This window comes from Apis laboriosa, unplaced genomic scaffold (assembly GCF_014066325.1).
Source record: "Apis laboriosa isolate Shangri-la unplaced genomic scaffold, ASM1406632v1 scaffold1321_cov151, whole genome shotgun sequence".
Classification (NCBI taxonomy): domain Eukaryota; kingdom Metazoa; phylum Arthropoda; class Insecta; order Hymenoptera; family Apidae; genus Apis; species Apis laboriosa.
This window is the reverse complement of record NW_025221248.1, coordinates 1,859,318-1,970,595: the sequence shown is the minus strand read 5'-3', so window position 1 is coordinate 1,970,595 and position 111,278 is coordinate 1,859,318. Positions and strand designations below refer to the sequence as shown.

At 30.7% G+C, this 111,278-nt stretch overlaps 1 protein-coding gene and 1 long non-coding RNA gene across 2 annotated transcripts; one reads left to right on the top strand and one right to left on the bottom strand.

The window, feature by feature from the left end:
• Positions 1-7,829: 7,829 nt before the first annotated feature.
• On the top strand, positions 7,830-84,774 carry LOC122720731 (tyramine receptor 1). The gene is given in 4 exon segments (XM_043947639.1): positions 7,830-7,870; positions 7,872-7,924; positions 7,927-8,085; positions 83,386-84,774. Coding segments are annotated over 4 exon segments (1,461 nt in total). The 3' UTR covers positions 84,594-84,774.
• LOC122720733 lies at positions 34,732-43,624 on the bottom strand. Its single transcript, XR_006347805.1, has 3 exons — positions 42,021-43,624; positions 37,115-37,377; positions 34,732-36,169 (listed from the first exon to the last, which is right to left on the bottom strand). It is a non-coding gene; the product is annotated as an uncharacterized LOC122720733 (long non-coding RNA).
• Positions 84,775-111,278: the final 26,504 nt, after the last annotated feature.

Genomic DNA, 111,278 nt, shown 5'->3' with positions numbered 1-111,278 from the left:
ATGTATTCTTTAAGAGTTGTTTTTCGTACATGCATTTTTACCTTGGTTTTAAGCCAACTTTTTTTTCATTTTGTTTTCTTCAGAATAATTGAAAAATTCTTTTGATATTTTGCTATTATTTGTTTACTTAAATTATATCTATTTTCAATTACAATTAAAAATCAATTAATGCTAAATATTATAATAATAATACTTCTAAAGATATCATATATATTCTTGCAAAAGGATGTTAATCATCTTAGTACTAGTCCTAATTCTCTAAAGAAAAAATTCTTCACATTGTTTCAATATCTGCTATATTTAACTCTTCACTATTTGCTTATAAGAGTAAAAAATTAAGAATAAAGAACGATTCTAGTGAACTTATCAATAAATCTTCCTGGTAACCTCTTAGTTTAATTAAACAGAATGAATTCTAAAACGAATTATCTGGGGGCAATGGTAAATTTGGAAATGGTAACTCCATTTACCAAAACAATAAGGAATATATATATGTATTGCTTATTTATCCCAAGCAAGTTGATAAGAATTTTAGATAGTCGATCAGTTTGTAATTTATATAAGGCGATTTATAGGTCAATATTCGAATTCTAGATTTAGAAATATCATTACGAGAAATCTTTTGACATATTTTCTCTGAATGATAATTTAATCTGATAATTTTAAGCAATATTAAGCGTGAGTTGATTTACCTTATTGTTGAGTGTTGCCTTAATCTAAAACAATCAAAATATCCATCTTTCAATGATTTTATCTATCTCAGAGAGAAAAGTTTACAATTATCAATGTTTCAAGTTCTTAGTTTTAACAAGTTTAGCAGTTAGGATAGAAAGAAGTAATGTAGTCGGTGTTATGCAGGATATGAAATATTCCATCGCCGTTACCATAAAGTTATACAATTTCAGCAGGTTTTGTCCTAGGTCCTAATTAAAATTCGCACAAACAGCTAGGACGTTAGCTGAAAGATAATCGTATTGGATAGATTTTCCAAGCTGTTCGTGATTCAACGTAATTGCTATCGGACAGTAAAAAAAAAAAAAAAAGGGAAACAGTTAATCCTGTATTTTCGTCGTTGTTACAAAAAAGAATAGATTCGTGCGATTGAAATTCATTTCGTCTTTTCCTGTATCCGTATTTTTCCATTCTTTCTTTTTTTTGGATATTAGAATTTGAATTTAAATTGCACGATGGAGAAGAGATAAAAATTGAGAACATTTCAGAAGAAATAAAAAAATTCATCAATTTTTATTTTGTAGAACTCTTCTTTATTATAGTTATAGGTTTTTGTTCTAACGGTATTCGCTTATGGGTTTGAAACGAGTAAGAAAACGATGGTTTATCGATATTCGTCTCTTCTAAAGTTCGAGATTGCACTGGAATACGAAGATTTCCCTGCAAAAATAAGTTTCATCGATGTCTGAGACATGATCATGGAATAGTGTTATTCGTTGGCTGCCGAGACGAGTAATCCTTTCATGGAAAGTGTGCCCCTGGAAGATGGCAATGAAGAGGATCGTTGGGGATCGAAGAAAAGTGAGGGGAATAGAAGACGACATACATCGTTGTCAGTGACATCGACCCGGGCAAGGAGTATATCACCTTACAATTTCTCGATACAGCTAAAGTTTATTTTCCACGTGGTTACAATAAATTCGTGTATTTTTTCTGGACTATCAACTTTCGTCCGAATTATGTTTCAAAGGAGAAAAATACATAATATGCGCACAATATTCGAAATGTTTGATCTCTCATGTTTCTTTTGTTTCAAGCTTTTTAAGTACTTTCTGTTTGCTTGCATCCGTGCTTTCAATATTGAATACAGTATAAAATCAAAACAAACCATATTGAATATTCATTATGCGTTCGCTCGAAACGTTAATTCGATCGACATAATTCTTGTATGTATTAAAACGCGTATTAAACATTTATCAATAACATTAATATTATTATGAGGATAGGATTAATTTACTCGTTCTCTGATCCAAATATTCAATTTAGTGTACAATTGGTTATGAAAAAAGTTTAAAACATGATTGAAATTGATAGAATGCATAAAATATTAATATTGATGTTATAGTGGCTCAAATAAAAAAATATAGGAGTATTCTGCTATTTATGATTTCTGATTTTCTTTCTAAGAGAATAAAATTTGCTTTCTATAATAATATTTAAATCAATATAATAATTAATTTCATTACTAAATTCTATATTCTCATTAATTTTATACAATTTCTTTAAGACAATATGTTCAATTAAAATTAAACGAATTTATTTCCTTATAAATAATTTTATAATGAATTGTCTTTTTAAAAATTTAACAAAAATGAATTTCAAAAAATATATTCAATTTCACAATTTTCATATATAACAATTTTTCACTGCGTCACATAAATATCCGTTACATGTATGGCATATTGTTATTTTGTTTATTTGACTGGATTTTTCATAGTTATTGCAGTATTATATTATATTTTATATATTGATGACAGCATCTGCGTCCATCTTCAAATTACACAAATAATAGACGAGAGGATATTTTGTGCTCACCCCTGGATTTTTATTTTTTTTTTTTTTTTTTTTCTCACATTTCTATGCAAGGATATTTATTTTTTTCCTCATGTAAAAAAACATTTTCACATAAAATATAATTTTTTCAAAGTGTTTATAATTATATTTTATTATATATTTATTATATAAGAATTCTAAAAATATCAAATAAAGGATATTAGCATTAAGAGGATTAAACTTTTTCGCTTGATTATAATTAATAAATAATTACAGTTTTGATATTTCTTTTTTATCCTAATATACGTATTTTCATTATAATTTTCATTAAAATTCCAATTCTAATAATCGTGGAACACGATTCGTCGTGGTTTAACCCGATACTCCGAATATTCGATTATATTCGTTTCGATTATCGCTCGTAAGAATCGTCAGCGACCTTAAATCATGTCAGCGAGCAATATCGATTGATAGCAACGCGATACGCGGCTGTTTATCATTCTCACTGTCGAATTCATTGTTCCTAGTGAGAATATTTATTCGTCATTTTGATTTGATGATTTGACTCGATGAATGACGAAATTTATCTACGTGCCTAGTGTGTAGGGAAGAGATGAGAAACAAATATCATTTGTCGATTTCTCTTAATTAGTGTGTTTGACAAATAGATGATATAGGCCGAGTTAAACGTTTCCGTAAACAGTTGGGCACGCGTGTTGCGCGTGACTGTAATTGCCGATAAAAATAATTGACTGCATTCGTCATCGTATTTAAACGTGGTCTCGTGCTCGCTCTTCGATATTACGTAGTATTACGTGGCAAGAGATAGGCTAATTTTTCAATTTTTCATAAATTATTTGAGTAAAATATTAGTATTTATCATTTCTAATTAAACATATTTTAATAGATTAATAAGATAATCAATCTATTAATGTTTTCTGCATTCGAAGAAGTACATCCGATGATTGCTGCTGTCATCTGCCGATGAAATGTTCAGATATTGCACTTTGAATTGTTTCTTTACTTATTATTTTAGTAATAATATTTGTGAGCTAATTATTGATGCATCTATTTAGGTGAATATTAATTTTCGTCGTTATCTTTGATGGTATATTTATTTTATTTTATTATAAATAATATTACCAACAATGATTGGTATTAACAACTTGAAAAATGATTTTTATGACTGTAATATTCCTTTGTTTCTTAAAGAAAATGTATATAATAAATTAAAAATTGTTTAATTAAATATAAATAATATCATTATAAATTTAAATATGAAATTATTTTTCTGAAAAATAAAATAATAATTTAAAACTATAGAAATAATACAAAGAGATGTAGATATAAAATTTAGATTATATGAAAACATAGAGAAACTTAATAAGTCAACTTCAAATGTTTACTCAGTTTGATTTGAATGTTTTTCTTGATGTTAAATTATGTTTAAAAAAAAATATTATTGCAATAGATAGTGCAATAAGAAAACATTAAAAGATTCATTAATCATTTATATATATTACTAATTATAATTACATAAAGTAGTAATTATATAAAGTGTAAAAACAAGATCTTTAAAAAAAAATGTATATATTATTACGTAGTCAATTTTTTGATAAACACTATTAACTTTCCAATAACATGCAATCATCAGAAGCAAATAATAAAATCACTTTTTTCTACTGTTTTTTTATTAGCATATATAACAAGCATAGATGCAATGTTATTAATAATTAGTCAATCTATATGTAATATCTTATATGTAATTAGTTTTTAACTTGGTCTCTATACCAATTACAAATGGAATTACAGTTTACAAAGAGAAATTTTATGGCATTTGCTCGAAGGTGAATTGTCGAAGGTAATTTTTATTTTCCCGAAGTAGATCAAAGTTTAATATAATAGATGAACTGAGGAGAAAATTGGAAGAATAATGGTTGACATTTTGAGAAAAAATTTCTTTGTCACGTAAAGACGATGACAGAAGAGAAGAAGAGTGAAGAGATCCTTTTATTCTTTTTTTCTATGATTTATATTGTGGCTGAAATATTACACCGAAAGTTGCGTTCGACAACATGCGAAAGTGTGAGAATACGGGGAGGAATCATTGAAGAAGGGGGTTGAAAGGGAACGAGCAATCGTTCGCGAAAATACACGACCGTCAGAAGCATCCTATTGAGCTTTGTGTTCGATTATAACGTACACGAAAACGTACGAGGACAGGTGATTGTGAATCTATGTGGAAAAACAAGAAACGTGAATGATATATCTTTATATTGTTCAAAATAAATGCTTTATTTAATGAAATGAAAGTTTTTAATTTGAAAATAATTTTTTAATTTCGTTTATATTAAGAAATGAATCATTTACTATTATTTATGTTCTTTTTTCTTCATTTTTTCTTGAATTGTTAAAAAATGAAAGAGGTAAATTATCCCTTTATTTATTTATTTCTAATTTTTCGTAATATAAAAATTTAATTATTAACATTGAAACTTTAGTAAATTTTTATATTATAATGCACATATAATAAAATCTTTGTTTTATTAATTGTTACAATATTATTTATGAACATTGTTTCTTGAATTTTCTGTAATGAAAATAAATAAATTGCATTATTTTGCAGAATAACATTTACAGCAAATATTTTCCACATTATAATAAATAATTTATCTTTTATAAATTAAGATTTAACTTTTATTTCAAATATATAGTAATTTAATTACGTCAATTTATTAAGGTCGAGCATTTTATCTCTAGATAAAGACAAGATAACCAAGACTTTTATCCCAAACGTCCAATTCGATTTCATCGTATGAAAGCTCGAGGATACAAAGAAAAGAACTACGAATTATAAAAAAAAAAAAAAAAACAGATATAAAAACAAAAAAGAAAATAAAAAGAGTAAAAACAAGAAAGGTGAAAAAAACGAAGGCATCGAGGATGTCTTTTGTTCCTTATTCAAAACAAAGTAATCCGCAAAAAATAGAAAAGAGTTCTGAAAGCTATTTAAACTTACCTTCCCCCTCCAGTACCCATCCGTTGTTTCATCGTCAATGGACGCCGGTGGATTCGCTTAAAAATTAAGAAAACGTTCCACGGATAAGGATAACGGGTTGCATTCTATCCTTTCCTCCTCTTCTCCACCCCAACGTTTTTCTAGGATAGAAAAATTCCCACGAGAGGAATGTTCTTTTTGAAAACGTAAACGGGCAAGTTTTCACGATAAATCCTATCTTGATCTCATTGTTTCCTGTCTCTAGCCTGTCTAAGGGGAGATCGTCTATATTTGTTTAGACGAAATTCCGCGATACAAAGGGCGGACCTAGTGATTACGGGCGAAAAAGCGGCGCTCGGACGGGGGCCTCCGCGAATAAAACCCGCTTTTCATTTTCTATTCCCCGCATTTTTCCTAGACGCGCTATTCACCGTGGCCTCCTTTAATTCGCGCAAGCATCACGATAGAACGCTGGTAATATTTATTGCTGGGAGAGTAGAAAAGATTGCGCTGGAGGAATAGAAACGGGAAAAACAATGCTAGGGATTATAATAATGTTCCGGCGTAAGATGGCGGTGAGATGAAGATGGAAATTTGCTTAAACGGTTCATCGTCTAGTAGTGTTCTTGTTTGATACCATTTCCAGTATCGAGATTCGCTTCTGTTTAATTATCCGTGTGTTTTTCTAGCGCACTTTTTTAATTAAGCTTCGTTGATTATATAATTACGAAGTTACGCAACGAGTAAAATTGGACAATGATCGTATCATTGCAATAAAAGAATTTTTTGCATTAATATTTCGATGTATATCATGTTTTTGTATATTTTATAAATTATTCGTTTCATAGATATTGAAAATATTCAAATTATATATAATAATAACTATTGTATAATATTGTATAATTTTTGACACATCGTTAAAATATTGTCAACGGATAAAAATGACGAGAATTCATTAAAAATGTTATTTATAAAATCTGTTTATTATAATTTTATTAAATTGATTGTTTTTTAATATAAGTATTAAAATTTTTTTACTTAATAGAAACATAAATTTCATTTGTTATTAACACACATACGTTATTTCTTACAATAAGCGATAACTTTTCATAAATATTCAGACATAACAGTTTATGATAAGTCACTGTATTCGATTCTATTACCATTGTACAATGTTCGTAAACATAAATATAAAATTTATATAATACAGATTATTTCTCAGAATATTTTCGCAATATAAACTTTTCCTATTAATTAACTTATCGCTTATTTATATAACAAATTCTATGTGCCTAAACACTGCTTACAGTATACTTAAACGTATATAAACGTATACTTTTAACACAGAACCGATTGGATAACTCTATTTCACTAAGAAATATATATACAGCGATATAATCTCTCGTATATTTTGATGCCTCAATATCAAATGGGAATCACTAAATAAATATTTCATACATGACTTGCCGTATCGATGAAAAAGGCGGGAACCGTAAAGACGACCGTTCTTAAGAAAAATCGGCAGACCATTTAGGATTACCAAGTATACTCAAAAGCCACGTTGAAAGTTACATTTCATAAATACTGGTCGCGTGCGCGTATAACCGTCACAACGGGGGATAAAGAGGGAGAAAGGAAGGAAAAGAAGAAGAAGAAGAAGAAAAAAAGAAGAAAATAGGGAATAGTAGGAAACAGGGAAAACAGAAACAGTAAAATTGCAGCGAATTGTTGCGTATTCTGGTCTCCACGACCCTTTGGCAAGCAACAAAAGCCTGCTGGAAATCCCTGCCAGGAGCTCAAGCAAACAGAAGATTCATCGAATTAAACTTGAGGGGGGGAGAGGAGAGTGGCTAGTTTAACTATGCGTTTTTGAGAGATGTATTTAGACACGAGCGTGACAAGAGCAGAAAAAAAAAAAATGGCACGATTTATGATAAGAAGAATTAGGGAAAAAGGAATTAGGGAAAAAGAAACAGGCGCGAAAAGAATGAAGGAAGGAACGGAAGAAGAAAAAAGAAGGAGAGGGCGAGAGGATGAGGGAGCCGATGAGGCGGACAAGAAGAAAGAGGGCATACGTTTTTTTCTCTTTTTTTTTTTTCAGAAAACGCCGCCCCCCAGATCTTCACCCTCTCCAACCAACTCTCCCTTCTGTATCTTCTTCCTTTTCCCTCGCTCCGTTTTTTCCCAATTCCGACAGCTCTACGAGAAGAATTTCGTCGGACGGGGGGAAGAATCCGTGCGCATGTGCCGCGGGGGTGGCTGCCTCGAGGAGCGTAACAGCGAGTCGGAGACAACGAGAGGAAGTGGGAAAGAGTGGAAGCAGTGGATGCAGGCCTGTGGGAGGAATAAGGACGAGGAGGGGTGCGCGCGAGAAGGGGGGTAATACGTGTGAGAGTACCCTGAAGAGTGGCGTCGGTAGTACGGTGGTGGGAAGCGCGAGGGGCAAGAGGCGACCGTTCACGTCTTTTCGACGTCGACGCAACCCCGTTGGCGCAGAATAGCTGCTCAGTGCTCGTCGAACGGCGCTGTGTTGCGACGGGACCATGCCGCCGCGCCCTGCACCACCGATCAACCGATCTCAGGTACGCGAGACACATTATCATTCCCGAGATATCGATACATTTCATTACAGAGGCCATTCATTCCCGAACGAATGAACGTGGTTCCGGTGTTTTCGTACCTTTTCTTTTATCCCGGCTGGTGATTCGGAGAAACGTGTATATTTCAACATAGATCGCGTCTCACGAGAATGAGATAAATCCGTTTCTCGTGGGGGACTCGAGAGTTGTTGCTTCTCGTTGATAATTTGTGCAGTTTCGTGTGCTCGTTTTTGGTAAAAAAAAAAAAAAAAGAAAGGAAACGTTCAGACATCGTGATTAGGAGAGAGAGAGAGAGAAAGAGAGAGAGAGAGTGTGCGAGGAAACTTTGTCTTTCCTGTTCGTCGCTTTTCATTGTACTTTCTGTTATGATTTTGGTGCGGTTTGGTGGAAGGAGCGAAGGAGCCACGCGAGAGAGAAACAACCTCGAGTTTTTTTGGTGAAACTTGTTGTTCGTTACGTATCCTCGTGTGGATCGATCCTGGCATCGATCCTACGATCCTATACGTCCGTACGTGGCAAGAGAAGAGATTTGAAACGCGTTTACACCGTTCCCTTTTCCTTGTTCCGTGGGATTCGTTACAGGGTTACGCGCAATCATTGGCCAGCTATCGACTGATTATAAAAAAAAATAGAAGAAACGGGGAATCGAAGAGAGAAAAATTATTATCAATATAGGAAGATGCGTCTCCAATCCTCTTTTCTTTTTTTTTTTCTTCTTCCAAGAGATGCTTCCTTTTGTTTTACCCGACATTCGTAATATAACACCACCGACCTTCGAATGCATCCACTTAAAATAGTTTCGATCGAGTCTTGAAAAAAAGACCATCAACGGAACTCGGAAACGTGATGTCTTAATCCATCGAGGGAATCGAGATAGAAAGCGAGACAGGGAAAGAGAAAGTGAGAGAGAAAGAGAGGTGTTGTTTGTCTCTGGAGAGCTTTCACGGTATCTCACCGTGAAGGGGGATGGGAAAATACTTTTTGGCGGAGAATATGAAGTGAATCCTTGATCAGTTTGCGACTTTTTGCTTACTCTCGTCTCGTTTTGTGTACGCACCATGACGCCATGTAAAATAATTAAAATAGTTTTGTGCGTCCGTCGGTTTTCTCGCGTGTGCTTATGTGCGCATATATATATATATATATATGTATATATGTCGAAGATCAAAGAAACGCAAAAAGATTGTGCTACGGATTACCAGCATGTTCATAAAGGGATGCTTTTGATAAAGGCGCCGCTTAGGCGAGAGAAGGTTTACCTCATTTTCACGCCGGTGGGGACCGATATTTTTCACCCTCTCCCCGTTTAATGCTGGTCTCTCTTTGCCTAAGTGCATACCGCGTAGCCGATCTTGTTTTAAACGAAGCCTCGTTAATTAAAAAAAGAAATATATATAATAGTATACTCAGCGGTTGTGTACTATTGAAATATTTGTCTCGAGTTCTTCAAGAGAATGGCTACATTATTGGCAGGAAGTTTTGTTGTTGCCCATCCCTCCGCAATTTCTGTGAAGTAGGCAGTTTGCGTTTCAGTGGGCTCTGTTCGACGCTCTTGGTGCCTCGGCGAAAAGTTAAATTAATGGAAAATGAAGGGAACAGAATTCATTGAAAAGTTGAAGTATTTAGTCGATCGCTTAAAGATATTGGTTTTCTTCGATCGAGGGAAGTAGGAGGGTTTACCTTCCTCCGCGTAACTTTCTTACACGAATGTTCTTACTCTTGCGAACCATAAATAATAATCGCGGCTCGTCTCGAGGGAGGAAAATAATAGAATTAAGTTAATTAGGTATGCACAGTAACAATCCGTTTTCGATGAACAATCGGTTTTCTCGGAGCCGATCAATCGAAGCGCCGTAAGTTGCTCAAACTGTTCTTTAAACGCGGACCGATTTAATTCCGTGCTATTTCTCAAGAACGCGATCTATATTCCTGATGACGCATCGACGTGATGGAAAACCGTTTTCCTTCGTTCTCCTCGTTCTCTGTGAGGAAAAAAAAAAGAAAAAAAAAACGACACGCTGAAATAATAGAAAATATGGAACATCTCGGAGATAGTAATGTCATAAGGAAAATACACATGTTAGAACGAGGATATATATATATATATTAAAGTGGATTTATTGTCGTTTAAAATACACGAGACTAGTTATTGTTAACCATCTAACACGTCTCTCATCGGTACAAACTCTCTTTATTATCCAACTTTACGAGAAATTTTGTACCAACTAACCAAACTACTAAATTGTACCACGTGTGCCATTTAAATATTAGTGTTCGTATTCTATTGTTCGTCAATCGTTATTTTCCTTTCGTGATCACGAAATCAGAAGAAACGAGTACACGTTTCGAGGGAGAACGTGAGAAGCGACGACGAAAACAAAAACACGTGAGAAGAAAAGGGAGTAGAAGAAAGGAAAAGGAACATCTTGCAGTGTTTCTTTTTTCGCTTCGTTGTGCTTTGGTGATACGCACGTCTGCCACGTCTATCTCGAGCACGAGCACGGAATAGATATATCATTGTTATGGGTTGAAATATTTTTCGTTGACAGAAAATAATGCTCGTACCATTTTTGTCTCGTTAAGTGACAATTCTTGTACCTATTCTTACGTGTCATGGATTTTATACCGGGCTAAGGATTAATGGTATAGAAAGAGGAGATACTTTTCGGTTAACCAATCGCGAAGACTGTGTTCCGCGAAACAAAGTTTAGTTCTTCCAGTGGCATTGCTTAAAAAGGAGGAAAAAAAAAGTTAGTGAAAAGGAGAGAAACAATGGTTTCAATCGATAATTGAAAACTTTTCTTGGTCATCTGTGAGTTGGTTCCTCTTTTAAATTTCGCCAGAGAAATTTTACATCAATGAGAAAACTATTGTAAGAGTTAATATTTGATTGCGTCGTTTGTTTTTTCAAATTTTATTATTATTTTCGAAAATGGATAGGAAGAAGAGAGAAATGAAAACGATGGTTTCGTGTGAAATTTCTTTTCATTTGAGATCATTATCAGGAAATAGGTATATCAATAAGTAAAATATTGTAGAAAAACATTTGTGCTGTTGTTCGATTAAAAATCATGTTTTGTTTGTCGTTTATTTCTATTTTCAAAAAGAGATAGGGGAATTTTATCTTAAATCTTCGTCAGCTATATCAGCGAGAGACAATTGTGGGTATTGATGTTTGACGAACATTGTGTCGTTTTCTATCTATTCTAGAGTTTTATTACTATTTTCAAAAATAGATGGGGGAAGGAATAGATAGGGGAGAAAGAACAGGTTTCATCTGATATGAAATTTGATCATTCGTATTTTGATCATCATATGATGATAGTGAACAAAAGTGAAAAATTTTATTATTTTTTCGAACAGGATAGAAAAAGAAAAGAGAGAAGAACAGATTTTAAATTGACATGAAACTTTTCTTGCTCGTTTGTACCTGATTCTTCTTTTAAATCTCATCAGAAGATCGTCATATAGATGAAAGAAATATTAAATAAGGATTGATGTTTGGTAAAAATCATCTTGTTCATTTAAATATTCGTGCATTTAACGAGTTCAACAATAACAATTCAATAGCAGAACTGTGCATACTTTATATAAACTTGTCGAATGCAGTATTTTCTCTAGAATGTATAATAATCCATTAAATATTACAAATTTGGAAACAATTTTACATAATAATTCGTTTAATAGAAATTTATTTTGTATCAGATACAATTTATATTTGTAATTATATTACAAAGATTATAATTGAGATAATAGGAATTCAGTTAAAATTCAAATGATCATATACTTAAATGAAGTTTATATAAGTAGATTTTCATTGCATTAAATTGGCCATAAAACAAAGCATGTGATTTGCTAATATTATTTAAATTCAAAGAAGATATAAATATTATAATTTCTTGTCCTTTTGAAATAAATAAATTTTAAGTGAATAATAGTGTACACGGCTTACCAAGTTTAATCGAATACCAGATTAAAAGGAAATGTCTCATCTAAAAGTGAATGACAGAATCATTAATGTAGCAAAAAGTAGAATAAAGTGAAATGTATTTGCATATAATGTAATGTTTTTCTCTGAATAAAAAATATGAATGAAAAGATATGAATTTTGACAGCCAAAAATAAAATATTTTGTAATCATGATACATTGATATAATAATGGCAAAATAATTATTTTTTTTAACTCAGTATCAAGAAAAGTATCAAGAAATCATTATAATATAAGAAAAATATTATATAGTTCTTACACTGTATTTTAATTGAAGTATAAATATTTTTCTAAAATATCTCATATGTATTATGTGGATATCTATATGTAGGAAAAAATATTTATTTAGTAATATTTGTTTCTTTTTAAAATCATTGATTGAATTTATAAATCAGTGATGGATTGAACAGTAATAAGAACTAGAAGATTCCACGAATTTTATTCGTAAAAAACCCGAGATTTCTTTTAGATTTAACTTTAATATTTTTCATTATTACATTTTTAATTATATCGTATTATTCATATTTAAAGCAATTTTATGTAAATTATTAATTTTCGTTTAAAAAAAATTAAGATTTTGCAATGTTAGGTGATTGTTCAGCGAGTACTTCACTTTATTCTATGATTTTATTCAAGAGCGATATCTCAATACCTTTAGAAAATTGTATTTTTCTTTATAAATATCTTATTTCCTCGCTTAGTCACTTAAGATTTTTATACACGATAAATTTTATTTTCGCCTCGTATTTTTTTGTCAGCAAAAATTCAAAATTAATTTTCAATTTACCCTACTTTCATTCGTATACACAGCAAAAGTCTTGGAGAAAGAAACATACAAAAACGTATAAGCGTATAAGCCCGTATACACAACAGTTTTACAATAATTGTATAAAGGTGAAACAAGCTGAACAAAGACCGATATAAGACTACATTATCATAAAATAATTTACTTCTCCTCGCTCAAACCAAAACACCACTCTCTCGTAAATCTGATATTATTCATTCAATGTCAATAAATACGAAATGTTTCGAAACGTTAAATCAATCTGCGGGAATGAGAGAATATTTTGCCATGAAATCGGAGCAATCAAAGCAACTTTAGATCATCGTTATTCCTTAATAACCCGTGGCTTGTTTAATAAATATTTCCCACGGCGATATTCAAGCGGATGTTGGATAGGATTTCCCGCGACCTGAAATCTCCACCACCATGTTTCCACCACGATGAACCGAGTTTTATATATCGCGAGCTCCCTGATTGCGTGAGCCCCGTTAGGCTTCGATAAATATGCATTCGTCGCCCTCTCTCTCTTTTTTCTCTTCTTCTTTTTTTTTCTCTCTCTCCTCACTCCCTCTCTCTGCCTGCGAGAGAAGGTTTTGCAACGAGTGTTCCGAGCTGTTGGTGAATTTTCGCCTTGCAAGGGGAGAACGGCATAGGTTATTGATTATCGTGAATGGCTTTATAAATAACCGATCGTGTAGGAGCAGCCGCCGGACGACGCGTAAATATCGCGCTTGCCGGGGATGATTCTTTAAAATCGCCGCGCGCGCCGCCATAGAAAAAGGTATCGGGGGTGCGAGATGAAATCCGGGCCGCGTGTTTGATCGATACCCATCGTCGTTGAATTCTTATTTCATTAATTTTATTACTCCACGTGGCGGATTGTCTCGTGGAGGATAAATAGGCAACGTGAGACTCATGATAAGGTTGAAGAGTTGGGCATTGATGATCATTAAGATGATCGCAGAAGAAAGAATAATCACAATGATTATTAATTATTAATCGAAGTAAATCATAGAGATAAATCTTGTACAACATCGGTAATAAGTTATTGGTAATTGTGTGCATAGTTTTTAAAAAAATCGCTGAAGGATCAAGAGATTGCTTCGTTACGAATTTTTCGATTTTGAGAATAACATCATTCAAACCACTTTGTACATTTTGTTTGCGAACAATAACTAAATTTAAATATTATCGATCAATATTCATTGATAGAAAAAGTTTTTTTTTATAAAACCTCTGCCATTTTCTATCGAGAGATTATTGTGTATACATTATAATAATAATAAATATAACAAAAGTGGATAAATAAAATGTTTAAAATGAAAGTTGTATTAAAAGCATGATAAAGTAAATAAACGATTTATTGTTCTAAAATTATGTAAATGATAAATACTTATTTTTGAGAAAATATATAATATTTCTTATGTTAATAAATTATGATTCAATCGTAATGAAAGATATCATAGTCTCATGATTGTGATTTATATTTTCTTCATCATTAATTAGTTATTTAACAATCAATAATCATGATTAATATAACATGATTTCGCATTAATTACAACCCTCAATCAAATTACATCTTGCGCCCAATTTTGCGTCTAAAACTCTCTCTATTTATACAACTCTATTTTGTTATAACATCTGGAACAATACGGAGGAAAATTCTTCTCGTAAAAACTCGATCTTTCGGATTAACCAACTGGCCGATATTAAATTCTTTTACGGCCATGATTTTTTCTTATTTCCTCCTTCGTGTTCTTTCCTCTGTGTACATAAATGGTGTCCAGAGATGAAAAGCTTTCTTTCTCTCTTTATTTTCTTTTTTTTTTTTCTTTCGTTAGAAGAGAGGCTAAATGAATCTTTAAATTCTAGATTAATCGAGAGAGTGAATATCAATTTTTTATCAATTAACGGGACTGAAAGCCGCGAGTGCTCGTCGTTCCGGTATCCGGGGCTCTTATTTACGTAACGAGTCGCGCTCTGTTAAATTTCCTGAGAAATAAGGGCGTAAACAGTGTCGTGTTTTGCGTCAGTTAAAATAGCTTTAATAAGGTAAGTGGCAACTCGAGTGTCTCATCGGTTGTTGCCGTATAGATCATCGTCGATTGTACTTGAGTGGAACCATTTCTGTACCATTGATCTTCATTCGATCTTCTTAAAAAACAATTTAAACGGAATAATTAACAAACACGCACGAGATAATCTGAGAATATCGTGGACAAAAGCTTGGTTAAAACCCTCTTTACTTGAAAATATATCAAAGGAAATTTGAATTTGAATTAATAATCTCAATAATTACGTAGTAGCAGCGATCTACGTAGAAACTACAGAGAAATAATTGATGTAATGCGAACGTAAATATTTATTGCTGCGTGAAACCGTGTGTATATTATGTATATTCGCCTATAATATTTCATCGTCTTTGCTTCCTTTTCTATTAAATTTGTTGAATCGTTTGGTGGCACAGACTAATTTCCCCCTTTTTAGGACACTGGCTTATTCTCGTAATCGGTTTATCTTTTGGAATATCAGGGAGTTATTTTAAAACAGAAGAGATATCATATAAAGTAACAAAGGAAAAACTTTTTTTCTCTTGTCCTTCTCTTTATGATAGGAAAATACACGAAAAAAAAAGAAAGGAAGAATTATGCGTAAAATTTGTATAAAACCGATGTTCTAGATAGTTGCAAATAATTGTTGAAATTTAAAATTGCGCGTGTAATGGATTTGAAATTATGCATTTCTGCGCCGAGTTAAATTAGAGTAAATTCGCGAAGAACTTTAGAAAAGATTTTTGTAATATTCCTAGATGAAAATTTCTTGTTCTGATCTCATTCTCGTAAGATTTATTTATTTTTAAACTTGAATAATCATCTCTAGAAATTTTTCCTTCTTCAAAATCGAAATCGTGATTTCTATAAAATCTGTATTTATAATTCTAGTTAAGCAATATAAAAATGATTATTTTAACGAATAAAAATTTGTTTTCCACATTTTTTGCATCTTCTTTTTTCCTCTCTTGATTATTCGATAATCAAGAGATAATTGGTATCATATCATATCATATAATAACAGGGAATAAAAAAATATCTATGATTGATAAAAATTCGATTCACGTAAACGACAGACGAGACACGATTGTTAACAGCTCCTCGAAATCTTCTCATTTGTATAGAAAAAGGACAATAGAAAGTCAATGATTTACCAAACTTCAGAGATGTGCATATAAATCCGCGTGACATTTTGTGCTCGATAATAAATGAAAAATACCATCCTGTACAATTTCTTCGTCGATGGAACTACCCTTGTCAATTTCCCCTTTCCTCAGAGATGAGAATTTCCAATATCGTTGCTTATGAAGATACAGATTAATAGTCGAGGTTTTTGATCATGTTTCGTCTTTGTAGAAGCCGTGGAAGCTAGCCGCAATTTCTTTTTTCCGATTGGCCGCGTCGGATATGCAAATGGCGGTCGACGTAACCTTCCCTCCCTAATTCAACAAGCGGTCGCATAAATTTCACGTAATGGCAGGCAATTACAGGATAATAGTGCGATCGTGCCTAACATTGACTGGTGTGGACAGGTCATAAAAATGAAACGCGTAATTATATACGGTTTAGGGGAAAAAAATTTCAAACTTCTATAGAAAAACTATACGTGTCGATCTTTTTTTTTTTTCTATTTTCGCGCACGCGAGACCGAACTTTTTCACTGGAAATTTTTTCCTCTTGGATTAAAACTGTTTCACTCGCGAACTTCTTATCTTGTTTCTATTTGTAAAATAAATGTATACTAGAAACAGAAAAAAAAAGGATTTGTACATACTGGTATTTTTTAATGACGCGTTTTTATCATGCTCCATATTTTACTTTCATCGTATCAAATTTAATCATATGAAAGCGTTACTAAATAATACTGTACAAGATTAGAACGTGAAGCTGGAGCTGATTCTGCGAAATAAATCGAAAATAAAGAATAAAATTTGCTTGTTCCGCACTTTGTAAATCAAATTCGAAAATTTTTCAGGCATGATTGAAATTGATTAATTTTCAAATTCGAAAACTAATTTCTAAGTGAAGAAAAAAATTTATTCCATATTTTTTTCTCCTATAATAATAATTCATTTTTCTTAATCGAGAAATAGAATTGATTGTACTTAAAAATTTTTCTTATTCGAAAACGAGACTTCAAACAATTAATAAATTTTACTTTTTCACATAAAATCAATCTTTATGTATCTTTATGTAGTATAATCCTTATGTAATTTACTTTCTACAATATTCTGACTTCTTTTATATGATTATATGATGATGATAAAATTATAAATGCTATGATAAATATAACGATGTGCCAATACTTTTATATACAGCTATATACATATATGAATTTTTCACGTATCTGAAAAAGGACTTCACGCTCGCGGATCAAACTTACTTCACTTGAAGGCATCACATTGAAGTTTGGTTGAAACCAGGTGTTCGATGGATATTCTTTTTATTCCCTTCTCCCTTGCCTTTCCATCCACTTTTCTTTCTTTCTTTCTTTCTTTCTTTTTTTTTTTTTTTTTTCAATAAAACGATCGTAAATTCAACGCTGCATCGCGTACAAGATTGCCCGCCTCTTTACAACGATAATCCGCCTGCTTTGGAATACCAATCGGCCGTGATGTAAGCGTAAAATGATTAATTAGAGTGCACAGAACCGTGGAAGAAGCGCGGGAAACTGTCCGCCTCGTTTGTGGGAGGAGGTTTCCTTTAATTAAAACGCATGCATGCATCGTTTGCTTTTCCTTTCTCTCTCTTTTTTCCCTCCTCTCATAATTGTACACAAATTAAAACGTGTTTTAAAATTGTCGTTAATTCCAACCTCTGTTACCTACATTAATTGACTATCTATTCATCGTTAATTAAATCTTCATCGTTTCACGCGTTAATCGAAATTGTCGACGTGTCATTCCGATCTCTTTGCTTTTTGCCACCTCATTTCCTCTCAATTAGATCGTCGCGACGAATTAGTCGAATTCCCATCAAACTTGTTTTTTTCTCTTCTTCTTTTTTTTTTTACCTAATACCGAAATAAGTGAGAATTGTGTTTCAAGAAATGGAGAGAGAGAGAGAAAGAGAGAGAGTATGCACTCGACTTCCGCGACAGACATGCATCTTTCTCCTCACACTTCTCTCTTCGTCATTGTAATAACAGAAAAATCTCTCGCATCGCCACGACACCTGTCTTCATCCCCAAAACCTTCCCCTTCATTCCAAAACCTTGAAAAACATTCTCTCTTTCGATCGTTGAACGAAATGCTCTGTCCCAGCCGCGCCCTCCCCTTCCCTTCCCTTTAACACACGATGTCTTCCAACCTTTGGCCAAAGAGATATTTAGAGAATAACGTGCCCGTGCGCGTTTCGCTTTAGAGCGCCTTTCTCAAACGTTGGAAATTTTCCAGATGCCGTCCGTCCCATAAATTCACCATAAAATTCGTAATGTAAAGGGAACGTATATATCCAATATATGGGGACAACTTCGATTCCAATATCACCAATATAACGAGCACGTGGAGGGAGGGGTCACGAGATCTTATTACTCGCAAGTTATCGTTTCGAAACTACAGATTTTGCAGTTTCACGGGATGATATTCACGGGAGAAAATTTGCAAGGTAAACCTATGTTCGTGGAACAGATTGTACGTGGAGGGTCCATTCACGCACGGGTTACGATAATGGTATGGAAAATTGGCCGAGTGAATATCGTGTGGGGAAGGAGGGAACCGTTGAAAAATCGATGAGATCTGGGAAGAAAGGGCGACAGTGTTGGGCCGAAAATGTTGCAGACACACTCGATTTGCCATTATCCACCACGGAGGAGAAAATGTCACGCTTCGTGCTCCCTCGTTATTGACGCGAAAACCGTTCTTAATCGCGAATTTAACTTGTAGGAGGGGCCGAATACCAATCGTCGTTCCATTTCCGTAAGTGCTTAATCGGTCGGAAATGAATCGCGATATTCAATCTGCATCGTGATACTGGATACCCTGGGAATATATGTCCAAAGTATACTTTGAATATGGAAGAAATCGTATCGAGATCGATCGTCTCCCTTGTTCACTAAAAATTACTATGAATTTTAAAACAAACTATGATGGGTCTCGGTGAATTCACAATTCAGAGAGAGTTCCTTTCAAATTGAAACTGAGAGAGAAAGAGAGAGAAAAAAGGGTACTCTTTATACTCGAAATGTCAGTTGTATCGGCATTGCACGTTGTAGATTAATTTTGATACGTTGCGAAAGATATTGAAGTGATGGAGAGAGATGATGGATTAGGTCTGGTTTTATTGGATCTATCTCATGATGTTTCGTAGAATATATAGTGGATGGACGTATAGGAAATTAAAAATAAATGGTAAAAACGTAAGGTGAGTTGGATTTGTAAAATTTAAAACAAAATAAAAGAATATTTGTATTCATTTGTATACATATATGTATTCATTACATTTAATTGATTTTAATTTTAATAATTTCTTGGTATGGAGTTGATATTTTATACTGTGAATTAATTTTTGCATTTACATCGACGATATTCCATATTTTAATTGAATTTAGAAGAAAAGAATTATATTACATTTCACAAAATTAAAAAGGTGAATATAATTTATTGTTCACTAGTGATTAAAGAAGAAGAACTGTATAACTGGCTCCTTTGAAAAATATTCTGCTTCTTTAATTGCTACAACGAGAAACAAATTGTTCTTATTTCTTTCTGTAAGTTTTCTTTTAGATATCCGTTCAATTATTTTTTGTACTAATAATATTTTGTTAAATATATATTATTATTAATTATTTAATCTTCTATTTTTATCATTTCAAATAAATATATATAATTATCTACTATATCTTACAATAAATGTAATATCATTGAAACTTATTCTTTAAACATTATTCTTATTGTTCTTATTTCAATAACGATATTAAAATATTTTTATTAGAGAGAAGATAAATAATAAAGCAAATATAACCAATTTCTTTCTAATGGTATATTAATTAGCAAGTATTATTACATTTCTAATTTCGTATTTCAATAGAAGAAACTTTTTTGAGAAATACCTTATATTTATATGTTATATATTATATGTTGTATGTTTCTTTATATGTTATATAAACAATGTGCGATAAAAAAAAATAATTATAAGATTATAACGCACAATGTATTTCTCTTAGTTGATAGAGTTGATTGGAAATTTCCTAGTATCGAAATTACAACCAGAATCAGTATCTGACAGCGGCAATAATAGCCTCGATAATAGACCGCGTTTTATTTTTCAATTACTTGGAGAAGATACCAGAGATTGTATCGTAAGTTTCAAACATAATAAACTTGAGGAAAAAAAAAGAAAACGAATAAGTTGTCTTGTAATGTTTGTGATAGAAAACCTCAACAAGAAAATTGTTTTAAAAGATAGAACATCGTACCAGACACGGGTCCAGGAATCATTTTTAACAGAAGTACGAAAATATAGTGTGAATATATATAGACAATTTTTTAATCTTCTTTTTTTTTACACGATTTCTATAAATTCTATATATTGTAAAAACTTAGAATAATTATATAGCGATTAAATAATCTGTTAAAAAAGAAACATATGAAAAATATTAAAATTGAAATAAAAAATTTTTATTTCACAACGCGATTTTTTTTAACAATACAAATCGGATAGATTTATCATTAAATCTTTTTAGAATAGAAACATTCTCTCTATACTCTTAGCAATATTTATCAAGAGCAATATAGAATACATACAATACATAAAATTCCAGAGAGAATTATAGAAATTATAGAAATTCAAGTAATTTAATTGTATTATAAATAGAATCTTATTGTGTAAAAACACCATAAAATGTACGATAATAAATTAATCTTGTTTAACATCTCATCATACATTTCACAATTTTTCGTTCTAAAAATCTGTCCATTAACTGTGAAGTTGATGAAATGTTAACGCAATGTTAAACAACTCTGAGAGTGCAAAGCTTTAATCCAATATCACGACGCGTTAACGGAGCACATAACGAAGCCAACGAATTACAGTTGAAATACGGGTTTCAGGATGGAAAAATTCCATCCTGAGTGGTTGCAGCCATCAAGGCGCTTATCTACCGACGAACAGCCGTAGTTTACTTTACGTATGTTAAGGAAACATTAATTTGGCCGCAAAAGTTTGCATTGCATCGGTGTTCCGCAACGTATCCGAGTTGTCGGGCACGGTTAACCTGTGTATACGTCACGTTTGTCCCTTGCGATCCTCCCCCTCCTCCGCAACCGTGGGTTACCATCTCTCGATGGGGCGTGGGTTTCGTTAGTTTCTTGCAACAGCCGGCGCGGAACGCGTTAGTGGTTCGACGTTACGAGATTATAACGACGTATACGGAAATTTCTGGAGAAATTTCTCGATACCATTAAACGCGAGAACTCTCCGTTAACTTAAATATCGAACTTTCCAACGATGATAACTCGTCGCTTTAACCCGATCAACACAGACGCACACTCGCGCGATACACGAGTGACGAGCTCGTGTCCTCCCATGTTTAACTTTCTCCTTGCTGTTTCGTTTGTGTACCTACGCCAATTTCATTCATTAGTCCTAAAATCGTCGAGTTTATGATTGCCAAACAGTTGTTGATCCCCCGGAATAGTCCGCGATCCTGATTTTCATCCGTGTTTGCCCAACAAGTTGACACAACACGTTCTCCGAGGTATCAATCGTAGGTTAACTGAGTTTATTTAATGTTTTGACAACAGTTTGAGAAATTAGATTTAGATTTCTTTCTGCTGATTTATTTTCCAAGGAAATTAATCGCTCTGTTTACAAAGGAATACAAAGGGATTGAACGGAATGATGTTAAATACTCGGGAACAAGAGACTTTGTCGTAGAGACGAGTTTAGATTTTCTCACTTTGGATGTACATCTCGAGTGATTCATGCACAAAAGTGAAAAGTAAAAATTATTTTCATCTGCATTTCGTTCAAAAAACATGCGATAAAATAAAGTCGATTTTTAATATAGCATAGAATGAATTGTTTGATTCATTTGTAATAACAATAAAATGACAAGTTCAATAGCAAATGAAGTTCAAATTCAGCTGTGTACATCTCGAATGATTCATAGAGATATAAAGGTTATTACAAAGTGAGTTAATTTCTATTTTTAATGAACAGGATGAATGATTCATTTATAATGAATCTAAATTTGTTCAATAATAATCAACCGATAATCGTTCGTGCAATTTTTTTATATAATAGAAAAGTTTGAAAAAAACTTTTTTATATGGAAAGATGAATTTGGAAATATTTGGAATTATGAGCGGAATAACAAATTTGAAAATGATTATAAAGCAAATATCTATGAAAAGTTGGATTTACTTTAAATGATACAAAAGCTAAAATAAAAACAATTCGAATTAGCTGACATTTTGAGAATTAATGAATTCAATTATTGAACAAATGATATTCGAGTTAAATATTCGAGCTTTCGCTGAATATTCTATGAATCAATTAATGAATTAATTTTATTCTATGAATTGCGATAAGTGTTTTTTTAGAATAACAAATCTGAAAATTATCATTTACATTTTTCTGTTGAAGTTAAACTTGTTAACTCAATTTCAATATTCACTACTTCTGTTAATATTTTGAGAATCAAAGAATCAAATTCAATCATTGAACAAAAAAAAGAAGAAAAAATATTTTTTTCACATTCAAAACGAATGAATCATCCACGACGAATGTCAAAAAATCTAAAAAAGCGTAGAATTTGCCTGAAATACTCGAGATTTCTCTGTGTGTACGAGATCATAGAAAGTGAAAAAGTGTAAATTTGGCTTAAGGATTCACGAAGCTTCTCGTTTAAAATGGGCATTGAATTTTAATAACTCGCTTCTCTTACGAGTTTCATCCTCTTACTCGAAAATCGAGGTGAAAGGATCATTCACGATTCGCTTTAACTTTGCTTTAAATTTGTTCCGAAACCGACGTCGTTCGACGCTTCTATTTTCGAAACACTTCCGACGAGCGAGCCGGCTTCGTCTTGGTTACTCCTTTTCCTTACACCTGGCGGGTCAAAGTTAAATCGCGCCTAACCCTTCCAACTAAGCTGTTTGTAAATCGACGCTTTGAACTTGAGACGTCGTCCAACCCAATAGCTAAAGCCCTTTATGTAATTAGAGAGAGAGAGAAAGAGAAAGAGAGAGAGAGAGAGAGAGAGAAAGCGAAGTATCCTTGACACAAGCTCTTTTAAAACTTTCGCTTGTCGTTCGATTATTATTATCCGAAGATGTGCAAGTTTTTCAAATTTTTCTCCTATTTTCCTTTAGTTTCGTCATTTCTTATCAATTATGATCGCCACTTTCCTCGAGCGTTTAAAGGAAAAGAAATATGAGGATAAATATTTAATAAATAAATATTTAAATATTTAATAAGTGTTTAATGATAATATCGTTCTAATTATTTTTAACGAGCTTTAAAGATACATATATATATATATATATCTATAGTATAATTGGATAGCTTTGATATCGATAATAAATAAATAAATAAATAATTTATGAAATAAAATTGTTTTAAATAAATTAGTACGAATTAAACGAAAAAATTATAGCTGATGAAAGAAATTGGAACTCTTATTATGTGAATAATAATATATGTTTATATAATTTTCTTTTCTCAACGTACAAATGTTGAGTTTTGCTAATTCTTCGTCTTACTTCTTAAATCTCAATTAAAAAAAATATGATATTGTGTCATGAAATTATTATTATTATAACTTATCTTCTTTGAAAATTATAAAATGAACAATAAGAAGAATAAATTCCATTTAAATATATACGAAGAATAAACTTTGCATAAACTTTAATTGTACAAACATAGAATGTCCATTAAATCTTAATGACAATTTTCAATCTTCAATTTACTTAAGTTTTAATCATTGTTAAAGATCTCATTGTTATATTCATATAAATCACAATTCTTAACGTTCCATATTTCTTCCTTGTCTTATATTTCTATCTTCATTCTACTAGCTTGGATTTCTATTATTTTTCTTACGTTCAACTTTCATTGTTATCAATAAAAAACTGACATCTCGTTATCTCTTAAAATATGAAATATGTAGCATTGATGAATACCATTAAATTTTGCGTATCTCTCGTATTTTTTTGACATTTCAAAATGACCTGATTTTTTGCACGATCAATAGATCTCTTTTTTTAATACTGCACGAAAAGTCGAAATTCAACATTCCATAATAAATTGATTTTCAAATTAAAACCTTGATCCTCAAACTGGAATAAAATATTTAATATATTTTTTAAAAAATTTAATCCAATAGTTCCCTTTCCAATGTTATCAAATTCCATTTATCTAAATCAATTTTGATACAATCGAGAGATAACGAATTAATAAACTTTAGTTTTTTATCGATTTATTTTAACACTCGCAGTTCAATCAAAACGCATGCTCGTAAATTCGAAAGTTCGAAGTTTTCGCGCCATTATGAAAATATTTTCCGCTCAGAATTATAGAATTAGGAAATGGCTCGCATGCCCGCGAGATTACGAGGTAGTTCTGTAAAATTAATGGCGTGGAAATTAATTATTTCGTTCATCTAGATGATAAATGTCGCTTTAAACACGAATTCCTAAACGCGTGTCGGCACGCCACAACTTCTTCAGCGTTTCTTCTCCAGGTTGCCTTCATAATCGACGATACGCAATCGACGCGGCATCGAATTTTCATCCAAAAATGGGAACAGCCGCGAAACAGGTCGCCCCTTTGCTGAAAATTAAATTGTATTCACGTAATATTGTTTCTACAGAGAGGCGGGAAAGCTACTCGCTTTTGGCAACAAAATTTGGCCTCGGCTTATTTCGCGACACGGATTTTCGCAGAAAAAGTTTTGCTTATGCGGAGAAAATGTCTCGTTACGTTTCACTCTGCATAAATTGATATTAAATTGAGACTAAATTTGACTGGTCTCAGTTAATTTCGTTCCTCTGTTTGTTGTCCATTCCTTGCAAATATTAAATACATTATTAATTATTGTAAAATAATTATTAATTAATGATTTTAAGTAAGTCTATTCAATAAAATAAATTTGAATTTTTTTGTCTACTATTATCGATACAAAGCAAATATAAAATAATAAAAATTTAAACTGTTTTTTTACAAATAGAAATAATGTAATCTTATAAACATCTTTTTGTTTGTGAAAAATAATTAAACAATATAATTCAATCATTGATATTATATAGTAGTAATTTCACAGTAATAGAATTACTGACACAATTTGTAAAAATTGTTAGTTTATTAAATTATTCTTAAATGATAATCAATAAAGTAAATAACAATGATAAAATAAAATTGATTCGAGATCAAATAGATCTGAACAAAATTAATATTTCACTGGAAAGGAATAAAAATTTTCTAATTATCTTTATCTAATTATCTTTTCTTGTCTTTGATTCGTCTCAATCTTTTATCGAAAGAACAGAATGGCAAGATTAAGAGATTTAAGATTGACAAGAATTTTCTAATTGCCTTTATTTCTCTGTCTTTGATTCATTTTATTTCAACCCTTTACGTGAACGTGTCTATCCACTTGAGGTTGAACTTCTCTTCTCCAGCAATGTTTTATCTGTTAAACTATCCAAGAAAGGTTTCCTTCACGCGAAATTACTTTGTTTCCTTGATAATACTATGAATTTTTCCAAAGTGAATCGTTCATTCATCGAAATTTATTCCATTTTATCGTCGCGATGGATGCATAAGTGGATAGATAAAATAAAGACAATGAGTATTCCAGAGACTATGAAAATAACAAGAAAAAAAAAAAAAAAGATTGTGAGATCTCTATGAAATTGAAACATTGTATAGCTATAATAATATGCCTCAAAATGGGAAGCCATTTTGTTGATTATTCCATTTTTCGAAATGGCCACCTTCGCGATTCTCCTCCGTTTTATATCCTTTTTTTCTTTATTCCTTGAATTAATAACGATCGGTGAAAGGTTTCGAGATCAAAAAATTCGAGAAGAGGATCTGAGATCGAACAGTTGTTCGAGATGAAAGAATTGTGAAAGAATGAAGAAGCGGATTTATTCGTGCGAATAATTATTATACGTTAACGAAGAAATGGGAAGGAGCTCGTGGATAGATAGGAATGTTTTAACGGATGAGATATATTAAAGAAGCCCCAACTCATTACTGAAATTATGATTTTAATTACTGGAACACGTCGTATTCAAATATATACTACTTTCGAAAGAATCGCGTGATTGCAATTCCTGTCTCGTTTAACTTCTATTACAATTTTCAAATTCTATTCACAGTTTTGTAATTGAGTTTGAGTTATAGTGAAAACGAGGAAAAAAATAAGAATTTGATTTTGCAGTAAACATGGAGAATATGAAATTTATTATAAAAATTATATATACGAAAGAGTTTCCTATTTATTGGATTATTGTGGTAGAAAAATTTTGATGTATTATGTGTAAATAAAAAAAGGAGAAGGAAAGAGAGTATTGCAACATGTTCTCTAATAATCTGCATTGCATGAAATCGATGCAATTTTAATTTTACAAAATTAAAATATATATTGAATTGAATTATAATGAAATAAAATTAAGATAATTTGATTTATTCATAAAAAAATTAATTATGGAATATTGTAAAACTTTTATCAAATTAAAAATTATCCTATTATCCACAATTATGACAAAGATAAATCACTTTTTGATGCATTCTTCATGTACTTAATTCTTAAATTTAATTCATTCATTCATCATTTCATAATAGATCAAGGCAACAATATTCTTTATTGAAAAATCTCTATTATAATCTCGATTATTGTGTTACAATTGTTCTCGACATACTTTTTTTAAATCATAAATTTCACTAATGAGGGGTATAAAAATAATAAATAACAATATTTATATTTAAAAAGATAATTTAAATTAAAAATTAAAAAAAGAAAGATGGATATATTTGTACAAAAAATGTTTGTTTCACAATTTTAAATTATTAAAGAAAAGTGACATTTGCAATATTGAAAAATGATTTTATTATATGTTCATTGGATATCTATACTGCTAAAATATTTTAAATGTTATCATCATATATTCAAATCTATATTGTTCATTTTCTGCAACAATAAAATAAACAAAAAAATTACAGCTATCATTAATATAAAAATAACTGTCATATAACTATATTTTCTACATTTTGATATGTTGCAGTTTTCAAATATATTGCATTTCATAAAATATAAAATTTTAATCTGATTTTTTATAAAAATTAGAAACACTCAAATTTATTTTCCTTAAAATCGTAATTTTCGTGTTATGTTTTTATTGCAGCAAATATGTTTTGTGAACACATTCACATCAATGTTACTTTTGTCCCCAGTCTGTCTCGCTTAAGTTGATCGATGAAAGTGGGATCTAATCATTTTATAATATATCTACAAATTTTTCTTATTTGTCATTTGAATCGCGCAAAAAAAGACTGGAATTTACATTGAAACTATGGCACTTCGTTCGCGATCCATTTCTCAATCGGACGATGTGCTCCGCAGTTGGCACGGATGTTAAATGGAGGTGTAATATATTTCAGAGTGAAATATCGAGTCAACTCTTTTTTATCCAGGAATAAAGTTCAGTTTCTTATGTTAAATCCATTTCCACCGTTGAGGAAGATTAAATATTCGCTTTATATGTGCGAATAAATGAGAAAAGTTATTCGAACGGATCAAAATTAAAAAAAAAAAAAATGAAAATTGATTCGATTGATCTTTCGACTAGGATAAATGACCCAGTTACCTTCAAATAATGCTTCAATAATTGATTAATTTTTTAAAAATTAGAAAAGGAACGCCAAGCAATTAAATTAATACGTTTTCAACATAAAACTTTTTTTCGAAGTATGCATTGAAAATATTATTTCGCGAAACGATGTATTTACAATTATATTTCTTTTATTTTTGTTTTAATAATTTATCCAGAGAAAAAATAATAAATATGGAGAAATAATTAATCAATTAAACAATCACTTCTTAAAAAATGGGAATCTAAACAAAATATCTTCAAATTATTCAAAAACTTTTAAATCATCACATAAATTTGTAAATATTGATAGAAATTCGATCATCTTTTAAAATCTATTGATTGATTGATATGAATCTACAAAACGTATTGTTTAACCTCATTAGTGGCTCAGATAAAAAGAAAAAATTATAAAAAGCGATCTTTAATTATTTTCTTCTCGGGATTTTGATTTCATTTTTCCAAAATTTTTTTTATCTAATAAACTAATTTTTAATTAAACTTTTCAAAACGATTAAATCCAATTTCAAAGAATCGATCGAATACTTTCTTCCAAGGATTATATCCCTTACAAATTCTTCTTCCCTCTTTCAAGAGACAAATCGACGAAATATAGTGTATATCCATAATCGACACAAGCGACAGTTTTGTTTTCTATGTCTAACAGATTGATCGACTACATTTGTCATTGTCTTGTCGGCTTGTTTCCGCTTCGCAATCCATAGCTATACGTTCGAAGAATCGCGGGAAAGAAACGCATAAACCAGTATATATCGTTGCAGAGATGCTATTTTAGGATCATTGAATGCTGGTTTCATCTGGATCCATTATCAGATACCCGGTTGCCCGCTATCAATGGCATTGTCGTGACGCGGCGGATACGAGATAAGTAGCGACTAGAGATAATAACGCGTAATATGATCAATTCGAAGAAAATAATACCGTACAAGTATTTCTGTAAATATTATATCTAACCTTATTAATTTTTATTTTCTCTCCGAATATCTCTCTCTTTTCCTCTCTTCATTATTACACTCAAGCGACGCGCACAATCGTTTTCGAAGAGTAAATCTTTGTGTTTGTCATTGATGGAAGCGCCATCATGCAAAGCACCATTCATTGCTCGGACATTAAACTGCGAAATCGAGTAATTATAGGTTAACAAGACACGTATTGGACATTAAGTAGTCACGGTGGAACGCCGGGGGATTTGTCAGATGCAAGTAGTAATGGATCGTCAATGTCAGCCGAGGCGAGGTTATAGCATTGGGATTTAGCAGATGGCAAACAGTAACATGGAACGTATCGCGGCCTGTCCTTCCTAGTTAGTGCTCATTCGTCATTAAAGGATTCCTTTACAATTATCGCCTATCGAAAATCCTCGCTCGATATCCGTGCTTAGCCACGGAATGGAAATTCACTGTCGCCGTTGCGACGTTCAACGAAAAGACTGCAGGCACCGGTTGTAATTATAAACTCGCATCCGATAATTTAAATTTCACCGTATAGGATTAACTGCAATTTAATTCCAGCAAAAAAAAAGAAAAAAAAGTACTTTGATGTAGTTCGCCTTTGCATCGAAAGCTTTTCAGTTCGTTGGAAAATATATTTATTTCATACTTTTCAATCTCTCTCTGGGATCTCTAATTTATATTATTTCCATCCATATATCGGACTATTTGCTAATTTTATGAACGAATAAATTTATATAATCTATTAATGCATAACGTGAATTTCTTTTCTTTCTTTTTTTTATTATACTAATTATTATTATAATTATATTAGTAGTATTATAGTATTTGTATATATTATTATATATATATATATTATTTATATATATATATTATTATAGTAATTATATTAGTAGTATTATAGTATTATAGTATTATTATAGTAATTATAAACTTTTAAGAATAAATATTATAGGGAGATTTATATAATATAAATTTTCTTCTTTGGTGTAGTTAATAATATTATTAAATAATAGTGAATATATTAGTAATATATTTTTTTGTAACGATTCCACTTTTCATTTAATTGTAAATCATTGAATCTTGAAAGTATTCATTTTCAAAATCAGTTTAGATTTTCGAATTTTCGAAGAAAATTTCTTTTAAAATTACGTATAATATTCTCTATATATTAATGAGGTTGTAAGAAAATATTTTTTTAAGGAAATGTAATACTCTTATCAACAGCTCGCGAGAAATGTTTCCTCTAATTTAGACTTTGCATTTCCATCAACTTTCGAAGCACTATCTTGACTTTAAAATTTCTGCTTCAGTCCATGACTCTATTTAGAAATTTTTTTTCCAATTCTACAATCAGAGAAAATGATGTTGTAATTGTATAGAATTATATCGTTCAATAATATTTATTATTGTTTAGTATTTTACAGTATTAACAATAGATCAAAATAGATTTATATTAAAATCTCTTTATATCAATAGTACAAATATATGAATTCTTTGTTTGAATAATATGTAAACATTGTTCCTTTATAAATTAAATTCAATAAATGAAACATTATTTCAAATTGAAGTTTGAAATAAATATTGATCTTAATAATCATTTTCTGAACATTAAAGTTTCATAATGAAATTACACATTCATGTCTCTGATAAAAAATATTTCTTTTTTTTAAATTGCAAGATAATTATTTTGTTCCATATTGTGTGAAAATAAATATTATGAATAATTAAATATTTCTATGACTATAAGATCTTCTAAAAACATTATATTATTCATTTAAATAGATAATATAACATCGAGTTATTTGCTATTTCTAACTTTCATAGACAATATGTCTTCGATTAATTGAAAAGATTTAACATGATCATTAATCAATTGCTTGCTAAATACTTCCTAAATTCTAATTCCTGTCACGAATCATCCGAAAAAAAAAAACGACAGATTAATTGCTTTCGACCATTTCTCTACAATCGTTATTGTTAATATCTTTTATAATAATCTTGATTCTAAGTCTGTGAAGGATTATACAGATAATATGCCATAATTTAGATAAATTGTTAATTGCTCGACTTATCAACAATTTACTTTTCTTTAAGAAAACAACTTGATTACAATAATCTCTTGTATCAAATATATTTAATGGAATTATACCTCGTATGAAAGTTGAATTTTTCCTTTCTTCTCGTTGAAATTTCTACTTCAAGGGTCGAGCTTTCTCTGTTACCTTTTAAGAAGGTAACCATTTCTCAGTATCTCTGGTGGCTCGTAAATGCCGTTTCGTAACTAACGAAGCAGCAATGCTGCTTTTATAAAGATCGTGAACATCGTTACCTCATTTCATGAATATAAACTAAAGCGTAAGCTACGATGCTTACACGGCTATTCGAGAATAAAATTATTGGGGAGGGGGGAGTATCGAGCATCTCGCAAAATTTTGGAATAGGAGGACATTGGGAAAAATCTGTAACGATGAAATGGTTGTCCGATTATTTTTACAAATTTTCGTCGAAGAAACTACGAGAAAACAATCGCCGTCTGTTTTCTTTAGTTGTATGCTCGATCGGACGAAAAATTGCTCCGCCAGACTGAGAAATTGTATCGACAGATTCGTGGTATATATCCTTCTCCCGCGAATTTCGACAGACGAAATAGAAAGGTATTTGCCAAGAAGTCACTGATCATCCTTTCTTTTATAACCATAGTTCGTTCTTTTGGTTCGCCTAATGCAATCGTTTTTAATAGAAACAAATAGAAATTGTAGGATAAAGATTAAGAAAAAATTATAGAAAAGATTTTTTTTATAAAATATATTTATACAGATATTATTGATAAGTAAATTTGGAGTTAAACTCTATGTTTATTTTGTATAACGATGAATAAGAAAAGAAGCGTAGTTCATTGATTTATTGCTTTATTGTTTTATCAATAAAAAATGAAAAAAAAAACATTGACAGTTTTCATAGACAATAAAAAATAACTAATTATTCTGTATTATTCTATTGAACAATGAATATAATAGGAGAACATAAATACACATTTGCAATAAATTTTATCTTTTATTTGATCAGCAAACTAAAACTTTCACCAAACAATGCGTAATATCACGCGTAATAATTCAAAAGTGGTCTGAATTTATCTTGTCTCTTTTGCTATAAGATTTTCAATTATAATTTATAGAGGAAACTCGCGTAAACGAGTTAACATCATTGTCAAAGCATTTACAAATTGCAATACAAATAAAAATAATATCTTGAGTTTATAAAGTTGTAAAAAAAAAACTGATATAATTATTAAAATTGTCAGCATTCGTTTCAATTTTTTATAATTTTAAGAAAAATTCAAATCAGAAATGCAAAATAATTCAATGCGATATGATCACACGTTAAATTTAATAAATCACAAGCGCAATTTTTACCATATCTCAAATGACAAAACGAATAAATCTCAAAATTATTCTCCTGTATGGAAATTTCGACAATTTCGAAAACGATCCTCACCTTAATCCTATCTATCTTTGATATCCGTACGAGCAATACATGCTCGCGTATTTCTTATTTAAATTCGTCCATAAATCATGCTCCTTCTTTACACTTTCAACGATTGAAATTGCCGATGCATCGTATAGAAAATCGATATCGAATACGGTAGCAAGGTTAACCGTGTTTATCGTCGAAACGCCTAAATCGATCGGAACGAAAGAATGGGAAGGAAGGAGAGCGCCGGGTAATAAGATTTAGAATGCATCATTCCCATGTTTCCAAGGATTTTGTACACGCAAAATGTGTCTACTGCTCCCACTATATTTTCCAATGAAAATATTCCAGAATATTTGTGTCCTCTTCTCTGTCTCCGGCCCGCATTTCGCCAAACTATGTTGTATATTCGTATCCGTCGATATCCGCCTTGTGTGTGTACATTTTCGAGCAAATATGTTTGAGGAACGAGTCTCGAGAGAGTTGAGAGCCCACGTGGGAAACGATTGCGCGTTTCGGGGACGATGCTCGAATGGTAAATGATTGACTGAATTTAACCCCCATTGAAATGACACCAATGACTTTCTCATATCTATTTTATCTTTATAACGGTAGGTCTCTCTTTTCTATTCTTTTTTTTAATTAATTACTTATTCAAATTCTCTACGAAAATGTTTCACATTTCTTTGTCTTCAATATATATTAGATATATATTATATATATTAGATATATATTAGGTATAGATAGATATAACAAAGGATGATCCAAGTTTTTTTTCGTGCAAACTTATGGCGATAAGTTTTTCTGATAAAAGTAAAACTATAATGTCGTGTAACTAGAAGTCCATAAATTCTTTATTGAATAGTTATACTGCCAAAAATATGATAATACACTTTCTCTCTTGTCAGTTCGACATTGTAGAACATCTATTGTCCAAATTCTAGAATATCGATTATTTAGTTATCTTAATATAGTATGATCCATATATCCATTTAGATAATACGAATAGATTATACGTATTTACCTATCTAATAATGTATACTAATTACTTTGGATAATCGATGTTCTATTATACAGAGATAATATAAGATATGTAAATACGTTTATTCGTTGATACAAGATATATAGATATTTTTTATTTGTATATTGATTATAGTGATAAAATATTGATTCTAATTTCTTTTCAATATTGTGAAAAAATTAAATAGAAGTATAACAAAATTAAATCAATAATCGATATAAGACATGTTGGGTGTGATATAAATAATAAGAAAGAAGTTAAACTTTGAAATGGAAATATTTAGTGACTGCAAAAAATATTTATACGTCATTATATTTATTATAATATGTACATATTTATTAATTAGATGCAAATATATGATATTTTATATCAATTTGTAGTATTTTCTTATGTTTACAAAAATTTGATATTATAAAAATGAAATATAGAATTTTATAAAAAAAAATACTTCACTAAAGAAAATATTTACAACACATTTTATATTTTTGTTACAATTTTTCGTGTTATGTGATATTTTATTTTTATCAATACGATTTATTGATGAAATATTCTATTTATTGCATATGAGATTTAAATAATATTAAAATTACAAGACAAGTTGCAGGTATTGAATATTACACGTCGTCTAGTATCGCAAGGATATCCAATTCTGATTCTGATTGATTGGAATTAATTGATTCCGAGTCTCTTGAACGAGACTAACCGAATTATCGACTATGTCTCCCTATCGAGACTATACTAAATCAACAATGAGTGGACTTTGCCGTATGGCCGCATAACTTTACTAAACTGAATTACTGAATTGAACTCAAGTTGAATCTTTGTCTGAACTTCGTTTTCTTCTACTGCAGGAATCAGTTTCTTAGTTAGTGGAGAGTCTCTCAAGATCTTTTGATTAATCAGTTTTCTTAAAAACAATATTCCAACTTTTGAGAAATTTTCTCTGAGGCATGACAATTGACTCTCGTGTCTTAATTAATTAATTATCCTTTGACAGTGCATTAGCGTTATGATCCTTGAAGAACTGATTTGATTAAATAATAACGATTTATGTGTAACCAGATACACAATGAAAGAATGCTTTGCTAATTTTAATTCTCTCCATATTTGATGATTATACAGTTACAGTTTATGTAAATATGAGCAATTTCTTTTCTGCTTTATTTTAATTATGCATTATGTTAAATATTGTAGAGTTTATATTAATTTAAATTAATTAAATTTTTAATTTCATCGTGAGAGGGAAATATTATAATTTAAATATTATACTATTATATTCCCAACATTTTTCTCGCAAATGATAGATATTTAAGAGAAATGAAAAAGCTTCAACATTTTTTCTACAAAGTAAAATGACAATTTTTTTATTTTCAAAATTTTTTAAATTTAGAATAATGTCATAAAATGTCATGTTTTTTTTAAATTAATATTTATTTTTTTCTTTTTTACTTTGATACTATGATAATATAATAATCATATTCAACGATCTATGTAATATTTGATACGCGAATGCTTCCATGTTACATAAGATTATAATATAACATATGTTAATATATTCATAGAATATCTTTGGTGGGTATATTTTATAGGATTCAGATCAAACGCAAAAGTTGCAATACAAAAATGTCGGTCGAGGCTTATTTATTAAGTTATAAGTTATATATTTATTAAGTTATAAGCAATTTAAGTTTGCGTTAGATGAAACGAGGCGAGAAAATAGTGTGATGACAGTTTAACAAAGATAGAACGATCTTATTCTATTTCGTTTAACACAAACTTCAATTGCTTTATAACTTAATAACTTAGTAAACCTTGATTGACATTTTTCTATATTAACTTTTAACGTTTGTTTCCCCTTTTCAAAGAATCGATTCTTCCATGATTACATCCATATATAATCCACGTATTGTACATTACATTAATACACGTATATTAACGAGTTAACATTATAAAGCGATACATTTATATAGAGATATGTATATCGAAATATACAAAGGTTTAATCATTAATTCAATTATGAATAATTACAATTGTTTGAATTTAAATCAATATACACAATTCGCGTTATCATCACACTTTTTATTTACTAAAATAAGGGAAATTCGTCGATTAAATTGCATCATTATATCGTAATTGTGCCAAAAATATATCAAAACGAGAAGTCACGATGATAACGGGAAAAAATAAGAGAGACAAAGCTTTGAATCTTCATCCTCGGGCTATTAGTAGGCGAGAAAGGCACAGCGTATAATATTTTTTTCGTCCTTCTTTCGCGTATAAGCAACGTGACACAAATTACGAAAGCCAACAGATCAATTTCACTTCATTTTTAACAAGTTTTCTCTTTTCCACAAGAGAAATTTATCATTTCGCCACATATCCCCAGGCTTGCCAGGGGTTAAAAATCGATATCGTTGATCCGCTTAACGCGACATCGCCAGCTTAGCCGCGAAATCTCGAGATATCCTCTAATGATACTGTTTTATCACGATAAAATCCGAGTCCCCTGTTTTCCGCATAAGATCACGCACGTCGAGGGTGTACATATATACACACCTCGCTCAAAGAAAGAGGGAGAGGTTTTACGTTGTTTACAGATTTTTCGATATTCGACGACGTATCCCGGTTTTCGCTCGCAAACTCCTTTAACAAAATCCCACGGCTGAAATCCCAAACTCCTGATTGGTAGTATCTCTTCTTCCCTTCCTGTCTATCCGTGATATTCGGTCTCTTAACTTTTTCTTCGCGATATACAGAGATGGAGAAAAGGAAGTCGTATCTTGGGAACTCGTAAATGAACTCGTCTTAGCCGCGCTTCCACATCCGTTTTACGAAGTAAATAATAAATGCGATGCTCGCCCCTTCTCTCCATTCTTATTTAACGTGTTTTCGTTTCTTTTCATCGTGCACGCCGTTTATTATTTCGTCCCCTTTTTTCCTTCGTTCGTTTCTTTCGTCGCTAAAAATTTCGAATTCGGAACTTGATTGGAATTCAAGAATTTCGGTTTTTTTTTTTATCAAATTGGATAAAAAATTAAATCAAGTCAGATAGTTTCTAGGGACTTGGTATGGATTGGTAAGGGTGCGTTGTCCTTTATTTCAAATGGAAGCGAGAAGAACTTTTAATACGATTTTAATCGAGATATTATGGCGGTTTAAGTTATCAGCAGATTGTGGATTTTTATGCAAAACGTGTTTAATGGAACGGAGAAATCGTTGTATGATCATCATTCTGTATTGTTAAAAGAAAATTTAATCTTTCAGATTTCGTATGGAAAAGATTATTTCTTAAAATTAATTTTTGATGGTGTTGTTGCCAGAGATTTTAATTTTTTTCTTTTTTTTCAACGTAATTTGCGACTTTTTAATTATGTTACAATAATTAATATTACAATAGCATTAATTGTAATATTTTTTAATTGTTAAAATTCATTGATATTTTAAAATAATTTTCTTTAATCTAATTCAAATCCAAAATTATTTTTAGATAATAGAAACATTTTATTTGAAATCAACATTAAATTAGCGAATAAAAATTTATAAAATCAATAGAAATAATGCAGTCTAAATATTACAAAAATTTTTATTCAGAAGTTACGAATAGCAAGAAAGAATTTTACTCCTACGTTTTATTCCGCCCTAGTTTTCAAATATTCAACTAATACACAGGGAATATCCTGTGTATTATTTAAAATACATGCCAAAGTATTTGAGATATTTAACAATATATTTATTAGTCGATAAATATACAATGTTCTCTTTTAACAATTAATTCTTCTTTTATTGATTAATGAAAAGGCGACTTTAAAAAAAAATAAATAAATAAAACAATCCATGCGCTTGAAATAACCATAGACGAGTCGGACAATTATTTAACAGAACAAAAGATGTTCGATCGACTTACAGAATTGACAAATGGCGCGTTGCAGAAACACTCTTGAAGAGGATAGGTCGCGATTCCTTTTCGGCTTCCTCTACTTCCCATTAGGGGTGGTTCGTTCAATATCGGCGAACTCCGAGAATTTCATTTTCCGGTGGAAGCTTGCCAGCAACACTCCGACGCTCAATGTCGCGTGGCTTAAATACACCCTCCGCATCGTCCACAGGTTTTTGCCCTCTGCACGTCTCTTTTCTCTTCGTGAAATCGAATCATCGGGAATCGTGGTGCTATAAAAAACGATGAACTGTGTACCAATTCGGTGTGAATTTATGGAGATGTCAGATGTTTTAAAGCTTGGAAGGAAGACGATAGTTTTGGAATTTAGATAAAATTTAGTTAGTACGTGAATTTGGATAAATATTTTGTGACAGAGAAGAGATATTCTAATTTCTTAGAAGTTTCATATTATAGAATTTTATATAGAAATATTTTCTTTGAAATATATAATCGGATAACAAACGATTCTCTTTTGTTATTTGTAAATAAATTTTTCTATTCGAATTTATTTAAGTATTAAGAGAATATTTGATTTTGTGGAATTTTTAAGGAAAGAAGCTTTTGTATCCTCGTGGGATAGATATTTTAAAATCTTTTAATAAAAGTTTCAAGGAAATAAATTATTTTAAAATGTTTATTAGAAAAAGTTCCATAAGATAGATAAAACTATCAAGCTGTATACTAATTTTATTTAACAATACAATTTAAACAATTTAATAATATTATTCATATATTTATAGAATATATTTATAGAATAAAAGATACGAAAATAAATATTGTTGTAATATTTATCGAATTTATCGAATTAATTCTCTATTTTATTATATATCAAACATATTCAATCATATTACACATCATTAATATGTTCATAGATGAGATGAAATATGATTCTAAGTAAGAGAAACTCAATTGGAATACAAGTAATCAAATCTATTTAAAATTTCTTTCACGTAAATGGTAAAAATTGCCACTTTTATATCGTTTTTTATTGGCCCTTCACAATGTTCCATGTTCAAAGTAAATAATGCATGGGGCTTTTCTCGGAAAATTTATCGCCGGTGCTGTTTGTAATTTCTTCTAATAGAGTTTGAATACAAGAGTTATTGCATTCGGTGATGAAAACGGAGCTGTAATTGCATTGTTATTAATGTCGTTGGTCTAGGGAAATTGTGACGCTAATTGTTCGAAGGTGCAAGGTTTACTTACTGACTTCATAATAGATGCGCAGTATTAACAGTGAGGTGTGAAAACGAGTTCTTCGTTATCTTTTTTCTTTTTTTCTTTCTCGTGCGAAACTGTGTGAAAATATTGAAAAGAGGAAACGTGGAGCAAAAAAGAAATGTTTTCGAGGTGTCGAAACGAGGTGTCACGGCGAGAGAATGGAATCATTCTTGTTTTCATGCTCATGTTGAATTATACGTGTTATTGGAAGAAATTAGGAGTTTTGGTTTATTCGCACGTAAAATCCTCCAATTTTAAAATCGTCGAGTAGATTTCGCACGTTCAGTTGATTTCAATATTCTTAATCGGTTGATGAGTTGCAGGAGGATGTATGCTCAACGAGCGTAATTTTAATGTTTCGTTTTAAGAATGGGATAAAATCTTATGCCAATTATAGATGAAAAGATTATTTTTTTTTAAAATTAAAAAAGAAATACAGAAGTAATTAAATTAATATAATTTTTAAGATAAAACTTAAATTTAGATTTTAAATTTAAATTAAGCTGGATTAGATTTAAAAATAAAAAAAAAATTTTTTTGTTATTTCTAATTAATTAATATTCGCAAATTTGTTTATTAATTTTATTCTTAAATAACAATAAATAAACAATAAATCATCATGCATACATATTTTGTCATACTTTTTGTCGTTATTTAATTCATCATTTAGTGCAAATTTATGTACATTAAAATTTATTAACTAGTTTTTACTAACTATATAAATAGTAAAAACAATTAATTTAATAAACTATTATAAAAAATGTAAAAAGAAAAAATCTTTCGCATCATAATGCGTGAATATTGATGTGAGTCACGTATTTTGCGAAACAATATAATTTATCTATTTACGTTCTACAAAGCTAGTGGTTATCTAATCAGAGACTAATGAAATGACATTTATATAAAGTTATGTTATGTTATGAAAAATTAGAAAGAGAAAATTAGTATAATCTATCTTATCTTATATAATTTCATATATTTTATTTTATTTTAATTGATATCTCTCTCATTTTTTTTCAATTTTTCCAGAAAAAAATAATACATAGAACAACAATTAATAAAATCAATTCTTTAATTCTTTAATTTAATTCTAAAAAAAAAATTAAGAAATATCTTCAAATTAATTTGCAAACTTGTTATCAAATATTAGAATAAATAAATTATTTATTCTACATTTAATTGTCTACCATTTATGTTCGATTTTATAATAATGCGTAATAATAATTCATCGTTATCGTTTTGCGAAACGATTTACTTTAAGATTTCACGATTAATATAATAAACGTATAAAGTTCTATCGTTTTAGTTACTTTTACTTTATTATGTTACTGTCAACTGTTTTTCCACACCATTGAAAGCTTTTGCCTCGTGATCGTTAATTCACGAATAAGAGAAAAAACATTTAACAGACAGAAAGTTAATTAAATTTCGTGTTTGTTTCGATTCCCCATTGGATGCTATTTTTTTCGATGATCGATAGACAATTCGAGTCGAGACTGGCCTCGTCGACGAAGGGAAAATGCGGTTTTCTTTGTGCCGAGTGGTCGAAAAACGTAGTGATGGGCTCGACTCGGCTCATTAAGTTGGTGTTTGACATTTCAGATATCAAAGGGAATTTCGAAACGAGTGGGACGTCTTAGAATTTATAGTGGATGGATTTTTCAGACAAAATGTCGGCGGCCGCCAAAAAAAGAATTTGAAAAACTTGGACGAAGCCTTTTCATCCGTCGTGGTCGAGGGAACACCTAGCATTGAACAACCAGTTTCCCCCTTTCCCCTTTGTGGAAATTGCGTGAAATGTACCGAACGTTTTAACGGTACCTGAAATATCAAAAGGAATATTGTTTAATGTGATTTCGCGAAGGAAAATCCAGTTCGACGTTCGTCAGGGAAGTGCTTTATTCGATCTCGACGATTTGCAAGGGTTTAACAAGGCGGAAGAAAAATCGGAATGGAAATTTTCTTTGACGACAGGCGGGGACTTTGCCTCGTAATTCTCTAGCCGGTTCGTTAATGTAAAATGATGGGTGAAGAAACGAACGGGACAAAAGTAGAATGAGAGCTTTCAAGACATTTACGAGAGAGAGAGAGAGAGAGAAAGATTGCAGTTCAATTTGCGAGTTATCGATATCACGATCGACACGACGATTACACGAGAATACAACAACAATGTTACGTTTTCGAAAATTTCCCCTCAAACGTATTTGCATCATCCGAAAAATGGCAATAACGCGTCGGTCAATCACTCGACACCGTTTACCAAACGTCAATGATTGCGATGATTGGAACCGGGTTATATGTCGGTCGATTCGGGAAATAAATTTTATTTACAATGTTTTGTTTTCGCCTTTCATCACCAATGTTATCGATACGATTTCGATTTAAATATTATAGGAATAATGGAAAAATTGTCGTTAATGGTCGTGGACGAAATGAATAAACAATGTTCCGTTTGTGTTCTCGTTTCTGGTAATTTATCGCAACGTCGCGTCGTTGAAGTGACCAACATTCCACGTTTACAATTGTAGTAAATGTGTAAATAATACATAAACGTTTTCCTTCTATTGTGGTATTTCTGTGTTAGTGATCGAATATGTAAACCTGTAAGCTTAACGCAACTGAGAAATTATATTATATACCGCCATTTTCCTGGTCGATATCGATGAGGGTACGTGTTAATTAACACTTCGATTAATTAACAGATGATGGTAAATGGAAATCATATCGAGCAAAAAGGTTTATTGATATTTTATGATTACAATTGTACGTGCGATAAATTGGGGAATAATTCGGCAGTTTAATCGAGTAATCGTAAAGAGAATTCTTCGTGGAAATTCTTTATAATTCTGGAATAATACGTAATTCTGTAAGGTTAACGAATAGGTTGTCGGGAAGATTTCCTTGTCTTTTAAATCTTCAGCTTTAATTTTACAGTTAAATCTTCAGCTACGATTAATCAAGTAAATCGCAAGTATAATAGATTAATCCTTCTGACAATGTAATAAAGTTTCAAAGAATTTTAGAATAATTTATCGTCGAAATTTTTGAATGTTTTGATGTCAAATGCAAGAAAGTATAATACTCTTTCGATTTTTCGTGATTATTGTAATAATTGTAACAATTGTAGTAACATTTAAATTATGAAAAATGTAGAATTATTCTTAAAGTTTCTTCAAATCTCTCTTGAGATTGCGAAAGGGTTAACAGATTGCATTCGAATTTTTTAGAAATATTTCAAAGAGAAGGAGCTTTTTATTTTCACTAAAAGCTCATCACGACAGAAGCCTTCATGAATTCAGAAGTGAAAAAAAAAATCTATTTTTAAATAGAATTTTAAATAGTTTTAAAACTTCAAATATCTATCTTATTACATATTCTCTATTCATTTAAAGTCAGTTATTTTTCACAATAGTTATTTTTATGCATAATCCAATAGTAGATTAATAAATTACTTAATAACTATCCTCTTAATTTTCTTTATCTAATAAATTTAATATAATTTTCTTAAATTTATTGTAAAAATTTATTATTTTTCAAATTTTATTAAACTTCCAAACCTTCATTCGAAAAGTCGATAATAAATATAAAGAACCAATTTTAGATTTGATTTAAATTTATTATCAATGTATAAGTTGATCGTATCGCAACTTACATGTCACATAGCACGTTAAAGATAATCTTCAATCCCAAACAATCGCTCTATTTACTTTCCTTCCGCTAGTAGGGTAAACTTAACAACAGTGGAGATCTTCATTTCCGGCCGCATCGCTGTTCTCGAAACAAGTGAGTGCTTACAGACTTGTGCAGAGATCCCCTCCCTCCACGTGCCAACTTGGATAGCTTTCACGACTGTGAAAATAATTAGGGATTCTACCGTCTAAGCTGGTACAATAGTATTAATTGTACAATATGTATAATAGTTTCGCGAAAGATTACCCAAGGGAACGTCGTTAATTCTTCCAATGTTACTTCTAGTATCGTGTCGCGTGGGAAGAGAATTGTTAAGACACTTAATAAAAGGATGTAAAGTGAAGTTGCGAGAGGACAGTTGTCGTTTTTAAGAGAAACTTGGAGTACTTGAAGGACCTTTGGGATTCTATATTTCTTAGAATATTTCGGCATGGTTTCCAACGTGATCTTGAAACGACATTTTCCAATCTCAATTTTCTACACTCGTAAAAATTTATTATAAAATCGCAGATCCGTTTTCTTGGGGAATATTGATATTTTTGTGTATTTCCTCTTCAACTCAATTCGAGGAATTTTTCTTAGATTTGGTGAGATATGTAATCAGAGGGTTGATAGTTCTTTATTTAGAATTGTGATTATTGATTATTGATATCATTAAGAGTTTCTATATTCTTCTTATTGAAAATTGTTATTAAGATAAAAGTATTATTTGTAATAAAAATAAATACATTTTATCGAAAAATTATACCGTAGTTTACTTAAGCTATTTCTATTAACAATAACTTTAATAATAAATTTGAATAAGAAGAAATAGAAATAACTCTTATAGTTACTTTCATTTGTTATCGATATTTTAATGATATTATCGATATTACGTGTCTCATGGAGGAATAAAAATTGAAGAAAAATCAAAACTCTTTTACATACTTTAAATTTGATAGAATCTTCGAATTATTGTAACATCTCAAGCTTGTTGTCAATTTGTCTCCGAACGAAACTTCTTTCAAACTTCGAATTTTCTGAACTCGAACTTGAACTCCTTTAACATCAGAGTCATCTTTATCAGGGGTTGAAGTTAACATGGAGGAGTTTACAATCCCTTCTCTCGTCAAAAAAGAGACACACGAGTGGCAAGAATCTCTGTGTACGTATTCAGTTTGTTGATTCGAGCTGTTTCGATACGGCGGATGCAAAAGCGTATCGACGCTCGTTTCGGGTCCTTCTCGGTGCGCATTCTTCCGGAACTGGGTTAAGACCCGAATTAAATTTTCCCTTACCGTCGGCTTCGAAATCCTGTTCGTTTGCATCGAAGGTGAAACGAAATTTCCGAACCGCTGGCGTTGAAACGCGCCCCGGTGAAACACCACCCTTTCACCCTGGTAACGCGCTTCCGACCGACGAAGCTGCCATGTTTAATCCGAACAGGATCGCTAAACTTGACCCTGCACAGTGAAACGAGACCCGTTAATCGATGTTCCAGAGAAAACATATATGACACGTTTATAGATTATAGTTGGTTTATATAGTTGAAAGTCGTCTCAAGTTGAGATACGATCGCTCGTAGATTTGTTTATATAAGGTGAAAAACAGAAAAGTTACCCGAGATTCATAAGATATATATATATAGTAGTAGTAAGTAAAAAAAAAAGCTAAATGTAAAATTTAATCGTTTATAATTATTTTTTCATGTTTTCATGTTTAAATTATTATTATTTGATTCATTGATTATTTTACATATTGTATTCGATAATTTCGTGACAATTTTTCACAAAAACTGGATGTAGCATGTCAAAATCATTCAAAAAAGATCAGAAATTTTGGAAAGAAGTCGCGAGAGTTTAAGGAAAAAATAGCAAGTGGAAGAAGCCAGTCAATCATGATGTTAATATAAATGTTTTTTTTTTAAACACCTTGTATATTATTGTAGAAATCATCTTGATTTATTATATCTTGATTTGTTATCGAAGAATGTTTTATAGTTGGATGATATCAAGAAGAGCAAAATCTAATTTGAAAGAGAAAGAGAAGCAATTATTTATCTGTATGTCAGTTATTATGAAAGAGTATTAAGATAGTAGATAGTAGATAAAGTAGAAATGAATTAAGAGATAGAAAGAAATTCTTTCGTATGCTTTTTGTTTGCAAGAATTTTTATTTTCTTTTTAATATTTCGAGACAATGTTTTTCCTTTTTTAATTACAATTTCTAAATAATTTGCGATTTCTCTAAATCTATAATTCTCGACTGTAGAATAAGATAAATTTAACGAAGAAAATATATTAAGAATAAGTATTTTATGATTTTGATTTAATATTTCAGTATTTCTTTTAACACGTACAGACTCATTTATCATGATATTATCTTAATTTATCATAAAAAGCACATTTTATTATTATATATTTTGTAGATAAATGCCTATTGCTTCTATAATTTATAAGAAAATGATTTATATTTTATAGCAATGGAATGGAAATTAAAGTATCTCTTACACTCTTAAATGATTTTTGGATATAAATCAATAAATTAAATAAGATGAATTTTTCATGATAAATATTAAGATATATTGATTAATACATAAAAAAGTATATTTGATTTTTACACATTTACAAAAAAATTAATCCATCCAATTGTAGGAATTATTTTTCACTATAAATAATAATGATAAATCAATTTATCATTCTTAAGCAAACTTTTAAATGAATGTTGTAATATTGTCACCTTTAATTGTCTTTCCATTTTTTATTCATGTAAGAAAAATAAGAGGAAAAAGAAGAAATGTAATTGACTCTACGTGAAAAAAATTTATAAATAATTTTATAACAGGATACAAGCGTAAATAATCAGATTTATGATCAAAAGATAATGATTAGTTGTTAATGAAAACTAAAGTTAAGGATTGAAATCAGTATTAGGAATTTGGTTAGCAATCAGAGTTGGAAGCAATCAGTTAGTCTATACTTGGTAATCAAGTAGTATTCAGACTCATGTTAGTCGGTTACTGATCAAGCAGGATTAATTAATGTAAGAGGAGCTCGTTAAGCTTTAAACAATCCTGATTGATCAACAGTTTCATAAGTTGTAAGGTTTGAAATTTATTTCAATTATTTGTACAATTTTCAAATACTTATAACAACAATATGTCTCAGATTATGAAATATGATTGTAATATAATGATGTTATATAAATACAAATAATTATTTGTATTCAATAATAATTTGTAAACATAATAATAGCGTACAATATTATTAAAAAATGTAATTATTATAATTATATATATTATTATATCAATTCTTTTGGCATAAAACATAAATTTAATCTAGAACATAAATTAATTTAAAAAGAAATATACTTTATCATATCTTAGTTTATCACGGTTATAAATTTATCATAACATAGTTATAAATACTTTTATTTTTTAGAATTTTATAAGATTGGACGATAAAAATTAATTGTTAAGAAAAAAATATCAAGTTTATAACTGATATGATATTAAGAAAGCAAAATTACAAATTGAACTATTTATTATAAAGGTAGAATAAATCCATTTTTGATGAAAATTGAGAAAATGAAGAATTTATTATTATTCAGTATGAACTTTTTATTTATAAATAATTTCCTTATTATATTTTAAGATATTAATATTCTTTTATCAATATTAAGTTCTTTAATTGGCATTGAACGTTCATTTATTTTGAAAGTGGAGCAAGTCCACTTTTCGTGATCTAATTAAATACCGAGAAAAGCTAAAGAATAAAATTGTGTAATATATAGGAAAAAGTGGTAATGTGGAGCTCTAGTTTTTTTATTGTTATTTCAAAATTAATGCATTTAAATGATTTAAATTTAATTTTGATTTAATTCTTTTCACATTCATATAAAAAGAAAAACATTTAATTACAAATATATTTAGTAAATTTAATATTATTATTATTTTTCTTATTATTAATATAAAGTATGAACTATGACATTACTAATATAAATATAAGCAATAGTAAATGTAATGTTTTTTTATTATATTTATAAATAATCAAAAGGTTTTGTAAAATTTATTATTACAATGAATAAATATCAAACTATCTAAATGATATATAAAATATTAAAAAAAAAATTTCTTGATTTCATGAAAATGTTTAAAAAACTGAATATATTTGAAATCTGTTAAATGTCATTTTTTTTTGCTAAACAATATATTCCAATATTAAATTACAGATATCAGTTTAATATTGATTTTATTGAAGGTTACCAATTTACCAGCATTTTCCACATTATCGCTTTTCCCTCTTATTTACAATTACACTTAAATAAACAAAATCTAATCTAATTAAAATAAAAATAATAATTAAAATAAAAAAAATTGAGATTAAATAATACTTTCTTATTCTTATATACATACAGTAAAAATATTTACTATATCCTACTATATCTTATATACATAAACAAAGTTAGTTTAAAATTTACATATATCCATTTAAATTCATTGGTAAATGAATTAAACTCGCTATTCTTTAATAATATTTTTAATTCGATGAAGATACAAAATTTTAACTATCCCAATGAGATAATACAAGAAACAAATACAAGAAAGATCCGATTTACATAACTTTCGTAATAAATGATTCAATGTCATTCATTTCCATGTCGGCTATTGATCAATACGTTTATATATAAAATTAACACATTTACATTGCTTTATGAAGTACACACAAGCATTTCAATCCCGAGATCGTAAAATAAATACGAATCGGGCGAAAGCTCGAATCGATGGCTCTGTCTAAATCTAAATAACAAAGAGAGAGAGAGAGAGAGAGAGAGAGAGAGAGAGAGAGAGAGAGAGAGAGAGAGTCAGAGCTGGATTCGAATTAGAATCGGCGCGAATCGATCCGGCGGAAGATAAATCACTGCCAGTCATTTATAGTTTTATTGGGCCAATTTTTCTGTTGTCTCGTTGCTTCGTCCGACAGAACGAATATAAATCCAATTCGTTGTCACGAGTCGTTACGTTGCTCGCTTCCCTCCGAGGGTGGGGGAGAGATTCGATTTCACGTATCGATCGGCGAAATCGGTTAACGCCGATTAAACCACGTGGCTTCGTACCTCGAGGAGGTATTTCCCTCCTCGTCTGACGTCGTTCTTATTACCCTTTCCTTCTTTCTTTCTTTTCTTTTTCCTTTTTCTTTTTTTTGCGCAGACGACATAGTCCACGATAGGAATTGATGATCCGCTCTGGCCCGACAACCCGTCAAAATTGATCGATCGAAGGGCCGATTACCGGAAACAGACGACCAAAAATGTGACGCTCGGTGTGCTCTCGACGGCCGGGGCTCGAACAGAGAAGACTGGACGACTATTGGGAGCGTGACGTTGGATTGACGGTGAGTGTTATCATCACCGGTTATCGTTCCTCCCCCTGGAAAAACTAAAGAACTTTATTAAATTGCCAATCATTCCTTTCGAAACCGCGTTTCCAACCTCCACCTCCTCCTCTTCCTCCCTTACTCCCTCCCCCTTTCAATTCACAATCTGTGTGTGAATGTAGAACCGTTTTAACTTTTATTGACTGTGCATTATAGACATTTTATTATTATTGTTGTTCGTTGAACGATCGTACACGCGCTTGAAAGATCTTTGTTTGAAAATTTCGAACTCGTTACGAACCGTCAACAATTTCATCATGAATTTCATCATGAGGAATTTTTTTTTTTAATCGGAACGATCTGGGACGAGTTGTATTTGTACACAATGTAACACGAAGCGTGGAGATCGAATACCCTTCGTTTAATGTATTCACAATTTCGATGCACACAGAAAATATATTAGGGGATTTGACGCAGCTGGGTTTTAAGCCATAGCTTTTAATCGGTGGATGTATGAAATTTTATGGGGTAAAATTAAATGGTATCGAGTAGATGTATCGTAAGCGTATGTTTGATATTTGTGTAAATAAACGTATTTTCGAAAATTGCAAAGTAATCTCGCATTTTTTTTTATTTTCATATCGATATATATTTCTTTTAATGTATTAATGTACTCATCGTGTTGACAATGATGTGGAAAATTGATCAGTTTAAAATATACTCTTCTTTTTTATTCATCTGCTTTTTTATATAATTAATATCAGATTTAAAATTGATTAAGTATTATAGTTTTCGATATAGAGAATAAAAAAAAAGATATTTCATTCGATATCTTCATTTCCTCAGTGTTTATTACGGTGTAATAGAAAATGTTTCGGATAAAAGTTGAATAATGTCAAGGGAGACGTATTCCTGTATTATTAATTTTTCCATGAGTGGATGCGTAAAGTTCATGTGAAAGTCAACTTTGTTTCCTTAAATAAAATTATATATTTTTTAATATATTAATCAATACGGCTCTATTCTCTATAAAAAAAAAAAACATTAACTCATGTATACCTAACAATTAATATTGTACAAGAAGTAAGAGGAATATGCAAAGTGATTCTTTTTTACTTCAAGTTTTACAAAATTGAAATTGAAATATCTTCTAAACTAATAATTTTTATATACAAGAACAATATTCTTTTAAAGAGAATACGTATTAAAAAAACAGAATTAATATGTTTGTCTGACATCATTTATCTAAAACATTTTACGAATAAAGTCGAAATCAGAGACACTGTATAATTTAAAAAAAAAAGAATCTTTGTTTCCTAATCAAATACAATTACACGATAACTCAATAATGGCGCGAGTTCAATTTTAAGTTACACTATGATCCCTAAGGCGGCTTCCAACCCGGGAAATATGACGCGTCGTTGTCCTATTGCGAGTAATCGTTCCATAGATTATTTTATTATTGATCATCGTGTTTTCGACTAATGAAATATCGCCACCGTTTTCGTAATTCTTCGTCTAAATTCTAGCCTGAATTTCATCAAATTTCCATTCTGCGTTCTTCAAACGAGAGACGAAAAGACAAAGAGAAGAAAAAGAAGGGATATAGACAGAGATATTAACCTTCAAACAACGATTTCATTGAATATAATTTCTCCGATCGGATTTCGAATAATTTCCTTACCCGTGGTTTCGTCCCCATCGCACTTGAATTATTCAAAAGAATCACTTGATACAATTAAGATAATCAAGATGGGCTCCGTGAACAAGGTCCTCGTCACGCGACAATACCCTGAATGAAATATTACAACTCTTTAACGCGCGTAGAAATCGTAAAATATCGCATGGAAACATTTCACATTGGCTTGTGCGCTTGCGTTCATTCCCATGGATGGAAGTTTTTCTTTAACTAGATGATTAATCACCGAGAGTTATTTCATCTCACCTCGTTGCTGCGAAAAACTCGGTTGGTAACGCGATAAACGTTTGGAATAAAATAAAATAAAAAAAAAAAAAAAACAGAGAGTGAAAGAGAGAGAGAGAGAGAACAAAAAGGAAAAATCATTTGTCGCTCGGTATCCCGTTTGAAAAATCCTCTTGTTGTCCGGCCGCAGCCGTGGTCATTAATCGAAGCTGTAATTGGAGGTTTAATTCGTCACTTGGAGCGTGTATAATGGGGAGCGGTGCATATTCGATGATTTAAATCGCGGAACACTCGTCATGGTAACCCCTTTATCCGGCCTATTGTGCAGTCAATTGTCTATATTCGTTTTACGTAATACGTTTCTTCTTCGGCATACTTCCGCGTACATATTTCGACATATTTCTTTTTAATCGTCCCCTTTCCCACTGTTATATATCCACGATAAAATGGAATGGAAAAGAATAGGATCATTTTTTTTAGAGAAGGATCCTCTTTTCAATCTTCTTCCAGATCTCGTATGCAAAAAATTTTCTGGTTTCTTTCTTTTTTTTTAAACAAAGATTTTGAGGATTTTAATTTTTCTTATATTATCGAGTATTCTTATCTTATTTAAATTTATTAGTTTTGGAAATGAATTATAAAAGATGTAAATACAATGTGAATATGAAGAAGAAAGTTACTCTCGTTATTATTAATGAAAATAATAATTTTTAAGTGGTTCGTTGATTAAATTCGAATTTTAACAGATTAAGAGAAATTAAATATTTAAATAAAGGGATATATAATCTAAATAAAAATCTGTGGGTGATTATAATTCATAATTATAGAAGGCAATTTTTGCTCTTTATTAAAATTCATGCGTAGCAAAAAACGAATTTTGTTGCACACTACATTCCATTTCATTGTGCAATTTTCCCTGAAACACGAATTGTTCTCTATTAGGAACAACAAAAAAAAAAAAAAAGAAAAAGAAAAAAAAGAATTTTGTCCTCGCATTACATTCCTCGATGCAATTTTCCTCGAAACATGAATTCTCAAAGCACGCGAACGCGTTAAATATTAATTCCTCCGTTAAAAAGTTCAGTTAATTCGGATAAGAAACTTCAATTAAAATTTAAAAAAAAACAGACGTAGAAAATAATTGATATTATGCAAAAGTATAATTGAATAATAATTTAGAAATAATTTTTATTCAACAAGGATAAGGAAGAGGATAAGGGTAAACGTTTTCTCGAAAGCTTTCAGCTTCCTTCAACGATTTTTCCGCGCACGAAAAACTCGTGAAACAGTGGCGGTAATCGCACACGATCGGGTTTCTCTCTAACATGGTTCGACTCTAACAGCCCTCGAAAATTTCGGAATAGTTGAAACCGTGACCCGGTTCACCGACGAAGTCGATGTAACGTACGAATGCTCTCTCATGTTCGAGTCAATTAAGCTTTATCGATTGCCTCGGCGACAAAGACAAACCCAGAACTGCTCGAACGTTTGATGTGTTCCCTGGCCAAGCTCGATATTTATTGTTACTTTATTAACACGAGTCAGATCGTGTTGTCGAATTCCATCGATGGATCCATAAAGTTTTTGTATTAAAAGATGATTCGTCAAGATGATTGAGTTAAGTTTACGCACGAATTTCGATTAGGCTGTTCGAAATCTGCTTCAATGACCGGCAGGATGTGTAATAGCGAGTCTGTTGAAACAATGGCGATTTGCAAAATGGTTTATCGCGACTATGACAAATGGGAATCGTGTTAATTACCCGTCAGAATAGGGAATTAGGATCAGAGAGGGTTAGAGTATCGAGGGAGGATTTGCGTTTTGAGTTATAGTATTCTTGAAAATCGATCACGAAAGCAGATGTTTTTCTTTCATGTACAAAAGTACAAAATCAAGTGATCAGTTTCGATACACAGAATGTAATTTTAAAATTATACGGGTAAATATAAAATGAAAAAATATACACTATTCTTTGTATATGTATGTATATTTATGTATATTTTATATTTTTCGTTCCTTTTCAAATAAATAGATTTTTTTTCTGTGTAAAATAGTCATCTATTGATTTTATTTGTATTTGAAAAATTGTCAAATTTGATTTATTCGAAAACAAAGCTTTAAATGAAAAAAATTTTGCGATTCATTGTTGCATGTAGAATCACTTTTCCTCCAATCGATTGTTCACAGTTCGCAGGGCACTTTGTGTAAAGGGCTATTGATTGAAATATCGAAATATATAAATGAAAATATATTGAAAGTATATAAATTACACTCGAAGCAGATTAAATTAAATTATAAATATCAAAATATTGCTCTTATGAACAAGATACTTGTCCTTTCAAGGGATGAATCTATACACTGAAATAAATAAAAAGCATTGTTCAAACGTATACTGTGCAATCTTTAATTTTCGAGTCAAGAATGATTAAAAAAAATTACTATGTTTTATTCTATTGATTTTCAAGATCTTCACTAGATCTTTATTTTTTTTTAAACATTTAATATTTAAGGAAAATAAATAATGTGCATGATTCACGAATAGGAATGCAAAATGGAGATTATTTAAAAAATATAAATGCTTATTCTTTTGCACAATAATTTAACAATATTAACAATTTAACAAATTATAAATCTACGTTTTAGAATTTTCTTTTACAATTTAACAATATAGTATATTGAATAAGATCAAATTGAATAAAATCAAATTATTTATCAAAATTGTAAAATTTATTTCTAAAAAAATTCATCATTATTAATAAAGTAATTTATTCAAATTTCATCGAAAATTCATAGTTTATTTATACTTTGATAGTTTTGAAACTCATATTATTTGAAAGGTTAGAAGTATTAATTGTAAGGCATAATAACATCTTTCATTTCATACTACAAAGTAGTATTGTTAATTATTTATAATTTGAAAACTAAGTTATCTATATATAGAACATAAAATTATGTGGGAAAGTAAATTAATGATCAGCATGAATATGAAAATTGTAATTATGATTTATGATAAATATTTTATTAATGAACTGATTTTTTAATAACGAACAAATAAAAACAAAATTAAAAATGCATATTTTATTCATTACAGCTTTTATCATTGAAAAATAGATTAAAGATAAATATTTAAAATTCAAAATTGATATTAAATATATTGATATTATATATTTCAATAAAACTAAATTACAAACGTGATATTTTTTATTATTATATATATGTATTATTATTATATATATTATATATATTTATCATTTTTTAACAATTCTTTTTAAATTATTGAATTTAAATCAGAATTCTATGAAGTTTATTACTTTTTTCAAAAAATTTTTTATATTATCTTTGTCGTATTAAAAATTCATTTATTTAAATGTTCACATACAAACTTTAATCGATTTGCAGCAATAATTTAACTTAAAAGTTAAAAGTAAACTTATTTTCCGAGATGATTGTACATTTCATATTATATTTTTTACTTATTTTAACATTCAGATTCATTTATGGAATATTGACATGTATCTCTGAATCACTTTATACAATAATAGCCGAGGACGAGAATTTCGAGGAAATTTAAAAACCGGTTGAAGAAAGTCACGTAATTCCTCCAACGAAGAACCGCTTTGAAGGTTGGTCTTTAGCGTGAGCTTTATCGCGAAAAGCAATAAAGAAACCACGAACAGGTCAACGTATACTTGGTTTTCTTCGTTCTATATTTATTTTGACTCTTTCTTTCTCTCTCTCTCTCTCTCTTCTCCTTTATTCGACAGTCGAAAAAGATACGCAGTCCTTTTATACACGTGTATATACATATATATATAATATAGTATATATATATACACCATTCCGTGAATGAGCATGCACCTTAAAGCCTTGCCCCATTTTTGTCCCGGATGCAGTATAATTCTTCTTTCTCGTCTTCATCTTTCCCCTTCTGATTCGTCAACTTTTCATTTTCCTCGTGAGGCGTCGCTTATCTGATTCAATATCCTTTTCGCGGTTAAAGTTGGAAAAGCGTTGGAGGGAAGGGGAGGAAAAAAAGATGGATACGAGGGTGGCGGGAATAAATTGAGTTTTTAAAGAAAATATGTGTGGAAGAAGAAGAAAAGTGAGAACGAACGAAGTGACGATGGATCGTTTTCGCCTAAGATTCTTCCACAATGCGCTCTCTTCAAATGCTATTATTTTTCAATAAAATTAATCTATTACATCAATGTAGAATCGTCGTGAATAAAGCAGTTCGTTTCCGGTTCAACGAAAATATATATTCTTCCTTACGATCATAAAAATCTCGATTATTACTCAACTATTATTACTTTTTTTTTCTTTCTTCTCTTGTTGTATGATTTCATATGATAAGGAAAAGAAAATAGAATTTTCATAACAGAAACAACACGTAAAGAAAACGTGTATCCTTAAAAAAGTCATCGTGTTAAAGGATTTTAAGCGCAATTTACAAAGTTACATCCATTTTCCCGCGAATTCTTTCCATTTGGTGTGGTTACTTTAAAAACGTATCCTCTCTCTCTCTTTCTTTCTCTCTCTGATCGATGAAACGCGGCAAATTCCTTTGCGTTTGGAAAGTAGGCCAGTTTGCAAGACAGATTGAAATGAAACGGATGTACGAATATTAATAACGAAATAGATTGATCACGACTGTATACATTTCTGTCGATTTCTAAAATAGAAAAGTCTTGGCGAAAATAGAAAGCAGTATGAGAATGTAGAGAATCAAAAGTAATATTTTGACTTCTTTTGAAATACGATAACTCACGAACTGTGAAATTTACAGTAAAATTTTTTATATCATCAATTATATTTTACGTTATTATTATTATTAATAATTAATAAATAATTATTATTATTAATAATCTTATTTATGTGACATTATTGGAAAAAAATTTGTTCTTTATAAATAAATAACAACAAAATTATTATTACAAAGACAATATTGTAAATAATATAGATAAAAAATCAAAATTTCATTGGATTAAATTATAATATTAAATGAAATGAAATGTATTTTATGCATATGAAAGTATGCATAAAATATTAAAGAAATAATTAAAAATTATTGAATTCTTTTTATCAAATTATTATATCACAATAATATTATTTTATATCATTATTTATTATGTATTATTTTATATGATAAAAATTAAGGATTTTATTAAAGATTAAAGATTATTATTCTATAATAAATTATTTTTTGATGTCCCATTCTTGTATTGCAACCATTTTTTATTTATATCCTTATTTTGTAATAGGCAAATAAAGCAATATTTTTTTATTTATTTGTTATGTTATAATTTTCGATTAGAATTGCATTAGGATATTTGTTTTATAATCGTGCTTTTAAATCATAAATTTTCAAGATGCTAATTAACGATCGATATTATATTGAAAAAGTTTTCTATCTTTTTAGACAGAAAATTAGAAAAAAAGAAAAGAATATATTAAACAGGAAATGTTTATATCACAATTTTAAAACATTAACGAACATTAAGTTAATTTATGATAAAGTAAAATAATATTCCATTATTTCTTGCGTATTCATATTGCTACAATTTACAATTTGCAGCTAAAATAAATATGCATTTTTTAATTATAGTTACATTATATTATATATTATACTTTATTATATGAATTTATTGAAGCATAAATTTGTAATTCATATAATAGACGGTCATATAATTCCTTTCATCAGTTATATAATTCACAACAATTTATTTTCATATACGAAAAAATATTTCATAAAATATTTTTTTTAAGTGCAAATTTTTTTTTAAGCTCAATTAACATTTAAATAATCAGAATCCTATCATTCGAATATACAAAATTTCCCTTAAAATTTAATTTTCCATCGTGTATCCAAAATTCGCCTATACATGATACTGATATTAATCCTTTTTCGATATTTTCTTTAACTTAGCTGTTTGCTTTCGATTTCTGTTAGATACTTTCGATTCCATTCCCCCTTCCATCGCGTCGAGAGAAAAGGAAAGGGTCGAGGAGGTTTTCTTTTTTTTTTTCAAAAATACATGCACCACTTTTTCCACTTTCCTCATCGTGCCGTACAAAATGCTTCCGTCTTCCGTGCGCTCACCAAGTCGCAGATGAAGAACACACAATTCGCATGCACTGTCGGCGAGAGAATACGAGGAATACCAGCGTCGACCATCCTGTTATTTTAAAAGGAGGAATACGGGTGACACGAAGGAGAAGAAAAGAAAAGATTATGGCCCGCGTCGCGATGCACCTTTTCGAATGTGAATGTTTTATGAAAGTCGCGTCACCGGAAAATTCATGAAACACGCTTCTTCCGTTCGCATAAGAAGAAGACTTCGAATCGGCATTGTGCGTCTCTGTTTCGTTGGTTTCGATTTTGTAAGTGAAAATCGTACTTTTATTCTGGACAGTATAGTGCTCCCTTTAAATAAGACTCCTCTAAATTAAACCTATTTCTCTCATTTTCCTTCGAACTTCATTGAGATACTATTTTATTCTGATTATTGATAATTGATTTTCTAAATAGATTTCCATAATTCGCGAAATAGAAATTTCTTAAAGGTATTACTTAAGATTAGTTACATCATAGAATATGCTATATGATTTTTTTTCAATTGTTTTCCGTTTTTCTTTGTATATTTATTTATAAAAGATTGTAGTATTGAAGTATAATAATTGTCAAAAATGAAATAAGAAAAAAAAATTAATTGTAATACCGTGAGATATCGTATAATTTATTTCAAGATCATTGGTAGTAATAACAGCCATTTATGTTAATATATTATATCGTTTTCTCATTACCTTATTTACTTTTACTATTACTATGGTTTCACGTAAAATAACATAAACGAAATAATTTATTCCAAAGTCATATTCATTATAGATAGCAGTCATTCGTGTGTTAATATATTATACTGTTTTCTCATTACCTTATTTACTTTTACTATCACAATGATTTGACGTAAAATAACATAAACGAAATAATTTATTCCAAACTCATTATAGATAGCAGCCATTCATGATTATATTTATTTACTTTTACTATACTAATTATAATGATTTCACGTAAAATAAGATAAATTTAATAAACAGATAAAAATATATATATATATATATATATATGTATATAAGGATATACGATATTTATATTATAAATTTAATTTGTTATAATTAAATGTAGCATTTTCCCGAGTTGATTATATTACGTTTATTGTTACATTTTGATTTAATGAGGAAAGTTGTTTGTTGTTTAATATCGTTCGTTAGGATCGTCTCATCTCTGTAACAATGAAAATTAACAAAAATAAAATCGAATTAATTTCATTTTTATCATATTTCATTTCATTTTAATTTCTTAGTATTAGAAAGTTCCTGTTTTATATTCATTATTACACGATTATTTTTAATACGTATTAATTATTTAATTACTCTACAATTACAAAATACATATGTTAATTATTTCGTAAAAAATGTTAATTATTAAAATCATGCATATTCTGTACGAATATTTAAAATGCATATTTTTTTCAATACATTTATATTTTTTAATTCTTCTAAAATATATACAGTAGCTGAATTTGATTCCTCTTTTACACAATATTTTTTTATGCAATTCATATTCAAATAAAATATTTTTTTCAAACGCATCTCCATATATGGATGGATTAAAATTATTGAAATTTAAATTTCGAAAAACATGGGATGATGTAAATTTTTGAGAAATAGAAGAGATTTTATGGTCATCTCCAATTTTTGGAATCATATAATTTTGAATTCAATTTATTTGACCATAAAATAAAATTTTTTGAGCTTCATAAATTTTGTATCTTCATCATTCAGTAATTATCATATTATACACATATTAAGAACATAATATATGTTAAAAGAAAAACGCTATTTTTGAGAAAAATATTTGAATCAATTAAACTGCTTAAGTACATTACTAATCAAACACTTCTAATAGATGTGCAATTCATCGAATTTTTAGATTTATTCGAATGTGATGTAAAAATATTGCGATTCAATAAACTTTTACACTTAACAATACATTAAGTTTACACTAAGTTCTAAAATAAAATTAAAATAAAATTTTTCTTTCCTAATTACTAATTATAAAACAATTTTGCAATTTCAATCATGTTTCTCTATACGTACTTAACACACATACTTAAGTAAGTTAAATACAAAAGTGATAAATAATATTTACATTGATATTACGAGTGGCTATATTAAGAACGTGATCTATATTTAGATTAGATATCTTATCGTTTATTTTTATAAATTCAAAAACAGAACAATAAAATTAATAGAATTAATACATACAATGCGTAATAAAAATATTGATGGAAATTTAAATTAATAATTAAAGTAATTAAAGAAAACGAACGATTTAAATTAAAAAGGATCAGAAAATTTCTGTCGAGTTTCTCTTGGTGAGATTCTCTGAAAAAACTATTCCACGATCATTCTAATTTACAAAGAAACAGAAAGAGTATTGTATTACCGCCTTTTCTTTTTTATTCATTCAACCGAATCGTCGATCAAAGAATCGAATTTTCTTAATATTTTCTTCGCTCGAATAAAACTGTTCCCAAAGTAATCCGGTTGTTGATTGCCGGAAGTAAGACGGTAGTTTGAAAGTTGTTCAAAAGTTTTTGTACATTTCCGATAACGAAATTTATCGTGACTGCGTGCGGAAAGGAAATCAAGGAAACCGAATCCGGCCACGATTTCTTTGGAGATTTGGGAAAACTTTACCGTGGTACAAATCGACTGCTCAAACTTGAAATCGGTATTTGGCGGAAAATCGAACCCCTCGTCCGAAAATCAAATTCCAATAACGTTAAATCGTCCTCCTCAGCATTATTTCCGGCCTTCTTCCTCCGGTTTCCTTCCAGATCCTTCTCGCGTTTGTTGTTCAAAAAAAAAAAAAAAAAAGATATGAGGGTGGATCGAAAAGTTTTGCCTTCATTTAGATAAAAAATGAACGGAAAGTTATATCTCTATATAAAACAATGGAGAGGAAGAAACTTTTATTCTTCATTTTTAAAGTTACATATTTATTTTTCCATGTAATCATCTACTGCAATATATTTTCGCCAATGCTGCATTAATTTTTGCAATCCATTCATGAAGAAATTCTTGATGAAATGTTCTTTTAAATGTTCGTTTAGTTTTGAAAACAGATGGAATCGTTAAATATCTATCACTAAATAAAGATTTCTTTCTATTGTTGTTTCATAAAGATACATCTTCCTATTTATTTTTGATTACTTAATCAAATTGAGATTGTGATTAGAAAATGAAAATGATGAAAAATAGGATTTTTTTTTTATTTTCGAATTCGTAATTGTCGATGAACGATCGAAAACACAATCGTTCTTGATTTTCTGCTTCTTCAGGAACTCATTAAACTGTTTTTACTTTGCTCGCGAATTCTTGGAAGGATGAGGATTATACGATAATTAGCAAACTGGCCGAGTTACTTAGCTTACAAACAACTGCGAAAGAAATCTAAAATTACTTTGAAAAAGAAATTACAATTTTGTCAATCGTGTGTGAATTTTATATTTAAAACTTTTAAGAACATTTCAGAGATTCATTAAGTAATAGATGTATTACCAAGTTATTAAGAAAGTTTTATCGAATATAGAGACTTAAGTAAGAAATTTTCATCATGAATATTATGAACATTTTTTTTTTTTTGGAAATACTTCGTGAATTCTGTATGATTGTGAGAATATAGTTATCGAAGCGAGTATGCGCAAAGTATGTATAATTCTTCTGTTATCTACCACATCATTTATTTCTTTTTTTAATTTTAAATCTCAATATTCATATTCAATTGTAAACACAGATTTTTATAAATCATATTTCAAAATTTGAAAAGTTGAAACAATTTCTCTTTTATTTTAATAATTAAAAAATTTTGAATTATTGCAACTATAATATGATAAAATAAGTAATATATTTACATTGCTTCTTTACAAACGAATATGAATATGATTATTGAAACTTAAAATTAAATAGTAGATTACATTTAGAATTATGCATCTATTGTCTTCAATTATAATGTGTTCACAAAGTATTTTTAATTTCGATATGAAAATATCTCTCATAATTCTCATTCTCTTTCCTTCAAATCATTATACGCATAGCATAACATAATTCTTGTTAAATCTAAATATAATCCTATCTCTACTTTTCATTCGTTAAAATAAAAAAAGTCGAAAAAGAGATTTTCATTTCTTGAATTCGTGGTTTTTATAAAATTCGAATTTATAATTTTAAATTAAACCAAGAATAGTTTGTTTTAAAAAAAAAAAAAGTTTTTTTCCACACTTCTTATATTTTCCTTCTCACAAAAGATGGCAAAACATTTTTACTTACATAATATATTCTTATATAATATTATAATTGAAGGATAACATTAAACGCGTTTTGTTAATCAACTAATTTCCCTAAGTAATTCCTATTCGAATTCAAACGGTTCTCGGATACCCTGAGGGCTTAATCAATTCAGGTCATATTACTTCTTCGTCTAAATATTCTACAAATTAATCTTAATCTAAATATTCGAATAAATCGAGATGAACGGGAGAGAAAAAGAAAACTGTTTCAAAAAAGAAAGAATTTTTTCTTCATCCTTGGATCATCTGATTAATATCTTCAGGAAGGAGGAATAAGGATTCGAGATAAACGAAGCAATATAAAGTTTCCCGTTAACAGGATCAATGAATAAACGAAATTCTTTTATCTAAAAATTTTTCATTAAATTATATTTAATAAATATATGTCGATAAATTATACGTCAAATTAAATTTTTCATTCAAGTTATAATTAATAAGAATCTAAGGCTTGATAGATCATGAATGTACTCGTTTTTCACCTGATCTTATTATTCTATTTTTCTTCTTTTATTATATATTTTTGTAATCAATCGCAATTACATATGATGCTCAAAACGTAGAAGCGTGGAAAAGCGAGTAAAAAAAATATCGATTAATGATATTCAATTTTCAATTTTGGACAATACTTTGGAGAAGACTTTAAGATTTGCAATTAGTCTTTTAATGGGAGACGTTTATTCGTCGGCAAGAAAGCGGGCGGGATTTGAAAAGTTTCGAGCAGTCCTTGAAAATTTCCAGCCTCTACTGAGCAGCCTCAATTGTGACCCTCAAGAAACAGGAAATACGTTCAAAAGTGCATGAATGCGGGAACATACTTGGCTGCGTCACGCTATGCTATGCCATATCACGCCAGGCCACGTGAAATGGAATGCATTGATTATCGCGAGCTTATCTCACGCTTCACGAACTTTTACCATTTAAGCTTACACTCCGCAACATCCTACGAAATTGCGGAATAATTAACATGTTATTTAATCATCGTTACTTGTCATCCCCAAAAATCTCATCTCTTTTTGCGAGATCTTCCTGTTTTACGAGATATTGCGAATATATATTGGATGCTGCATTATTTTGTCTATTTATTATTGTTTTATTTATGTTCGTTATTTCATTCTTTAAGTAAAGAAAAGGATTGGATTCATTTCGAATCGAAAAGTCTAAAATTGAGAGAATTGTTGAGAGGTTACGATATTAATTGCACCATTATTCCACGATATGTCATCTCTATTTACATTTATGAATTCCTGATGATTTTACACATATATAGGATAATTTAGTTTTATCAGTATTTATTTAATAAATTATATTCAGTTAGATATATTATGTGTTCTTGAAGAAGGATTTTTGATCTTATTTTTTTATATTAATTAATTAAGCAATATCTCTTTTTAAATTTGTATAACTATAAAAAAAAATATGGTATGTGTGATTCTATTAATCGTTTCTTCACATTTTATAATAATTATTGGGTCTTTATAAATCAATTTGACAAATTAATTATATCGAGCTTTTATACAGAGTTGTTTATTTAGCAATTAAAATTTTGTTCAATTGTGATTAATTATAAACCATACATTTTACTGAAAGTATCTTTCTTTGTTTCTTTTCTTACATAATAAGGAACATGATGTACATCTGATAATTTTTGTTATTATTATCGAATAATAATCTTTCTTCTGTGTAAAAATCTTCTTTTTCTTCGAAGGCAGCACGAATCTGAACTTTGTTGCTTCGTACCCTGCATTGTTCATTTATAATTCTGTCCTTCTCCAAGTTTGGTAGAAAGATTCACTCGTTCAAACTTCTCTTCTCGTTCGCGATATCAACGAAAAGTTTAAAGTAGAGGATCGTACATTTGTCGACATACAAGGACGCATATGTTACTTAATAATATATAAAGCTAGTAACTGGAAGCAGACTAGCTGTAAGATACCCATGAGACATCCATACTTATAAAATATTTAGATTATACAAATTCTCTTATCTTTTTATACATTTTATTACATTTTTTTAGTTATTTTTATCCTTGTATAATTAATTTTATAATATTTTCACAGGAGGTTAAAAATATTTAAATAAAAATAATATAAAAAATTAATGATGTTAGTTATAGTAATAATATTTTTAATTTAAATGTTGGTATAAGAAAATATATTTTCAAAGAAAATAACTTACTAATGTTTTTTTTTAATTTTACTCCATATAAAGTAAAACATTACTCGAAACATTATGAAAACGTAGATAATAACTCATAGAGTATTGGTGTAGTTCAGATATTTCGTGATACTCCGATATCTCATGGGAATCGAGATACCAACTACTAACTCTATATATATTGTTAAGTAATTTATGTATCCTTGTATTCGATGTATCGTACTGTTATAGACAAAAAGTTGAATATTTTTTCTAATACAACATTACAATTATTTTATTATTGATTCAAATTTCATATAAGAATATATAATTATCCAAGTTTAATGAAAGTTTATTGTATGATTACAATTGATATGCAACCATAGTTTTAGTAAGTAGTTTAGTAAGTTCCTGGTCACAAATGAAAGAGGATTTACAATCTTTTGAAAAAACATTAATAAATTAATTGAGATGCTAAAAATATATCATATATTATCCTGAACAGCTTTTTAATTTAATCTTTATTCATTGTCTTTTCAAAAAAATTGCAAAATATCCTATTTCACTTGTGAGCTATATTAATTTAAAAGAAATAATCAAGATATCGAATAAGAGTAATACGACCAAAAAAATTGCTTTTGTCGATATTGGAAAACAAAAAATATTTCACTTTTTCTCTATAAATATATTTTCCTCTTTTTATAAGCGTCGTAAATATTCGCAGAAATCTCAACTTTATCCTCCGCATCGTTCGTTCATCATTCTTGTCCAAGCATTGAAAGATTTACTCACGTTCAATCCTGTCATTGCAACGTCCGAAAAATCCAAAATGGAGGAACAAACGCGTCGCAAGGATGCATTTTTACAAGGAAGCACGAATTCCTTCGGACATACGAACATCTGTGGTCTCGCTACGGATACGAATTACGGTTTACAACGTTTCGTTCTAAGTTCTTACGAAACTTCTTTCTCTCAGCTTATTTATCGCTCGTTATAACAAATTCCACGATATTACCTTCGTGACAACTTTTTCCAGTATACCACTGAGAAGATGACCACTGTTCCCAGCAATGGGTGAACAACGATTGTATATCTACCGAGACGTTTTGATTCGGGGCCATAAATACTGAAAATCTTCTTTTCCTTTTCCTAGGTAATAACCGGGATGCCGTGTATTTTTTACGAGAGTATCCTTCTTTCCAAAGGAGGACGAAAATTTTCTTCGTGGAAAAACCGAAGGAAACGGAAGTGGAATGCCAAATAAAGTATCTCTCTCTTTCTCTCTCTTTCCCCTTCGTTTTAGAAAATTTCAAGGAAATGAATTTTAAACGATCCGAGTGAGAATCGTCGGAGTATTTCAAACGAATCGCTGGCTAAACTAAGAGCTTAGCTCAGACTGCGACTATTTAAAATTCGCTCTAACAGTTTCCTCTAGTAGTTACCTGTTCAATTGTAGACGAGAGCATAAAACAGGTTTCGTTCGAGTTCGTGATTTAAACTTGCAACGTTCAATCCGATTGCAAATAGTTAGATGATTCCTCCTCTCTTCCTCTTTCTCTCTCTCTCTCTCTTTCTCCGTCTGGTTTTCACTCGTTCATTCACTCGCTCGATCGTTCACTTACTCGTCCTATGTGTCAAATGGCACGATTGATCCATAACGTGTCCCAGAACGATAAATCAACGCGAGCTACGCATCGGTGACCGCAATGATTAATTGGCTACAGTTTCATTGTAATTCATAAATAGTTATAGAGGATGGAGAAGGTATTCCAGAGAGGTTAGTATACGTCAATATTATTTGGTGTGTTTGGGACCGATTATAAATAGTAACACGATAACCTTCCGTTTGTTTTTGTAATTATTACTACTGAATTGTGTATTGGGCGAGAAACATTTTGTATAATACGATAGAACGAATTTATATACGAATTTCGAAAGCTGGTACGCGATCCATCAAGTTTAGATGATGTATGTTTTTATCCGCGTTTCGCGTATTCTTTGATTCTTCTACGAACTCGTGTAGCCGAAATTTCCCGATCGCGTTCGGTTATGTTCGTAGCTTTTCGCGTTTAACCAAAGCTTTAATAAAAGCGATGGATACTCTCTGCGGTCGGTGCACAAAAGTTGTGCCAGTCATTTCAATTTGAGTAGAATGATTGTGTAGAAAAACAATAATCAAGATCTCAGGTTTGAAAAGAAGAAATGTCCAACTTAAGTTTTTATTGTCTAGATGAGAAAATTATGTCAATTTTTAATTCTATCATAAGATGGATAATTTCAAATGAATGGAACATTGTTTATGATAAAATTAATTTTACGAGAATGGTAATTCTCATTCTTAGCTGAATTTAGAAATTAATTTATGTAAAACAGTTGTTGCAATTAAATATTTTTGTTTTCAAATATTTATATCGCTCATTTACTGCAACAATCAAATCTCAAATGAAGTTTTTAATTATTAATAATATTAATTATGTTTGACAAGTATGTTCCTCGTAAAGAAATATAAATAATTTGTTTGAATTGTGAGTATATTCGTCATGCGAAATTAAAAGATTGTCGTTTTCTATTGAAATTAAAATTTTAATGAAAATTGAAAAGAAATATTCGTAAATATTTGAAAATTTTAGAATATTTTATCACAAAAACGAAATTAAAAAAAAACAAACAAATAAAAAAATTCACTTGAAAAGAAGTGCATACAGTATAATTGATGGAATATTTTTCAAATATTGCGTATAGATTTTTGCCTATATGTCTATCTTGTTTTCTAAAAAATTCTGCAGAAACAAATTAAATTTATCTATTTAATTTTTTGAGTTTTTTTTCGTTTTTTAATAAAGAAATTATGAATATTTAAATTTATGTATATATATGTAATAAATCAATGAATTAAAATAATAAAATTATTGATTTTTGCAAACAACTGTAATTTTGTTATAATTTAAATCAATTTTGCAAAAAATGTATTCTCATTTTTTAATTTTAATTACACACACACACACACAAATATACATTTCTGGAATAAAATTACTTAATTAACAAGTTAATATAGAGATGACCATCGTTTTGTATTTTTTCCTAGAATTTTATAAATTCAATTTTTAAATATTAAATTCAAATGACTAAATGTCTATTTCTGTTAATCTTGATTTAATTAAATTTCATTATCAAATTGTAAATTACAAGACAGATCTTGATTTGACAAATTATTATTAATTATTATTAAAGAATGAATTAATAAAATTATTAATATTTTTAATTAAACAATATCTTCTAGTAAACTTGTAATAAACAATTTTAAAATTTATTTTAGATTACTTTAAATTTAAGATTACTTTATTTAAGATTTCTTTGCTCAATTCAATATTTTAAGAAAAATTAATTTTATTTTTGCTTGCTTGCAAACTTGAAAAACGGAAAAAATATTCAAATAATTTATAGTTGCAATATATATTCGATTCTGTGATTCATTATTCATTACGTACACCGTTATCCCGCATTACTCTCGAAAACTTTTCGCATACCAATTGTTATTGAGAGGGTCAAGCCGAATATATGACCAATGTTCGCACGACAGAAAAATTCAAGTGGTTTAAACATTCAGCTTCCTCTTATACGCGGTAAACCTACATTTCTATGGTAATTTCTCCAATTTCGCATTGTATTATTCGCCTCATGTACAACGCACCATTCCATCGAAAATATTATCAAAATATTTCATTATACCTCGAGAACGTTCCAACACGAAATTAGTTTTCCACCATTTGCAATTACAGTAAACTGTAAAACGTTGATTATCCAAACTAATTTGTCTGGATAAATTCTTCGGATAACTAGCCAGGAAAGATTATATTTAGAAATTGAAACAATTAAAACAATTTTACGATTTTCAAATAAATAAGTAAAAAAAATATTATATAAATATACACTTTATAAAAAAATTATGAACAAAATATGGAATTTGAAAGGAATAATAGTATAAAGTATAAATTATCAAACAATATTTAGAATTAAATTGATATTATGTAATAAATATCCTTTTGAATTTTTCTTTATAAAGCATTAACAACAAACGATCTATATTTATATAATACTCTTTTTGCTTATTTAAATCCATAAAATATATTGACAAAATTTGATACCTTAAATCTGGAACACCCTGTATAAAAGAATATATATCCAATAAGATAAATGCATTAGAAGAAATAAATTAATCGCTTTTAGATGCATTAATTTAAATGCTTGATCATATCACTAACAACTAATTTGTCAGATAGACGAATTATTTTCATTATTTTTACAATGTATCTTTATTATTTATATCTGTACGTATAACAAAAATCCAAGACAAACCGAGCATTTATCGAGCTCCAGATTTTCTCATGATGTTTCTCATGATGTAATCGATCCAGTGCACATTTGCTCGAGAAGGAGAAAATTTACAAGAAGAAGGACGAGAGAGAGAAGTTGGAATCGGGGATTGAATCGCAGGAATGAACTTTCGGCTCCGTTGAGGGAGATGCAGAAATATTGGGTGAAAGGGGTGTTGTTAGCGATTGTTCGAGGAACCGGAAATGAAACGAATCGGTGACGCACGGTGGACGCAAGATGAGAAAATGATCGTGAGAAAGTTTTAGTTGTCGGAATTCCTCTTTAATCCAGGGATAATTGCGCTTTCCGGGAACATCTTTTTCTCTATGCGAAGTCGGATGCGTGGCGCTCCATCAAAAGTTCTTACGTTCGCCACCAACTGTACTGGAAATCGCATTGTTCCGAGATCTTCTTATTAATCCCGTGGAATCTGTAAGACTTCAAAAGAGATGGAGACGTAATTACCTATCAGCGCGAGGATGAAAGAGTAGTAAGATAATAGAAGAAATAGAAATGTATTAGGAGGTTGAAATTTTTGAGGTGCACATTCAGTAGAAGAATTACGTTTTATTGCCTTTTATAATAATGGAATATCCTTTTCTTAAATTCTTTCTTATATAGGATAAGTTAAATTTAAATAAAATAAAAAAAAATATAAAAGATAAGTATTTTGAGAATATAATTTTAGTTTAATATTTTAGTATTCACGCAAGATAAGATTTATATAATGAATTGATAATGAATTGATTTTTAAATATAAATTAATATTGATTAATATTGACTTTTTTACAAGAAGTTTCAATTAATCGATGTATTGAACAATATACAATTTTATTTCAAAGAACATGTTTGACCTTCTATCTATAATCATTTATCTATAAATAGCTAATAACATTAGAATATGCTCACCTTGAAATCATTCAATTAATGTTATATGAATCACTTTTCGCTATGACGTAAATCAAGATGAATCATCTTATACGTTTAATATATTTAAAAATATTTTTAATATAATTAAATGTAGAATAGAGGATAGAAGATATTTTACTAAAGAATAATCTTATATTTCCTTCGTAAAAAAATGTTATAATTATATCAAATTCCGTTTTTATCGATATTTTCATCAAAGAGTTTTAGAAACGAATTAACTGCATTAAAAGGAATAAATGATGAAACAATTAAAAAATAATCCGCGATCTCTCAAAAAGCATATTGCCGTCCCTTAAAAAGCAATCCATACTTGAATTTTACAGTTTATCGTGTTACAAAATATTCAAAATTTTAAAACTAAAATTTAAAATTAAATAAAAAAAAGGATCTAGAGTTTATCGTTGTAAAATCTGATAATTTTACTTTTTTGTTCAAAATCGACGTTTGATGTCACGACGAATAAAAAAGAAATAACGAGGTTATAAAACATTTTAATTCGTCTTGAATCTCGTAATCCAAACTCTTTGATGAAAATATCGATAAAAACGGAATTTGATATTTTCTTTTTCTTTTTCTTTTTTTTTTTTTTTTTTTTACAATATTTTTCACTCCTCGTATTATTTCTACTCTTTTTACACTCTCTTTACACTCCGGTTCCTTCGAAGCACAAATCGTAGAGTACGTTCGTGTAGAACCTCTGGGACAAGAGCGTTTCGTTTCCGTCAACTTAATTAACATTCTGTGCGCTGTGAATGTCGAGCGACGAGGGTTACCTTGTTCCATAGGAGCCCAGTAGAATTTTAAGGGGATAAATGTTTTCTTGACATTGGTGAATTTTTACTCCGATTCACTCGATCGATTCGTACGAGGACCCTTAAACTCGTCTCGAATCCTGTTTTATATTCTAAACTTGTTTTCGTGGAAGCCCATCGAGATTGAAATGTAAAAGGAAGAGAGATTCGAATTGTGTATTCGAATTGTTTTTTCAATCTTGAAATTATTCGATTATTACGCCTAACGTGGCATAAAAGTCTTGTATAACAATTATTACGAACGAATTATCATCCAATTCTCTTATCGTTTTATTCGATTATCTTCGTATAAAAATCGTATCGTATATAATTTGTACAATGAGGTCAATTTCTGTCTTCGTTAAATCGTTCACGAAATGAACAGACGAATCGTTAAATATTGAAACAATAATAGAGGTTCTCTTCGTCGTCAGATTATTCCATTAGGAAAGAATCCATCGGGCTGTCTGAAAAGGAGATGTTAATTTAGACACGATTAATTTTGCACGAGCTAGATTAGATTATTTTTATTACTATCTACTAACGAATCAATCATCTTCTTTTACGAACGTTATGGAAACATGATTTTACAAGTTTTGACAAATTTTTGTTTTTTATTTTCTTTTTCATTTCATCGAACGAACATTATAAAGTTTATTTTTTGCGCCAAAATAAGAACATCGATTAGGCAGAAAACAATGGAGAGTCCGATAATTCTCGTATCATTAATCCTCTTCGTCAGCCTGGAAACTCGAAAAGTTTTCTCGCAATAATGCAATAATGATGTAACAATAATGTACAGTCAGTAGCAAAAGTAGAATTCATACGATGTTATAAAAAAATTTACATATTGTGAAAAATCTTTTTTTCATTTTTCGATGAAAATTTTTGTGTATTTATAGAGCAGATAAAATAACCAGTTAAAATTTCGAATAAAGTTATTTTAAGCTAATAACTTTATTTTAAATGCTTGAATATTGTTTGGCTGTTTATATTACACAATTATTTGCGGTTTTGAATAATAAATTATTGAAATAACTTATTTGACTTTATTTTTAATTATTTAACCGTTAAAATTTTGCCAATCTCTGATGTGAGAGAGTGTAATAAGTTATACATAGAGATACATTTATTTTTCAACGGAAAATTCTTGAATGCGTAAAATCAATCATGAAATTTTTACCATTTTTTCACGTTTTGTGTACAATTTCAATAAATATTTCAATTTTAATGGAAATATTTTTTATCACAGAATAATAATAAATAATGTATTAAAATTTGATTATTGAATATTTTATATTTCGATATTTTGTTTTATTTCGTATCTATCGAGCAATTATATTTAAAAAACGCGAATAATATTATACTGAAACTCTGAGAATCGATATTTCATTAATAAAAAAATTACTCCATACGTGTATAATCCATTATTATCTGCATATCCACAATAAAAAGAAAAAAAATTCGTATTTTAACAAATTTATAAAATTTCTTATTCCAATCTCGATTTCCAAACTCGATAGAGAGTTCGAGAAATAGCTGTATAGATTTTTTTTATCGAGAAATCGGACATAAATAAATCTAAGTTTACGGTTTATAATAATCGTAAAAATGTTTTATGGAGCAAGGGAATAAACCATCATCCCTTTAGCGCCGATTGAGATATATTCTTCGCCCATAAATCGGCCATCGCGATATCCTCGGTGATGTAATGACTATGAACAAGCTCTATCAACAAGGATCAGACGATTTTCGATTAAATAACTTCGAACAAAGCTATATACGACTTAATTACTCGAATCACGAGTTAAACGCAATCACACGCATGGAAAGTTTTCAGTGGTATCGTGCTTGATAATCTGATATCTATTAACGCTTCAATTACCATATTCGGAATTGCATTTACTCAATCGGTAAACAAGTAACGCGCGGCAAACACGCGAGCCGTCCTTTAATTTCAAGCCGTGCACGCGTGATACGTGTTTCGACCGTATGTCGAATTTACTTAGACTCCATACACTGTGTGCACTATATACTTCCCTTTGTTAATTGAGCTTTCATTCTTGGTTGAACAATGGAGATAATTTAAATAATATTACACGAATATATATTATACGTACAATCGCAAGCCTTTGTACATCTTAATCGCGTTTAATAAAGTATTACAAGTATGTATTGTTAAAATCAATATGTGATAATTCTGTTTCATATCTCCGTGAGATATCAAAAAAGTCAATCAATTAAAATTGTACAAAATCGAGGAATACTTTAAATATGTAATTTCGCTTAAATTTTTATTAAAATATTTTAATTTTATTATAAGATGATGTATACAGGATATTAAGATCGATTCAAAATAAAATAAAAATTGATACACGTGTCGATTGATTAAGTTATAAGTAGTCTAAGTTTGCGTTAAATGAAGAGATTATTTTATTTCTGCTTCATTTCGTTCAAACATGAATTACTTAATAAATAATTTAATAAATAAGCCTCGACAGACATTTTTATATTTATTTTAAACTTTAAATCTTTTCGAATTAATCCTCTCATAAATATATTAATATCGCGTACATAAATACTTTTATGAACAAGTATACGTTTATTTGTTCAATATTTTATAAAATATATCAAGATTTATTATAGAAACGTAATACTTTATAAATACATTATTAACACAAGAAATATTGGATAGAATAGACAGAAAATTATATAGTGTAGTAATTAATGTACACAATTTATATTCAATAATAATTTAGTGTAATATAATAATTAATTTGTTCACATCTCTGATTTTGATTTCTAAAGTTACATACAATGACACGTGTTATTATTACCAAATATGCCAGAATTTATTATTTTACATATCTATTTGTTATTGAATGTTATTGAATCAATTGCTTTTAATGGATAGATTGACTTCAACGCTTCTCGTAGTTAATAGAAACAAATATTGTGTTTATTTAATATCTATAAATTTTTTTGCATTTAATAAATGATAAATTGAATAATGACGAAATTTATCTCAATAACACTATAATTATATATATATAAAGATTGATCTACGTAGATCAATAATCTTTGACGATATATATAATTAATACAAATCATCGTGTATATTTTTCTTAAGAGCAAGAAATTATAAAAAACGTTCAAGCACTGATTATTCCAAAATTTCTCAATACGATGCTTTTCTTTAAAGATAANATGATATATATAATTAATACAAATCATCGTGTATATTTTTCTTGCAAGAAATTATAAAAAAATGTTCAAGCACTGATTATTCCAAAATTTGCCAATACAATGCTTTTCTTTAAAGATAAAATTAATCGCTCTTGTTGAAATGTAATCAAAAATTTAAGAACACAAAATTTTTCATTAGCGAATGATTCATTTTAGAATATAATATACATATTCTATCATTGTCAGAGAACTAACCGTTAATATCCAGCCTCACAATACAATATGTCTTCTTTTGTACATGTAACAAAAGGGAATCTTTTTTTTACATCCGCTGACTTTATCGGTTTCGGTTTTGATTAGACTGAATGTAATATTTCCCGGACCCGTGCTCTAAATTTCAAAAGTCATACAACAAAACTTTTTTAATTTTTTCCAAGATTTTTATCTCGGTGTTATATACGTACGCGATGCGAAATCTCATAAGATATCAAGTTTATTATTTATGTTGTGTCGTTTTCAGTTCACTTCTTCGAGGATAATATCAACTGCGAAACGGACGACTAACGTCTTTCCAAAAGAGCTATTTTTACCTACTTTCGAAAACGAGCCACAGTTGCACTTTTTCTTCTTTTTTTTTTTTTTTTTATCACAGCAAAAAGAAAATTATTAAAAGCGACGGATACTTGTTTCTTGTACGCTTTTTCCCGAGGAAACTTGAACTATTTCGCGTAATGAAGGGAAAAAAAGTGAGTCTCTTTACGAAAATGCGCTTACTAGTTATTCTCTTTTGAGAGAGAGAAAAAAAAAAAAAAAGAAAAAGAAAGGAAATGATGGTGAAAAGGAGAGGAGTATTCACAGCTATATCTTTATTCGATGTTCACTCGCGATGTTCTAAATAATTTAACGTTATTATCTTTATAAAGAGCAATAACATCTCCTCGACAAATGACTATGTACGGACGACTGTGTAAATGCTTTCGAAATACGAACACGTAGAGAGCATAGTGCTCGACCGTGTGAACTTTACCAACTCTTTTAATTCATGATATATAATTTTATATTTTTCAACGAATAGAGATATATATATTTATATATAATATAGCAAGTGAAGAATATATTATATTATATAATTAATTTTATAAATTATACAAGAAGATAAATAAATATATATATATTTATTTTATTTTTTGATATAAGAAGTCTCAGAATAGTAAATAAAAATATCCAATGAAAGAGTTTGAAAAATTTCATATGGACGATATTGCATGAATATAAATGTTCTGGATTTTTAATAAAATAAAATAAAAAGAAAAATTTCATCAATATAAATTCGAGTAGTAATATGAGATATTTATTTTTAAGAAAAGTAAGTTAAGAAATTATTAATATAACACGTACTGTCAAAATAATCAAAATTACACGAATAATTTCGATTTGTCTTTATCATATCATAATCAAAAAGCAGGAATATATTAAATTTTCATTAATATGTTAAAATTACTATATTTATTATAGTATTACGATTATTATAATACGATTTATTTGTCTTTCTTTCTCTTTAAAAATCAGAAAATAAGCATACTGAACAATTGAACAATTAAAAAAAAAAGATACAGTTTCTAGTCATAATATTTTAAATATAATAATCACTGTCAAAACTATCAATACTGGATCTTAATGTCTCATATCCTTTCCCCTGCAACCTTTAAAATGGAAATTTGAATTAACTTATGGACAAGCAACTCTTCCTTCCTGATTATATCTCATTTCATTCATGATAGCGTGCAAATTGAATAATAATTAAATTCATTCAAGAAATCTTCCTCTCCAATATCACCATATCAATATCACCGATTTAATATCCCAGAAAGAAATTAAAAATGATAACGAACTTTTTATTTCAAGCCCCGACGACTGCTCAATTATCCCTGATTACCGACCATTTATTTCCTTTGCGTCTTTAAACGTCCCGTTAAATCCAATTTTCCTGATTACAAGTTGATTTTCCAAAGCCGTCCCTTTTCATGTTGGATGCAGGAGGCTCCCCCATCAGAAAATAATGAGTTTGCATCGCGACTATGACGATGAAAATGATCGACGAAACCACGATTGGAAACACGTTCGTGGATCGTTCGTTCGACGCCCGTGTTATTCCCTGTCTCGCCCAGTTAACGGGCCATCCGCGCCATTTACACCGGAAGTATACAGCGAGGAGAGGAAGGAGGAAGGGGGGGAGGGGGAGAGGGAGTTAAATTAGCGGCAAATCTAAAGTCGGTATTGGCTGGCGGTCGGATTACACGGTGTACGCGAGGGTATTGCTAATGGAACTACCCTCGTCGAAACTTTGTCGGCTCTGTTGCCCAAAGCGAATTACGATCGGTCCCAGAAAGCTCGTTTTCGTTCAAACATTCGCGTGGTTTGCAATTGCGCGTGTTCAGAACGGCTGCGTACCCGTCAGATCGTTTCTTACAGATCCTTGCAGGTCCGATTTTATCTTACCACGAGCTATTAAGGGAGAATCGTATAGAGTGTTTTATATATATATATATATAGAGAGAGAGAGAGAGAGATAGAGAGAGTTTAGATAGAGGTTCAAGAGGGTAATGCTTGCATTTAAAGTAAGATGATAGTAACTGGATTATACATGAGTGAAATATTAATAAACCTTGTAAGTTGTATCAAAGGATTCAAGATGGGAATGGTAATGTGAAAGGATTTTGCTTGAATTTTATTTTTTTTTAATAAAGGGATAATTTAGAAAAATTCTATATTGGAAATGTTTTTGATGATATATTTTAGAGAATATATCAAATTATGTATTGCATTGTTTATGATAAATTCATGAGATATTTACTCGTTTGTTCTTTGATTCTAAGAAATTTTACGAATAATTAACAAATAAAAAGAATTAAAAAATATAATTTTAAGAAATTTAAGAAATTTCATTTTATAATTATTATATAAATATAAATATGGTAAATCTTGTGAAACTTGAGAATTTTCTTTTTGCAAGATTGCTCTTGATAATGAAGGATTCAAATCTGTTTTACTGTTAATATTATTTATATAATATATATATTTTATATATATAATATTTTAAAATTAAAATTATAATACAATAATTTACCATTTTTGGTTCTATTCTGAAAAATCACGAAATGAACGAGAATAAATTCCATTTAATCATATTCGTGTAAAAATTTCTTGTAATTGCGCATACGTAAAATCCAAAAAACATAAAATATCCATTGAACAAAAAGATATTAACGATAACGACTGTTGTAAAAAAAGTTGTAACAATTTCCATTTTAATTAAGTTTTAATCATTGTTAAAAATCTTGGCATGTATAGATCTTGATCAACATTGGTTTTTCATATTTATATTTTTATTTTCGCATCTCATAATCCCTCCCTATTTCTCTAAATGTGATATTTCATATTCATAAAGTTTTATTTTTATCTAGGATTAAAAAATCAATATAGGTTAATTGGATGTAGCAGTTAGATAATATAAGATAAGACAATTTTTATTTTCATTTGTTCATATAGATTTAAACAAGCTGCAAATGCAATTATTTTTAGAAAATTAAAAAATAAATAAATATTTGTTATACACTTGTTGTCATTTATAAAGGAAACAATCTCGAAATATACCTATATTCTTACTAATCTAAAAAGAAAAGTTTTACGATATTTAATCAGTTTAAATAATCACAATCAAAATTCAATTATTTTTAAATCGAATACATTTTATTTAAATTAATCTATTGCAAATTATTTTTTCACCTGCATAATACGCGCGAAAAGGAAGGAATAATTTTCTAAGAAACTTAATGGATTGCGTTCGAATCAGGTCAAGAGTTATTTCCCTCTCAAATTGTATAATTTTTCGCGCCGATTTCATAGAAGTTACTTATTTGCTGAAATAACACCATCATCGTTTAATGTCAATACTAAATATCTTTCACACGATTTATAAATTATAACACGTACGAAATGCGCTTACGGAACGCTTGATATTCGCGCTGTTTCTTCATCTCCTCGCTCTCAATCCTTCTTATCCGGATTCCTACATATCCCTCGTCTCACGTGCTCCACCATCTTTTTCCGTGCCTCGTAATCTCTTCTTATCTCACTTTTCTTTCCTCTTTTTCCCTCTTGCCTCCTCCATTTCCCTTCTCTTTTTAATCCTTTTATAATCCTCTCTCGTCGTTACTCTTTCGAAACTCCTTTCGAATCGAACACTCTCGACATTCGAAACGATCGTTTTGTTCACGCATCACAGTTCAATTAGCCTATTTATTACATGTGTCGTGTCGTATACCTATGGCATACATTTTCGTTCGGTCGATATCACACGCTCATTCTTCCGCTTATTACGTTTACAAATGCTTCCTCAATGACAACGAATAGTTAATAGTTTGCTGTAAGCGGCTAATGTGCTATTTAGCATACATAGCTTCCTATCGGCACGTATCATTCAATGATTCAATGCAATACGATTTTCTGCCTGTATTATCATTCCTGCGTATTCGTAATCAAAACAGAACACGATGAAACATTTCTTGATTTAAATACAATGTGAATCAATAGTTACAGAGTGCTTCATCTAATAGGATTTTTGGACAATTGGATAAGTCATTTAATGATAAAAATCAATAAATGCACGATGAAAACGATTTTTCGATTCGCAATGATAAATAATAATAATGGTGATATCATGTAATGAATATCAATTTAAAGCTACGTACAAAAGTAATGGGTATATTATTGAAAGACAATTGTTGGAAACATTTTTTTAACTTTTAGAAATTAGTCGATTTGAGCCAATAGATTAATTGAGAATAGTTAATATACACATACTATCATTTGTTATCGTTATCAAGTCGCAGAAATACACAGCTTGACACAGCTTGACAGCTTGTCAAGATCATATAATAATGATATCGATTGTATCGTTGTATTATAAGCAATTCACAGGTTATTGTTTATTTAATAGTGGATAGAAATAACATAAGATCGTTCATAATGTATTCAACACTTGGAGTGTCAACAACACGATGTATCATTTTTCAATTCTACATATGAACAAGACAAGGTGTTAAGATATTGCTGTCTTTAAAGAGAGACATTTTAATTATATTAATTTTATGATATAACAAATAAAAAAAATAAAAAAATTATAAGTATATACTTTTTTAGAAATATTAATAAATAATATATTTATTGAACACTTTTGGAGAATTTGAAGAAATGAAACTGAAAAGTTGGTGAAAATATCGCTTGAGATTTATTTATTAAGTTACAAGCAATTTAAGTTTGTCAATCATCAGACGAAATAGAGAAACGTGATAGAGAAACAGAGTGAGCTAGCAATGTGATGAGAAATAGAAATGACTCTATCTATCTTCGTCTTGCTTGTTTATTAAATTGCTTGCTTCGATCTTATATCCTTATTTATGCTTATTTTATTTTTTAAAATCGAAAGATATTTCACGAATATATTTCTTATATATTTCTTTAACAAAATGAAATAAATAAATATGTTGTGACTAGATGGAAAACATTCGAATTGCTAATGAAATGATACGATGCCGTACCAATATCGTGGCTAGATAGATGCAAGTTTATTTAAAATGTGTATATAATATGGGATTAATTACATATTAATGTAAATATGTAATATAAATATGTTATTCGATGAGTTTTCGATACCGTGTTGTTGATAGGATTGGGATAATAAACATTTCTATAAGCAAATATTATTTCATTTCATGTTTAATCGAAAATACTATTTCGTTCGATGCTTGAATATCAAGCAAATACTAATTTATATATTATATTTAAAAAATAGAAAACAATGGATCACAAATGAGAGATATAAATTTCAATTTAAACTCTTAATTTAAAAAATTAAACTCTTAATTATTAAACTTAAATTAAAAAATTTAAATTCTTTAATTTGTGTACGTTTTAAAACATTTTATCTCATTATATCATAAATATATTAATAAAATGTTAGAAATTACTTTATTAAAATATCATTTACCTAAAATAATATATAATATTTCTAAAACTATTCTAAAATTAATCTAAGTCTCTTTTGTTTCGATATTTTAATGGATTATTTTAAAGATTTTAAAAAGAAAATCACTATCCTATTTGTAATGCAGAGATTCGTTTCTACTCTCTCGATTTCGCAAAAATACAATCGAATTAATCTTGATCGGACATCAGTCAGATTAAACGTGTGTAAATCGAGCACAAATCGTCGTAGCCGTGAGTCGGGGATAGAAGATTGATCTCGGCCTTGGAAACGGGGACTGGAACAGGGGAAGGGGAGGAGTATTAAAAATTACGAAGACAACGAAGCGGCGCGTCTTCCTGTTTGCACAGCTCTCCGACTTCCTCGAAGTTCATTTCTCGCCGGGGAGAACGGAACTGGCCGACCTATTCTTCCTCCTATTCTTCCCCCTCTCCTCAAAAGCAGAAATGTTAATGACGAAGAACAGTGTGATTTCGATTCGCGGAATTGGCCTATATTATATCAAGGAGGATATCTTTCACAAGGAGGATAGAATCCAATCGAATCGATTAACGTTTTTCCACGCGTGGGGAAAGGGAAAAGCGAAAGAGAATACCGATGGTGGATCAAAGATTTTCGAAAACGAAACGAATTTTATTACGAGGACATCGTATCATCCCTTGTCTCTGGAAATGAAATGGTTTTGGATAAAAAAAAGGAAACCTCTTTCGAACGCGTTTCACGTATATAAGTGGCTATCCCCGTGCATGTATATCGCGAGAAAAAGCATTTGGTCGGATCATTGATTCGGGGTAAGTGGAAACGTTTCCCTGTTTCGCTCTATCCGTTTTTGTATTATCCGCTTGGCTCGTGACGAAGGATTCCAATGATCCTCGGACAGAAACGAATCTCTTTATCCTTGCCAGTTCACGCTTCCTTCCTTCCTTTCTTCTTGATCGACGCGAATGCTCGATTCGATGCTAGAATCTCGATTGCTTCCATCTTCAATGGTGTATCTCTTTATCGAGAACTCTGAAACTTTCGCAGAGTAAACGGCTCTTCGCTGTATCCTTCTTAGGAGTACAATAAGAACTTTTCCACTTTGTGTTAAGTGTATTCTTTCTCTTCTCTTCTTTACAACTTTTCCGTGTGTAACGGTTTCTTTGCGTAATCGATGGTCAAATGTGATCGACAACGTTATTTACGTGGGTGCTTGAGGCTAGTAGTATAGGGATAAAAATTCTTCTCATTGATTTCTTCCAGTGTTTCGTTTGTTTTTCGTTGATATTGGGTTATTCATTTTTTTTTTTTTTAGTTCTTTAAGAATTTCAAGATTAAGTTGTTTTACAGAATTTTTTATAATTGCAGGTCAAATAGAAGATGATTTGATAATTCTTCATTGAACAGTTGGTTTTTTATATGGTTATTAAAAGCTATTTCGAATATTTTGCAAATAAGTCAAAATCGTTTTGGAAAAATAGAATATTCTATATAGATAAGAAATATAACATTTTATGAATAATAAAAATTGATATATTGGTCACTATTTTAAAATGAAAATCCTAAAAAAAAATTTTTGAGACAACCTATTATTAATTTTAATTTTTTGTTTAGTTTCTCGAATAAAAGTTTAGTTTATTATTCGAGATTTCGTCGCGTAATAAAATTTTTGTTTTGAAAATGCTTTCTACTCCATGCATCATATTTTTAAGAACTTTTTCGATGCAGGTCGTGACACAATGAAACATTCACTGACCAACTTTGAATTTGATAGTCACCAACACCCACTTATTTTGATATATGGAGAGGGTTGGTCATGGGTATTGCCAGGTCGACGAAGTTTGGTTGGGAAAAGTGTCAAGTTTAGTTGAACATGGCCGTGAAAGGTATCAAGAATTTATGACACTTGTCGTTATTGAGGATACAAATGTGTGTGTTTTCCATTTTTTTTCTTTTTTTTTTTTTATATTCACGAACGATGCTCACAATACTTTGGTGGTACATTTGCTCGTAGGATTTGATCTATCAATGTTTTCAATGTTTCAACAATGGTTTTAATAAAACTGATATTTAATCAATAATTTTTAATACTAATTATTATTTTTATTATACATATATATTATGATAATTTGTGCTTTGATCACAGCACACACCCAGCATTTTATCATATTCTTTATCTTTAAATGATTTTGCTAAATTATATCTAGAATTTGTTTCTTTAAATCAGTTAATACAGTGATTGATGATATGTATGCAAACGTTTTGAGTAAATCTTAAATATTCTTGAAATTGAATTCATATTGAAAAATATAAATATAATTAAATTTAACATATCATTAAACAGTTTTTATTAATAAATTATTATTATCAGAAAAGTAGTTGATAATATTTTACACGATGAAAGCAATAAGCAATAAAAAAATTAAACAATATAACTAATATTAATATACCACATAACTTAACCTGCCGTTCAAAGAAATACTATTTATTTTTTATAATACAAAATATTTACAAATCCTAAGAAATTAATACTAAATATATTTTCTAATTGAACAAAAAAATTATCTTAATTCTTAATACCTCAATCAATCGATTAAACAAGTACATTATTCTATTCCCATCGAAATCAAGCTATTAAATTGTCATTATTTTAAATAATTGAATAACTTGTTTTTATAGTAATATAATATAACATCACATTACATGCAATGAACACAGGAAGAAATTTATCGTGGGCGTATGAAAAAAGAGAGAGAGAGAGAAAAAAGACAAAAGAATATGCCAAATATCCGATGTTTGATACCGCGAGATATCGATAAACAGCCTCCGTGTGTGTTTGCGCGCGTGTTCAGCTTGCAGCTATTTTTATTCATTACTCTCGGCCCGTCAGCAGGTGTATTTGAGCGAAGGGAACCAAGACGAGGCGAGAAAATGAATCTCGTCGGCCCGGCCATTTAAAATATCGATCGAAATGTAACACGGATCTATTAAACGTTTTGCCCGCCCGCCAATATCGTATTCTCGATCTTAAAGCCCCCCCAGATTGAATTCATTGCGCCGCAGTGTTCGAACAAGTGGAGCATGTCTGCATTCCGCCGCGGATCATTGCCGATAATAATTCCCTCCCCTCCCCTCCAAGTTTTCGAAAGGGGTGCAACAAAGGGGAATTGGGACATGAAATCGAAGGGAATCGACTTTGCCCCTCTGTGTTTCATCGTGTAGATGTTTGTTAAAAATTCTCTGAGATGAGACGGGAGATGAGACTTGGAAAATTCAGAGGGATATGAAATCGAAGAGAATCGACTTTAGGCGTTCTTTGTCTCGTGGTGCGCGGAGAATGGTCGGTTGTTGGGGTAAGCAGAGAGTAGTGTAATTTCAGGGATGAAATTTGGAGAATCGAGAGGAGGGTGGAAGAGATTGAAATTTGTTTCATGTCGTATCGTTTAGGTTTAAAATTTAAAGGAAAAAAAAAAAAAAAATGAAAAAAATGAACGAAAGTTAGAAAATTCAGAGAAATATGAAATTAAAAGAGAATCGACTTTACGTATTCTCTGTTTCATAGAAAGAATGTAGAAAGAATGGATGCTTGTTGAAATGTAGGAACGAATGATTCAGGGAAATGAAATTTGGAAAATTCAGATGAAAAGAGTGAATCGTGAATGACTTTATCCTTTGTTTCATCGCGCATAGTGCGAATGCTTGTTAAAATTCGGAGATAATCGATATGATGAAATTTGGAAAATTCAGAGATGAGCATGGAATCAAAGAGAATCGAGTTTTACGATTTTATTTTATGCTGCATGGTGAGAATATTTGTTAAAATTTAGAGATAATTGATACGAGGAATAAAATTTAGAAAATTCAGGAAACGGAATCGACTTTATGCTCCGTTTCATCCTGCGTTGTGCAAATATTTGTTAAAATTTAAAAAAAAAAAAAAAATGATTCGGAAGTATTTAGAAAATTTTGTGAAACGTGAATTGGGAAAACTCTTTTTCTTTTTTAATCCCCCTTGTTCCATCGCATCTTTTATTTACGTTTATTAAAATCTGAGAAGAATTCCTCGTCTGTTTCATCGTATCTTCACACAACAATTTTTCTTAGATCCTTTATTTAAATTTAGAGAAGAATGAAATTCAAGAAAATCGATTTTATTCAATGTAAACATCGTGTAGGTATTTGTTAAAATCTAGAATCACGAATGGTTCAGAAATGAAATGTAGAAAATTCAGAAGATGGAATGGATGCAGAAAACCGATCACGTTTCACAGCAGATATGTTTTTATTCGATTCTCGGAAATCGTGTGATTTTAGAATAAAAATTGGATACTTGGATACTAGATATTTTACGAGAATAGAAAATATCCGCATCAAGTATCTTTAAGTACAGTGTCGCCTAAATATGGAATATTCTCTCGTCCATCTTAAATCTCTCTTAGCATTTTTTTCAAGAAACTGCATCCCCTTGAAAAAGCACGTTATAACATAAAAATACATTCGCTTTTTCCATGCGAAAATATACAGGAGTAGAGAGAAATGGAAGGAGAAAAGGAGGATACAGGAGGAATATTTTATTCAAAAAAATTCTTATCGCTCCACCTTCTTTAATTTAAATTTCTAATGACCGGTGTCCGCGAATATCGTGTACTCTACGAATTGCATATCGAAAAAGGATGTGCAACGAGAATAACTCGATCGTCTGTGCGCAATTGCTGAATTTGTTTGTTTGCGTTATAAGAGCCTCGATAAGATGGTTAAAAAGCTTCACTACTAATAACATATTTGTGCAATTGTCGCGCACAGATATTAAAAGAAACAAAAAGACAATCGTTCGTTCCATCCTTTAAATTCTCGTGATCTCTTCTTTTTCTCCCAACTTGATTATTCCCGCTACACGTTTCTTTCCCACCAAAAAAAAAAAACAATTTCCAACGAAAATACTTTTTCCTCTCCTCTTTTTCTCATCCCTCCCGTTTACCACCAATGTTATTTCCCTCGTTATATCTCGCCTTAACCCCCTTACCCAGTTAGTTTTCGTTTCCTCGGATCATTCCTTCCATTAACGAACGTTCTTCCCATTTTCCTCGAAGCGGAGAAAGAAACGCCGTTAAAACCGTGTTACCTGTTAAAGTTTACCTCGAGAAACTTTTTCACCCCCTCGGTGACGGCGAGAAAAAGAGAGAATCTCGGGGGAAGAGAAACGGCGAGTCGAAGGAGGGGAGGAAAAAAAAAAAAAAGGCGTTTAAAAGTCTCACGGACTTGACACGTATGATGACGCAAAGCTGGCGTGTTATAGATACATCCGAGAATATTATCCGCGCGAAAGCTTACGCATTTGGGAAATTTTAGTGTCACCGATCAAGGATTACCTTTCGTTCGGATCACTTTGATCCGTCGCGCGTAAAATCGTAAAGGCAAAAGGAGGGGAAAAAATAAGCGGATACGGACGGAAGGGAGCTGGTGAAAGGCAAAATACCTCCGCAGCAGGATTTACAGAGATAAAGAGAGAGAGAGACACTTAAAACCAGCATCTCCATCCCCATTATTTTCCATATGGCCTTTCAAACGAGTAGAACGACTCACTTTGAAAAGATTGCACGCGGAGCGCAAAGCGTTTAGCAAAGCGCTTCGATTGATGAAAGAGAGATTGCAACGATTCCTGCTAGTCGAGTCATTGTAATCTTGCAACGACGCCTCTAGCCCGCGTTTACGAATCAATCTTAACCCTTTATCGATCCTCTTTCGTGTATTTTTAACTGATTCTCAGAACTGGTCCAAACCGTGAAAACGAGAGAGTAGCGTGTCGAGTGATCGAAACACGAGTTATTACAACAATTTGGAATTATTTAAACCATGGTATACACAAGTCATGATCCTTTGTTCATTAATACGTTCTAGTATATATCTGTCTCTAAATTACACCTTTTCTTTATTTTACCTATTATTAATCTCGATTTTTCTCCTAATATTTATTTTCCTATAATAAAAAATATATTTTTTTTACAAATTGGAAAAGAAACCGTATCAAATCTCGCATTAGAACTTATTTAACTCTTGGCAAACGAATAACGAGACACGCTATAATAAGCGCGCGTGCGGTATAAACGGAATGGAAATTTAGCTTTAGATCGGAAGAAAGCGAATCTCGTTTAATCAGACGGAATGTTCGCACCCGTTAACGAGCACCCATTGTTCCAGAGAGCGGGGTCGACAACATGAACTCGAGCGGGGAATCAGGCGGGACGATGACCGAGGAGACAGGCTGCGGCCCGCCGGAAGAGGAAACAGGCTCGAACTTGCCAGTTTGGGAAGCCGCGGCCGCCTCATTGACGCTTGGCTTCCTTGTCCTCGCCACGGTGTTGGGGAACGCGCTCGTGATCCTGAGCGTGTTCACGTACAGGCCCCTACGAATCGTTCAGAACTTCTTTATCGTGTCTTTAGCTGTCGCGGATCTCGCGGTCGCGATCCTCGTGATGCCGTTCAACGTCGCCTACCTCCTCCTCGGCAAGTGGATATTCGGCATACACCTGTGCAAATTATGGCTGACCTGCGACGTGCTCTGCTGCACGGCCAGCATATTGAATCTGTGCGCGATCGCGCTCGACCGTTACTGGGCGATCACCGACCCCATCAATTACGCCCAGAAACGTACCCTGAAGAGAGTTCTGGCCACGATAGCCGGGGTTTGGATCCTGTCGGGGGCGATCAGCTCGCCCCCCCTCGCCGGTTGGAACGACTGGCCCGAGGAGTTGGAGCCAGGCACACCCTGCCAATTGACCAGGAGGCAGGGATACGTGATCTACTCCTCGCTCGGCTCCTTCTTCATCCCGTTGCTGTTGATGAGCCTCGTCTATCTCGAGATATATCTGGCAACTAGGAGGCGGTTGAGGGAGCGCGCAAGGCAAAGCAGAATAAACGCTGTCCAGTCGACCAGGCATCGCGAGGCGGACGACGCCGAGGAGTCCGTGAGCTCGGAGACGAATCATAACGAGAGATCGACCCCTCGGTCGCACGCGAAGCCGTCGTTGATCGACGACGAGCCGACCGAGGTGACGATAGGCGGCGGTGGAACCACGTCCTCGAGGCGGACGACGGGGAGCAGGGCACCGGCGACCACGACAACGGTTTACCAATTCATCGAGGAAAGGCAGAGGATCTCGTTGTCGAAGGAGAGGCGAGCCGCGAGGACGCTGGGCGTGATAATGGGCGTGTTCGTCGTATGCTGGTTACCCTTCTTTCTTATGTACGTGATCGTCCCGTTCTGCCCTGCTTGCTGCCCCTCCGATCGAATGGTCTACTTCATCACGTGGCTCGGTTACGTGAACAGCGCCCTGAACCCGCTCATCTACACGATCTTCAACCTCGACTACAGGAGGGCATTCAGGAGGTTGTTGCGCATTCGTTGAACAGTTGGGCTGGCAACGCTTGTTTATTGTATTATTGCGAAATTGTGGGAAACGAGATTTGCCGGCAACAGTTCCCCAGAATACGCTCATCGAGACAACGGGGGAGATCCCTCGGCCCCGCTTGGGATTGGCCGTCGAGGAAGACGAGAAAGAAGATTGGAGTTCGGCTGAGTTTTTCCAGAATGATCGAGAGAAAGCGCCACGAGGCGCTCGGTCGATTACACGATTCCAACCGATTTCTTTCCGGAACCGCGAAGAATCAAAAATCAAACTCGAGGATTCTTCAGGGTTCTTCTTACGAAAGGAGAGAAAGAATCGTGGTCGAAGAGGAGAAAAATGTAAAAAGTTTATTTTTCGCGTTTATTGGAAAAGGAGAAATATGGTTAGTGTTAATAGTCGTGGATTATTCACGAGCGTCCATTTTCGTCGAAACGAAGGGAATTGAGAGTTCGATCGAAGATTAAGCGATCAAAAGGGCGAACACGATAGTCTAATTTAGCGACGATATTCACTCCCAGAAGAGTCGTTCCATTAAACTTGTTCCATTAATCCTGCGAGGAAGCGAGCGAGCGCGGGATAAGGAATTTTAAGGAAATGAAGTCGCCGCCCCTGTTCGATTGTCCTATACCTCATTTCATCCGTCGTTACGCGTTGAGTTTAGCTGAACGATAATTCACCGCTATCTTCGATCAGTCATGAATAATGGAAATCGGTGAATTCGATCGTCGCAACTCGGCCGTCTCGATTCGAACAAGACCGTAAGACCTTCGAATGAATTGAACGGAGGGGAGAGGTTGTAGTGGAGGAGGCGTCGTGTAAAAATTCGATTTCGACGTCGAGTCGACCGTTCCATTTCCTAAGGAGCCTTGTAAAATATTGCTCTCCCGAGAATTCGAATATTCTTGATGAATCGATACGGAATATGGCGAGCCTTTTTTAAATTTCTTTCGCCCAGCTTCCAGCTTCCTTTCGTTATCCTCTCCTTGCATAATAGATAGGATCGCGTGGGGTTAGGTTAGGTTGTTGCGCATGAAATCGTCAAAATTTCTTAAAATTTCGTGAAAATTTCGTGTCACTGGAATTTCCGCGTGTTAATCTTAAGTTTGAGACTCAACTGTAACAAATTTTTGGGAATGAATGAATGAAACTTTTGAAGAGGTTACATCTTACAAAGAAATCTGTATAAAATCGGTATAAAAAAATTTAAGTTACGAAACTAAAAGTTAAAGATATATTCTATATCAAGAATTCGATAATTTCATTTGCAACAGCCTAATTCGACGAAAAAAAAAAAGAGAAGAACGAAACGGCCAAGACTCTTCTCGTCGCCAATCTCAAAAGTCGAGCAGAGAAATTCACGTTTACGAATAGGAATTTTCTACGAAACCGACCAAGACTCCAGTTAAGATGTTTTAGAAGATAGAAATTACGTATCCTAGGTGGTATACAAGCACGTGTGTACATTGTATCTCACCTAAATGTCGATGGCGCACAAGGTGATTACAACCCCGTTCGACATCACGTGACGGTCTTTTAATAGAGAAAATCGAGCGGGTGTTTTATTCGCGGAACAATGGGGACAGTTACCCTCCTCCCGATCGTCATTCTGTTAAGTAGTCCTCCTGAAAAAGAACGTTTTGTTTGATGTCGGCTGCTTGCTTCCTCGATTGCAATATTTTCCATCCTTCAAAGAATTCTTCCGGGCAGAGTGTCCGTGAGATTTACGAATTCATGGCCATAGAGAATTGGCAATTGGAAATCTCGATGGATCGTAACCAAGATTGTTTCTTTGAGAAAGTAAAATTTTTTTTTTTTTTTTTATTTATTTTCGAAATGTCAATTTATAGAATCCTACGAAAACGTAACACGATGATGATCTTATTAATTACAGTTTTGCATAGTAATCCCGATTTGCATAGTTATTTTTATCGCAAGAATTTTCTTTTTCGTGTCGTTAAATTGTATCATAATGTGTCATATTATCCAAAATTTTATTTATTTAAGATTGATCTTATTAATTAATTGAAAATTATTTTTGTCATACGTATTATGTATATTTCACGTCTTTTTCGATTTAAGTCCATTTTAAAATTAATTGGAACATACAGTTTTTGATCAAAAAAGTAGGATCATTCGCGATTTTTAACATTTTTTTGTTTTTAATAAAATTTAAAGACCTAAACGAAATTAAATTGTATCAATTATTCAGATTAATAATAATAATAATTTATATTATGATTTATAAGGTGATCAAAAATAAAGAATAAAACTGTGCATACAGAGCATAGAAAGAATACACGCTATAATAAAAGCAAAGAAAGGAAACTCAAATCATTAACTATTAAATAAACATAAATATAATAATCTAAATTAAACGTTAATAAAGATTATTCGAGCGATTAAAAGCATGAAAAATATTGAAAGTAGAACGATCCTAATTCTTTTTTTCCAAAAAAAAAAAAAAAATGCAAAGCAAATAATTTCCATAATTTTTTATTTTAGGATTCTATAAAAATACATAAGATATCGATTGATTTGAAAAATTTCAAATCGATGGACAAAACGATTTTCTACACCGAGAATTCTCTCTTGTGCTCCCACGAGCACGATCACGGTGTAATGGACAAGTAGACCTCGTTACGTGGATAGCCGTGGCGTAACGTGATTGGTCGATTTTTCTTGGAAAGCGTGGCGTGACCGGTCCCGAGGAAAAACTTTCTCAAGAGAAAGAACATTGATCATCGGGAGGAGGGGAAACTAGAATTCCATTTTCTTTTTATTTTTTATTTATTTATTTTTTTTTTTTTCTTAGCAACGACCGTGAGATATCCCTAAATGTGCGGTAGACGTTAATCTTAATCCTATTCATTATCAATCGCAAGTGAATATCGGTTGTGAATATATCGAATAACAAAAGGAAAATCGAAGGAGTGCGGGTCGTCGTAAGAAAAGAGGGAGGGGAAAAAGAAAAAAAAAAAAGAATAAGAGAACAAATTATTACACGGAAGCCACAGACGAGGACGTCAAAAAAAGAGAAAAAGAGAGAGAAATGTCACGACGGTCTGCATGTATCTCTGTATAAAAAATTACATTTAAGTCGCCTCCAATCTTCTTCCCATTGACACGCAGTTTAAAGCGCACACGAATCGTGTACAGAGCGCGTTCACGCGCGAACCGAATACAAAAGTTGGCTCCTCGTGCATCGGTTATTCGTCGATGCGTCGAAACGTTGGGGGAAAAAAATCATTCTCTAATGGGAAAAAAAAAAAAAGAAAAAAAAAGAAAAAAGAAAAAAGTATAAAAAAAAAAAATATTCCTCGATACATATCGAAGATTGAAATCGTTAACAGTTGAAATCGCCATCGTTTATTAAGCGCGATGATTTGTGCGTATAATAATATTAAGCGTAGCGTACGACGAATCAGTTATTCGTTAATAGGACGGCGAGGACAATGGGGTTTACCGGTTGGCGTGTCGTCGATGATCGGATTCGCGCGTTTGTCTCGTATCGTTGAATGATCGAAGCGCGAGGAGTTAAATTAAAACGAGTCGTTACCGATTAACGAGGGAATAGGTGACATGTTTGCCGTCCCCTCGAGTGCCGCGCCAAATCAAATAAAGAAACACGAAGGTAAAAAAAAAAAAAAAAAAAAAAAAAAANAAAAAGGAAAAAAAAGAAGGAAAAAAAAGAGGAAAAGTAATGGAAAAAGAGGGGAGGGGGAGGGGAGAGGGGAGGAAGGTGGAGGAGAAAAAAAAAGAAGAACAAGAAAGATATTAGTAGGGAGCGTGTAACTCGTAGGTAACTCGTGTGTGAAAGAATATCGCGCGTATAAGGTTTGGTTTATTCAAAAACCACCTCGACCTCGTCACCACAGGGCGCTTTATAATAAGGTTGTGATAAGGTTGTGAGAAACACGTTCGTAGCCGTGCTACGAACACACCACAAGATTTTTAATTATTAGGTTAGACAAATGAACTTATTACTTTATTCGTGGCACTGTCCAAACGACGCGGCACGGAATTCCTATCCAAGAGAGGATTAAAACGCGACGCTTGAACAATTTTAAACTGGACCGGATCGGTTGATCTTAAGCTCGAGTTTCCTTTTAAAAGTAAAATTGCTAAAATTCCTAAATTTCCCTCCCCCCATTCTTTCATTCTGCTCTCTTTGCTTCTTTGTTTTCTTTATCGTGTCGTCAAGGTTACCGCCTTCTTTCATTCCCTTCTAAAAATGGCGAACTTTTTTTCTCTCGTGCTGTTCTTCGCTCTATTCGCGCTATTTTTTTTTCTTTCATTCTTTTCTTTTTTTTTTTTTTTTTTTTTTTTTTTCTTTCTTTTACACGCGTACCTCCCTTTTCATAGTGGCAAACTCTGTTAACGTGACAGTGACTATTACGAGAGGCTGACTCGATTTCTGGCAAAGCTGGACTTCACATTCTCTCGAAGTGCTCGTAAAACGTGAGCTATACGGTTGCTGCTCCCTTCCTCCTCTATTAAGCTCGTAAACGAGGGGGTCAGGGAAATCGGTTATCGTAAATTTTCTCCATTGCTGCTTTTACCGTCAATTGAATACATTCAACGATCGAAGAACGATCTCGTCAAATCCAATGATCGCCGATCAGGGCGATTATTCCTTCCCTTTCTCTATATCATTGTCTATTTTCGAGCAATTTTTTGATAGCTACCCGCTATCATTTCGATGAGATTATCTTCCCTATATATTATATAACATTGCTCTGTATTGAATTAAAATACCTATAAAACATTTTTATTTCACTTTTAATTTTTCTTTTTTCATTCTATCTCTTTCTTTTTTTTTTTTTTTTTAAATGAATATTTAAAATATTTCAGCAACACGTGTTTCAACACGCTCGCATTTAAAAACGACTGGCAATCAATACGTGATACCCGCATCGTAAAAAAAAAGATCCCATGCGAAATTTGTTTCGAGGCAACTTTCCTATCATTCGTTTTTCTATCGAAGAAGAACGAAAGAAATATGCGAAGCGGAAAATAGAAAATAGAAAGAGAAATAAAAAAAAAATAAATAAATAAATAAAAATTGGGGAAAAAATATTTCGGATAAAAAAATATTTTATTCTGATATATCGCGTTTTTTTATTCGCCGATACGAGCATAGTTTCCATTTATACGTTCCTTTCTTTCTTCTTTCTTTTTTCTTTTTTCTTTTTTTTTTTTTTGATGAGTTTTATTTTTCGAATTCCTCGAATCTTTGTCCTCGTGTCACGAACGAACACCGCTAAAATTAGTATTGCGTGTCGTGAAGCAATTAGAAAGTTGTTTGAAAGATGCTTGCCCGTATCAGCCGATTCGTTTCGTTCGTTTTAGTTAATTCTCGTATCAGTTTGTGAAACGATTGCCATGTTTCTTTCGTTTATTTTATCGATAACGTAAACGGCCCGTTTCATGAACATTTATTGAGAACTTGAAAATCAATTTGATGGTATTTTTTAATTTATTTTGCACTGTGATTTGATTAATTAGTTTTCTAGTTTCTTTTCTCTACAAATTATTAAATAATTGAAAAAAAGTATTAATACAAAGAAAAATCTTTGTCGCGTATAGTAGATGAATTTCCAATAAGAAATTATTATTTTATTCATTTATTCTTAATTTTTCATGATATTTTTAGAAATTTTTACGCATAACTTTTTATACTATCATAATACAATTAACTTTTTATTTTAGTAATCTCTCATTAATCATAATTTTATTAGTAGATATAGATTTTTTTATTATAAAAATTTTTAATCTTTTTTACATTAAGATTTATGAAAAATCATTCTGTTCATTATTATTATTTTTTTTTAATAAATCATTAAATATAAACTTGATAATAAGTTGTTATTTTAGTTATCTATTTTTAATTCTTAATGCAGAAACTTAATAATTTTTAACATACTATATTTTTGTACTATATAATAATTTATTTATTTTAATAAGCTTTTATTCTTATTAATTCTTGTTTTATTATTTTAACGATAAATTCTTTTTTACCATCGACCAGTAACCGAACGAATTTGGCGCGAATTTTTCAATTATTCCTTCTTCAAATTTTCTTTGCCTGTTTTTTCTTCGTCTAACTTTGTGTCATTATATCATTCTATAATTTAATCATCTTTCCCTGTCCTCTGTTAATTCGATGTTCAAACAATGTTCTTCTTTCCTCGGTCGAGGAGATTAAAGTCCGTCCCCCTGTATAATACGTTACGGCGAATATTTATATACGTTCCAATTACTTTCTAGAATTTTTTTACACAATGTTTTTTTAAGTATAACGTTTCTAGTTTGAAAGTTATCGAGGTTGCGTTTGAACGGTTGTTAAACTCCTTTCTCGATCGTTCTTGGATGGGAAGTTCGGCAGTGCGTAGAGATATTATTGTATTACATGATATATTATACATTAAACCATTACATTTACTTACATACATCCATATTAGCAGGTTGATTTTCGAGGAATCGTTTCGCGGATCGACGGGCAGACGAATTAATTATTTCATCCATTTTTCCACTCTCTCTCTCTCTCTCTCTCTCTCTCTCTCTCTCTCTCTCTCTCTCTGTCTTTCTCTCTTTCTTCTATTCCTCTGTTCATCCTATCTATATCCTTTTTTTTTTGTATACTTTGCAAAATCGAGTCGAGATATTTTTTAAGAAATTCTATTCGAAATTCGCGGGCTTTTCCCGCGCTACTGTTTTTTATATGTTTATCGCCAAAAAAAAAAAGAAGAAGTACATAATTGCAGATTGATCCGCGAAACGCTGATGACGATTATTATATTATAATAATAATATGAATTATTGCGTAAAAAGGAGAAAAAAAAAAAAATTGGGCCTGGTCGCCCGATCGAGAGAGAACACTACGCTAGATACGTATAACATATACATAAATATATTATATATATATATTATATATACATCTAGTTATATCGAACTAATACTCCATTGGTTGTGATTTACAAGTATAGCAATACAGGAGCTCGAGTCCCGCGACCTGGAGCTTCCCTCTCCGTACGAATTTATTAGATTAAACGCGCGTCCAAATTGCGACCAAATTTTCGGGGATGTTTAACATCAACGGGGACGTTAATTTGAAAAGATCTGTCTTCTAATTTCGTCCGTTAGTTAAAAAAAGTTAGCCAGCGAAATAATTTAAGATTATATATATGTATATATATATATATATATATACACATCCATGTCCATTTACGTTTTTTTAACCGTTGGCATTCGTTTTGTGCATTCGTTACTCGTTCAAAAGAAAAAAGATATCCTCGAAAATAGATATGCGTTCGTTATAATATAACGAAAATTAGCCTTGAAACGTCATACGACAAACGCGTGCATATCAACACGGGGAAATATTTTTATTTTCGGCTTTTTGATGTTAATTAAATATCCACGCGCGAACACGATGGCGAAATAAATCGTTAACGAGGTTATAACCCCGTTTCAAGTTTGTTCGCCGCTGTTATAAAAATATTTTGAAAATCTTCTTTCGACCCGCGAAAATTTCTTTTGAATTTCGATTGATTCTCTTCTCGCGATCCATCCAGTTCCATTAATGGATGTTGTTCGTTAATTTAAAAAGGAGAATTTTCTTCTCGCAGCTCGAGATTATCGATCGAATACCCGGGTACCTCGAGTATTACTCGAACAATCGAACTGGAATCCATTTCCAGCGTGTAATCGTAATTTCTGCACGTATTCACATTTACTCCAATCATAATAATATATATTTATGTACATATTTTGAAAGAAAAATGTGCAAAGTTTACGTAGAAATGATTGTAGAAAAGTGATATTTTGAATTTGAGAAAATGTAACATTAGAAATTCAAATTTTTTTTACAAAAAAATGATTTCGTCTTTCATTCATTGAGACGAATGTGAAAATTGGCAAGAAACAACAACAAGATAAATAATTTAAAGAAAAATAATAAAATTTTCTAATGGAGGAATGAAAAATAATTATTTTTAAAATATTAAATAAACAAATCCCATTTTTTGAAACGTTACATATCTTAAGTTTACAAAATTTGAATAATTTTGTAACAAGTTCGTTTCTTTACTCTTCTTTGAATATTTAAACAAATTGTATGTAAACTAAATCAAGAACTTTTTATTGTTTGATATCTATATATTATATTTTAACGTACTGCGTTATAAATTTCTGTGACTTCACAAATGTGACTTTATTTTAGATACGAAACAAAATATATAAAACCAAAAATAATATGAATATCCGAATAATTTTAGAGGTTACGTACTGTAACGTATGCATGTCGTCTTAATTAATGAAATTTTCGCACACGTTTATTTTTTTCTTTAAAAAAAAAAAAACCGTTCCATTCATTGATGTAAATAAACAAATTATCGGTCGTATAACGAATCGAATTCACCTAGTTTAATTTAAGACCGGGAGAGGAAACGCTCCGGTCGCGTCCCGGAAGCACGGACCATCGAGTGTTCATGTGAGCCTGCCGCTTGAGTAAATAATAAAGTGTAAATATTAAAATAAAATTGATGAACAATTCAAAACCAAATGCATTCGTGTACGTGTACGAGTAGCATGTGGGGAGCGCAGTGGTGTGTGAATGGTAAAAATCTGTCGAAGCGACTGTCGATCCTCTTCTCTGACGCGAGGAAACCTTGTTAAAACAGAAGCGAAAAATCTGTGTCGATCTACTATTGCGGAAGATGCAGTGGAATTTCCACGCGGAACCATTCTTGCGACTTTTTAAACGTTTCACCTCTATTCAATCTTCGTTATATGTTTGCTCTTAATTCGAAGAGAGAGAGAGAGAGAGAGAGAGAGAGAGGGGGAGAGAGAAAAGAAGAAAAAGAGAGAAAAGGGGGGAAAATGAGAGAGAAAATAATAAAAAGGAAAATCAGACGAGAATTTTCAACTTCGCACGAAATTCGTTACTTCTCGACCGTGTATACCACTCTGTATGTCATCCATGAAGCTCCAATATCGCAAAGTGCCCTTCGCGGTGAATCACTTTAATTATTTTCAAGCCGAAAGTACCGCATATCTGATTTCCATATTTCGTATTTCACGTTTCTCGTGGATTAACCCCGCACAAACACCACCACCTATGCGGCTCTCGGTCCAATTTCGCGACTTTTAAACTTTCGTTTCTGTCCGTGATCCTTAAACAAACACGCCAAGTGTGATAAATCTTGAGGTTGAAATTTAATTTGCTACCTCTTCCTTTCGCAATTTTGTTTTCCTCTGATAATAATTTATGTTTATATTAACAATCGTATTAAAGTAAATTAAACGCTGATTATATATCATTTATAACAAGCAATAATAATATTTATTATTTATTTATTTTTGCCCATCCGATATATATGTTCAATCATAATCTCGAGAATGATTACTCGATAGTAATTGAAATGTATTATTTAATTTTATTTTTTATAATTATTATATGTTATCTATAATGTTAATTAATTAACATAATTAACGAAATTGGGATTTAATCAATTGGGATAATTATCAAATCTTCTTAAATTATTATTCGATGAGCTTTATGTAAATTTTGTGTACAACTCTTGTACAAGTTTTAATTTATTCGTCTAATTTTTGAATATAGAAGATTTTTATAAATTAAGTATTCTCTTAAAGATTGCACAATTGATTGATATATCTAATAATTATACAGTTAAGTTGATTCTCGAACAATACTGTTTTCTTTTTTTCAAAGTCATTTATACGAAATTATATTTCATTTATAGGCACAATTTTTGATGAATATATTACAATTTATTAATTTATTAAAGTTTTCTTATTAATATAAGAATATATAATACGTAATTTTACATATATATATACATAAACATAGTATATGTATACAAAATATAACTTTCAATTGTATATATATTGTATATATAATTGTATATATAGAGATGTTATTATTATAAGATTTGAAAGATCAAAATTTTTGTATTATATAATTTTCGATCAAGAAGTTGACATTTCTCTATGTCGTTTGAGAGTCAACTTAATTCTATACATTATTGGTAAGTATTTCATCACATGATATTAATCCCTAATTTACAGATTACATCACTGAAAAATCACTAAATATTAATTTCAATTATTGATCCATCATTTTTTTCGTAAAATTGAAACACCATTAGAAGAAATCTATTTAAAAGTGTCGAATATTATCATGAGCAATAATATATATTTAAATCGCAATATCTGGACAAATAAACGTGTTACATTCCTCGCAAGGAATAACGATATTTTTAATCACTTCCTTCCATTTCGTTTCTAATCTTAATTACTCTTTTTTTATGAAAGATTAAAAACAGAGACAAGAAAAAAAAAATAAAAAACGCACTTATCCATTAGAACAATGGTTCCCTATCGAAATTCCACGCGTCTCTCGCGTGAATGAGAAATGAGAAAGAAATAAAAAATCAAAACGAAAAAAAAAAACGAAATTATATGTATATATATATATCCATAAACACACACGCATCACCAGTATATACGAGTAAAATGTAGAAATCCTTTTTCGGATGTGATTAATCTCCTGAAAGCACCTCCATTCTCTCGAGCTCGTCTACGTACACACAGAATTGTTATAGGAAAAATCAAAATTAAAGTATAGTATATGATTGCCAAAGCTTTTGAGGGATAAAATCAATGTGTGCTTTATCAGCACCAAAGTTTGCGACTTTTGCGGCGTTTGTACATCTCGCCGGGAAAAGTAAACGTTCATTGAGTTCGTTTCACTTTTTTCGCGCTCTGTCCATCGCAGAGTGATCGTGATGAATTATTGTTTTGTACCTTTAGTTATGATTTTATCTTTTTTTTTTTTTCATCTCCAAATTTCCAACTCCGTTCGCACTCAGAAACGGTTTCAAAACGTTTCTAATCTGTCAAATTTAAAAATAAAAATTGTACAATTTTGGATTTAATAGGAGGGAGAGATATTTGCATTTTCATTTCGTGATATTTTACGGTGTGTTATCTTTTAAATTTCAATTCTACGGATAAAGAGTAGACTTTTTTTTATTAAAAGTATATATATGTAGAAATAATTTTGGTTGGTTAAAAAATTTATATTTGTAATTCATTTGTAAAAAGTCACTTTAATTTAACATAATTAAATAGTAGAAGTTTATTTATTGAGTTATAAATAATTTAAGTTCGTCTTGGATGAGACAGACATAAGATAGAGACATCTCATCTAACGAAAAATTAAATTGCTTATAACCATAAATATAACGAATAACTCTTAATCAATCATAATTGATCATTTTTGTATATCATTTTTCTTTTTTTAATATCTATAATATCTACTTAATCTTAATATTGATCCTCCAAGTACGTCCCATGAATCACAAATATACCAACACAATATTATCAAGATATTATTCATTATCTAAATTTTCTATTATTCATTATCTAATATTAATTTCTGATCACAATTTCATCATCGAAAATCCCCGAATCTTGCGGATATTTTCTATTCTTTATATTAACGCGTCTCTACAATACGAATACGTTTCCCTCCAAAAATTTCTCTCCACGTATCAAGATTAATTTACAACACACAATAACCGACATTCCGAGTGCGAACGTCGATTGTATATCCTATATAAACGAATTCGAGGGCTGGCCAGGATTCAATGCGGCCCACGTATTACCCAGGTATTTGAAAATCCGCACGCGCGTAATAATCGCGACAACGAGACAATAGAACGTAATCCCCCTTCAGGGAGCAACGCGGTATTCGCCCCGCCATTATTAATAATCTGATTTGAATAATCTCGTCCCATGAAAAGCAACTTTATCGTGTCTCGTTATCGTTTCAAAAACGATGGTTTGATAAATATTACATTACATTGTCACCCTCGTTCATAGGGTATCGAAGTCGGTTATCGAAAGAGGACATTTTATTTCTAATTGCTAACATGCACAAGAAAGGTTAACTGTTTGCCTATTAATCTTTTTCTACATTTACGTGTCTTTCTTTTTTTTTTTTTTTTAGAAACGTGTATTTTTTATGAATTGGTTGACATTTATGAAAAGGTGTAATATAATGTAATAAAAAAGAGATGTTAATGTTAATGTTATTATAATTAAAAATTATTGGTATTATTGTATCGTCATGATATATATAATTATATATAATTATGTAAATATTATGTTATTACCAACATAACATTCTTTTTAAGAAATTTTTTAATCAATCTAAAAACTGCCTTTTTTATTTTGATATAGAGAGAGTAAATTTTGTTCTATTTCTATATTTGATTTATAAACAAATAATAATAGTTTCTAAATTTTTTTTCTAACCAATCTAATTGTTTAGCTATATTAAAAGATTTTACAGTTGATTTTATTGAACTTCTTTTCTATTACTTCATTTTTTATATTCTAACACAATCCTTTTTTTAAGTGGAATATTTGAACTGAAAAAAGTGGGAATAAAAAATATTCAAAATAAGAGTTTTTTAACATAAAATAAATGCATATCGAAAGTCATAATTAAATTTTAAAAGATATACTAAAAATAATACTTTTTTTATAACAATTCACAATATTCCTTTCATAAATTATTGGCAGGCAAATTGAAAGTCTAATCAGACTTTAATTAGACTCTAATTAGACTCATATTAAGAGATAATTCTTGAACAAATATCTGTTCAGATCTAATAAGAAAGAAATAACTTATCAACAAAACACGTTCCTTTCATCCCTTAAATCCAAAACTCGAGTCTAATCACCCGTGGCAAGATTTAACAGGATTTTACCGTGCAATTTTATTCGAGCTCGAGAGCCAGCCTTTTTCACATTGCGCGCGACGCACATTGCAGTGAATCGGCGACAAATCGGCCGCCGGAATTATTGGACCCCTTCGTTCGTTTACCCGCTTCGTTCCACGATCGGTCGCGTGTTGGCCGGGCAACGCGCGCTTTTCTTTTGTACAGGAAATAAAGGGAACCCGGCATCATTATGTGCGTGTCGAACTCGTGCCCGACGAACTCGAAAGTTCGCTCGAATATCCTCTTTTGTTAGCCGTGGTAGAATTTCACTTAAGGAATAATATTTCCGCGGATCTCGTTTGTTGAAATTCACTCGCCCCTTTTTGAGCCTGTGCATTACGTGAAAGTTTCGCAACAACGGATTGTTTCTGCGCCTGCGGGAAACGAGTGACGAAATGCACGGTATCCTTAGAATGAAACGGGATATTTGGGAGTAAATTCATTGTTACGACAATTTTTAAATTGAACAATGGTGTTGCAAAAATGTGTGGATCTTTCTATTCGTGAAAAATATACATGTTATTTTCTTCGAGATATTTATAAATAGAAATTCTGATGATAACGTTAAAATGCTTTTATTAGAATTGCTTTCAATTAGGTTCGTTCTTCTTGCTGTTGTTTCAAAATTTTGATTGAAAACGAAGAAACAAATGGATAAATTATGTTCTATTGTTTATCCAGTAAGCGAAAAAAAAAAAGAATATATAGTTTCCAAATTTAAAAAATTTTCCAAAAATTGAAATACAAAGTTGTCTATAATTATATAGTAATTATTACGTGGAGATATATGTTTTTTCAATTATTTTCGGAGCTGGAGAAAATAATGTTACTGTATTTGAAATAGAAATGAATATTTCGTCGATTGATACAGGATTTTGTAAATGAACTTTTCTTTAAAGTAATAAAAAAATGAAATTTTTTAATCTTTATATTGAAATTTATATCTTCTATTTTCGATAAATAATAAATAATATTTGTTCGTGATTTAAATACGAAAGAAATAATATTTTCAAATAGAATTATTTCAAGTTTTCTCCAGTTCTAATTTCTATTCTACATTAATTTTATAAACAATCTCTTTCTCCTTCTAACTGCAGATCTTTAGTTTTTCATTACATCTGAAATCAACGTATTATCGAGAAGAAATTATACAAAAACAATCCATGTTTTCTCACATCCGTATAATATATCAAGTTTCTCGTAAAACATTTTTTTAAACAAATTGCTTTCGCTTATAAAACTATCATCCTTGTTTTTCCATACCAATTACCATTAACCAGAAAAACTTTCCATCATCGTTTGCTTTCTTTCGTTTCTTAAAAACTTTGTTTGCGAGTAATCAAATCGATTCTATCGAAAAACATCCGAATAAAAAATCAAGCTTCTCGATAGCTTTCTCACTTTTGCCAGGATAAAATTTTATCGATATAGTATCGTTCACTTCCTCTTCCTTTCTCGCTGTTCATCCGAAAATTAATTCGTCTTCCTTAATCTCATCGAAATTTCATTCGATCGGCGATTAACGAACGTGCAAGATTAACGGGAGAAGAAAATTTTTTAAGCGCCAATCCCAATATTTATGCACTACCAACCGCTGTTGGGTATACTCTCCTCCTGGGTTTTTAGTGATTTTCTTCCATAAAACTGCGAAATTCGTTTTCTCTTTTTTTTTTTTTTTCTATTTTTATACATCGTGGTCGTCGTGTACATGCGTAACGCTGAAAGAAAAAAGGAAGAGAGAGAAACGGGATAGAAAGGGAAACAGAAAGAAAGGAAAGCGGGAAAATGAAGTCGAAATATGCATAGAGATGACCGGGTTCAATGAAAAATACATGAGCGCTCCCCCCGAGGAAACTTCGTTATCGAGGTAAGTTGTAAAATCCACGCGAGCCGAGTGCTCGCTAATGTCTCTGATTAATGTTTTATGCATAGCGTGGCCACTTTTTTTTCGCCTAGCTTTCCAGTTTGGAAATCACTTCTGTCTCGTTGGACGATTGAAAACTACCCAATTTATATTTAACTTCTCCACTTTATAAATCCCTGTGTATATAGCGCAACGTCCGCTCTATCTTGAACGAATACAGACGAAGATTCTGAGAGAAAAAAAAAGAAAAGAAAAATTCGAGAAAACGAATAAAAACGGATGAAACGGATGATATATTTTGATCCTGTATATTTTTCCCTCGTACAACGCCCTCGTACACGCGTGGCATTCCTGCATAACACAAAGTACACAGGAAACGCAGTTACAATTACCTCCCTCGAGTGTACCCCCTTGCAATTCCGTTCTCCGAAAGATAATTGGAAATGCCAGTCTCCGCTCTCGAGGCTCGCAAACAAACGCCAGTCCTGTTCGTCACAAAGGGTCCCTATGAAACCCTAATGTAACGAGCGGCTATTTCCAACTGTTTGCCCTTAATAGTTCTCGAGAAAACTTGCCTTCTACACCTTACGTGCTTTTCGCAAAAAAGCGCGAACCAACAACTCGTGATAAGAAACCCGCTTTTAGTTCTCTTAAGGCTCGCGCCCCTCAAAAGCGGCTCGTGCCGCTCAAATTAACCCGGCCCAATCTCCCTGCCCTCGAACACGGATTTCGATCTCGAACACATTTCAACCGAGTCATCGTCCGACGAACGATGGAAGCGGAATTACGTGCAAAGAGGTTTCGGTCCGCCTCCACGCGACCACCGATCGAGGTGGTGAACGTGCAAATCGCGATACGGGGGAGGGGAAAAAGGAAAAAAAGAACAACGCGTTTTCTGTGCCCCCGTTTTCTCCCTCGCATTGCGGTTTCCCTAATGAAACTTTCTCCCTTCGAGATCTAGAGATAGGTGAGAAGCTGCTCTTTCATTTTCGTTCTCGGCGTCGACCATTGTTTTAATGCCCATTGAAACCGCCTCGGGGTCACCATCTCGATGGTTCCTTTTCAATAATTCAATGACCAACCTTTTCCTTTCTCCCCCTCCCCCTCCCCTCCCCCTCCCTATTATTGTATTTTTCCAAAGCAGCTGGGGATATCATCATGATTGGGCGTGAAATTTTAAATTGTTCTCTTAATTTGCGAATAGTATGCGATCAATCGAGAAAATTTATTATTTTTTTCGTAGGAGGAAAAGATATATATGTATATATATTGAGAAAGAAGAATTTTTTTCGGTAAAACAATTATTTCTATTTTATGTTTAATAGAGGAGAAAATTGTATATATATATATATATTTTTTTTAAAGTTATGATTTCGAGGAATGAAAAAGATTTTTCTTCTTTCTAGGTTCAATAAGATATATATGGATGACTCGAGAAGAATTTCAAGAGAATGAAAATTTAATAGAGAAATTTTCATTTTGTGCCAATTTTGTGCCAAGATTTCAGATTTTCAGCGAAATGCAATCTATCTAGTAAATTTTAAGTCTCAACAATTATTTATAATATATTTATAATATATTACGTTTTATTAAACTTATTATTTAATAATAGAATAGTTAAAAATTTTTGATTAATTGTAATTCGATCTTTTTATTGGATTAATAAAAATTCTAATTAATTAATAAGATATTTAATATACGGATAAAATAAGAATTGCTTTTAATTAAATTCAATATTCAATTCTCGTCTATAGCCATGATTCCGATTTCCTTTTCAATACAATTCTGTAGTTCAATGATCAACCATTTCTTTTTTCTATTGTATTTTTTCCAAGTAATTGGAATGTCACGAACAGATATGATTTTTTTAAATTATTTTCTTAATACCTAACATGCAACTTTGATAAATAAAACGATTGGCAAAAAAGTTTTTCATTTCAGCAATGTTCGATTATATACAGAAAAATTAATAATTGAAAGGAATGAATAATTTGACTGACATTGCATTTATATTTTTTTTTAATCCAGTATCAATAAATTGTTCAACTTTTTTTTTTGTTCATTGAAAAATTTTTTAAATGGCAAAATTTCTAAAAGTGGTCAAGTAAAGTTAATATTTTGAACACTATTTTAATTAAAAAAGAATAGTTTATCAGTATTTTAATAAGAAATAGAATATTCTTTTAAAAAGATATTAAAAATCTATCATTTTTTTATTTGAAAAAAACCCAATTATATAGATAACTAATAAAACATATTAATACTAATAAAAAGAGAACTGCTTTCAGTTAAATTTTATACAACTCATCGTCTATAATCACGATTGATGATTTCTTTTCAATTATAATTCAATAATCTTTTCTTCTTCTTTTTTTTTATTATATTTATTCTTTTCAAAAAAATTTAAGTATAAGAAACAAGTATAATTTTCTTAATATAACTCTTGATCAGATGAAAATTTAATAGTCTTTTTTTCATGACGAAAGAAATATAGAAAACAGTAAAATAGAAAATAATTATTTCCATTTTGCTTAATAGAAAAATAAAATAAAAAATTTTTCTCCAACATTTTCTACCTTCGATCTTAATAATAATTCAGATTTTGCATATACAATAATAACAAATCTCAAGATTAACTCTTGTTCGTCAACTTTTCATAATTTGTACAGAAATACATAATTTTAAGTCTCAACAATTCACTCTATTAGAATTTCTATGAATCTAATAGAATAAAATTTTCAATCACAATTCGAATTTCTTATTCGAAAAAAACTGCTTTTAAATTTTATATAAATTGTATGCAATTTATACAATTAATTCGATTATCATTTAAAGTGATAGATCTATATATGTATCCAGAAATTATTCTTGGAACAATTAATAAGCAGTAAGCGTTCTGAAAACAGATAATAAATTATCTATCATTGCGGATGCATAATCATCTATTATTATACAGCCAAGGACAATTTACCGTTCATGATATAATTTATGATATAACGTCGCAATTAAAAAGAAAAAAAAATGTGATTCCAACTCGATGGCTAGAGCCTATACATACATGCATAAATATTACGTAAAATACAAGTTTAAAAGGAACGCGGGAGGTTGTTTGGAAACCGTGGCAACAGGGCAGTAAATTACCGATACAATAGTGAATTACAGCATGAAAGTAGCGATAAACTGGAGTTTATCTGGATACCGGCCTCGTGTGGAGCCACCGACGTTAAGTGCATAAGAATTGATCGGTCCTTGATACCGGTTTATTAAATTTCTTAACGCAATTCACGACGATGGTGGACGATCTATCTATAGATCTCGTCGTATCTCGCTTCAAATTTGATAAACTAACCTTTTTTAATTTCTATAAAAACTGCAATTATCCCGTTTAATATATTTTTCATCATCAAATTCGTTCGAAACCGCGCTATGTTGTCGAAAATAATAAAATTCTCATCTTCGAAATAAAATCTTCGAAAAAAAAATTTTCACTCGTATCTAAAATTTTAACTCAGTTTTTCGACTCAAATCCTCGCCTCTATATACATATATATCGTTCCTTGAGAACGCAAATGGCGCAACGAACGATCGTTCACGTCGAAACTGATTCTACGCTCGTAAATCGTCGCGGCGACCATCTGGAAACGTTTCGGTGAATCGAATTAGGTAGCGGCGAGCACTATTATTAAATACTTTGAATTCATGGGGGTTGCAGCGAGCATGTTCGGTCGAAAATTATGCTGCCTCGACGCTTAAGTCGCCCTGCAACACCCAATCAAACAGCAGTTTCCATTTCGATCGCTTGTGCCTTGTGTCTATGACAGATTCAGCCATGAAATAGTTGTACGCTCGTTCCTCGGTGTCCTTGGCCCGGGCTCATTAATCATTCTCAATGAAGTTCCAGTTTACGCGAGAGTTAAAATTCTTCGCGAATATTCCCGGCACGTAAATGAGAAATAGTTTTTATCGTACCGTCGGAAAATCAATATTGCGATTTCTTTGGTCGGGGAATCAACGTCTCGTAGTGGACGGAAATCGCGTGGGCGTGGATGTGTAGGTATAAATTGATGACAATGACAGTCTTTATTTCCATAATTGTTAGTGAGAATGCTACGTACAACGCTGATATGATATTTTTTTTTTTTTTTTTTTCATAGAATTTACACGTGCCGTAGTTTCCGTAGTTAAAATTATGCGAGTTTCATAAATCATTCAGATAAGGGAGATTGCATAGAGAGTTAAAGTTTATTAAATGAAATAAATGATAATTTTCTTGACGATGGATCAAATCTAAGTAAAATCTAAATAATATAAATATATTTATATCTGTTCTCTGCAAAAGTCTGAAATTATGAATAATTTTAATTTTAACAACGTTCTTTGAACTTTGAACCTCGTAAGTTTTAAACTTTTAAATCTTTGTTCGATCTTTAAAATAATAAGCTGCCAATTTTTATGCATTCAAAACGCGTTAAAAAAAGTTATTCGTATTAAATACGTAAAAAATATATCATGTTGTATATAAAATACATACGAAATTATATAACTTATATCTGTTACATTAATATATTAATACAATTATAATATACAATAATTTTTTCATAATTTTCCGATCTAAATTGATATCTTTTATTTGAAAAAATTCATAAATTTAAAAAAAAATCATTCTACGCTACGAAAACGAATGTTTAGAATAAGTAGAATACATTTTAGAATTTGTTGCAACTGTATCGTATTATTTTCTGAATCACATATTAGGTTAACAATATATCATTCAATACATCTAATATATATATATAAAATCTATATGAAACAACATAAAAAAAATATGCATCTGCATAAAAATTCACAGCTAAAAATTTACCTTTTCAAATTGCAATCTCAATTAATTCGCTTTTAAATTCCCAACGAAATGGTAACCTTCATAAAAGCGTATTACCATATAGCGTAATGTACATACCATATTCGACAAACATCACCCACCCTATATTTGCTTTTATACGAAAACTCAGATATTTGCTAGACACTCGAGAAAAATGTCATCCGTATACTATGTCGTAAATTCCAGAATCGACACGTTTTGATCCTTTTCGTTGGCTTTCATCGCGCGATGCGCCGTTTTTTGCAATACCACTTTGCATGAATTTCGACTGTACACCACGCGTATCGTGGACGAAAAGAAACGCTAATATATATATATATATAGATCTTTCACATCCAGTGAAAGTGGAATAAACGATTTAACGGAGAAGGAGAATAAAATTCATCGAGATCGCGTTTCTGATTAATTTCAATTAGAGGGGAGAAGGTGACACGGATCGGAAATATAATATTCATAGAAAGTGCACATGAGCACTGTCGATGAAGCTTGGCTTGACACGCGCCAAGATTGTTCTCCTCTCCCCCTTCCTTTCTTCTCTTATCACGAGAGAAATTATTTATCGAAAATTCGCGCAAACGAGAACGGCGTTGGTGTACTGCATCAATTCTCGATATTACGTAAACGAGTTTTAATTTGTGGCTAATGAAAAAGAAACGGGTGAAATGTCGCTTTTCAACGAGTGGATCAGTGTGAAAAATATTGGAGAAATTTTGAGATAAATTTTTACAAAAAAAAAAAAAAGTGCTATTCTTCAATCTCGACGACTTTTTCAAATATTTTTTAATATTTTTATCAAGATCATCATTGAATCTATCTAATATATAAATTAATCGATGTTAATTCTAAGTTTAATTTCGTTTAAAATCGAGATTAAATAAAAACTTATTTAACTGTTGTGATTTAATGATTTGCATTAAGTTTGATCTTTCCTTTAATTTAGCCGATTGTTTGAAGAAACATTTTTATTATCTTATAAATCTTTCTTACTATTCAGAATGATAATTCATATTGTTTCATTAATAAATAATTATCTGAAATTTTAAACAAACGGGCTAGGGAAAAAAGACATATTTTTATTTCATTAAAAATATTAATCAGAAAGAAAGATATCATCGTTCCAAATCTTCAAAGATCAAATGTGATTCGACTTAAGAAGATTCTAATTACTAGTTCTCTTTCTCTTTCTCCAAAGTAATGTCGTTTTGATAATGAAAATCCATTCGACGATGGAAAGGCGGGAAGGCGAGGAGTGTTCCGTCAAGGACTTCATTTTTATCCGTAGAACCTCTTTCTCTTTCTCTTCCATCTCTCCACACCTATCACTTTCTCTTTCTGTTTCCTCCATCCAACTAGCTTCGAACAGACGCACAGCCACGGAGACAATATCATACGTCGGGAAAATCGAAGAATGGAAAGCAACAAACGTATCTATATATATATATATATATATACATATATATATATATGTGTATGTGCATGTCAAGGTGCCCCAATTTGCGTACGAATACGTGGAAAAAGCTCGGCTGTGATTTACAATACGGCGCCTAAGTATAGTACCCGGCATTGTTGGGAAAGAAATACTTTGTGTAAAAAAAAAAAAAAAAAAAAAAGCGAACGAAACCGAGACACGAGAACGGGGGAGTGCGAAGAAAGGGGAGGAAAAAGGGGGACAGAAAGAGCGAGGGGGTGAGGGGGAGAGGGGGAGTGGAAGAAGTAGCGGAGCAGGTAAGCATTCACTGTGGCATTCCAGCGGCGAACCAGTATAGAAACATAAACGAGGATCTGAGGATCAACCCTCTCGAAGATTTACAATCGTCTGATACCAACAACTTCCTCCGGATCGTTCAATTTTCGCAGTCGACGCAACGATTTCTCGTCGAAGTTTTATCAAAACTCAAAATTTACGGGGTGAGCTGATTTAATCAACGGAATTAAACACGTTAGCTTTGAGAACGAATTCTTTTTTTGACAAAAATCTATTACAAAATATAAAGGAACTTCTTTTTGATCAAAGAAATATTGTTAAAGTCTTGTTATTTATGATTTAATATAGCTATCGATGCTAATTTATTAAGAATTATGGCATCTCGAAAACTTACAATCACCAACAATTGAGTTTCCGCAATTTTTAAGTCGTCAAAATTTGCAGATATATAGAAGTGAGTTACGTAAAAGAAAATGGTTATTTGAATGAATCGTGGCTGTTATTAATTTAAAAAAAAAGGTGTCATATTTGCATAGTGTCGAGTATATAATTTGAGTATAAATAGTTTTTTACTATCTTTAAATCAAATGTTTAAAATGCTCTGTTGTAAAAATGGATCTTCATATAATCTACGAGTATAATCCACTTACGAAAAAATTATTTATAAATTAAATGTGTCTCTCGCCATTAATAGTTAAGATAGCTTGCTATAGATGCCTCCACTCTATGCCACACTTAAAAGAAACTTAAAAGAAGAATATAAAAGTTAATTGTTTCGGAAACAAACGCATCTCTAAACATTCGTTCTTTTGAAAAATGTAGAAGGGAAAAAAATTCTCACGTTTTAATCATGATCAAAGAGATACGTGTCGGTGCTAATTTCCTAGAAATTACACCAAACGAAATTCTTTTAAACGCTGTGCTTTTTCATTTGTTTTATCAGTATTCTGACTCCCGGCAATTAAAGTTTACTTCGCGATCTCCCTCGTTTTTTTCCCCTCCCCATCCCCCTCCCTACACCTCTTTCACGATCCAATTTTCGTGGTTCGCCATGGTTTTTCGGGTTATTAATCGCGTCCACGGACAAACACGACGATATTTCGGGCCGAAAAAAAGGGATAGAGGAGGGAGGGAGAGGGGGAGAGCGGCCAGTCAAGCAACGGCTGATAAATTTATGTCGTTAAATCTGGCAAAGCTGAATTGGTCCGCCTTTGTTGCGGCCCGCTACCACCGGCAATAAATTCACAGATTTCGATATCGGTCCTGTTAAAAGGTTACCGACGAATTAATAACCGATCGATCTATATCGACCTGGCTTCAGGCTCGATGAGATTCGTAATTACATCGCGCGTCACCCCCTTGCCCCCTTATTTCTCTCGAGATTTAACGACCAATCGATCGGTCATACCTTCCCCCCTCCTCCGTCCCGATTTTCTCAATGAATTGGACGCGTGTTATTTTATTCCTGCCTATAAATCTTTTCGTTTTATGCGGCGTTTTATGCACGTGCGATTTCTCGGTCCATGTCCAACCATGGAAAACAGTTTCGAATAAAAATTTATCGATTTTCGTCGTACATGTGCGACGAGCGGCGATGATAAAAATTTCGAGAATAATCTCATGGCTGAAGAGAGAATCGAAATTGTATAATTCTTTTAACGCTACTTGAGCTATTAAGGCAAATTGAAAAGAATATGTTGCATTATATAGATATTTTGTTAATGTTATATTTATGAAAATGGAATGAATAATACTTATTATTCCAAGATTATTATTAGAATAACTTGTGTTGATGACAGTTGTTGTGTATTTTTAATTTTTAATTTGCAAAAAGAAATTATTATAGCATGTAGGATTATATATTCGGACAATTTAACAACGAAACAATCCATTTTAAATACATATAGATTAAAATAAAAAATATTTTTTTATCGTCGAAAAAGTATAAAATGACAATCATTTTTAAATAACGTTTTTAAATTAAAAAGAAATAGATAGTTCCCCATTAAAAATCTTTGTCTCACTGTTAAAACAATCTGCAATATTTTCAAAATTTTTATCATCGTCGCTCATTGTACATTGGACACCAATAAAACTTTCAAAAAACATTTCTATTTCAAGCTTTTTCTTCATATTTAAATTTAAAAGTGTATAATTATTTAACGAGACGCTCGCATTCTTCCAGATTTATCTACATCACTTAGATCCATCCATCACTTACATTACATTAATCACGTTACATTAATTACCCAAGACAACGAGGATCTGCTTAAATTACAAAATTTGTAACGTCGAGCATCGTGATTGCATCGATCGAGGTATGTACAATGTCAAGCGTTCACCAACGGGAGATTAACAACTACCTTAACTACAGTTTTGACGTTCAAAGACATCTTGGCAAGAAGGAAGTTTGCACAAGGTTGTTTCACTTCAGGTTCGGAAACAGATAGTCAAAGTCCACTTCTCGGGGACTTTGTCACTTGTAGTTGGTAAGTACGAAGGTGTACTTTGTAAATTAAATGTAACAATTTCAATCGTTTACAAGGATCATTCCAGTCACGTGCTTTCGTGTTGCAACATTGAGCATATCTTATTTATATTGTTTAATTACATCGCAGAAGCGTCGCGTGTAAGTAGAATAAGTTTGTCATTGATCAGACGCGCGCTAATGCTTCTATTAGATTATATATAAATCCATCCCCCTGTTTCTTTGAGATAATTTCTTTAACATACCGATAATTTTAGACTATAAGAAATATTTATACATATATTTTTTTATCAGATTATAGATTTCATTTCTATAATATCAAATATATTTGAATATAATTAATTAATATATAAATGATATAATGAAGTTTGTAAAATTATTATACAGATTTTTTAGTCACATATGGCAATAAGAAATATATTGGTTTATTTTAAAAAAACTTTCGTTTTATATTTTTATATTTTCTTATTTCAAATTATAATATATATCTAGTATTGTAAATAATTTAAAATAATGTGATATGATAATATAATTTATTTTTCTATTAAATTGAACCTTCATCATTATGATTCTCACTTCTATATATAAAGTTATTTTGTTCTGTGACTTTTTATCATTTTTGGAGAATATAAATGTTTATTATACTATAGTAAAGATCCATTTATTTTAGATATTTTATATTAAAAAATTCAAATATATTTATTTTGGTATTTTTAAGCAATTTTCATTAAGATAATTTTGTAATTTATGAAACAAGTAAATATTAAAGTCTGGTAAATATGATGGAATAATGATAAATGGGATATCCTGAACTAAATTCCAATAATTTTGTCACGACATTGAAGATGAATGTGGTCATATATTATCGTTGTAAAAAACATTTTCTATCCTAGATATGAATGATGCTTTCAATTGATCTAATTAAGCATAGTATTTTTTTGCTATTAATCATGCGAATAGGTGGTAAAAATTCATAACAAAATACTCCTATATAATTCCAGAAAGAACAAAAGTCTCTTCAATCGTCAACACAAATTAACATATATATACAAACTAATATTTTCAGAATTTTTTTCCCTACTTTCTTTCATTTCACCTGAAATATAATATTAATTATTTGATATTTCCTATATTTTTTGAAATATCATATCGCACATCAATATTATATTGATATAAGAAAAACATGTCAAAAACTATTTATTATAAATTATTTCCTCTGAAAATTCGTGAACGTTTCTACGTATTTTTTAAAAAACGTTTCAAAATATTCTTGATGAATATATTATTCAAAACCAACGTTTTTAACATTCGATAAATGATTGAATGTGATCGCAATAGCGTATAAAATTTTCATTAAGTTGCGGAAAGAATGAAACTGGCACTTTTGCCTTTATCTAAAATTAGATAAATCTTTATAAATCTTGTAAAGCGGTGGCCAACAGAAAAGGAGATAAAAATAAGAAATGAGCAGCGAAAACAGACCGATATATCGAACAGCAATCGTCCCATTATATATCATATACAATAGCAGCAGTGGAGTTCTTTTTACGGATATTGTATCGATCTTCTGAACAATATCGGATCATTGGTGGATTTTGATTACATCATCAGAGAATCGTACGACAAAAATTACGACAATTTAGACCCTAATATCGGATTTTGGAACGGTATGATCTACGAATTAATGAACAATATGTCGGACATCGCGATGGGGATGATATGGATGATATCTAGCAGAGGGTATCTATCAATTATATCGTAAAAAGAATATAAAATTTTCTTTTTTATATCCGTTCCATTTTATGACCTCTTTGAATAAAAACACGACGATCGAACTATCAATGGATATAAGAAAAACAGTATATATTTTATGTTTTATGTGTCTATATTTTATTGAACTGGTGGAAAAATTATGTCAATTTTTGATCCTGATAAGATAAAATATTTTGAAAAGCTGATACTCACGTTTGTACTTATAAAATAATATAAATTAATTTTAATAAAAGTATTTAGGATTTTTCTATAATATATTTGAGATAAAATATTAAATATTAAATATTAATGATTTAAAAAAGTGGATTGTTTCATTGATTTATTCCCTTCTTAGATTCGAATCAATATTTGCGTTTTATTATTATTGTTATGATAATTAAGTTTGTTAATTTTGCGATACGTTGATTTTAATATCTAAACAACGTAGAATTAGAATTCTCGTATTTTATGTGTTTTGGGGATTTTTAAGCCTTCGTGTTCTTTTACTACGTCATTAGCATAGTATGTCTATGGAAGGGGGAAAGAAGTTTCTTCCTGCGTGCGAGTGAAGCGGAGGTCACCACAGAAATTTCCGGAACATTCTGCGGTTTGATATTCCTTTTTTTTTTTTACGAGCAGTTACATAGTTAGTTCATACAAGTTGGGATATTCCGAGTTCATGGTAGGACCATTGTTATTGCGATATAATTTTAAAGAAATTGAAAATTGAATTAAAGATCACGTATCGTTTAAACATTAGCATTCAGAGAGAAAAAAATATTATATTCCATCTCTTAAAAATAACTTTTCTCTGAAAATCATAAAATAAATCAGAATGCATAGATCTTATTTAAATGAGATGATAACAATTATTGTGAAAGATCATTGTAATTTTTGTTTTGTTTAAATTTTAATGATTATTAAAAATTTTATCGACATAGATTAAAAGTTTGATTTGATCTATATTTCTATCTTTTTTCTTTTTTCTTTTTTTTTAATCATTCATAAATTTAAAAAATACGAATACAATTCTTTTAAAAGAACATTTTTTACATTCGAAATAATTATTATAAACGAGTGTGTCAGTAATTGTGTTTGTCAAATTTAATAATTTAATTTAATCAAATTTCGAGATAGAAAAATATATCACTTAAAGGTGAATGATAAATATTTATTAATATACAT